The sequence below is a fragment of the Hippoglossus stenolepis genome, chromosome 11 (assembly GCF_022539355.2).
Source record: "Hippoglossus stenolepis isolate QCI-W04-F060 chromosome 11, HSTE1.2, whole genome shotgun sequence".
Classification (NCBI taxonomy): Eukaryota; Metazoa; Chordata; class Actinopteri; order Pleuronectiformes; family Pleuronectidae; genus Hippoglossus; species Hippoglossus stenolepis.
This window is the reverse complement of record NC_061493.1, coordinates 2,847,249-2,973,361: the sequence shown is the minus strand read 5'-3', so window position 1 is coordinate 2,973,361 and position 126,113 is coordinate 2,847,249. Positions and strand designations below refer to the sequence as shown.

General features: G+C 40.1%; 7 protein-coding genes across 9 annotated transcripts; 3 read left to right on the top strand and 4 right to left on the bottom strand.

Annotated features, from left to right (window-relative positions):
* Nucleotides 1-1,395: 1,395 nt before the first annotated feature.
* Nucleotides 1,396-29,739, bottom strand: rab2a (RAB2A, member RAS oncogene family). The gene is made up of 8 exons (XM_035170356.1): nt 29,540-29,739; nt 19,799-19,870; nt 19,205-19,272; nt 15,253-15,335; nt 13,034-13,126; nt 12,590-12,701; nt 7,261-7,329; nt 1,396-3,964 (listed from the first exon to the last, which is right to left on the bottom strand). The coding sequence occupies exons 1-8, from the start codon at nt 29,583-29,585 to the stop codon at nt 3,869-3,871; spliced, it is 639 nt and encodes a 212-aa protein (XP_035026247.1). The 5' UTR covers nt 29,586-29,739; the 3' UTR covers nt 1,396-3,868.
* A 4,266-nt stretch (nt 29,740-34,005) lies between these two features.
* Nucleotides 34,006-56,819, top strand: ca8 (carbonic anhydrase VIII). Of its 3 annotated transcripts, none has more exons than XR_007034685.1 (9): nt 34,006-34,410; nt 40,180-40,365; nt 40,613-40,737; nt 42,919-43,014; nt 44,682-44,744; nt 44,831-44,879; nt 45,251-45,363; nt 53,190-53,382; nt 55,554-56,819. XR_007034685.1 is itself a non-coding variant. In XM_047341847.1 (8 exons), exons 1-8 carry the CDS (start codon nt 34,269-34,271, stop codon nt 53,322-53,324), a joined length of 915 nt encoding a protein of 304 aa, XP_047197803.1. In that variant the 5' UTR covers nt 34,010-34,268; the 3' UTR covers nt 53,325-53,813. The 3 variants fall into 3 exon arrangements, 1 of the variants encoding a protein (XP_047197803.1); XR_007034684.1 differs by having other exon boundaries at nt 34,010-34,410; nt 40,174-40,365; XM_047341847.1 differs by lacking the exon at nt 55,554-56,819 and having other exon boundaries at nt 34,010-34,410; nt 40,174-40,365; nt 53,190-53,813.
* Nucleotides 56,820-71,126: 14,307 nt separating this feature from the next.
* On the top strand, nt 71,127-81,279 carry dars2 (aspartyl-tRNA synthetase 2, mitochondrial). Its single transcript, XM_035171268.2, has 17 exons — nt 71,127-71,610; nt 72,207-72,306; nt 73,093-73,159; nt 73,351-73,452; nt 73,755-73,850; nt 73,970-74,093; nt 74,839-74,885; nt 75,088-75,194; nt 75,337-75,406; nt 76,100-76,279; nt 77,185-77,292; nt 77,439-77,501; nt 78,828-78,980; nt 79,125-79,343; nt 79,469-79,579; nt 80,026-80,101; nt 80,566-81,279. Exons 1-17 carry the CDS (start codon nt 71,442-71,444, stop codon nt 80,769-80,771), a joined length of 1,998 nt encoding a protein of 665 aa, XP_035027159.2. The 5' UTR covers nt 71,127-71,441; the 3' UTR covers nt 80,772-81,279.
* A 2,038-nt stretch (nt 81,280-83,317) lies between these two features.
* On the top strand, nt 83,318-93,751 carry bpnt2 (3'(2'), 5'-bisphosphate nucleotidase 2). Its single transcript, XM_035170562.2, has 8 exons — nt 83,318-83,915; nt 84,785-84,857; nt 85,878-86,024; nt 87,838-87,997; nt 88,963-89,058; nt 89,187-89,348; nt 89,673-89,807; nt 91,359-93,751. The coding sequence occupies exons 1-8, from the start codon at nt 83,797-83,799 to the stop codon at nt 91,499-91,501; spliced, it is 1,035 nt and encodes a 344-aa protein (XP_035026453.1). The 5' UTR covers nt 83,318-83,796; the 3' UTR covers nt 91,502-93,751.
* A 1,596-nt stretch (nt 93,752-95,347) lies between these two features.
* ankrd45 (ankyrin repeat domain 45) lies at nt 95,348-98,983 on the bottom strand. Its single transcript, XM_035170880.2, has 5 exons — nt 98,694-98,983; nt 97,088-97,255; nt 96,905-96,990; nt 95,892-96,024; nt 95,348-95,582 (listed from the first exon to the last, which is right to left on the bottom strand). The coding sequence occupies exons 1-5, from the start codon at nt 98,926-98,928 to the stop codon at nt 95,548-95,550; spliced, it is 657 nt and encodes a 218-aa protein (XP_035026771.1). The 5' UTR covers nt 98,929-98,983; the 3' UTR covers nt 95,348-95,547.
* Nucleotides 98,984-99,978: 995 nt separating this feature from the next.
* On the bottom strand, nt 99,979-101,880 carry tmem70 (transmembrane protein 70). Its single transcript, XM_035171654.2, has 3 exons — nt 101,578-101,880; nt 100,956-101,055; nt 99,979-100,629 (listed from the first exon to the last, which is right to left on the bottom strand). Exons 1-3 carry the CDS (start codon nt 101,752-101,754, stop codon nt 100,184-100,186), a joined length of 723 nt encoding a protein of 240 aa, XP_035027545.1. The 5' UTR covers nt 101,755-101,880; the 3' UTR covers nt 99,979-100,183.
* An 11,886-nt stretch (nt 101,881-113,766) lies between these two features.
* LOC118117218 (cytochrome P450 7A1) lies at nt 113,767-119,479 on the bottom strand. Its single transcript, XM_035169279.2, has 8 exons — nt 119,219-119,479; nt 117,524-117,764; nt 117,222-117,431; nt 116,751-116,945; nt 116,362-116,561; nt 115,180-115,310; nt 114,797-114,975; nt 113,767-114,705 (listed from the first exon to the last, which is right to left on the bottom strand). Exons 1-8 carry the CDS (start codon nt 119,299-119,301, stop codon nt 114,403-114,405), a joined length of 1,542 nt encoding a protein of 513 aa, XP_035025170.1. The 5' UTR covers nt 119,302-119,479; the 3' UTR covers nt 113,767-114,402.
* Between the last annotated feature and the right edge of the window lie 6,634 nt (nt 119,480-126,113).

The window sequence follows — 126,113 nt, the reverse complement described above, 5'->3', positions numbered from 1 at the left end:
TGGTTTCATGAACATGAGTGAGCTCAGTGAACATCAGTGACTCATTGTGATGTGGTAGCATGAATGTGCAGTTGACAAATCTGCAGAGATGATGTGATGCAGTCATGTCAACGAGGAGCAGAATCTCAGAGGAGAGTTTCAAATTCTTTTGGTGACTTGAGAGTGTTGTGTGAGACTCGGGTTGTTGCAGGAGGACGGAGGTAGGAACATGAGTGAGAGAGAGTTACAGAGGGGAGGGTTTGGATTTAAAGATAAACTATTATGGCTGAATCTTTTTCTGATGTGGACAAAGTCCAGGTAGCCTCTGACTTCGATGGTCATCCATACTTGAGCCAAACTATACAGACTAACAGCTCCTACAAATTGAAGAGCTAACGAGGAGAGAGGAAGAGGCAACAAGCAAAGGACGGACAATGAGCTACTGCTTGGTTGAGAGTGAGACTTCTTATCGTGTAATGTTGCCAGGCTGTTAGCAAAGACCCAGATTAACAATTTGAACATTTGCACTTTCTCTTACTCATGTTTCTACCTCATCCTCCTGCAACAATGCAACCCAAGTTACCAAAAGCACTTTTAGTGGACATTTCGTGGACTGTCGCAATTGCCCCATAGGATTACATTGTAGCCACTGGTGCTGTGTCCCGGCTGCTGGCAGAGGTGTTCTACTGGACCAATTCCAATAATTGTTGTTTAAACCACCAATTTTTTACACAATTTACAAATTTTTTTGAGGGCTGAGGTTGAATAATGCCTGAATTCCCCATTAAAGGGTATTCTGAGCTAATTAGAAAGCAGATGTTATGGTGGAGAAGAAAAACACCAGGTTAAGAAAGTTTTCCACGAACCAAGATATCAATTGGTTCATTATTGATCTTACTATAATAAACCTAATTACCTAAGAGATCACACTTTCCAGTGCTCCCGCTAACATGTTATATGGTAGCCTCCATGCAAACTCTTTAACATCCAATGATGTCCCAAAGACATGGCGCATTCCAGCAAATGTAGGAATGTCATGCGGACCAGTGGTAAAAAGGTCATGCACATAAAGTGAACATGCAAACCTTCCCTGACTACATATGAGTCTCATAATGTATAATTCATTAAGCAGCCTCTCAGTCAGGCTGACCTTCATCGGGAGTACTGCTTAAGGTCGAACAGCACAGATCCAAGAGCACACAAGTCCCTCCCCTCTCGTGTAAATGGGTAAATTCGATGTGGAGCCATTCTGATTGGCCGAATCATGGACTGGAAAGTCAGCAGCAGCAGCACAGGGCAGGGCGAGCGGTGAAAAAACAACAAAAGACAGAAAATACCAATGCAGCTTTTGCTTTTTAGTTGTGGTTTTTTAAACACTGTATTTTTCCATTTCCACATAACCATCAGAATGACATGTTTAGAGTTTAGAATGTTTTATTATAGTTTATTGTGATAGCATTTTAATTTTTTAATGTTTTTATGTTTTATTTTTTCCAAAGAACAAACACAGCAAATAATGTTGAGGCGGGGAGGCAGGAAGAGAAGGGACGAGCAAGAGAGGAGGGCCACATAGATAAGATAGATAGATCGATCCATAGATAGAGAGATAGGATTGATAGATGCGTCAGGTTTGGCTTGATCCTCCCCTTGTAATCCCTCTGGTTCCACACACACACGCACACACACACACACTACATGTTGCTTTACAAAGAATAATAATCACAATAAGATTAATAACTGTCTGGATATATCTAGGCATAAAAAAAATAAAACAAAAGAATAAGAGAAGAGCACACGGTTAAGGAAAACCGATTCACTCACACTGCTGTGAAATCCAAAAGCTCCCTACAGTTACACAGTTAGCCTGGAGAGAAAACAGCTAGGATATATACATACATACAGAAATATATCATATGCAGGCTTTGTGTGTGTGTGTGCATGAGGGAAGGGGATGAAAATATCTTTAATACGCGGGTTTGGATTCATCTGAAATGACGCAAGTTAGACAAAAAATTCAAACTAGGCCTGCTTTTATGTCTTTAAGTGTGTATCTACATACGTGTGATGCATCGTCAACTAGCTAGTTAGTGGTAAAATGCCTATCTGCAGATAAAGGGTCAGTTTCATTGATTTTGGCAGCTGTCCAAATCTCTCCGAAGGGTGGAGTTAAGGCAGACAGCTGATCTCAGATCAGATTATAGGGGCTTAGTGGATTCCCCCCCCAGTTTTTATTTCATTCATGGACAAAACTCAGGTAAAGAATAATTTGGCATTAAAAATAGGTACAGAGCTAATGCTACCACACAGTCTGAGACAGAGAGAGAAGAAGGGAGATTAACCATTGATAAACCGAAGCAGGAATATATGATCGCATCAGTAAACTGTTACTTCGTTGATCTCAAAGCAAAACAACATTGCAGCAGCCATCGATCAAGCTCTAAGCAGCACATGTTATGCATCTGCTAATTCAACGTAAAAATATTAGCCTGCTTAAATGGGAGATGCCATGACATTTTCAGTTATGGTCCATCTCCACCACAGCCTTTCAGAGCCTCAGCGTAGTCATGTTAACGGCACGATATCATTCATACTCATCGTCATTTAAAAGAAAGGGCACCTTCAACCCCCACATATGACAGAGCGGCTGGGTACCTTTAAGTTTAAATGAGAAATGTAATAAAATGATAAAGAGCTGCTTGGAGGTCCAATCTGTCTGGCTTCACAATTAACAGCCAAAAAAAGCTACAGAAACCTGAAGAGCCATATATACACAGAAATAAAAAGTGCCTGATAAATACGGTTTACAAACAATGTTTTGATTTCCAATTTATACTCCTTTTATTTGTTAATTTCTTAATGGCAGCCACTGCTGTCAACATCCCTTAATGTGTCTTTAACCGTCCCACTTGTCTTTTTCAATGTCTCTGAAAAGGATCTATTTTCACACTCAATGGTTTGGTCTTTTATTCCCTCCCCAGACAATTTAAAACACTTTTTTAAGCCACAAACAGTTTGTAGTGTTCATTAAATACAAATCATGAGCAAGTCAGCAGAAAGGACACTAAGACAAGAGAGAAACAAAATAACGTGATGAAAAATAGGGAAAGGACGCACCAAAAAAAACAAACATAATTTGCACTTTTTTTTTCCATGGACAAAATATACAGAGTGACTTGAATGCCAACTACATCTTACAGACTGACATACTGGAATAGCCATATCATCCCTGCACACACAGGCACAGCATGAACACTGACTCAACATGCAGAAACATGTCCTGTTGTCAACGTGCTGTGTAATTTTCTTTAAAAACATGTACAAACGTGTACACACACAACACAGCACATGGTTTATTCCATAAAGTCAGTTGTTAAGAGTGAGTTTAATCTCTAACCACGATCCTGTCTCTATCCGGACAAAGTCAACTCACTGTTACTGAAAATATAGTTTATTTTTTTATGATTCTGAGGTACTAAATTATCCCAACAACATCCTCATGAATTAAGATGCATGGATGTTTTTAAATAAAATGATTAAAACCTGTTCATCCAACCAACTGCTAACTGTGAACTGCTAAACTTCAAAATTTGGTCGGTATATCTGCAGGTGAAGCTGACTCGATCCTCATAAGATTGTTGAGAGTCAGGCCGATTTATGAGAATGCAGCCTCTAGACCCGTAGGTCACGAGACTCGGGTAAAGACATGGCTGAACGACAGAGAAATAGTCACAGAGAGGGAGGGGTGGATGGATGGGAAGAATGGATCTATAGAGAGAGGTTAACAAACTGTTAGAGAGCCTGGACAGTTCTGTAGAAATGCGAGGAAGGGTAAGAGAGAGCGAGAAAGAGGAGGAAGGGTTGGGTCGAAGGAGGTGTGTGTTTTGGGGATTCAGCAGCAGCCCCCGCCGGCCTGTTGACCTCCCTGGCTACCAGACAGTGTGGAGTTGGTGGTAGGGTGCTGGGGTCCAATCTTAATACCATTAGCCTGTGTGGAGACAGACACAAAGAAAAAGCAACTGGTTAAAAATCACTGATCAAAAAAAAAACTATCCTTACTATTCAGAATACAGTGTTGTACGGAAAAATACTGCATCACCAAGTAAAATACTCCTCCTCTAAAACATTTTATTAGAGTCACAACCGGTTACATTCTTTCTCAATCAGCCATGACAATGAAAGCAAAAATGTTGTTGTTCAGCAGTGAAAATCCTAGACACATGGGGGCAGAAAGCAATGAAGCTCACCGATGCCCACATTACAGAACTGTATACATCTCACTACATTGTGTCTTTACAAACATTTTGCTTGGGTTCCAGTAGTAGTATTATATTAATATATTTGACTTTTGTTATAGTGCGATAATGATTGATTTTGGTTATTGCTCAGCCCTAATCCCTTGTCTTGACTTCTGTCTCTGTTCGGCTGTGTTCTGATTATTTCACATTTAGATAAACGTAATAAATAACAGCCCTTACAGGCTTTTTTTAAAAGTCCTAATTAATTGACTCAATAACAGTGGAACTCAAAGCGCATTGACTATGACAAGAGAACATGCTATTATAATCACTGACTAAATACACATGAATGAGCGTGTCATTGCTTTCATGTGGAGAAGACCACTGCACAGTGTTCCATTAGATCACATCATAGAGGAAGCAACAGGTGCTGCTTCACTGTACAAAGGCAAAGGAAACAGCAGCGGCACATGAGGGAAAAAAGACAAGCACTTATAAACAGAAGAGAAACAGAGAGAGGGGGCAGGCAAGTGGGTGGTAGACACAGTTCTTTCAACTCTCTCGCCTTTACTCAGCCACTCTCTATTTCTCTGTGTACAGTGGTGGTCACTTACTCTCTCTCTGTGTTTCATCATCTCTCACTCTCTCTCTCTCTGTGCGTGTGTGTGGATGTAGCACAGTCAGCCTTGCCCGCTCTCTCTCCCTCTGTGTGTATTTATCTCTCTACCTCTCAATGTAACTCCCCTTCCAACACTCAGCAGCAGTAGCGCCTCTGGGAAACACTCTATGCCTTTAAATCACATTTATTGAGCTGAGGCCATGTGTGTGTCTGAGTATGTGTGTGAGTGTTTTCTCATAGTGCCTGCCAACATTTCTGGCGGGGCTTCCCTCTCTCTCAGCCAGTCAGCTGATGTGGTTTGGCCGGCCGTCTTGTTTTTACTCTATCGTACTACTTACTAAGAACAAAAACACTCACTGGCCAGCGAACTCCACTGCTGTGTCACTTGCCATTTGTACTTAATGTCTGACTGGATCAAGAGCCAAATATACTCTGGAACAAACGTGACCACAGATAACACACACACATACACGTGGTTCTGTTTATAAACTGCATTGGCTGCCTTTACACTGCCTACATGTCTGGGTTCACATTTGTTGGATTGCATTGTCCAAATGTTTTGGGCAAAATGGGCTACATGCAGACAGTTTGTGTGAACCGTGACACAATTTATGTCACGCATGGACATGGAAAGTATTAAGGGTTGACTGATAATGACTTTGATGATAATAATTATTTGGAACTGATTTGAAATTTAAAATTAAAAAAATCCAACACAAAGCTTTTAAGCACTTATTTATATAATAATGACTTTTCAAACAAAAGGGTAGAGGAAGCTCCCAGAAGCATTTATTTTAAAGTTAACTCAAACAAATTCTACCAAGAACTACGACGGCTTCCGTGTTGACTGAAAATGATGTCTGCGGGACACAAACCACATGCTACTGATTGATTGATGCAAAGCAAAACAAACCACCCCTCCCCTCCTTACAATAAATTTGCCAACATAAATGCAATGTCAGGCTGCATGAAATAATTGAAGCAAAATGGCAACGTGGGCTCAATATCACACAGAGATTGACCTAACAGAGCGAGGACGCTAGCGCATACACAAAAAGGTTATTTTAAAGTTCCCAGATAAGTAAAGATAGTAATATAAGGCAAAAATAAAGAAGCCTACACATCATACGTGTAGCAAAATGCTCTCCACTCTGCGGTTTGTTTGTTGGTAAACCTGCTTAAAACTGCAGCTGCTACGCTGACAATGCTAACAGGCTAAATACAGTTGCTTATATTCTGTATTCTTAATATATAACTGTTACATGTACACTGTTAGTCTCCAACACTGTCATTTAGTTTTCAACTGAACTGAATGGAGATGAGTATATTAAGCACGGAAGTGTCCCGGACAGCAACAGCAGCTAATGGACAAGATTTGTGTGGACAGTACATGTGCACTTAATTCTGTACATAATGAGGACGTGTTGCCGTCCTCATTATGGTCTGTTGTCTGTGCAAACAGCTGTTGAACAGTTAAATTCTGCATTTTACAATCATACAACTGTTAGCATGTTAGATGTAACCATAGGGAAATGACAAAAGATTGTCATGTATACGTTCCCGAAATGTCATAAAATTATCCAAAGTGGATGAATGTGATAAAAATAGTTTCAGTGTGGTGAGAAAAATCAAGCTTTTCAAAACCCCCGAAGTCATCTGGGTACTCAAATAGCCTGAAACACAGTTTGCCTGGTACAGGAAGCATTTGTGATCCGCGGACAAGTGTCTACTACTTTAGCTGGGATGAAAAATGTTGTCTTGTTTTGTTGCTGACCAAAGAAGGACGAGAGAGAATCAATTCAGAAGTTATGATAAAAACCTAAAAATGGAACCGTGGACAGGTTTTCACATGTCAACTGAATTTTGGGATTTAGCAAACCAGGTGTGAAAGTATTCTGACCATGATTAATTCTTGCTGACAGGCTGGATGTCTTGACGTTCCTGTCTGGATAGCTGTTTCACTAAGAAGATAGCCATCTGCCTGACTGCCTATCCAGCAGCTCAGTAAGTTTGCTATGCAGTTTACAGACAGACTAGCTGACTTGTTTGTTTTCTTACCAAATGACTGAGATCTTGAGGGATGTGTGGAATTTATGAGCTGGCAGATGCAGAGCGAGAGCGAGAGCGAGAGCGAGAGAGAGAGAGAGAGAGAGAGAGAGAGAGATATAGCATGGCGTGTGGAAAATAGAGCAGGTGAGAGGAGGGAGTTTTGCTTGGCTGGAGTCAAAAGCAGAAGAGAGGAAGGTTTCCCCCCCCTCTTTTTGAGGAGAGGGGGAGCGTTGCAAACCACACACACTGCTGGAAAAACAACAGTGAGGAGAACAAAGACTGGAAGAGGGGAGAAAATGGCACAAAAAAAAAAAAAAAAAAGAGTGAGAATGGAGAGGTTAAGGGAGGAAGAAAAAAGGGGAGGGAACAGCGTCTCACCTCATTGTTGATATCAAACACCCCTTCCTGGATCTTCTCATAGATCTCCTTGGCTGTGTTGATGAAAGCCTGAGACAGAGACGGGGAGTGGGAAGGACACAGAGAGAAAAGGTTAGATTCATATTTGTAAAAGCACTCTGATATAATAATACATCAAAAGGTTTGGTAGAAACCTATGAGGGACAAAGTGTATATTTTGTAGAAAATGGGCTGAACCATATATACAATGGTCCTAATGTGCAAAGAAGCATGAAACAAAGTCTGTAGCTGTACTCACTGGTTTAATAGTGAGCTGCCTGCTAACAAAGACAACATTTTTGATAGCACCCAAACCAGTTTAAAAATAAACTAACTTTCGAAGGAATATAGCTCAACATTTTGGGGAAATGCTTGAACAGTTTTATTGAAGATAGGGTGTGGTTAGTGTCTTTTAGCATAAAGACTGGAACACTTCCTGACCTCTGCTGTATAATAAACTGCTGAGGGGGGAAGTAAAGTAGATTTTCAGTTATCTGTACATGAGAATACATTTTTCTGATGACTGCTTATTTTTGCTCCCTGCATTTTAAACACAAATATCCCAACTTTCTACTCATTACATTTTCAAAACAGGCTGCTAACTTTCATTTTAATTGAAATTAAGGGGAATTATTACTTTTTAAATTTCGCATCATTGAGCGCTGCCTTCCCAACATCAAGACAGATTTAAAGAGGTTGAATCAGTACTTTTACTTGAGTGGTGTTTAACAGAAGTATCTGCACTTCTACTTGAGTAAAGAGTGTGTACTTTTACTACCTCTGGTAAACTTTACTCAGCACATACAGCCAGACAGATACTTGATTCTTAGGGCAATAGTAACATTGATATTTGGAAATGTTCCATTTAATTGATTTCAATATACTGGTGACTAGTTTAGTCTTGATCAGTCAATGTTCCCAGATGGAGAACCTTTATTATGGAAACAGTCTTCTCATTATTTGTTTGTGTTTCGAGTGGAATGTCTTGTTACTTATTGGCTGATATGTAGGCCGATGTTAATAAATGTGCAATCAGCTAAAATCTGCCAATATATACGTCAAGCACTGTATTCCAATACCTTTTTAACTTTGTGTATCAAAATACACCTTTTAAAATTATATTTTGATAAGTCTAAAACTGAGAAATGTTATTTTACTGTTCAGGAATCGAGCTCTCACTTATTGTGTAGCTGCGGGTGTTGGGCGGTTTGAATTCAGTTAAATAAAGCCATCAAAATGACATTGCTTGACAGCCTTTGATCAAGTAAGAAGGGCCTTAATCTTCCTCAGTGATATCACATTAATGTCTATCGTCCACTCCCATTATTCTGCTTCATTGAAAAAAATAGATCAAGGCAGGAAAATGTGCTCAGAATGCTGTGATGTATGTGTGTCAATATGTAGACAGAGTAGAGAATATGCCCTTTTACCAGATTAGATGATATAATTGAAGACCTTGTTAGATGACGCATCAACAGAGAACAGAGCTTATTCTAGGCACAATAATACATACAATAGGATCTGAATATACACAGAACACACACAATCTGTCACACTCTCTCTCTCACACACACAGGATCAGAGATGTCAGAATAGAGTGGAATTACGCTCCCTGAGCAACTAGCCTGTGGTATTGTTGCATCCGTCTCCAGGGAGACTCTTCTAATGTTTGTGTCTCAAGGGTCTAAAATGGAGAGCAACTGGGATATCACTCACTCACTCACACACTCACACACTCACACTTTTTGACAACAAAAATGCATGTTCCTTAAGTGGAGTCCTTAAGAACTGAAAAATTGACCTGAACTCCAATCTTGCACCCAGTTGGAAATAGACTCTTCCCCTGTTAACTCTGTCCCATATCCTTTCTTCTACACACCCTTGCATCCTTTTTACTTCATAACCTCCTATTCATCCTTTTCTGAGTTGATTGAAATATTGAATTCCCATGTCTGGAGATTGTAAAGACAGGTAGAAATAATAGGAAGGGAGAGAAAACATAAAGATGAGTAAAACATACGTAGAGAAACATATTTAAGGAAATTGTAACAAGTTAAGAGGAGAGGAAGAGCTGAGAAGGGGAAAAAAATAAAAACGATTAAAGGGTTAATCAAAAAATGAGATTAAGAAAAAAATTAAGTGGAAAACAGTTGTGCAAAGGAGGTCAACAGATAAGAGAAATAAAAAACTGAGCAGAAACAAGCAGCGGTTGAGAAAAGACTCAAGGAAAAATAAGGTAAGAAGACAGGATGTGGAGAGGAGACTGTGACAAGCTGCTTACAGGAATCTCCCTCACTCCCTCTCCCTCTCTCTGGACCATCCTCTCAGCCCTTGTGTCCACCCACAGACCCTCATGACAAACCCAGCGCCCTGATTGGCTGCTCGGTGTCGCTGGAGGTAGGGTGGAGGTTATGAATATGTATGAACCTTAACTGGTTGATACACTGCTGGAGAAGGGGGAGATGATGGATAAGAGGGGGCAGGAGGGGGAGGAAGCAAGTGGGGGAGAATGAATGGAAGAGGGCAGGAAGACATGGAGGAGGAAAGAGAGGAAGACACGTTGGTTCAGGGGTGGGAGGAGAAAATGGATGGAGGATGGGAAGGGGGGAGGGGAGCGAGGACGGGTGGGAGGTAAAGAGCAAATGATGGACGTCGAGGGATGGAGTGCAGAGAGATGAGGGGATGGGAGGAGAGGAGCTGTATCGGGAGGATTCAGAGGACACTAATGAGACAAATTAATCATAACACACACACACACACACACACACACACACACACACACACACACACACACACACACACACACACACACACACACACACACACACACACACACACACACACACACACACACACACACACACACACACACACACACACACACACACCTCCCCCCTCATCTTAACCCCAGAGCTCCACTCAACAGCAGTGTATGGGGGTGTGATTTTGCATGATATAGGCCAGGCAAGAGGCTAGAAAAAAGAAGGAAAAAAGCAGTGTAAACACACGCGCGCACACACAGTGGTGCCCTTGGCTAGTATTCTGTGCTGTGTAGAATGGGATTATTTATGTGACTGGATAAGTGAGAAAGGGGTCCCCGAGGACAACACCATGCATTCGTTGCACACAACAACACCAGGGGTGTGTCTCTGCGAGAGGCGGAGCACTGTGCGCCCTGTGCTAACTGCGGGTCATGATGCTAAACGTGGAGCTGGCGAGGTTGGGCTTCAGGTTGGTGAGCTGTGATGCTACAGGTAAACGGCCAAGGCAACAGGAGGATTGGTCTCAGTGTGATGGTTACTACGAACGAGCTGGATTTGACTTCTATCATTGATTACACATCTGTTCACTATTCAAGACAATAATGTCGTTTTTTAAATTTAATTTGCAGTTGTAAATGGGCTAACTCTGCTATTGTGTGTGATGCTGTTTGCACATAATTTAGTTTTTATGATGACAGAGTGCACCTCACTGGTGGTAATAAGGAAGGCAGGTCTGTAGCTACTACTGAGTAAAGGTTTCTGCAGGGAGGTAAAAGCCTTTTTATTACCACAAAGAATGCAACTTAGTACCCGTTTCCTTGTCACCTTGGCCAAAGTATCAAGTTCCAAAGCTTCCCAGCTGTATATCACAATAATAACTCATGACACAATTCATTAAATAACATGGAACCAGATAAGCGGCACAAAATGGCCAGACGAGTGGGCCAATGAAAAATGATTTAGTCATATAAGTTATTATTTTCTTAAACTGATGCTGGCCCTTTGAGAGAGGATAATCTTGACTACAGTAACTATCAGTACTGGCAGTGTTTGCTTGGTGCAGAACATCTGTAAAAGCCAATAAACATTTGATCACTGGTTTCCAAAGTTGTTTTTTAGCAACTTCAGTAGGGGCTTCCCATTAACGATGACACACAAAATCACACACGTTTTTCTTCATCTCCCCCCATGATTAATTAGGCAGTGGACTGTACTGATTATGAATTGTCACAAATGTTGGGTTTGATATGCTAACCATCAGTTTAACGTGTTGGCATGTTAACAATGGGTCATTACTATTGGACAAATTGAACCCGAACTTTGAACTGTCACAACCAATGACTGTAAATAAAGTAGTAAATAACTGCGATTGTTACATTGTTTCATTAACATCCACAAATTATTTTCACAGGAAAAAAGTGAGAATGTCAAAAACTAAACAAAAAGAAAACAAATATCTCCCAGTGAAAAAGTGGTGACACACACGTAGAAGATACAGGGAGATACTAGAGAGTTTGTGGCGATGTGAGCTAATCACGGTGCCTGTGCTTTGCAAAGAAAACTATGTGATCTCTGCAGCGTAGCTAATATGTTACTTCCTGCCTCTGCCTGCTGCACTTGGCTGCTCCACCTCTTGCCTGAATAATGGGGAGGATTTGTTGCTGTTGAGAACACGTCTGTGCAGAGAACCTCTGCACAGATGTATGAAAGGCAGACCCTGGGTAAACTCCGGACTTTACCCGCAGGTCACCTCTGAAAACGGCTTTATATTGCAGCAAGCCACCAGGGCGAGATCACAATGAATTGTCTTTACTTCTGTGAGATGTGATATCGTCCATCTTCATATTATAGCTGTGAGGGTATGGATTTTTCCCCTCACCACGGTGATAAAGCCACAGAGCAGAGCCACCCCCATTCACTACAACTAACACTGCTACTACAGTTGCAAATCAAAGGTGGATGAGAATAATTGGAACAGGTCCCATTCTTAATGCACAGCCAACAGGAGATGATGGACATGGATCGAACTTTGCATCCATCAATGATTTGCTGAAGACAAAACACCATCAAAGCCTCCAGAGGGCCTGATGATTATAAACACTTCCTGACATTAATCATGACATTTATTATAGAGATTAAGATTTATTGCGGTCTTTGGTGAATTAATTCCATGCTTTCATTGTGCTCCAACAAATGGATAGCTCACTCTAGATACAGATGTCAGCAGGCAGCACTGATATCTGTGAAATAGCAGCTAATGTCTGTGAAATTCTGCTCTGGCACTTCTTACAAGAAAAGATTTATATGAGAGTTAGCATTAGTGATGGCCAGCAAGCAGCAGATTACTTTTAAGAAAGATTTTTTAACAACATACATTCAAAATGTAGAATTAATCAAAGCATCCCGGTTAAAATGATGGTGTGTATGGGTAAATCTACTGTGTGTGTGTGTGTGTGTGTGTGTGTGTGTGTGTGTGTGTGTGTGTGTGTGTGTGTGTGTGTGTGTGTGTGTGTGTGTGTGTGTGTGTGTGTGTGTGTGTGTGTGTTTACCTCCTCTACATTAGAGGCAGTCTTGGCTGAGGTCTCCATGAATATGAGGCCGTGTTCTCTGGCAAATGCTTCACCTTCTTCTTTCTTCACCTCTCTCCTCGACTCCAGGTCACTAAAACCACACACTTGTCAGTTGCATAACAAATTCTACCATAACTCATAAAAAGGTTGATGCTAATTACTAATAGATTTATAAGTTAAGTTATGAATAGCTTGAATTTTTCAAGTTTCAAGGTGTTTGTATCAACATTACATATGTGACTATAACTATATATAACTGTTATGTAAACTCTGCTACAGTGTGAGCTGTCATTTACCTGTAAATTTGAATTATCGTGGAACAGTTTTATTTACTTTGAGCATTAGCTGGACCGTTGATCGTCAAATCAAAGGTCGAGCAGGGGGCAGCCATCACTGTGTAATGATCTTACAGAAAAATCTCACCTCTTGTTGCCAATGAGCATGATGACCATATTTGAGTTGGAATGTTGGCGAGCGTCCTCTAACCAGGTCGTCAAGTGGTTGAAGGTGTCCCTTCTGTTGAGACGAGAACAGATTTTTGGTTTCAGTTTGACGGTACTAAAAATAAGACTGAGATATAATCACAGATAAAGCACCTATCTGGTCACAATCTCCAACACGCACATAGATTTGACTTCCTCTTGTAACACAGATGATTAATGCACTTGTTACTTCCTTTTTCAAAATGTACAGCCATTTAGACATGCATTTGTACAAGCAATAACAGTTTTTAGAATTGATTTTTGTACTTTTACTTTTATTCAAAATCTGTGGATGTTTCTGGTTGTGCTTGGAGCCTTATGTCTGAAGGCCACTAGGACGCCCCAACTGCTGATCTTTCCCCTTTTTATTCTAATATACTGTATAGTACAATCAACCCAATGGCAACTAATCTGGAACAATTGTACAGTACCTATACACATATACAAATACACCCAGGGGGTTAAAAACAAGACATCAGTTCCATAAAAATACACTTTAGAGCTGGGCAGCTGGTATGAACACCCTACTGAATACACTACTGATATCATGCATTTATGTCACAGTTGGCATAATGTTATTGCAGCTCACTGAAGTTCAAAGTTGATGACAGTTTGCACTGGCTTCTCCTTGTTCTCATCTTACGTCCCTTAAGCTTGAGGCATTATGTTCACAGTCCCTATGGTGGCCCCAAGAGGTTCTAATTTCCAGTGAGCCCCACAATACGGAGCATGAACTCCATGCTGGCTCTAGTCAACTGACTGTTTACAGATTAGGTCAGAAATAAGAAACGCAGGATTCTTCTTCTGAACATAAATTGGCACAGAAATATATCATCAGGCAAATAGTCTTTTAGCACAGAAGAAGCTGGTTTTTGACCTTATGTTAATGCTGCACAAGAAAGGTCACAGGGTCATTAAAAAAAAATCACTACAAATTAACCTCTGGGGACCAAAGAGATCAATAAGAAATTTTGTGTCAATGCAGGCTGCAGTCATCAATATATTCTGCTTTGGACCACGGTGTCGAATGGCTGGAGTAACTGACCTGCTGTTAGTGTGCTAAAAAAGGGAGAAAGTAAGGTTTCTGAAGCCACAAAGCTTCAACACCTAGTGGAGACTTTCATCCAGGTGGATGTTTATCAGATATCCCAGCAACATGGCTCTAGGGATGTAGGGATGTCAGTTTGTCGGTCGGTTGGACCAACACTTTGCTCCAGATGTTAATGCAATGATGTCAAAGCCTCATAAAACCTCTGCACACCCACACAAGTGTTTTTAAAAACGCTAGCTGGTTGAAAATGGGTGGAACTATAATGGGAATTAATTATGTCATAAATCTGTAAGTACCAATAAGAATGACGACAACATATCCCGTGCAAACGCTATGTGTCCACACCCACGTAGTCCTGGGGAGAGCTCTAATCAGAAACAGCAGGTGTGAAGATGGTTTAATAATCCTTTTCTCCCTCCGGCACCGACATGATTCATTTCTATGCTTTAGAGGGAAATGTCTCAACAATTGTTGGAGGGACGGTAGTAAAGTTTGTATTACATGTTGATGCCCCTCAGGATGAACGGTCATTTTGTTGGTAAACTGACAATCCCATCAACCCCATTTGAACTTCAGTGTAACTTGGTATGTGTGAACATTCTAAGACACAAAACTCAGAAAGCATATATGATGAATACTGTACCTGCTTGACGTCAGATGTTAGCATGCTAGTCCTGATGTTAACATTAGCTCAAAGCACCATTGTGCCCAGGTACATCCTCACTAGCACAGCAGTGAATGATTTTCATACTTATCTTTCTGGAATTGCATTATTATGTCATTCAAAGTATGTTTTTTTAATCAATTATAAATAATATGTCTAAAACACCATGTAATAATATATATATATTAATGTATTCTTTTATAACTGTTATTTTTTCTGTATGTTTTATGTGTTTTTTTTTTATTTGTAAAGCATTTTTGTAACAATGTTTTGGGAGGTGCTCATAAGAATATGCTCAAAACCTATAAGATGAAACTTTCCAAGATACTGGGGGTATATCTTAGTTTTTAGGCTCTGGTCAGGACACAGTCTTATCATTGCATTTTATTTCTCAATGTTCCTCAGCACAACTTGGTTACAGAGTGCCTGTCTGATTGGCCGTTACCTTGTGATGTCATAGACTAGCAGTGCTCCTGCAGCTCCTCTGTAGTAAGACCTGGTGATGGACCGGAACGACTCCTGACCAGCCTGCAGAAACACATACATATATTAATAAACAAAAATTGAAATTTGAATAATTGAAATGACCACGGACGACTGCAGATCCTCTGGTTTTCAGGCTTGATCCTGCTGGAGTGTAACTCCGGCTCAACAGGCCTGATTTGTTAGTCCTGCACTACACTGTCCCACCGGCTCTGCTCATCTATGAGTCCTGGACATGCAGTCTGGTCACATACATGTTCTGTACCAGTCCTGATTATTCAGCAGAGTCCAGCACCATGTTTTCAGTCAGTCAGCTGGGGAGGGGACAGGACAGAGCAGAGCCTGTAACTGGATACAATGGGGTTCTCTCTTTCTTTCTCCATCTCTCTTTCACAAATCCTTTCTTTCTCTCTGCCTGTGTCTACTTTCCCTAGTTACAAACAACATGGCAGATGATGTTAGCTGATGTGTTATTTACCTGTGGCATCAAAAATGACTCGTCAGGTCACCTTGCAAATTGAATCCCTCTTCCTTTATCACTCCTTTATTGCCTTACCTCCACCATCTCTTCTTTGCATTGCCCATCTTTTCATTGTTTTCCTATAAATCCCTAGGTCTCCTCTCTTTGTATCACTCCTTTCACCATCTAGAATTCTTACCACCACCCCCCACCATGTCCATTCATCCGCCGTCTCCGACCGATGTACTGTAACAATGTTGTCTGTGTTTCATCCAAGCCAGAGCAGAAAACAAAACAGCGCTCTATCCTAGCAGCTGCAGCCCTGCACTGCTCTGACCTCAACAAAAAAGCCAGTCAGTCACAAACAGTCTGAATCATTCAGCTAGTCAGTGGAGCAGGCTGCCAGTGCGTCACCAAGGAACTCAGTCTGGTGGTGAGTGAAGCACTCAGTCACTTAGTCAGTTAAAAAGTCAGCCAGGAAGTAAGTCAGCCATTAAAGATCCTCCTCTTGTCTCGGGCAAGTGTATTTTTTTGGGGCAAGTGTAAGAAAAAGATGCTTGTCCCACTGGACAAATTAAAAGTAAACAAACAAATTCAGCACAAAAGGAAAAGGTCAGGGTCATGAACAGGAAAGTAATGGCTCTGATGTAAATAAAAACTATACAATTTGTCACTTCTTAATAATTTAAAAACTAAGTTTATGATTGAAATTTACTGAATGCTTTGTGGACTGTGTAACAACAAGACAATCAGTGAAAATGGAAACCAACCAAAACTAACAATGTCATACTCTAGCCACTTAAATAGGATTGATACATTTAATCATTTACTGTACATGCTGACAGTTTGGATGCCTTTAACTGATTTGTGTATTCTGCATTTGCAAACAAAATAAAAAAGCAAATTGTTAGCCAGATGAGTGATTGTTGTTGCTAGACTAGAGCCATGTAAATGTATTTGTCCAAAGAACAGGTGCCTCTAAAGTGAATGCTGAGCCCTGCTTAGCTAGCAAAAATATTTAAATTAGTCAGCCAGAGGACCAGCCCGTGAAACAAACACCAAGTTAAATGGCTACTGGAACAGTCAGTCTTTCAGGGGGCAGTCAACCAGCCACTAATGCTATTAGTGAATAAATGATAAATAAGGGTGAAAGAGAGGGATCGCTGGGTCTGTCTGCCATCTGGCCTACATGCTTGTGTGTGTCTCTCACACACACACACACACACACACACACACACACACACACACACACACACACACACACACACACACACACACACACACACACACACACACACACACACACACACACACACACACACACACACACACACACACACACACACACTTTGTCAAACTCTTCAGTAGTAGTGGTGTACAATGAGTCCTGTCAGTGAGTGAGTGCTACTGGTTATTATTTTAACAATCTAACATTTAATATCAGCACTGTGAATGTGATTACCCAGCTGCTATGATAGAAACCCTGCAGTAGTCGGAGTTTTGACAAGCACGACCGACATCACTCAGGCCGCCTTGTCTCTCACAGCATTTTTAGTGGAGCGGTGGCTCCACCTGCTGATCATATGGCAAATTGCATGCACACAACACCTTGGAAAGAGAAATTTTCCCTGGGATAAAACTAAAGGCCAAATCATTGCATCTCTATTCACTATATTTGATTGACCTACATGGAAATGTCACAGGGTCAAAGAAAGGCTTTATGAACGTATGGCACGCTGAAGTGCAATATTTATTGTACATGGCAATCTGAACCTTTCTTGATGTGAGAGTAGTTAAAAATTGTCACACTTGCCAAAAACAATATATTGTATTTGCTAATTTGCAACAAATACATAAATAAATAAAAACAAACAAAAAAGTTAGCTGTGTGAGTATTAACTCTTGACCATATTCAATGTGTAGTTTATCCACCACAGTGAAAATGTTATAGGCACTTTAGATGTTTATTTCATATCTATGATTTTGCAGAACTATTATCAGTGACAGGGAAAGCCCAAAAGTCCTGAAATATATTGTATAACCCCCACGAAGCCCTGATTTCAATCATAATCGAGCCGGTCATTAGACAGGAACACAGACTGCTCCAAGGGGCTTGGAACAACTGTGTGTATGTTTACCTGATATTTTTGGGTTGTTTTAAGTGTGGTCACAGAAATTAATCAGTTTGATTGATTGCTAAATGCAATCAATTGATGGTATTATTTGTGACAGCATGCTTACTTAGATTTTTGTGCCTACAACTTTTGCAAAGTAAAGTAAATGGTGATACAGTATCTATGTTGGTATATTATATTGCCTTGCTGCACCAATACAGTGTGTTCTGAAAGGAACAGAAATCAGATTTCAGACATCAGACAGTTTTCGCACTAATAAGACTGTGGCAGCACGCCAATGTTTCATTTGTCCTGCCCAAAATATCACTCATATTGATATTTTGAGTGTGTAAAAACAAATTTGGTACATATTTGGTTCTTATAAAAAAAGGTATCTAACTTTGTTGGAGAGTTTTTATAGTTGAGTTGTTATTGTAGAGCTGTACATAGACTCTTAAACCCTTGCTGTCTTCGTAACTGATCTTTTTATAGTCTTAAATAACTTTTTTCTTGTAATTAACGGTTATTTATTCTACATTTATTCTGATATGTTCTTATCCCTCATTTAGCTTCCTTGTATATTGTACCTGTCTGTGTATGTTTTTGTGTACAAGCTGTAAATAAATAGAGAATAAAGCAAAAAATTATAAACTGACTGAAGGTGAAGTCTAGAAACATGCATGTTTTCATGCAAAGCCTGAATGGCTTACAGAGAGGGCCGGTAAAGACTAAGACAGAAGAACTGGATCTTTCACCATGGTCCACCAGACCGGCAGCCCATAGGGACTTGTCTTGTTACACCTCTTTGTGTACACACCGTCTTGTTTGGTTTTTCCTAAAAAAGGATGAGGCTTTCCTGCCTTTTTTCCACCATGTGGCTGCTTCGGATTTTCATGGAAAAAAGGAGCATTGGCAGCTAAAGATAATAAAAAAAAAACTGACACACTGTTAACCTACATAAACATTTGTATTTGGGCCACTAAATGCCTGTTTACCTATCAAATAGCCTCTAGTTTTTAGACACAGAGACTGACAGAGCAACACCCCCTCCTCTTGTTTGTGTTGAGCTTTTGATTTACATTCATCCCATATGTTACATCTCTGGTCAGACTTTTTAAAGTAGATATGAAAACTATTTGACCTATTTTTATCATTAAGGTCAATTCACTAATAAGAACTGTTCGAACACACTCAATATTTGTGCTGATTGAGTTAAGACCATTGCCCTTTATCAAATTACTTTTAATTTGATGAATTTGAAAAGTACAACAAACCAGAAATTGTGTTACCACCACCTGATTTTCAGTTTTTCAAAATAAAATAATATAAACAATAGTTACCGTATCCCAGATCTGCAGTTTGATCTGTTTGCCATCTATAGTGATCATCCTTGCTCCAAACTCCACACCTAGAAACAAAGACACACAAAAAAGAGTGGCAGTGAGAGTTGTATTCCAACTGCTGGAATAATAAATCTTGTATTTATTAATCTAACAGTTATGTCATGTTGGTCCCCACTGAGATGACATCAATTGTTGTTTGTAGCAGGAAGAAAGTGGAAACTAAATCAGAGGAACTGGTATGTATGTTTAGAGGTATATGAATCATTAGCAATGACCCAAAAATTGTTCACTTGGTCAGCAGCTTGAGGCTAGCTACATATCATTACAGTACAGTACTACTTTATTAACACCAAGACCAGAAAGGAAATAATGTTGTAGCAGCCATTTTGCATATATCACAAAAACAATGAGGTAGAAACAATGCTACATTTTATGAAATTACTAAACAAATACAAAAATATATACATTATATAATATATATAATATAATATATATATACACTGCAAATAGGTTCTGATGTTAACTGCTTTTGAACTAGAAACCTCTGTTTCAATTTATATGAAGATATTTTGTATGGATGTGCGCTCTTACCAATGGTCAGGTCGTGAACTGGCTGAAACCTCTTGTCTGTGAACTGTAGTAATAGACATGACTTCCCCACACCTAAAAAACAAAACAACAACAACATTTAATTAGTGTATAATACAGTGTCTTATAGTACACACAACAGCATGAAAACCACTCCTGATTCATTATCAGAAGGGGCGTCGATAATGCTTCTAACACACGACAGACGCAAAACTGAAAAAACAAACAAAAAGAAAACAAATATCTCACTGTCAAAAGGCTGTGTCACACACGTAGAAGACACCGAAGTAGATGTCAAGAGAGTTTGTGGTGATAACAGCCGACACCAGTGTCTGTGTGTTTTAAAGAAAATCACGTGATCTCCACAGCGGAATAAATATGTCACTTCCTGCCTCTGCAACCGGCTGCTCCACCTCTCGCCTGAATAATGTAGAGGATTTGTTGCTGTTGTGAAAGTCTATGCAGAGAATGTCCCGCTGTGTCTGAAAAGGGCTTTAGTGGGAATTTACAAATACACAATAACAATGATTGCCTTGTCCATATAATTCATTTAAGCTTAATATGGAAATGTTTGAGCCATTATCCAGTTCAAACGAACCTAGCGGGGAGCTTCCACACTACTTTTTGCCAACCTAGTGCGAGTCAGCCAAATTAACTTGAGCTAGCTGTTAGCGAGCAAACTGACCAGCTGGCTTCTTTGTATTTGTGAGGCCACTGTTGGTTTTCCAAAGGGTACTGGTGTATCTGCTCACCATTAACACCACTTTAAAGTATGATTTCATTTGTGAATGCTGCACAGACCCACAGACTCTCAGATGGAATGAGATACAGCCATGTTGTGTCAGGATACATTTCTTTAACTTTCGATGTTTGGCTTATATTGGTTTCACTACTTAAATACAAATGCAGCAGATCATTGGATTACAAATTAGATGATGATTCCTGCAAATTCCACTATGAAGTCAAAACTAATTTCAATCACATTCGGCAATTATGTGGAAATGATGTCTGTAAACAGAATCAACTGATTCTAGCAGCAAACCACTAGATCAAAAACAGTGAGCTGTAATTTCCTTGATAAATGCTAAAACAAACACAGAGGAGTAAGAAACACACTAAACAGGTTTGATGCAGCAGTGGCTGCACTGCAACTGCAATCATTGTCTTTTTCAGCATGTGTAATGCGATTACCAGAAGTGACAAACAATGAGCTATATCTTATCACAGAGGATAAAAAATAAAAATATATAAATGAGACTTATTGGTCAGTGTTCCCCCTTAAAAAGTCCCACACAGGTGATAGAGAAATGCACTTTCCTTGAGAAAAAGTCATTTCCTGGCAACAAAAGAAGTGGGGGATAGAACTAAGACGACAACATGAGTTACACAAAACTTGATTTTACATTTTCTGGCTTCACCTTTTCAAAAGTGAGAATCTGCTTTGTTTCTCTGTTGTGAACTGACAATCCATCCATGTATAAATATATCATTATAGAATTATTATTGAATATTGAGTTTTTGACTGTTTGTCAAACAAACAGTTCTTGGTCTTAGTGGTTGAAAATGACCATTTGATTTGGCAAATTCCACCAGCTGAAGCTGGCTGAACTTAAAGTGCATTGATTTACCAATGATAAAATCAACCTTTGATAAAGTCTGATTTACTTTAATGTACTTTACTGAGATTGAACAAGAAAGACAACTCCAGTGTTTGAGAATATGAAGGACAGGAGAGTAAAGAAGCAAAGAGGATGCTAATGAGACGGCCAGAGATTCAACATGGTGACAGAGAGGGACATGGTCTTCCTCCTCCATAGTTTCCAAGGGTAACCACCGGCAGGCAGTGGCGTTGCTAGGCAGGAATTGCGTGATGATGATCATAAGAGATGGATGGAGGGATGATAAGGAGTGCAGCTAGAAAGAGGTATTTTTCACCTCCATCCAAAATTTTACACTATTAACAGACCATTCCAGCAGAGCGTTACTTCCAATTTCTGAAAATCAGTTATTTTCTTATATACAGCTGCACCTTAACTTACAGGTATCAAAAGATAACTGTAACATGTAGGCTGATTACAGCTCCTATTTACAATAATTTATATTTTTCAGGTAGCCTATTAAGAGATGAACATGCCCACTTCCAGAGCCCAATGTTACATCTTGAAATCAACAATCTAAAACTGAAAATATAGGGTTATTATTAAAGCTTCGAAAAGCTTAAACTATCTTTGTTGATTTTTCTGAAGAAAAATAGTCAAGATGATTAATTGATGATCAAAATGATGTTATTTTGTCCATTCAAGGTCCAATCTTGGGGACCTTGAATGTACCATAGTTTACGGCAATCCATCCAACATTTGTTGAGATACTCTGGACTTGGGCCACTTAAAACACAGTAGTCAGAGGCAAAACATTTGCTTCCAGTGTTTGTTGCCAAAGGAAATGAGGCACAAGAGGAGAACGATTATTTCATGTACTTTTTAGTCAAAGATTTTAAGTTGAAATATCAATGATAACAATTATACAGACATGTACTGGTGCCCAGATACTGAATTGATCTGTATGGGAGAAAGCAATTGTCTGAGTCAATTGATAGAGATTCTCTTGAGTTTTTTCTGCTAGCCCCCAAGTAAAAACTCCTGATAATGTCAGAGTGAGACTATGTGAGAATACAGAACGTATTCAGCATCATGTAAATGGTTGTTTTACCTACTTTTCTTTAATCAGCTACATAGGTTGTGCTGCAGATGTGTCTGAGAGCGGATAAGGCCGATGAGATGATGCACTGCTCACTTACAGCACTAACCTGAAGCTTAGCAAGGTCAGCAAATTGCAATGCAATCCCCAATGAGAAATCTAAAAGGGAGTCTGTCCAGATTAACTGTCCTCCCACAATAACTACTACTGAGGTGTGTTCAAGCAACGCAACTGTGGCTCTGGTACTCCAGCTGCCCAATAACAGTCTGTTAACGGTCCCTGTGGCTAACAGAAGGGAACTCAAAAAATACATCTCTGTGGGACTCCGTGTATCAGAGGTCTAAAACACTGGTGGTGTAATAATCATAGTGTCACCTGCTTGAGTCCTGTTGGGGGAATTTGTAGCATTTCATCTACTCCTCCATCACTCTGACACGGTAACCCTCAAACAGAAATTCATTAAACATGAAGACTAATGACAATATTACCTGGTTTAAAACGCAGTTCGTATAGTTGAGGTCTGTAAGTCTAATGGGCCACACATACCACTCAAGAGGATCAGTTAACATTCCTACAGTGTAGTAAGTTCAACAAACCACACAAAGTACTCACAGAGCAGATTAAGACAGTGGGCAAAACAAACCTACACTTTCCATATGACAAGGAGAAATACTGTGATGAATTAAATCCACTGAAACAATGACTTCAATCTTGCCAAGTTGGCCTTACAAGACACATTTGACAAATGTGTTCAGTTAGAGATCAAACACTTGGCCAGGCTTTAAAGCAAAATGTACATGTAAAAGATCTGAAAATATAACTGATTAGTTGACTGAGAAATAATTTGATAAGTGAAAGGTAAAAAAAAAAAAAAGCATCTGAAATGTGAGAATCTGCAACTACTCATATCATCATAGACTATATATATATATACACACACATACATGACGAAGATATTACATGGGTACTTGGAAATTGTGCTGGGCAGATCTTCAAAGTTATTTTTTAGAAAAAAAGTTTTTGGTGAATTTTTACAGATGTTCAGCACATCCCCACTGGATTATAGGCGAGTGACAGATACCATTGTTAAAAGGTTTCAAATAATTTTAATGTTGATTTGTATTCACCAACATCTTCAGTAAAAAATTGACTTACAAACTTCAGTCCCTTCATAATAACTGCTTCTCCCACTGACCAGTGATCCACCAAAATTGTTAAAAATGGGGTCAAGGCAGAAAGTCTGTGGCCGAACAGGCAGTGTTTCATGGAACAGACTATTTTTGGAGGTTCAGGCATAGAGACTATAATTTCCTCTAGAGTCAGTGAAACTTTCAGCAAATCAGATCTGTGGTGGACAGGCTGGCTTGAGGCCAGTGGCATAAGGGAATATTCAATCCCCACTAATTACCCAGTAGTTTTTTCCTGAATAAATTCAAATGTCTTTTTATTTATTGATGGCATTCAGTAGAGCAGTGATTCCCAACTAGGTGTAGATGTGGGGTATTTTTGCAGTTGCTCAGGAGTACAAGTAGAAAATTGTGAAAAAAACAAACCCACATGTTCAATGTGCATTTAATTAAGGTACAACAAAAAAGTCCTACAGCCAATTATTCAAGTTTATAGCACCCAAACTTGCCAGCCCAAGGCCAAATGACAGCAGGGTACAATCAGCTTCCTATACATTACAGCCCGAGTTCATTGCTCCCAGAGATGCCTGTAGTCTTAAACAATTCAATTAAAAAGATCAACTACATTCAGTCCAGACCACCGACAGGAAGTTCACCAACTGGACTTAATCTGTGAATGTTATATGGGCAGCATATTATACTCCAAGACCACCAAGATGTCCCCATCTGTGCTGCTTTTTAACAAGTGCTTTAGGTTATTGGACTGATAAGTGGTTAAAGGAATTGGACGACCAAAACTTGTTGGATCTGTGATGCTTGATTTCAGTGCAGCGCTCAATGTTGTTGAGAAAAAGCTGCAATTAAGGCGCTGTGGCTTCTTACTGACTGCAGTCTCTTGGATGGAGAGCTGTCCATCTGGGTCAAAGCAAAGCGTTTTCCAGATAGCAAAGTATTCTGTGGAGGCAGCTGCCTTGGCCCACTCCTATATCCACCCACGTTCTGCCCCATGTCGTAGGACCGGCAAAATTAGTAATGTATGCCGTTGACTTAACTGCGCTGCACCTTTATGCAACTAAACAAAGTATTACATAATTAATTAAAATTAATGTTCTGGTTGTGTCGAGGAGAATAAGCTGATTTTGAATGTATCCGAGAAAGAAGTGCATTGTCTTTGTCTCAATAACAATGCTTGGCAGGGACTCTCAATGAACCAACTTACAAAAACTAAAATCGCTCAAATTCAAGTAATAGATAATCGCTTAGCATGGTCAGACCATGGACAGTAAAGATGGCCAATTTGACTGCTCCCCAAATGTGAAGCCAAAGAGGTATAGGTCATAAAACCCACCTCCTCCATGGGATGTGGACCAAACTAAAAAGTCAAAGTATACATTAAATATATTTGTCCCAAAGATAGTTTGTCATTTTGTGTAGTTCCCATCACACTGATGTATGTTCAATTGTCCATCTTTCCAAAAAGATGTTATAAAAATGAGGTGAAACATGATTGACAGCTTAGACTGACTCGTGATTGGTCCGAGTGTGAGTATCGACAGGAATTTGCTACTGAGGCGTCCATCCCTCACATCCAGAATATTTTTGCTTCCTTTTTGGATAGTGGGAGGAAGCGGAGACCTGTTGTCCATTTTTATATTCAGACTTTATCAACATGAAAATTCTCTCTGTTTCACCATTAGACATTAGGGGATAAAGTCCCTAATCTTTCACACCTTGGTTACTCGGTGGTTGTGTGGTCTTGTCCTGAATAGAAAAAAATTATATAAAGTCTGCAGCCACAGAACTCATTACCTACACAATACATCATCATATGGCACCATGACACCAACAGTTATGTTTGTTTTGGTCTTGCAAAAATTAGACTATTTGAAACTCTGCATATGCATTGCTATCTGATATGTTGACTTACTTGACCTAATAACTATGTAATTTTAGTATACCACCAAGGTGTCAGTCAATATCTGTACGTCTATCTGTATGTTTTGTATGCCGTCAGTGCATGTAAGATTTCTATGTGGACCACAGGAAGGTTAGAAACCACTGTAGCTGAGAATAATGGATTTAAAATTATGGATAAAGAATTACGCAGTGTTACCATTGTGAAAACTGTTAGGCTACTTATTTTTGAATGTATATGTTTGTTAAGTTACCAGAAAACAGTGATCATCACAGTGATCATCACAGATGCGAAATTAAGGAATTTTCCACAGCAATTCCAACTAGTACTTTTGGAGCTAGCAAACCAAAACCACAACACGAATCTTTGCACCACATTAACCACATCACTGGTGTGGACACCAGTTGCTATGGTGCAGGTAAGGGTTAGGCTGTGAACTTGAGGGCAACAGAGAGGAGAGCAGGGCCTTTGGAGTGTGTCTGTGAAGCATCTTTTAACAATCAGCATGCACTGGTATGGAGACCAGATGTTGAAACTAGCCTACTGGTCATTTAAAATGAGGATATACCGTTACTTGCTTCAGTAAATCATGACTCAAGATGGGGTACAGAAAGGTACACCCATCTGAAATATGACAAGCCTCCGATAATGAAGCTCAGGTACAAAGTACCAACCATTGAATGCCAACTAGTCTGCAGAATAAGGAGCTGACAGATAAGATTGTAATGTAGATACAAAATAATAAATAATTTTTTGTTATTATTAGAAACATGGACAACAAGTTGTAAAAGGCTGAAACTTTCCACAGCCGCACATCTAAAACAAATGGTGGTAGGACTCCAATGTAACCAAGTCTTCATTTTGCCATTTGCTCTTTTTCTCATTAAAAAGGGAATCCCCATAAATTCACTATAAAAAAAACAATTTACCATGTACAGAAAATCAAAGGTGAAACAACTATTAGTAAACTGCAGATATTAAAAACATCCCAAAACTATTAGTCAAAAATCATCTACTCCGATGTATTATTACATCTAGAGTTTAGCCAATTATAATTCAAATGATTTGTTGGTTACAGCCTCAAAGATTACAAAGGGATTTAGCACCATGTTAGTCAATATTTCATGAACTAAAGTTAAGGAATTAGTTCTGTGTTTAAAAGAACCTGACTGACTGCTTGTGCAGGTTTAAATTACCTTTAGCAAACAATTAGGCTGAAAAGATTATCATCAGAACCAGTTTGCATGATGCAGAGTCACATTTTAACACAGAATAAAAATATAACACAGAATTATGCCCATATGTGCACTCGATAGGCCAGTTTCCTGCCTAATTTGTATGTGTGCTACATGTGTTATTTTCACTGATCTCTTTGTTGAAAGAAATCTTATCATCCAGCAATCATAAGCAAACATCCTCCAACAAAAGTGACTCCCTCAGATATTTGCAGTCCAGCAGCTTTGGCTCTGATCATGTTGGACACAGAAATTACTAAATAGATTTTTCAATCTGTCTGCACACACGCTTTTTGTTGCTCATCTAAAAGAAATGATCTGTAATGTGACTGCAAAGATTCAGTTACAGCTGCAAAAGAAGTGCTTCTTTCCATTTGTGTGGTATATTTTTTAGATTTACTCTTCAATTATATTTCAGTGCATTTCTTGGTCCAATACGATTCAGGTCCAGACAAAACAAAGCACAACATCTGTACATCCTTGCATTTATGATACATACATGTAATATCTGTTTAAGGAGTTATTGTGTTGCTGGTGGAAGTGCTACAGTACAAAATAACAGGGTTTATAATAAGTTTATCCAGCAAAATGTTATGACATTGAGAAGCAGCTGTGACACTTCTGGTCACATACTGACCAGAAGAGTCACAGCGATAAAATGTATCTATGGCTCTGTGTACATGCACACATTCTGTTTATGGTGCTTATCCTCATTTTGATTGGATATTCAGGACTATAATGTTTAGATGATTGAGAAATTTAGTTATTCATATCCCTGTAAAAAATACAAGTAGCGTGGTTACTTAACGGTGTGCTGTTTATGGAGGCACCTGATGTTTAATGTTGCATTGGTTACAACAACTACTGGCAATTTGATGAAAATAAGACTGTCAGAGAACTCTTTGCTCTATTAAAAGTCAACATCACGTTAAGTATTTGGCTTATCCACCTCATTGCCAACAATGGGAGAGTGACAGCAAATATTAAACATGTCCTCCACTTTGGCCGGCATCGTGTTATCACTGCCACCACACAGAACCAGGGCGCAGTGGATTAAGACGCGACTGCTGGGACCGGGTCATCATGATGGGAATTCAGTGACACAGAATAGCGAGAAAATTCCATAAGAGTAGGACATCTGTGTATTGGCGGTGTGTCACAGATTAACCTATTTAATGAAAACGACTGAATCCACACCTGCACAGGTAGTCAGCGATGGTCAGAAACCATGGAGAGATGTATAAATGCCAGTATCCAAGTTACTTACAAATTAATCCAGCTAGTAAAATTGGGTTTCTCAAAACTGGGATAAGGGCTTATCCGGGATGCTGAAATCGACATGACTTTGACATGCTTTAATACAAAAAATGGGAGACTAGTGTGCATGTACACACAGTCATTGGTAGTTAATAACATTGTAAAGCTGAAACTTGATAATACAGTGATCATTTCTACAATATACTAAAGGACCCCTTAAAAACGCTCAGGCCATACTTGGCAAAATACACACAACTTCAATGAACAGCCAACTGCACTGGGTGTTTCTGGTGTGGGCATACATGGACTCAAGTTAGCAACTTGGCTGCAGCTCTCTTCTGTACGCTACTGGAGATAAACAGCAACAGCAGTCAAAACTCTTTCGCAATATCACTGAAGTAAACATGTAACCCACCTGCGATCCCCTAAAAATAAATCCACATACATTCATGTTGTCATCCGTTTCCAAACATGTTCATCAACTTCTGCCACAATATTTGTTCTTGCCCAATTATTCTGTGCTAAAAATGTACGAAAACAAACTGCTTGGAAATGATCACGAGTAGTATTTAAACTAGCATCTCTTCAACTCGAAGCAGCAGTTTGGGTGCTGAGTGCATATTGGAGTTTGTGGTTTGGCTCCATGTGTTGAATCATCCTGACACATTTCTCCCTCCACCTCAAATGACTGCTGTTAATCCTGTCTGTCTGTCTGTCTTCTCTCAAACCAGTGCTACATCACCGTCCACAGCAGCGTTCCAAATGCACCTGCTGCCAGCCTGCACGTTATCGCAGCAGGGCCCTCATCAGGACAGCTAGCTACAAATATACACACATGACAACATGTACTACTGCTCCGCCGGTTTCACACACATTGGCCTAAACCAGGGACACGGGTTTTAAGATAAATACATGATAGAGAAGTCAACGCGGTCCAATTCGTTCACTAGGAATAACTCCCCTACGCCATTACAAGGAATATTGAGAGGCTTTAGCTTGACGTTGTGGCCTTTCCAGGAGGAGCAGCTTAGCTCAAATCAACATTGTTTTTGACGATGCAGCCCCAATAAAAGAAAGGTGGAAGTAATGATTGTCAAAATTGAACGCAGCGCCAATCCGTAGCCGTGACAGCTGTTTCCTACATATTCGGTGAAACAGCAAAATGCTAGCTAGGCAGTTAGCTGGACTTGCTAGCTGTGGCTAACACCCCCACCCCTCGCGCAAACGGACAAAAGGCCCAACATTTATCTGGAAGTGTCAACAACTGCTAACGCCAAAGTGCAATAGGAACTGCGTGTGTCATGGCGCCTGTGTGCAATTTCCCGTCACTGTCACGGCACTTTAGATCCTAAACAAACGGGTTAACGGGGAAGAATTGGGAGCTGTCATCCCTCTCCTCGGCTTTTACCACGTCATTGGACCGACCAACACTGCGGAAATGCTCCGCTGGCTAACTGCTAGCAGCTAGCAGGATGCTGGCCGCCAGGGTGGCGGGCGCTCGCTTCAGCCTTACCCGTGTCTCCGATGATGATGTATTTGAAGAGGTACGCGTACGCCATGGCCCCTGCTTGGTACAGTCAGCTGTCTCGACCGTCACGCTCTCGTTGAACCGACTGTGAACCGTGTGGAGGAGGCAGCTGGATTCTCTCGGTCCGTGTGAGGAAGGAACAATAAACAGCCGAAGCCTCCGCGCTACGTCACAAGGTCCGCCCTCGCCACGCTACAGTATGAGGCCTTCAGGGTACCCTCGGACATTTCAAGTTGTCTTTAAATGCGCCGCTTGTTTTTCTACCCAAAATAAATAAACTGTAGCTAGTTTGTACGACACCTTTTCACACGTAGACTAAAGGCACAATATATCATTTGATAATATAATTATTGTTCGAACTGTTAGCTACATTTGACAAGTATTGTCATAAAATCATTGGGAAACTGTCTGAATTCGTTTTGGCGGCCCCTCGCGGCTGAATTGTTTCCCACACCCCACAACCCATCTGTGAGTGATGTCCGAGCAAAGACTGAGAGCAGAGTGTCAGAGGCTGCTGCTGGGAGGGTCATGTGTTCCTGTAGAGACTCCCTTAATCAACCTCCACCTTTTCCTGCACAGCAAACACATTAAAACACAGAGGGATAAAGTGGCCGGGCTCAGGATAAGATAAGATAATCCTTTATTAGTCCCTCAATGGGGAAATTTGCAATATATCAGCATCAAGAGTCCAAAAAAAGGCATCAGGAAGTAATAAGTAACATGCAATACTTAAGTGTAAGGATAATACTACTTAAGTGTAAGGAATATACAAAAATATAGAAAAATATTAATGGAATAAAGACTAATATATACAGTGTAAAACAAAACAATTATGCACAGTGTGCGAATATGTACAGTGAATAGATTGCTGATGAAGCATTGTATTGCACAGAGAGAATGAATATAGCACAATAAATATTGCACAGTTAAGAGAATAAAATGTTTTCTTTTACCAAATCTGGACTGCTAACTATTTTGGTAAGTAGTAAGCTGTGCTTCTTAAAGGAGAAAACAATAACAACAACAATAACAATAATGATAATAAAAACAATACATTTTATTACATGACGTCGTTCTAGACACCCAAAAACACCTTACAATATATCATAAAAATACACGAATAATTAAAGTAAAACAAGCATTAAAATTGCAAATATCTAACGATTCAACAAATGTAACATAAGAATAGTTAAAAAAATAGAACCAAGGTGAAAACAAGGTAAAGAAGCAAAGACATCTAACAATATATATGTGAACACAAGAGTGTGGCTAAAAGTAAAACCAAAGGTTAAGATCCGATTAGTGAGGGATGGATAAAATGTTGTGTAGATAGGCTCAACTAAACAATGTTTGGAGTTGTGATTTCAACAGTCCAATGTTTGCAGTAGTGCATTACTGTAAGCATGGAACATCTAATCAAATAATTTGAAAAAAAAATAGGGCAACTAGTTAGGCCTAACAATGAGAAAAAAAAACCCAATTGTAATCTATTGTGCTATTTATGTTGCAGTAAATATTGCAGAATCATGAATTCAGTTTAAAGATTGAGGATAAACTTTGTACGTGATTCCCTGTACATAGGAGTTGAGGCTCTCAGGAAATATTCTGACAATGTTGGATTCAGTGTCTCAGAAAACTGCACAGCTGCTCAGCTGAGCTGATTTTTTCTCTCATTTCTCTGCCACATAATGTATTTTTGTCTGACCTGTGTCATATTATTCTATGTAATGTACATCAGCTTTTGAGTCTACTTACAAAACTTCTTTTCTCCATTTCTGTTTTTGTTTTGACGGTATGAAGCTGCCACAACTGTAGCATTTAATTATACCTAACAATTCCCCTGAGGAGACCAACAATGACGTTATCCTGCTGACAGGTTTCGTCTCTGTTCAGTTTGAGGTGAAATGCTTGCTGACAACATGTGATTGAAAGCTTAACAAGGTTCTCTTACTGGTGTTTGCATAGTTGACCTTCATCTTCTCTGCCATGGTTACAGCAGTGTACAAACCCTGCCTTCCATTTCATGTGTCGATCCCTCATCAAAACGGTTTCAGTTATGAAGGCAGTTAGTTTTGTTTTGCAACTTGAGCAAATGTCTCTAAACCAACTGTTACTGTAACTTCCATCTTCTGAGCAAGATGTGACATCAGAAGAGACTTTAACACAATCAGTGTGCAAATAGATGAACATATAGGTTCCCCCAACAAGAACTAATTTCACTCTACTCTATGATTTCTGTGGCATGCATTAGAGATTCTAAACTATGAAAAGTGACCTTGTTAATATATATAAACAAATAATAGAGGTGTAAAACAGCATGCATTTGCTTTGTATATAAAATATTTTCTTCAATGCCACTTGACAGCAGAAAATATAGGTATATATATATATATATAGTGTTAGTGATGGTGACAGAAAGTGTCAGTAGAAACAAATTAAACTTCTCAAGGAGATAAACAGAGGTAATGGTTACAGCACTGAAGGAGCTGTAGTGGCTCATTGTTTCCTAAAGGGGGCGGCAAAGTGCCACATTTTGTTAGATAGGTTATTATGTGATGGCATTGGTCCACTCCCAAGACACCGGCCATTCTAATGCAAAAAGACAATAGATATGCTATATGTCTCATATTCAGAGTAAGTACACGATGAAAACTTGTATCTAATCTGGTTACTAAATCTAATACTTCAAAGACAAGACAAGGGACAATTGCCCTTGTCACAAATTCTACACTCTTTCATTGTGTCAAAGTATAATCAATTTATCTGTAATATCCATTCATCCATTAGACATTGTATATTGTATATTGCTTATTCTTTGAATGATCACTGGGGGCTGGAGACATTTGGGTTACAGTCTCGACAGGTCACCAGTCGGTTGCAGGCTGTTCCAGACACATCATCTGGTGATATTACCTGACCAGCCTTCATTAAACATACCGAAAACAAATGGATGACTCGATGGGTACGTCAGCTGGTTGGTGCAGCTTTTGGTCCAGAGAGAGACAACTCAACTCAACTGTTGCCATGACATTTGTCCTTCATCAGGACGAATTGTAATAACTTTGGTGACACTGAAACTTTTCATCTCGCACCATTATCAGGTCACTGACTACCTGCTGAGGTAGTCAGCTTTGTTTCCGTGCCTGCATTTATCAAACTCCTAAAACTATTACTTCAGACTTTACTCCTCACCAAACACTTCTTTTAACTTAAATAACACCTGGCATTGGTTAAATTTCAATCACTGAGCATCATCATCAGTGACATACTATATTATATATTTTCTCTGACATGCCTAGTCTACCAACAGCAGAATCCCTTGCAGGAGATCATTTCAAATCAAAAAAATTGAATTAAATAAATAAACATGTAAATTAAATTAGTTATTATGATAAATAATAAAGATTATTTAAGAACACACAGTATATGTAGAAAAGCACAGTCTCAGTTTGGCACTACCTATCTGAGCATGCATGTGATCAGTCGTGATCATTTGAGTTAGTCCTAAAACTGTCTTCTGCATTTTGCTGTGTAAGTACGAGGAAGCCATTGCTCACTCAGCCAATAACCCTTTAATACAGTTAAGTTTGTACGTTTGGAGCTCTCTGTCAGAGGGTTGATGAATCTGGGCCCTGTTCTCTGTGTGACTTGCTCAGATGTGGATCACAGACAGAGACTCTGCAGTCCATGTTCTGCTTTTAGATCCACAGTGTGGAAACAGGGGAGCTCACCTGAATTTAGACGGCTCCGAGGACAGTTTCCTGATAAAGAATGTAGGTCAATTAACACAAGCTGCCTGGAGGATAGAAATTGTCAAAGAGAGAAAAAGAGTGAAGGAAGAATAATAGGGACTGTGAACTATTTGTCCCCCTCGATGTTTTCCTGCACATGCTTTTCTACAAAATAGCAAAATACATCTTGTCTTGTTTAATTCAGCCCATGTGGAAGTTGAAGAATGTGAAAGTGTAACAGTGCCTACAGCTTTATAGTCCTCTCAGTGTGTTTTATATACAGTACAGTGTTTGAGAGTTTCGCTGTCCATCTTGAAGTAATCAAGGTTGTAGAACAGTTTGGCCTTTCGCTCTCTCGCCCTGCTGTTTCATGCCTGTTTTCTCAACCACTGCTGTTTCCTACATCCAAGGGTGGATCTGTGGCCTCCAAAAGAAACACTGGCATGATTTTCCTGCCGGCATTCCAGCCAACGGGCTACCAAAAACAATCGAGGGAGAAAATAACACAGCTAAGAAACCATATTAATAATATAGTAGAGAGGAAAAAAAATAATTAAAGCTGATTCACTTGAAAGTTAATTGTCAGTCCTGAGCAGGGGCAGCGTGCAGGTGAAGGCGATGAAAACGAAACACTGATCTGTCATTATTTGGAAGAAAGCCAGGGTGACCAAGCACACCTGCAGTCTGCAGAGAAAAGAGAGAGAGAGAAAAAGAAAGAAAGACAGAGAGGAAGAGAGAGAGAGGAGGAGAGATAACAGTGTGGAGAGAGAGAAAGGAGGAGCAACTGAGAGAAAAGAGCAATACAGAGGCTGAGAGCTGCACACACAGCAGAGAGTAGTTTCAGGAGAGGACACAGGCAGAGGACAAGAAACAAGAAGAAAAGTAAGAGAGAGGGAAAAAAGAAGTCAAGAAGACAAAAACATTATTGGCTGGGAATCCATCCATCCCATCCAGCCGACTGCAAAAGCTCCAGTCTGCAGTGAATGGTCAAAACCAGTGTGACTGGGCGTCTACTGGGAGGAAAGACCACAGTGAGCAGACTGCAGAACAGCATGGCTGACGGTGTGAGCGAGGAGTCAGAGTATAACCCGGGGAAAGATGAGCTGAGCTGGGGCTACGAGGAAGGTAGGCTGCTCTTCATCAACATGGAGGGATGCTGGGAAAAAATGTCAAAAGCTACTTTAGGCAGCATGAGTGGTCATTACTTACTGTGTCAGCATGTTTATTATTTAAATGGAGTTTTGCACTGACATATGCTACACAACCTGGTTTTCTGTTTGGTGAAGTGTAAGACATGTTGGCTAAAACAAGAACTAATCAGAAATAACTGTCTTCTGCTCCCCTAGATTGCTGTATAACATTAAAGGTTTTAAATGTCCTGTTAGAACAAATGTAGGTTTATAAACATTTTTTAAATCATGTGGAGAGCACCAAGTGCAAAGCATCAAGAGAATGATAAAGGTCACATCAGGTCATCTCAGCAGTTGCCAAGGATTGGTTGGGTTGGGTTTAGTTGGAGCATTTGCTGCAAACTGATGCTGTTTCCTCTTAAAATGTCTTTAATTGGGTGTTTCTTGCTGTGATGCACGCTGTATTTGAAACCTGACATGTATGTATACTGTCTTTTATCCTCAATTATTTTTAATCTCGGAGTCATTCTCTAACACATTGTTTTGAAGTGATAAATCAGCCCACAACAAAGTCATGTAAGATTATATATAAAAAAACCCACTAGGCTTTTCTGTCTGGAACCAGGGGCCACTTCCACCTTGTTACTTCTACTATTAGACTCTCAGTTTCTCATGCTTGATGTACATTTTAAACAGCTGAAGCCTAAGGTAAGATGACACTAATATAATGCAAATTATACAAATAACTAATAATAATACAATAATAACATCATGAGTGTTGTTTTTATGATTTAGACATGATAAAATCTCCACAGATGACACAGACTGTGTAATCCTCTATATGACAGGTATAGGCTTAGCTCAGGTCAGTCAGCACATGTCAGGCTAAACTACATCATATAGGGAAAAGTGTCCAGCAGTGGTGGGAGCTGATTGGTTGTTCAATCCAAACCTTTTAAAGAAAAAAGTTCTCATTTTCTTCACTCTATGTCAGTTTACTGATACTTTTCCAAGACATTTACAGACATATGGAAATAGTATAATAATATTAAATAACTGTCACTCGTGTCATATATGTATATAAGTTTTCTCACTGTGTTTTCCTTTTATTGCTGCCTTTACTGAGCACTGAGGGATGTGCTGTGTTACTGAACTGTAAAATCCTTACTGTGAGTATACTGAATGATGTGCAGCTGTGTGTAAGCATCGATTAGATGCTAATCAATATTAAATACCTGAACAGTAAGTTGTTGAGAGGCTAAGCAGAGGAAACTGTGTTTGTTGTTACAAATGTACGAAGAGTAGATTTAATCTTTATAAATGTTTTTTTTTTTAATGGTTGCTTTTGTACAGCTGCAGGAAAGATGTTGAATGTGAGAGATTCGACTATTCTCTAATGAAATACATCAGTGCTGGTTTTTATATCACATTTATTATAAAAAATCAACACTTATGGGTTGAACATGGCTAAAAACGGCACCTAATGTTTCCAAAAAGTTAATACCCTCAAATCAAAGGTGGGCGGTCTTGTGAGTGAGAATCTGGAAAGCTGTGCTCATTTTCAAATCTATGCTGAAACTAAACCCCTAAACCACAACACCGTCCACCACAACACCGTCCACCACTCAGAGACATCCCCAATCCTTTCATGCCCCTCGGCTTTCACACACACACACACACTCACACACACACACACACACACACACACACACACACACACACACACACACACACACACACACAGACACACACACACACACACACACACACACACACACACACACACACACACACACACACACTCACACATTTGGAAGATGTTGCTGTAATCTTCACCTGGTTGTGAGTCTGTGTTAAAGTTGTGACAGTGATAGACCTGCTAATTATTGGAGAATGCCTAAATGATACAAGCATTAAAGATTTGTCATGTAATTTTTAATGGGATCAGACACATGACCCCTGACTGACCCACTGTATATGAACAGACATGTGCTTTTACCTGTTTGTGTTACAGTAATATGGTCTCTTGGCAAGTTGTTATATATAACCAAATATTTCTGAGAGAAACTGGTGACCATCAGACAAACAGGCTGCACCATGGTAACAATCTGTCGGCCAGCTGCTTGTGACCATGGGCAGGGCACCGCAAAAGTTGTGATTTTGTGAAGTTATCGTAAGAATAATTTCTGCTACTTCACTGACTGCAGAATCCATTGCAATATATCACTTTACGCAAGGATCGCATCGCTACCTAATGGATTACTTATTGTAACATATTATTCAGAAAATGAACACCAACACACAGTCAACAGACAGCATGACTAAGACATATGGATAGAGAGATACAAATAACTGTGTATTGGAAAATGCATGCTGACCTGGATGTGGGCAACATTTCCAGCAATTGTACAAAAATGAAGCCAAAATATCCCAAATATAGATGCTACCATGTTGTGATGGTGATGGAGTAGAGTGGTCCCACTAATACAATTGCACAACCAATCCTGAGTCAGTCTCAGCTGTCAATCATGGAATCTCACTCCATTTTTAAGCATCAAATAATGAATTAGAATACGAAAACATGAAATCTGAACTACCTAAGATCAGTGGTGTAGTGGTGCCTAGAGAAGTGGGTATACTCTTACTTTCTTTTTTTAAAGTAGTACGTTCAGCCAAGGATAAACGTTGTGTGTTATAAACAGTGACATGTCAAACTAAATTAACATAATTTAACTTAATTTTGAGTTCACCCAATACTGGCCCACAGGTGATTCAACTACATGATGATACCTTTTGAGTCAACTATATATGGGCCAGTTGTGTCTTTTCTAAACTGTTGATTTTGCAACAGACAGAGTGTGCCACCATTATAAATTAACATTATTTGTCATGGTGCAGGGAAATATTAAAATATTACAGTGTGCAAATAGGCCTATCACTAGATAAATAACTTCACTTCATGTTATTATCATAATTAACAAGGTTCTGCCTTTAAAAAGGTACTCACCGTGGTTGACGTCTTCACTTTAAATTGTTGTACAAGAGGTAGAATCTCTGTCGCCATCAGCATCCTCTCTGACGGGGCTGGGGGATGGAGCACATACCAGTGTGGGGGCTGAATTATGCCACGTTCCATGATTGGAATTTCGACCCCGAGTCAGAAGTTGCAACTGAAATGCAGCATAATGCGTTATTATGAACTGGTTTTGTTAACAATGGCTAGCTGGCTAACCCTGTTCCGTACACCTCTTCAAGCAAACATTTTACGTTAAATACATGCTTACGACTTACGACTAAATTTGCAACTGGAATGTCATCAACTTAGATTATTAGGTTGTGACATCATTCCGAGGGGCGAGGCATAATGGAACGGGTCATACCATCATTACCTGAGCTGCTGGCGAGCAGCACAGAGATAGCAGAGCAGGGTCATTTTGTTTGGGTAGCTCGCTTCATGTTTGAATTTCCTTCGAGGTTTGGTTAATCAGGAGGTCAGGTTAAGGGAAGGTGATATTTTGTACTAGGAAGACAAATACAGACATGACCCGCCCTTCTCTGCCTCTGATTGCCTTACTCGACTTACATGAAAATTCATATACTAACTAACCAATCAGAGGCAGAGTAAGGCGGGCAATGCTTTAGATGTCTGCTGGAAAAACTTGGCTTGCAGGACATGAATGAATAATGTGCAACACAGGCGATTTAGAAGTGGGTCTAAGCTATGTTGATTGAAAAATAAATGAGTATACACCGTATACCTGCCTATACACTGCACTATGCCACTGCCAAAGATGAGAGAAGACATCTTTGAGAAAAAAAAGTGTATTTGGACTTTTTAGTTTGACTCATATCCCATTGGCTCACATGGCTTTGAGATTGTTTTTCTAAATGCAGAATAAGATTATGGCTTACTGTGACACAGTCAGTCACCAGAGAGCTATGAAACACAGACACAGTTTGCCTTTATGTTGTTGTATAACTGCAGTCAAACACTCACTGCCTTCAGTAAATCGTTGTCAAGGTTATAGTTGCTGAGGAAAAAGGGAATGCGATCAGGCCCCTCACTTCTCTTTGCCATGGAGTGAACAGTCAGCCAGTGTGGTGTGTGTGTGTGTGTGTGTGATGTGGCTGCAGTATAAGGACAGACTGTGAGCACTGGAGTTGGTTTTCTACGAGGGATTTATGGGTGTACTCGACTTTCCAGAACATGATACTCAACAAATGTGTTGGTTTCCTCCTTTAAAATACACATTGGGTTCCACACATCTTACAATGCTTTCATTGTACCATTGGAGGGATTGTGGTCAGCAAAAAGCTGAAATCAATCCAGATAAGTGTGTTGCTTCTATCTCACTAAGTATCACTTAGACACTTAAACTGAACTTTCAAGATGAGACAGTTCTCAGCTCCTGTCGTTCAACCAAAAATCTAAATTATAATCTCTTACAAATACACACGCTGCTTATATTCTGATTCTGTATCCCACTGATGTCTTATGCGTATCAGAGATCGTAATGGTGGGTCCTGTATGGTGGATTCTGTATCGTGCTGGCTGACCGTGATAATAATGGCGGATCCTTTATCGTGTTGGCATCTGATAATGGTGGTGGACCACGACCGAGGTGGCAGCTGATGGTGGATCCTGATGGCGGCAGTGGACAATGACTGTGGACTATAGTGGCATCCAATCTTGATGGTGGATCATGATCGTGGTGGCAGCTGACCATAGACTATGATTACAACAAGACTGCTTGATATATAGTATTTCTCCTCAGATACTCGACCATTACTGACAATAATCCATCAATTCATTGACCTTCAGTTATGCTTCAAAATGTTTACCCTTATCAATGCTGCTAAAACCTTTATCTTGGTGATGTTCTCCTTTACACTTGACATCTATTGCACTTCTGTCCGTCCTGGGAGAGGGATCCTCACATGTGGCTCTCTCTGAGGTTTCTACCTTCTTTTTACCCTGTTAAAAGGTTTTTTTAGTAGTTTTTCCTTACTCTTGTTGAGGGTTAAGGGCAGAGGATGTCACACCTTGTTAAAGCCCTATGAGACAAACTGTGATTTGTGATTGATTATGTTATGCTGATCCTCTCTCTACAACATCAACCTGCTTAAAAATGGCTATATAAATAAAAGTGATTATTATTATTGATAATAATAATAATAATAATAAGAAACATGTCTTCTTCCCTTCTCTTCTCCCCTCGTTGTTACAGTCACATTCAAGAAACTCTGAACAATGACTAGATTTATACGAATACCAATAATCTGAATGTTGATTTTATTCTGACTACAATGTTATTCCGATTATGATGTTTAACTGACCTGCTAATAGAATATTCCATTCATATTCCCATTGACATATTACAGAGCATATTCTGGGTGTGACTCTTAACTCATGGGACTAATTGTGATTAGTGAATATGGACTATACAAATAAAATTAGATTGATTGATTGATTGATGTTTGAACAGTATGTCCACGTCATATGTCCGACGTTGTTGCCAGAACCCCAACCTGAAATAGTTTAATGTTACTGTAAAATGTTTGGAAATGGAAACATATATAATGTGATTCGGCTATACCTCACATCATGTTTTAACTTGGACTTATATCTATATATGTTTGTGTGTGTGTATTAATATTGTTAAATCATCACATTGCACATGCACAGATCAATAACAGTACAGACATGTACAGTGTACGTAATGTGTATTTTTGTGTCCCTTTCCCTATTTTCACTCAGGTGTAGAGTGGGGACTCCATTTCCCAGCAGCCAATGGCGAGTATCAGTCTCCAATTAACTTAAACTCCAGGGAGGCCCAGTATGACCCGTCCCTCCTAGACGTCGGCTTATCACCAAACTATGTTGTGTGTCGAGACTGTGAGGTCGTCAACGAGGGACACACTGTCCGCATCCTTCTCAAGTCCAAGTCAGGTGACTCCCAGCAGACATGACATCATGTCAACACACACACTACTCGCTGATTTGGGAAGTGCTAAAAAAGCAGGATGTGAGTCACTGAGGTTTATAGTAGTTAGTGACATATTCATTCTTGATAAAACATGTAAAATCTAAAATAAATCTAACTCACTCACTTTTGCTCTTGACATCTTTGATTTGTCCTCTGTTTCCTGTGCTGAGCTTGCTAACAATGCCCCGGGGTTTCCCGCTCTGTTGCCAGTGGTTACCGGGGGTCCGCTGCCCAGTGATCACGAGTACGAGCTTCATGAGGTCCGATTTCACTGGGGCAAAGAGAACCAGAGAGGATCAGAGCACACTGTCAACTTCAAGGCTTTCCCCATGGAGGTACACAGGCAGGCACGCACACACACACACACACACACACACACACACACACACACACAAACTAACACCATTAAGGCCATGACCATGGAGTGTGGGGGGGTGGGGGGGTGGGTGTTACCAGACCAACAGTGTTGATATTTAGACTTCTGGCACTGGTCTGTTGTCCTTCAGCAAGAGAAACAACATAGCTTTTTGAGTTCTTGAAAACAACACCAGTTTTATCTTCTCTGAAAAGTAACACTTCTATACAAATGTGTATTAGGATCAGGCATAATGGGAAACAAATGGAAGACAAAGAGTTCTTGAGGCATTTAAGTGTTAGAGTTAAGGTTAGGGTTGGATAATAAACTTAAGAATAATGCCAAACTCTTTAAATCCCCCCAATTAGATCCAGTTATAAGAGGGAATGACAGCTATGTGAGTTGCCATATTTTGGCTATTTCGAGCTATTTCAGTTTGCATGAATGTGGCCACATGTTGCAAGCTTGTGTGGTGGCTCATCTGGATGGAGAAATTTTGTATAGTAATTATAATAATAATAATAATATCAATTGAATTGAAACTAGTGATTGAGACCATAAAATGTTGATAATGATGTTATAATTAAAGTGAGAAGTACAATCATTTTCTCATAGACTTCTATAGAAACTGACTTCTTCAGTGGACTCAGCCTCTGCCGGTCATTCAAGAGAACACATGCTTCGTTGACTAAGACCATTTACAGTCTATGAGAATGAGTCGGATACAGATACTTGTCAGATTGATCTCAGACATGCAGGTAGATCTATCTTCTCATCTGTCTCTCTCTCTCTCTCTCTCTCTCTCTCTCTCTCTCTCTCTCTCTCTCTCTCTCTCTCTCAAAGGGGACCTGAATGAGTGTGTTTCCTGTTGTTGAACTATTTCTTGTCGGTCTTCTGAACTCTGTCAGATTGCATCGTCTGGCCCTAACATCTGACATTTAGTTGATATTAAATGCTAAAAGTGAAACCTTGGAAATGCCAAAACTGCCTCAGCAGCACACTGACTTTGATGATAATCAGTGCTTCACTCTTCATTGGTTCATTCGTGGGTCATAGCTTTGAACTCTTAATTGTATTTTGACATAATTTCAGCTTAGATACATTATTTTTTAAGGTAGGCTATTACTTAGCTTAACTTATCATCTTCCTAGTTCTTAATACTGAATCAAGACTATAAATTACCCAATAGTTTTTATAATCCTAGACAGAAGTTTGAATACTAAACTTTCGTTAGCCCTCACTCAATACTCTTGAGTGAGGGTGTGGCTACCGTCTCCTTTTTGTGTACTATTTGAAGGTGGCTTATATTAGCGTGTTCAAATTTCCAACACTATTCTTTTAAGTTACCAGTTGTGGGCATCGACTGAGGAACCAGCACCTCCTGATAGAGGTACTGTGCTATTTAAAACAGCAAGGTGGACAGTAACGGAGCAATCATGGGCTTCCCCATGGAGGTACACACGCATCAATCACTTTGCTCATTCACTTTGCTCATTCACTTTGAATGTGGTGAGGTCATGTGCTGCTTAACTGCATGTTGGTTGTCTTGTTTCACTGCCAGCGGTAGAAAAGAGAAAAGCTCAGTAAAGTCGAGGTCAGGGTGGTTGACCAAAAGCGTTTAGAAGAATTGTTCTTGCAACAAGGTTAGGTTATGACAAGTTTCTCTCTCAACAATCAGCGTTGGAGTTCTTTTGAGCACAACTACGATCTTCATCTAAACTCAAACAAATACTTTTACATTTCTTAATGTAACCACACCTTGAGGTGGCAGATCATAATTATTTTTATATCAGAGTATTTAGTTTTTTAGTTAGGAGAACATATTAGGCACATATAGGTTAAAGTATAAGCCTGTTGATTCTTATTGTTAACTATTAAAACTAACTATTGTTACTATTGTTAACAGATGCCAAATAAAAAAAATGAAATATGAACCTTTAAATAGTACAAATAAACTCTGGATCTGTTTGGAGTTGAGTTCCACAGCAAATTGCTCTCTTCTCCCTCTGTTCACATTAACTTGACATAAGAGCCCATAGAGAAAACCTTCAGTCACCACCAGCTGCTGGTTTCTTAATCTCTCACTTACTACTGCTCCCTACACCTGTTTACAACAATGACCTTTCAAATACAAGTTGTGTTCTGTTGTGTTTTCATGTAGCTCCATCTCATTCACTGGAACAGCACTCTGTTTAACACTGTGGAGGACGCTCTGGGGAAGAAGAATGGAGTCCTCATCATAGCTTTGTTTGTGCAGGTAAACTTTAACTAAGTCAAGACAGAATAGCAGCAAAGGCTTCGTGGAGGCTTCATGGTTCGTAGGCTGGCATCATACAAGGTTATATATTCATGTCCTCAAAAACAAAATCAAACATGACAGGACACAAATAGTCCCTTACCACCAAGATAATAGCCCTTAAAGGTTCTTGTTGAGCTTTAGACCTCTAGTTGTGCTATGGAGCTATTTTTAGAGGGTCCTTGATACGTTTGTCTTGTGGACACACATTAGGAAAAAGACTACCAGCTGGTAAACAAGAATGTAACCAATGCTTGATTCAAAATCTGGTTTGAAATGAGGATGGACTACAGACTGTTCATTAAGATGGATGACATGCCTCCACTTATTCTCCCACCATCCAGAAATGAAGCCAAAATATCCTGGCCACAAACGCTGCCATTTTGCTTGACCAATTGTGGGTCAGCCTTAGCTTTCAATCATGACATTTCACCTCATTTTTATAGCATCAAATAACTAATGAAAACCAAACTTACAGGAAAAAAAGAACTACCTCAAATGATAGAAACCATCAAGACACTTTGGCTTCAGTTTTGTGAGCTGTCGTGTTGTCCATCATCACATATCTAAAGGACAGACACTCTACACAATGTTAAACTTTAAGGTTACGCAGAGCGCTTTGATAACACTGACAGTAAAAATAACCTGTTTAGAAGAGAAATCAAAGGGACAGTTTGAATATTTCTGCTGGAACTTCACATAGTAAAATATATCCGTAACACACAGTTGGGGCCTGAGCACCCACTGTTAAGCAAAGAATTTTAATTTCCCTTCTTTTTCTCCAAAATGAATCATATTTTTGAGGGACTGAACATGCTTGAGAAGCCAAAGAACTCATCAGTTGTGGTAAAAAGGAATATCTAAAATGTAAAAACACCTATATGCACAAGTATTGGGAATCATAATGCATCTCAATAGTGACTTAAAAATTATCATTAAGTTGAATTAACTCCTCAAAATAACCTTGATGAAGAATTAATTGCAGGTTTTTTCTAGGTGGTCTGAATAAACCGTTAACTGAGTAGGCTAAGCAGTGTGTGCTTCTCCCTTCACGGCCCACATTATTAACATTGACTTTCTCAGCACATCAGTGGCCTTTAAGTGCTTTTCCTTCCTGGGATTGTAAGAAGTGTTATTCTAAATGAGTAAACAGCTTCATTACAGATTAGCTTGAAAATAGCTGTAAAACTCCCTGATACCTCTCCTTCCTTGACCTCCCCAGAGAATTGATCCTCACTTTCTCCATGCTGAGAAAACGCTTCAGAATTGTGGGAATCTTTTTACTTATGCCAGTTGAATGAAAACAGTCAAATGAAAAAAGAGAATAATCTTGCTGTGAGAGAGATCCCAGTCATGTCAGTTAAGGAAAACACACCCAACTGAAAAAGTCTCATTTTAGTTTTACCCCACAGGCCGCTGACCTCCTGATAATCTCAGTCTTAACCTGTCAAGCTCAAGCATCCTGTTCGTGACAGCCTCTTTAGTTTTGACCTCCTGTTAACTTCCTGTGAAGATACAGCAGATATAAAGTAAGATCTGCTGACTTCCTTCAGACAGTCACTGATGACATTGTTTGTATCAGACTCATGGATCAGTCCTCGACTGACTGCTGACACTCTTTTTGTCAGATTGGTAAAGAGCACCTGGGTCTGAAGGCCATCACTGAAGTCCTGCAGGACCTACAGTACAAGGTGAGACTGAAAAGCCTAGATGGATTTGATGATGTCAAACTGGAAACAAGATGACAATAATTAGTGTTGTGTTGTGTTTCCATCAGGGGAAGAGCAAAATAATCCCATGCTTTAACCCCAATACTCTGTTACCTGGTGAGTAGGAAACAACTTGATTTCAAATACATGATAAATACGAGCAGCTCCTGAAACTTTCCACTTCATTTCCTACAGGATAGAACAAAGTAATGATAATGAAATGATCTACTTGTGTAATAGTGTTCTGTTTGGATTTCTTACTGTCATATGATCGCTGACTGCAGCACCTAGTTTACTCAAAATAAAATTTCCTGCAATATCAGTAATGAACACATGACAGTATTCTCACTGTATTCTGTGAATATCTTCACCCAGCTGTTTGCAATTGTAAATTGTTCTGCAATTACAGCACAGTCAGAAATAAAAGCTGCCTTCACTGACACAAACATTTTTATACTTTTTAAATATAATGTTTAATCATCCCACAGACCCATTGTTGCGGGACTACTGGGTGTATGAAGGATCTCTGACCACCCCACCCTGTAGTGAAAGTGTGACCTGGATCCTCTACCGCTACCCTCTCACCATCTCACAGCTGCAGGTAAAACATGCACATAAAAAAACATCAAAAGCATTTTAATTGCTTTCTTCCAAAGGAATTGAAATGGTTATTACTATTCTGTTTCTACCTTATCAATATATTACATTAATCAACCTACTTATTCCACAAACATCTGTCTGTCTGTATGTGGAACTCATATCTCGCAAACCATTCATCATATCAACTTCACTCTCGGCATGTTTATTTTTAGTGGTCAGTGGAAGCTCAGTGCAAGGTACTGTGTGATTTGGCCACACTATACGTTCAATATGAATTGAATAAAATTTATGAAAAAGCTCTGCACGCAACGTCCAGCACACAAACAATAAAAAAGTGATCATCATAGCTGTATAATAGTAATATACTAGTATATATAATAGTGACAGTATATTGTTGGCCTGTTTGTAGAGGACTCACAAATAAAAAGGAATAATTCTGAAGTTGCTTCGGAGCATTACCACAGGCCAAGAGAACAGGCAGGTATAGAATGGGATGGGAACAACAAAGGGAGCGATGGATGGTGATATGTAATGGTTGTATTTAAAGTGACAGGGGTCGCTCATAGTGACAGACAAACAGAATTATCCCAGAACTCCTCACTTCACCTCAGCCTGCGTGTTTTAGCATCTTTCAACTCACTGTTTTGCCTGTCAAGCCTACAAACACTGCAGGCAACAGTTTACAGTGAAAATGATAAACTGACACAACCGGTCCAGCAACAACTGTGTCACAGTGTTGGTGACATAGTGGAGCAGTCAGCTGCTGAAGAGCTGGGTTCTTCTCTTTGATAATTGTGGAGGGCAAAACAAGGATCAAAGGAGAGTGGTGTTGGACTTCATCTGTATAGTTAACTCGTTCACTCTATCTGCTTTGTGCAGCTTGTTCAGCTGTTCCTAAGTCGCCACAAACAAAACAAGAATGCTTCTAACATGCGTCAGAAGGAAAAAACATAATGAAAGGGAAGACACCGAACAATGATGTCAAGAGAGTTTGTTGTGATAACAGGTGTTGATGTGCTGTAAACAAAAACATGTGATCTCCGCAGCAAAATTAATACGTTACCTCCTTCCTCTGTCTGCTGCTCCACCCCTTACCCAAATTCTACAGATTGTTGCTGTTGTGAACGCGTCTGAGCAGAGAACCCCCCCCCCAATGCTTTGTGCTTTTGTTAAACATGATCTTAGGAGAAAGTCTGGACCCAATTCTGCGGATATCCTCTGCAGGACATGTCTGATAACGGCCTTTAAATGACAGTGAGGGCTCATTAGCTTGTGCCAATATATATACACACATTTATGGTCCTCATGATGTTTGGTGCCTCTGGCCCTATCATCTGTGCTGGTACTGGTGATAGGGTCCTCATGATATGCTGGGCCCCTGTCTCACTCCCTGGATCTGACCACTAATCTCCGAGAACAGAAATAAGTTTTTTTCCATACTCATAACAATCACTAATGTCTTTACTTTTTACAAGTCTAAATACAAGAGAGCGTTTACATCATAATTGTAAATTATATTTTAAATGTTAAATTCTATTGAATGGTAAAATCAAAGCAACGTGTCTGACTCATCATTTGTTTTTACTATTGCAACTAACTATCGCAGAGCTGTGACTTACAGGAAGTCAGTAAAAACTGAGATCTTATCGCCCTGAGAGAGAGATAGAAAGAGGAAAGTGGTGAACAGTGGACCAAACCACTGTGAGGCAAGGAGAGGGGGTGCAATCTGTCGAAGAATGTTTTATTTTGCTTCTATAATTACATGCATTCAGTGCATATTGTATTTCTATTTAAATGTAGGTCGGCAATATCATAGCTTATATTTGCAATGATGTTGAGTGGGACGGCTCTCTCGACGGGGGGTCCGGACCACCCTGTCCCCAGCGGGGAATCCGCCTCTGGCTGGATCCACTTGAAGGCTTCCTACGACTCAATTCTATGAGGAGGAAGAAAAACCTCCTCCGAGGAAGGAACTCTGGATTTAAAAGAGGGGGTTAATTATTGTTTCAGGCATAAACACAGGATTTGGCCTCAGACTGGCAGAACTGTGTGGAGGCTTGCCCGCCATGCTCATGGAGAACCATGCACTGTGCGTTTACATGGGAAACAAACAGATCCACCTCTGCTCTCCCGAACCTGTCCCACACAAAGTGATTGAGGGCAGCTCCGATGCCTCGGCCCAGCAGTTTTCTCACTCTGTGATGACGTTACTGTCTCCAGCACCCCGCGGATTGGAGTATATAACTTTATAATGGGTTCATGAAAAGCTGCCACTCCCTCTTACACTACCAGATAAGCTGGGCCGAGCATCAGACAATGGGGGCAATGAGTTGGGGACCACTAACCTGTGGCTCTGTGGTTAGTGGTACTGCAGTACAGGAAGTGTTTACACCCACTGCCAGTCAACGAGCGTGCCACATCTGCCATTGACAGATTTAAACTACAACTCAGCCTTTTGCTGACTCATTTCTCTCTCTTCGAGCAGGCTGCTGTGGAGGATGGCAACGGTAATCCTCTGACATTTATGTCAGTCTTTCATCCGTGCCATCATGCAACCTGCTGGCCCTTCTAAATGCTAACAAAAACAAAGACCTCTGACTGTCCTCCTGCCTCAGGCCATGTCCATACACTGTTAACCTAGACAAGTTGACTTTAGTTTAAAAAACAGACGAAACTGATTGCCACTATCCCCCACTAGCTTCCCCAAACGGCCGCACCATCCACCAAATAATCAATATAAACAGCCAATTCTGCCCCTCTCCTACACACCGGGCACTTATTATGTCCATGTTGTTACTAACTTTAGGCCAAACAAAAAAACTATAAATACAGCTCGCAGGTCTAAACACCTAATCTCTGTCCCCATATCCCCCTCTACTGGCCAGAGCATACCCGTGCGACTGGCCCTCCTCAATGTGAGGTTCCTTTCTAATAAGTCATTTAAACTAAATGAACTAATTTCTTCATCCAATTTAGACTTTTATTCCAAACTGAGACCTGTTTGTCTTCTGGCAATCACACCCAGCTGCTAGAGCCCTGCCCACCAAACTTTGAATGTTTAAGCACTCCCAGGGATAATGGCCGGGGAGGTGGCCAAAATTAAACCAAATGTAAATTTTGCCTCCGAATTCTCTGAACTTTTATCTTTAATTTTTTAAAACTATGATAGAACTATCATTGTTGGTGATTTTAATATCCACATTGATGACCCAACCAAAGGTTTTGCAATGGAAGTTTTAAATATTACGGAATCTTTTAATCTAGTTAAACATGTGACTGGTCCAACTCATAACCGCGGCCACACATTGGATCTAGTCTTCACCCTCATGCTTAGCATCAATTCCTTGACCTTAGAGGACGTATTTGTCTCTGACCATCTCTGCGTTAAGTTTGACTCCCTGTTCCACGTTGCCCCGAAAAACATCAAAAGCACAAAAAGCTCACGCATTTTAAATGAACATAGTGCCTCAAAATTCTCATCTAACTTTTCTTGACCATAACCCTTACGAGTCATCCGATCCGAATACTTTACTCAATGGCTTCAATAATACCTGTCAAACCACATATCAGATATACCAGACATACCAGATATCATAGCCCCTATTAAAACGAGAATGAAATCACCTGTTAACACCTCTCCATGGGTTGATGACAGGCCTCAAAAGGCTGTGCAGAAAGACCGAACGGAACTGGAAAAGACTTAACTGCATGTCCACTATTTGTATATGAAGGACCTCCTGAATTCCTATAATAACAAAATTAAACATGCCATGCAAAATATTTCTCTAAACTAATCACCAGTAATCACCATAATCCCAGATTCCTTTTTAAAACCATCAATACACTTATAAACCACGCTTCTTCTGCCCTTCTAGCCACTTCACATACTGACTGTGAAAAGTTGTTATCCTTTTTTAGGCAAAAAATCCATGACATTAGAATTAACATTGCACCAGTATCCTGCCCGTCCCATTCTACTTAGCAACTTTCATGGAGTGAAATTTCATCGACCACGTGTTGCACATGCGCTCGTCCTCAAGCCCTCTGGACATCCTACCCACATCACTCCTAAAAGAAGTAATCACTACTATTGGCCCCAGCCTACTTAGAATTATTAATTGCTCCCTTTCTTCTGGCCAAGTCCCCGATTATTTTAAGAAAGCTACCATTCAGCCTTTATTGAAAAAGACAAATCTTGACGAATCACTCCCTCAAAATTATAGGCCCATTTCGAAACCCCCATTCATATCCAAAATTCTTGAAAAGGTGGTTCTGACCCAACTGCTAGATGTGTGTGAGAATAATAACACTTTCGACAAATTCCAGTCCGGATTCCGTAAACGACACAGTACGGAGACCGCTCTCCTTAAAATTACTAATGGTTTACTAATGTCTGCCGATGCTGATGATTGCACGGTATTATGCGTCGGCATATCTGGCACTGCCCTTAGTTGGTGTATCTCTCAGATAGACAAACATCTGTTTCCATCGGAAATAACACCTCATACTTGGCTCCACTGATGTGTGGAGTGCCACAAGGTTCCATTCTTTGTCCCATCCTATTTTCACTCTCATGCTCCCATTAGGAAATGTCATCAGCCATTTTAATGGGATATCATACCATTCCTATGCTGATGACACCCAAATATGCTTGCCCTTCAAGCCAGACAACCTCAGGCGCATGAGTGTCCTAACAGAGTGCCTATCCGCCATTAAGGAATGTATGTCACTTAACTTCCTTCAGTTAAATTCCAATACAACTGAAATAATAATCTTTGGCCCCGACCAGCTAGCAGACAGACCCCTACCATTTCTCTGTCCCCTGGAAGCCAATATTAAAACTACAGCTAAAAATCTAGGTGTCACATTCGATTCTCATCCGAACTTCAAAACATGTTAACCAAATAATTAAATCCTGTTACTTCCATTTACGAAACATTTCTGAATATCAAATCGGTTCTATCTCTCCCTGACCTAGAAAAGTTAATAGATGCTTTTGTTTTCTCCTGTCTGGATTATTGCAACGCCCTGTATACATGCCATCATATTAACTTGTTTGCATCTTTTTCATGCAAATTCTTGCTTCCCTTCACTGGTTACCAGTTAAACTCAGGATTGATTTGAATATTCTTTTTATAACTTTTAAAGCTCAACATGGGCTGGCCCCCACATACATTTCGCAGCTCTTGACTCCCTATATTCCTGATTGTTAGCTGTCCCTAGATCAAGGCTGGCTACTCAAGGTGACTGGGATTTCTCTATCAGGGCCATGAGGCTCTGGAACTCCCTGCCTGATGAGATTAGGCTGGGAGTTCCACCTCATTACAGATCTTTAAATCACTGCTCAAAACATATTTTTACGGAAAAGCATTTCTAACATGCGACTTGTAATTATTTTCATGCAACATGCAGTCTTACAGTCACTCAAGTGTGATGTTCCTGATCTCTCTCTCCCTCTCTCCCACCCCCCACCCCCATCTCTCTCTCTTTTCTACTCCCTCTTTGCCTCCCACCTCCCATTTTTCTTTGCTCACCCCAACCGGTCAAGGCAGATGGCCGCCCACAGTGAGTTTGGTTGTGCCAGAGGTTTCTCCCAGTTAATTGGGGAGTTTTTTCTCTCCACAGATGCCAAAGTGCTGCTCATTGTGGGAACTGTTGGGTTTCTCTATAAACTTAAGGTCTCGACCTTATGTTATGATTTGGCTCTTAAATTGGACTGAACAGAATATATTGTATTAGAATCGATTCTTCATTAGGACTTTAATGTGAAGCACTTTGTAACCTCGTTTAGATAAGTGCTATACAAATAAAGTTATTATTATTATTATTATTATTATTAAAAATGAAAGTAACTGATATTAATTTCTTTTACATTTTAAGTTCAATGCTGCAGTCCCATGTTTGACGTGTTGATTAGAATAGAACTACAACACAATAACTACAACACATTGACAATATTATGTACTGTATGGATGACATAATGCTTTGAGTGTTGTAGGAGCCTGTTTTCAGCCACGGTGTGACTGCTGAATAGACACAGGAGAAGTGCTATAAAACAGCAGGCACTGCTTACATAGAGTACATATCTCAAACATCCGCCTATTATTTAAAGCTGAATGACCTAGAGTGTGTGTGCACACTGAAAGTGTCTGCATGCAAATATTCAAGTGTGTGCTTTATTCAACAGCTGCTATGGCCTACAAGGTTGGACAGTGGGCTTTAAATCCTCCATCGCTAAGCTAATAGCACAAGAACTCTTATTGTGTTTGCTTTGGCAGATGTAGAGTACTCTACATCTGCCAAAGCAAACATGTGTTTAAATGGGGTAATATCTGCAGTGGCCAAATGTAAAGAAATTACCAGATCTGTCAAAACCCCATTTATACACCCATTTGCTTACTGTTGGAATATACTGAAATACCAACTCAAATAACCACTAAATCTAAGCTAAGAATGCTTTTAAAATCCTCATAGTCATTGAGTTTACACATCTATTAGGATTATATTTGTTTCCCTCACTCTATCAATAAATGTTTTCAGACGACCTGCTGGTAAAATGCAGAGAATTGGTAATGGAGGTGACCCGCAGCCTGCCTTTCACACATGCACAACACAGTGGGAGGTTTTCACAACAAACGCGTTCGCTTCAGCAGCAAATCCTCTGCATTATTCAGGCGAGAGGTGGACACCGCTGTCGGCTCTTATGACCACAAACCCTCTAGACATCTGTGTCACTGTCTTTTTTTTTCACCGGGAGATATTTGTTTCCTTTTTTTTCCTTTTCACGGCCGTTGCGTGTTAGCTGTTTCTTTGGTCTGTGGTACTACTCCTTTAGAATTTATATATAAAACAAACTGTCACTTTTTATTGTTTGCATGCTGGATGTTGTGTGCAGAACTTTTAACAAACAGTCTAGGTTGCAGAGTGAAGTTATTAAACTTTGTGACCTGGTTTATCTGCGATTAAGATTTTACAGTCAATGCTTTTCCATGAAATTAAACTGAATCTACATGTTTATATATAAATATAGTTCACAGAACGGAGAGCAGGAGGACCTCAATGCAGGGGTCACAGGTTCAGGTGAAAAAACAAAGAGTGGCCTTTAATGCAGGCTGATTTCAATACAGAGGAAAATCAGTGCAGAAGAAAAGCAGGGTCCATAAATCAAAATCGAAATAATCTAAACATGGAGAAACACTAGGAAAACCAAAAGAGCTGGAACACACAACCGATAAAGAACAAAACGAACTGACAAAGAACAAGCGTAGCACAGAGACTTATAAACACAAGGGAGGCAGGGAAACAGTTGAAAAACATGAGGAGCCGGTGCAGACGATCACAAGGGCGGGAAACGGGACAAAGGCAGGAAATAAAGCTGGAGACACAGGAACAAAATTTCAAAATATAACAGAAAACAGAAACTCAGAATATACAACCAAACACAAATCTAAACACAAGGAAAACCAGAATCATGACACTCAGTCCGATATGGTGAACTAAACATAATTAAATCAAAATGATCCCCCACGGACTGCTACAGAGCGCTTGTCGTCTGTTTATTGAATTTTTATTAATATTGAATGTATCCCGTGTCCAACTCGCACCACGCTTGGCACCGCACTTCCCCGGGCCACTGACAATACACACGCCAAGGGTGAAGCCGATTGGATGAACGAGATATGGGTTCCACATACAGACAGATGTTTGTGGAGCTAGCAGGTAGACGTGACCATTTCAGACAAACTTGTGATGTGTGGAGCCTTTAGATATGAAGCCGTAACCCAGTTCAGCTCATGAAATCACATCTTTCCTCTTCGGTCTCTGCAGATTGAGGAGTTTCGGAGGCTGCGCTCTCATGTCAAAGGGGCTGAGCTGCTAGAAGGGAATGACGGGATGTTGGGGGACAACTTCCGTCCCACCCAGCCGCTCAGTGACCGGATGGTTCGGGCTGCTTTCCAGTGACTCTCACGTATCACTTCAGCTCAGAAAACAATGGGTCCTTACCTTACGAGTATAGAAGGTAACAACAGTTTTACAATGAGTTCAGCTGTCTCCTGTTTTAGCATACAAGACATTAGCTGGGATAGCTGCTTATGAAGAAGTGTACATTCAAACCTATGACTGGTCCAGTGTTCTGCATCAATAAACATCAAATTGCAATTTACAGTAAAAATCATTGTGTGAACCAAATATGTGTGTATATGTATAATGGAGGAGCTCTGTATACAGAAACAGAGTATAATGTATGTATGAATGGGTCATTGAATCATATTGTAAAGCTCTATATAAATGCAGTCCATTTACCTTTCACCATATGATTGTGGATGTTTTAAGCAGAAGTTTTGAATTTTTTGTGAGCAAACAGTTGAAGAAAGGGAGACAGGTTAAGTTAGCATTCACTCTCAGCCATTTTGTCTCCACGTGATGAATAAAGGTCCAATATTCACTCTCTTTTTAGCACTACTTTGGTCTTCACTAACTCCTGTGGTAAATATTTAGCTGCTAAATACAGCAAACTTTGACGTTGAGTGCCAAGCAGGTTGATATGTTTTTGTGGGTTTGTTAATAGTGCAGCAAAAAACTCTTGAATGAATGTGTGTTAAGGTAAAAAATAATTTAAAAAAAATAGCCAGAATTTTCTCTACACATTCCAAAAACAGTGTTCTCTGTATTTTGAGTTAGTTCAGTGCATTTCATCACAAGGGACATTTTGGAAGCAGGCTTTCCCTGAGGTATTTGTGTTCTCTGAAGCCTTAGTATAATGGATCAAGCCCTGGAAGAACTAACCCAGTTCAGTTATCCATCTGGGACCAGCCTATATATGTATGAAGGGATACCAGATTTAGCTCAACAGCACTGCAGTAAGAAGACAGGAGGGAACTTTTGGAGCTCAGAGGGGACAATGAGGTTGAAGAGAAGACAAATGAGACAATCAAAGTCCTAACTTTAAACTAATAAGGGCAAACGACCCAGAAGACATTAGAAGTTTGGGGGAAATTAAATGTTACAAAACCAGAGGACCAAAGAACTGCAGAGGAATTTTGGTGTAAGTGTGTTTCCATGCAGTCATTGGCTGCGCCCCAGTAAAGATTTTTCTTTTTTGACTAGTAGCCTAGCTGTTAGGTCAGTTAGTTGCACCTATACACTATGTCACCCAGAAGGACCTATAGCATGAAAGCAGTGGACAAAGAATTGCAGCTTGGGGCACACCTCTCAAGGACAACTCTAATCCAGAACAAATACAGCTGTTTACTTTGCTGTTTATTATTTGAAATGAGTGCAGCAGTTAGTTTATCGTACACGTCTGCAGGCTGATACAGTTTTTATAATGCTTTGATTGTCAAAGACAATGTGAGAGGGCCTGAAAGGAGAGAGTAAAAGAAGTTGAGACTGAATGAATTAACAGAGGAAGAAGTGTATTGAGAGGAGGGAGGTAGAGGGTCAGATAGGGGATTGCTGTGGTGGAGGGAGGTGATGGTGCCAATGGAATGAAAAAGGAGGACACAGGGGAAGGGCAGGGACCAGAGGGCAGGAGAACAGAGGACCATTGTTTAAAGTGTAAACGGATACTGGTCTGGTCCCACCAGCAGAAACCCACCTGAGACGGGACCTGCGAGCGGTAGAGAGGTGAGAGCAGCAGGGGAAAAAAGCATGAAAGAATAAGGGTGACATAAGGTAAAAGTCTACAGGTGCTATAGGACACTGTCACTTTTTCACAGTGCTGGTGTCTTTCTAGAAATGCTGGAGAGTTGATAGACAGATGACATGAAATACAAAAAATAAGTAATTACATGAAAGAAGAGGTGTGGCTTTCAGACCAAACCAGGTGGTACCTGCCACCTGCATGGATCTGTTGTGACCCGTATATATATGCGAATAGCAAAAATAAAACATATAAAGATAATGTCTTCCAACCTTTTTTGTCCATCTTATGAAAAATGAGTGTTTATCTCCTTGCACCATGTGATTTTATGTGGCACTGCAGATGGACAGGTCATCAGAGGTCTTGAACACCTAGACTAGCTCTGTCGCGTTTGAACTTTTTACCTGATGATATGAGCCAAGATGAAAGAAAAGTTGTAAAACTACAAGTACAACACAGGACATACAAGTTTCTCTTTCTCTTTCTCTCTCACTCATCTGCACTCTCTTTTGCTTTCCTTTTATTCTGATGCATGTTTTTCTTTCCAGGAGAGAAGAAAGACGAGGGCTGAGGAGCGGAAACAGGAGGAGAGAGGGGAAGTTTATATGCTTGTAGATCAGCTGCAGACTGGGGGTTGAGAAACTATTGATAACAATGTGTGTGTGTGTGTTTTCTGAACAACCTCTCACTCTCTCCCCCCGATTATTACTCTATAAAGTACGTGTATTAACGTGTGTGTGTGTTTCCTGATTAGATGTTAGGAAGCTTTATAACCAGACCGTCTCGACTGTTAAAACAAGGAAACATAAACAACAGATGTACACACACACACACACACACACACACACACACACACACACACACACACACACACACACACACACACACACACACACACACACACACACACACAAACACAGAACACAGAACACACATTTGGTGGATACACATTACGTGCATACACCTGCAGCTATGTTACAGACCATTACTGCCGTGGATCTACTGCACAAGTTTAACACACAGTTTACAGACTATACTGACCAAATATTTCATTTTGAATCAGACAAATCTAAAAAGGATTTAACAATTATGAGCTTTATATTGGCCTATAAGAGAATATAAATATGAGCATATTCACATTATTTGAATTCTAGGTAATGACACTTAAGTGGAAATCTTACTGATCACTGCTGTTAAAATCTTCCTTGTTGAGCAATGCAGACATTAAAAATGTTTATTTCATATCATGCAGACCATAATTACTATAGAAAAACCATTCATATTGTGTTTTTGTTTTGGAGTCAGAGGTTGGAAAGAGTGTGAATTGCTGTCACCTCTCTTTTTTCTTATATGAGTCAAAGTGTTGCTTTAGATTTTCATCCTTCCCATTGTTGACACTCAAATACAGCCTTGTCTTGGAAACTTGTGACATTTCATTTCTTGTTTATCCAGCAAACGTTGTCCTGATATTGAGCCATTTAAAACCTATTTAAAGATACACACTCAAAGGTTAGTTTACACCACATTGAACATTAATATCTATATTTATACTGGATCCATCCTATTGGAGCCCCCCAATACATGCTAAAGGGTTGATTAACATCATGTTGGTTCACTAACACAGTATATATACTGTATAGGCTAAAAGCATTCGTATCATCCTGTCTTTGTTCTTTGATACATTTAATGTCCTTTCTTTGTTTAATGAATACTATAAAGAAATTGATTTTTATTTAAAAATTGCCATATCTAAATGACAGTGAATGTTGACTATTAACAGCTTTAATACAGAATAAAAGTCTTTGCTGTTTGTATTCAGAGCCTCCGATAAGATCAGGTGGAACACTTTACTCTCATTACTCGCTTCAATGTTTTTTTAGGAGGTGGGGCGGATTACGAGCGCTGCTGTGGTGTGTGTGTGTTTGTGTGTGTGTGTGTGTGTTTGTGTGTGTGTGTGTGCGTGTGTCTTAAAGGTACTGTGTCTGATACAATGAGACGAAGTTAACAGTGAGAACTGATTGTAAAGCTCAATAAACTACAACACTGACTCACTAAAACACTGAAGTTTGTGTTTCTACGATTCTGTCAGAACCCGTCAAAGGACCAATCCCACCTACAGACTCAAACTAGGAATTAATGCTAACAAGTTTGTCAGTGTATCCAGAGCCTATTTATTCCATAACTGCAGATCACCATTATCACTCAAAATGTGACAAAAATGTGAAACCAGGGTACAAAATGTGGATTAAATTAAGTATTCCCTTACAAATGCTCCCTTTCCTTCTGCTTGACTAACAAACGCATTACAAAGTTGTTATCTATCACGTCTTTTCTTGTGGTCAAGAAGTCAAAAACATTGTTGGTTTGGTCTTTTCATGGAATGACTTTCATGGTCCTACAGAATAACCTTAGCCCAATCCTGAGAGTAAACATGTAGGATCAGCTTAGTTCTGTTGGCCTTTGTCTTGCTTATTAAGCTAAGGCTTGTTCAAATATTTGAAGATGAACTGGAAGGTTTATCAAGGTGTGGCTGTTTGGTGTCAGGTCGACGCCGGCCGATGCTCACTGTTTAACCTACTTTGACAAATTTACAGTAACCTGTCCGATTTGCTCTGCTCGGCTGCTGTCCATAGACTTCTTGTTAGTGCACATTCTCCTGTATGTTAATATGTATGAGGCAGTGCCGTACCAGGATAAAGGACGAAGGTGTTGCAAACTGCAGTACACCTGTGTCAGTTTACATTCATTTCCAATAAGCCTTGTTGTTTGTTTGGGCCTTTCTCCTTGATCTCATCTAACGCTCATCGACAGCTTTTTCTTTTTTGTACTGAAAAAAATGGAATATTCTCCATCCTCAACCCTCCAAGATGCACAATCCTCGAAGTTTTGTATTGGTTGAAGTGGTTTATTGAAACATCTAAATGACATCTAAACTGACCCAATTGGTTTGAAGAAATGAAAATTCTGGTAGTTATTCTTTAAAATATTTGACAGGGTCAATCTGAACTCTTTTACTATTTTGCTAATACGTGCAAAGCTCCAGTGATGGACAAAATAATGAATATGTAACTATGCTGCCCTCAGCTGTTAGAAGTAAGGCATTACAGCGTTTGAATGGGTATGCTCTCCTGTCATTTATAACCACAGCAACATCCAGTTTTATTAATAAAAAATAATATTCAGTCTTAAACTCAATACATTTTTCTCCTCATACATATATATATATATTTTTTATTTGACCTGTGCTACTGAAAACATAAACAAATAAAACGTGTATCTATCCTGTAAATATGAAGCTGGTTAAAGAAAGTAGTTCAACATTCTATTATCATGTTGTTATAAGCCAATTCACACACAGATACAAATGTTTTAATTAATTCAATTTTTTTTTTTTTTATTTAAAGTAGAGGAAGCTTTGCAACTACTTAATACAATCTCATTTTTGTATTTAAAGATACAGGGAAAGATAATGGACATGATATTTAGTGTGAACAGTGTGAACACTGTTGGAACTAGGAGCTCTGGCATTTCAAGTACATTCTGGACACACAGTTCATATGATGCCATATGAGATGTACATTTCTATCATTACCTTATCCTTTTTCCTTACCCTTAATATCTCCATATATTGCTGTACTTGGCGATTCTTCTGATTTTACATATTTCATGAGTCCGGGATGGATGTTAACACATTTTAATATCTTGGTCTTTTAGAAACTGAAGATATTTCATAATCCTACTTATTTTTGCTGGTTTGTTGTTGTGGCTCCATGAATTGAAACGTGTGCTATTCCTCTCAACGTTTTCCGATACATAAAATCACTGATTGTTGTTTTTTGGTTTTGGAGGCAGAAGTCATAAATAACAAAAAGCATTAGTGGTGAATGTTGGTGACTCCAGTACCATAAACACAACTATGTAGTCGACATTGCTACTGAACCAACCTCAATGGGTTATATATAATACATATAACAACCAACTGAATACCCCTTGTCTCACATGATGAGAACCTACAATGGCCATATTGCTCCTGACGTAAAAACAATGGGCTCATTCTAAGGTAATGAAAGGTTTCAGGTGATTATAAACTAATTATGAATATCATACTCCATTTCTGCCAAAAGATTCCCATAAATCCTACACACTGGACCTTAAACACAGAATACACCCTGGACCTGATGTAAACATACAATTCAATACCATAACAAATTATAATGATGACTAAATGACCCCAGAACTGTTAGGGGGCATGAGAGCTTAGTTCAATTCAAATCAATTTTATTTGTATAGCACCGAATTACAACATACATTATCTCAAGGCACTGTGCATAGTAAGAATACATTGTTTCCCTTGATCATTACTGGTCAACGGTGATTCTTCTTTGTCATTATGAACTCAATTGGGGTGATATTGTGGGGATGTTACCAGGGATGAAGCTGGAAACAATTTGATGAGCCTGTTTCTGTTTGAGGAGGTCAGAGGTCAGAGGTGAGCAGCTCTTGAACTCTGCCTCTTCAGTTTCTTGCTCAGGGACATGTCAGCAGTATCTCTGGTCCTCCACCCTGTCAGAGTTTGGATTCAACAACACCGTGACACAGATGAGGGCCTTCAAGATTTCCAAATGGCAAATTAATAACACAAGTAGCCTAAAGTCTAAAGCATAAAATCTTTGTATTTGAGACTGTATTTTACTTTACATCAGCAGGAGTCATTTCCAGTGGCACATCAAGATGTTTTCATACACATCACATCAATTCATTTTTGTCTGATTTATTTACACTTTTACCTTCGTAAAATGTTTGATTCCTCCACCATTGCTCACACTGTTAGTGAGTAAATTTCCATTCAATGTTATTTGTATAGCAGCAACTCATGATATACAGTATCTTAAGACACTTCTCTAAGACTCTAAGCTCACCTCTGTTGCTATCACTTGTGCGGTGTGTGCGTGTGAAAGTGAACGCAGCTCCGGGCTGGGAGGAGAAAAGCTGATATTTAGGCTAAAAACATGGTGTTAATGACTCTGTTTAGAGTCGAATATGAATGTTGGGGCTTATGGACACTTGGATGACACCACAGGAGTAGTATGGAGGCATTTTATTTATATAGTTTTTTTCTTTTCTTTTTTTACGTTTGAAGAACCCGTCACCATTTACTTCAACTGTATTGGATTTGGCTGCAACACTGTTTACCCCTAAAACTCTAAAAGTGTTTTGTGGACTCAAACACTCAGGGCACCCACCCCTCCATCGGCATAGTGGTGAGTGGATAATGAGTGCATTTTCCTTTCCCCTGAACTATCCCTATAAGCAAGTATGGAGTTTGATCCACAGAATGGCTGGGATTAATAGTCTATTGGTGTTTTGATGGAAGGTAATAGGGAGAGAGCCGAACCATTGGTCAGGACTTTAAAGAAAGTACACAGCGCCAGTATTGTCACTCACCAATACACACTCACACACTCATTTTGTTAATCAAACGATAACTGATTACACAAGTATCCAAGAGTGACCATAAGTTAAACTGTATCCAAACATAATACTAAATGGTTCATATACCTCATATCTTATTATTAGGTTTATTCTTGACCTGAGCTAACATAAAAAAATAACAGCAGGGATTTATACTCAGTTTATTATAGAAAATATAAAAGTCGAACCACATCAAACACCTGGAAATTACAAATGACATTATCTTGCAGTAAACAACATCACTTTAAGGGCGTCAGTCCACAACAGTATACAATATGACTTTATGATATTTCCCTTAATGAAGAAGTGCTTTTTCTGACCTTTTGTTGAAACATTTGATAAAATACAAAAAATAAAACTCAGACCCCCTCACTTTCTGTACACTATACTGAGTTTTAGTTTTAACTTTAAATGGCTAAAATTGGTGATTTTGACAAATTTTACATACAAAATCTAAAAGCTGTTTCTTTCCTGAACAGTTCAGACATCCTGTCTGAATCAGAACTCAGCCCCGATCCTGAACCTACATCTGAGCCTGAGCCCAGAGACTGTACCCAGAACTCACCAGTGACTTTATGAAACCCTTCTTCTTCTTCCTCATGTATCCAAACTTAACCCGGGACCTTAGCACTCATTTAGCACTCAGATACTGTGGCTTCTAGAGCAGCAGATTAAACCAATAGCTATGATGATAATATGTCCACAGACTTTCACGCACCAAGTTGGTTCTTGTTTACACAGCAGCAGCATGTGACATCATCCAACTGGTTACTGTGTGATCCCAGACTCTGCTCTGCATATTTTTATTTGTACTTATTATATAGGCTATTTATTCCTATTACTATTGTATAGCGGTTTTTACTTTTTTACTTATTAATGTCTATTACCTGGCTTTGTGTTGTGCAAAGCAATTGTCCTGCAGGGATCTTTAAAGTTGTTTTTAATTCTGATTCTGAATAAAGTGTACCAAAGAGTGAACTGCTGTACAATATTTTCTGAATTGAATATATCTACCCAACTCATTTGTAACATGGTGTGAGATGTTAGCGTATTTTCCTCTCCAGTGCAGTGGGGGGTCGGCTGGATGTCTTCTCAGGAAGCACCAGCCTCAGCTTCCTCCTCGGGGAGGAGCCTCCCTCCTCTGACACATACTCCTGCTGCAGCAGTGCAGCAGCTCCATCAGCGCCTGTAGAGGATCCACTCTGTGTAGATAAACCAGGCACACAGACACCTGATACAGACACATTAGCTGCCTCCATGCTGTCTCCAGACACCCCCACTGCTGCTCCTCCAGGTAGAACCACACCCCCAGCTAACATTTTGTCTGTTGACCCACCAGGTACATGCTCAGTCCCTGTCTGACCAATATTGTCTGACAAACGCTCCACAGGGGTCACTGATCCCAGTGCCTGAGGGGTTACCCCAGTCAAACCATCTGTACCTGGAGCTGCCTGAGCCTGGACAGGGAGCCTCTCCTTGGTCTGGGCTGCTTGAGTTTCCAGGGACAGTTGATGTTGTCCTTCCACAGTCTGAGGGCCTGGTCCCTGGGCTGGATCGTTCTGTAGTCCGGCTACAAGAGGAGAACTGTCTGGAGGCAGCTGGCTCGGAGACGGAGCCTGTTTGGGCACAGGATGTATAACTGGATTTGTTATTATGTTTGTGGAAAGTCCTCCAGCTTGGGAGTTATGAAGAGGAATGGATTGTAAGACACTTGCTTGCAAAGTGTTAGCATGAACAGAGTTAGCCAGAAGAGCAGTAGCTGGAGACATGAGGCCGACCCCAGTTTGCCTGTTAAAGCTGTTTACGCCACTGGAAGCTGAGCTTGGCCCAAGGATTGGAGCAGCAGAATTAGCTTGTCCATTGGGGAACGGGGCATTAGATCCTGGGGCCATGGTGTTCAGTAGAATATTCCCTCCTTGAACAGAGAGGCTGCTGCCAGTCAGGTGTGAGTCAGCTGAGCCCAGCAGTGAAAGGTTGGCAGTACGATTCCTGTCAGCAGCAGAGAGGGAAAAGGGGTGCTGCGAGGAAAGCTGAGCATTTCTCAGTAGCAATCCAGCTTCTTGATACTGAATATTCCCACCCTGCAAGTTTTGACCCTGTCCAATGGTACCAGCAGAGGCTGACTGGTCAGCAGTACTGGTGCTATCAGCAGGTTGGGGGTGGACAGGGTTTGTATTCTCCTCCTTGTCAGCTGCCGTATCTTCTGTTTTTTTCTGTTTAGAAGTAGTTTTGCTCTGTCCTTCTCCGTCCTCTTTGATTTCCTTCTCTTCCTCAGACAAGCCTGTACTCTTGGTGGATTTCTTCACTTTCTCGCTGCTCCCTTTTGTTTTCCTGCCCGACTTTGATTTCCCTTCCTCTCCTTCCTTTTCTTTTCTATCCTGTCTTTTCTCGTTACTTTTCTTGGAGCTGCTCTTGTCCAAGTGGCCTTGCTCATTTTTCCTCTTTGGATGGACTTTGCTTTTTCGTAGAGGGCTCAAGTTTAGTTTCACCTTCAGTTTTCCAGGGGATTGGTTTTTAACTTTCTGTTTCCTTTTTCTTCCTTTCTCTTTGTCTCTGGAGGTCCTCCCCCTCTTCTCCCTCCTGTCTTCACCTTGCTCCAGATCAAACGTTACGTGTCTTGATTCTCTTCTGAAATCTGTATTGTTCATCATGTCAAACTGGTTGTAGTTAACATGCCTTCCCATGTCCATCAGTCTGTGTTGTGGAGGGAGGCCATCAAATAGAGCAGAGTCTCTCATGTTGCTGTGAATCCTACCCGGTCTCATCGTGTGCTCTGGTGGTCTGTAGGTCCTGTGACAGCTCTCGCAGTGTAAAGCCTCATTTCCATTACTCCTACTTTCCACCCCAGTCCTGTGGATGTCCATGTTTCTGTCTGTTTTATAAGCTGTCAGGGTCTCAGGCCTCTCGTGGAACGTTTCTCTCCATGGATGAGAGAGAGAGTTGGAGTTGCCAAGAGAAAGAGGCTTGTTAGGAACGTCCCTGCCCAGGATTCCCTGCTGAGTCCCAAGCTTTCTCCTCTCCTCCTCTGTCATCATCGCCCTCATTCTCCTCTTCTCTCTTTCCTCCTCTGCCTCCACCTCTCTGTTTATCCCGTTGTTCCATCTCATCTGATTTGGCCACACACCCCTCTGTCCTTTGGTGCAGTCCAGGCACCTAACATGGCTTCCATCTTCGTCCCCTTCGGACCGAAATTGGCCACCATGGTTTTCTAACATCATGGCGTTCCTGTCCAATGTTTGACCGCTACTGTTTTGCATGAACACATCCCTCCTCTTCTCACTAACATCCATGTGGTTGACATGGTTGCTGATCACTGAGGTGCTTCCCTCCTCTTCCTCCTCCTGTCTTTTACTTTCTTTCAGTTTCTTCTTGCGAGACACTTGATAGTAAATCAGGACTACCAGCAGAGTCAAGCCAACTCCACCTGAAGCACAGAAGGAGAGGAGGGGGTTTAATTAGTGGTCTCTCTAATGGGTATTTACATTCATTTTCACAATTTTAGTATTTGTCACATAGAAATGGATTCGATTGAGGTAGATGGCTGCCCACAAAACAACACATGGACACAAACAATCCCAAATTTGAATCTTAGTGTAATGTGACATAATGGTGGCATAACTAATGCTAATGCCAATAGTAAGACGGATGCACAACAAAATATGGACAACAAGACAGATTCTGTGATAAAATATGTCTGATTGAACAAACAGAGGGTTTGGTGTAGATGCATAGTTCTGTATATGGATGAAATATACTATACAATGTATAATTACGGGCATTTTTTTACATAATTAAAGTAGCTTTGTAAACTAATAAGGATCATTTTAACCATTGGCATAGTGGCTCAGCATCTGATGCTTATTGTAACCTATAAAACTGAATAACTGATGTTATTCAGGGAAGAGACTATATGACCGTGTCCCCTGCAATTTATTATAAGAGGTTTGTGCGGGCCGGGTATTCAAGCAGATTCTCATGTTACCTGACAACATGACACAACCAAACCTTGAAGTGAAACCAGTTTTCTTAAATTGTGTTCTGTATCATTCTCACCAAAAAAGCAGATGACTGCAGTGATGGCCAGATCTCGAGCGTATGGTTGTGACATCACACTGCGATGTCCTGATTGGAGGGGAAGCAGTCGGCCTCAATCAGCTCCAGCATTGTGGATACAGCTGGGTCAGCAGCGCTCACACACACCATCATACGATTGTTACAGAGGGTCTAAGAGGCAACAAGGATTAGATCTATAGTTTAATCATCATCAATTCAATTATGAAGCAAATGACCGCATGTTGAAATAAACTGGTGCAGTAAGCATATATGAGGAAATTACTTCTTCCCAATTTTTCATTGGCATGTTTTCTTCCACCCGAGTACACGTGTGTTAATTTGACTATATAAATACAAATGCACATGCATTCACAGACACACACCCAGCATCTTTTAGTTATGGAGTGTGCACAAACAGTATACGTGTTACATATAATATGACCCAGTCTGTGGCAGATGCAGCTCATGATGGGACGGGGGACACACGCTGGGCTCTGATGGCTGACAGCAGCAACACCAGCTGACAAATTCCAAATTTCATTGAAATAAAACTACATGATAGTGAGATATTGAAAAAAAGTAACATTCTAATGCTGGTGTGTGAAATAAATAAAAATAACAAATAATCTACAGCGTGACAGTCCACTTGGAATAACTTTAGATGTCAGCGTATTTTACTTACAGGTCATATTGTGTGACAGCAGAGGAAACATGGTGATGAGGTAGCATCTCTTCCTTAGGCCTGTGACCCAGTAGAGCTTCATCCTCCTCTACCTGGCCTATTAAAACAATTCAAATGTTAAGTAAATACTGTAAGTGTGTGTGTATATGGGTGTGTGGTATCATGGGAGGAGATTCAGGTTGTCCAGAGGACACTGAGGGATGACAGCCACACACTGTGGTTGAATGAGGCCTATCATGTTTCTGCTAAAGCTCTTCATCTAAACAACTTCTCTGTAGTGCACCATCCTCTCTGATGAAGAAATACTGTATTTTTTTCACAACAGTAATGTTTTCATATTGTTTACAGAATAAAGTGTCTGAATAGACAGTGAACATGACCAACAGAAGAAGTTATACCCTGACACTTGCAGTTTCACCTCAGAGGGAAGTATTTTGTGTGAACCTAGCACGGATAGCTCCAGTAACCGAAACCACACTGAACCGTCAATTAAACCTGTGTTATTACATTGTATTTAATCTTCATATTAAGTAATAATAATTATATATATTTATCACATTTTTAAATACCACTGAATCAAAGCTCATTGCTTTGGTTAGGCACATATTCAGCCCACACATGGACTGCATGCATGGACAGCCTATGAGGTGGTTGCTGGGTACTGAAATATAGAAGACCCCCCCCCACCCCTGCTATATAGAAGCAACAAGACTGGCTGCGTCACTTGTACTCATTTTGTCTCTTTGTAGTCATTTTGGGTTTCTTTGTGGTCATTATGTCTTTATGTAGTCAATTTGCTTTACAGTTGTTCTGCATCTCTTTTTATAGCTGATTTGAGTCTGACAATGGTCGACGTGCATCTTTTTGTTATACTGTGTGTTTGTGTTTCTTTCAGGGACATTTTACAAGTGAAAACCAAGTGCCTCGTCTGGCATTGCCCAGTTGGCTTGTTCAATAATCAACCTAGGAGTATATGGTTGAATCGCTATGTTCTCATCAATAAAAAAATCATAATCAGCTCTTTCCGATGAAAAGCTCTGATAAACACACTGTTCACGATACCTGCCTTTAAATGACAGAAACTTAGCAACTAGTTTTTTTAATCTTTGGTCTATATTTTACATCATCCTGTTATTCAGATTCGCTGATGACTGGATCACCTCCAAATTTGTGATGATACAATTAGATTCAAATTTAAAAACATTCAGCAGTTTAACAATAACTCTCAAAATCAAGTTTAGGTATATTGTCATATGCATCAGGAGCAGTGCATTCAATTGCAAAAGAAAACGTTGCTCGGCCTCCATGGAGAACTTTTCTAAACAACCATACACTTCCTCCTGATATAAGCAAATAATGGCTGAGTCCAATACCATTTAAAAACCGTTATAAACTGCTTACCTGTTCTTCAGAAGACAAAGGTCCACCCCTGCTGAGGACATGGTACACTCCACTCCCATATGAATGAACTGTAGCTCTGTTGGATGTCTGTTGTCAGGGGATTTAAACTCACTGCTTCATCACTGACTGGTTACTACCGTGGTGTAGCAGCTCCTGTGTATGTGAGTGTGTGTAGCTAAGGTTACCTGGCTGTGTATGGAGCATGCTCAGTACAGCCGACTGTCACCTGAGAGGAACAGATGTCAGGTTCACAAATGAGGCTTGAATTTTGCTCCTTTATCCTAATTAGCCCCCCTTAACATCAATACTGTTTCATAGAACTCTCACAAAAATAAAGGTATTTTGGTAGGTATTTAAAAGGTATGTTTTGCAAGTGCAATGTGAGGGCTTTGTACATGTACACTTCTCAAGTATCTTTGGGATTTTGGTCTCTAAATGATTGAGTGAGCAACTGAGGGAAATATTAGATTTACAGTGGATTTCTACACAACCCTTAAAATGCCAGATAGTTGTGGTATAAAAAATCTAAATCTAAACCTAAAGCATGTCAGATTTTTTTGCACTTAAATGTGGGGGATACAAACTATAATAATGTGGTTGCTTAAACTAATACTTTGTTAAAGCACCTTTAGAGTTTATGACAGCATTCAGTCTTTTTGGGTTGGAGTCTATCAGCATGGCACATCTGGACTTGGCCATCTTTGCCCACTCTTCCTTGCAAAAACGCCCTCTTTAGGTCAGCCCACGGATTTTCAATTGGATTCAGGTCTGGCCTCTGACTGGGCCATTCCGAAACTTTAATCTCCTTTTGGTGAAACCATTCTCTTAGTGATTTGGAGCTAGGCTTTGGGTTGTTGTCGTGCTGAAAGGTGAAATTCCTTTTCTCTTCAGCAGAGGCCTGAAGGTTTTTTGCCAAAACTGACTGGTATTTGGAACTGTTCATAATTCCCTCCACCTTGAATAAAGCCCACATTTCTAGCTGAAGAAAAACACCATCATGTTTCACCATGGCTTTTGTGTTCTTTTAGAGATGTACCAAACAAAGCTTTTGGAATTATGGCCAAAAAGTTAAACCTTGGTCTAATCAGACCACAACACATTTTCCGACATTTTTGTGGGACGTCCAGTTCTTGGTAATGTCACTGTTGTGCCATATATTTCTCCACTTCTTAATGACTGTCTTCGCTGTGTTCCATGGGATATAATTTTTTGGAAACTATTTTGTACCCTTCTCCTGACTGATACCTGTAAACAATGAGGTTACTCAGAGTCACTTTAATTTATGGCGGGTCAGTACCTAGTGCTATGCAGCATGAGTGTGACGAAATGTTTCATTAAATTAGTCCACACTGATAAGGAGTGTGGAAAGGGGAGGCCAACTGGAATAACAAGTTGACCTTGATGGACATAAAACAAACCCCTTGGCTCAGGACAGACTGCATTTCATAAATATTAATTTAAAGTCTAGTTTCTGTCGGCCTTAGGGTACAGGGGCAAACAACAGAGAGACACCCTGTTTGTTCCAATGGGAGGACAGTGTCTGTAAATACAAGGCCGCAGTGCAGCACTGAGCTCTGACTAAAACAAATGAGCACAAGTGGAGGTCAATAAGCAAAGAATGACATGGAACAGAAACCTACCAATACATGTTATACTTCATGTTTTTAAAGCATTCACACTGGTTGATCAAACTGTTTTGACAAATCAGTTGGAATCATTGAAAAGATGCCGCATCTGCATCTGATCAATAATAATCAATACAAGTTAAATCTTAAGGCTTCATTGTAAAACTGTAACGTGGCCTGAAATACATTCAATACATACTTTTTTGGAAAAGTCTTTATGGAGAGTTTAGCCCTTCTCTCTGAAGGTATAACATTCTGCCTCCAGAGGTCGCGCGACACTTCCACACAGTGTTATGTATGTTCGTCTCTGGCAGTGGACGATCCAGTCGCTGTCTCCTAATAACTTTATATTTCTACATGTGTTGTGTTACAGTCTCAACTATCATCTTTAATATGTAAAATATATATATATATTTTTCACCTCCCTCTGATCCCAGGCCTTCCTCCCTCTGCTAAAAGCAGCTACGTCTCTGCTGGGCTCTGTGGAGCTCAACTGGGGGAGAGTGTAAATATCAAATTGTTCCCCTGCCGGACGTCCAAGGTGTTGTGTCAACATTTTTAAAATACCTGTTTGATGGGTTAAGTTAGGTAAATACAGGGTTTTGCATGTAGGTTAACTCTGATTTGATGTGGCTAGAGAAGGGCATCTCGGGGGTCTCAGGTAAGAGCCAGTCAGCCAATCACAGTCCTTCTGAACACAAACTTTGTTTAAATCATATCATCCTCTGTGATAGAAATAGTGTCTCACTGCCTGAATTGGTGTCATACAAAGAGTTAAAGATATTATTACAAACATACGACGTGATAAAGCCTCGGCTTTCTGCTAGAAAAAGAGTGAAAGATTGATTTAAACAAGATCCTGCAAACAACAATCTCCTATGGCGCGTCAGGGGCTGCCTGTGGGAGGTCTGTTTACAGAAAGCTAAAAACCAGCTCTGTGTGAATACTTTTTCTTATTCTTAATTCTTATTTAGATTAGTGAGAATTAAAATCACCAACATATTCAAGCTGTTACAACATAATTCGATGTGAGAATTGTCTTTAACATTCCAAATATTCAAGAGCTTTTCTACAATAAGTGTCCTGGGTGATGTATGTGTATATACACATCATTGTTTGTGTATTTGTGTCTTTCCAGGCTCCATTGAGTCCAGAGGAGAGCGCTTCCTCCATGTTGTCTGTGGTTGGTGGCCTGAGTGAAAAGGATCACGGGTCGTTTCGGAAATTTACTGGAGAGGTGCTGCCCTGTTGATCCCCAACATCACCAGTAATGCATGTGATGATTATGAGTGCTATTAACTTTTGGCTGTTAAGTCAGTTAAGATCATCTTCAACTATGCAAAGATAAATCTGTTACCGGCTCAGAGTTTTTCTTTAATCCAGCTCCATCTGCTGGAAGATATCTTTTATGGTTCATTATATGAGTGGGTTAGTGTTTGTTAGCGCTGTAATGATTCTAGAAATCAATTTAGATCACACAGTGTCCAGTAAATACAATGTTATGTCTCATTGATGTGAAAACTGCCACAAAATTAACATGTTTAATAAAGGTTTGGAGCTCTAAATAAACTCCTGTTGTCATGTGCTCTTATTTTATTGTAAGTACTTCTATTAACTTGATTGTCACTCAGTAGAGAGCATACCTGCACCAAGGCCCAACAGCCCCCACTCTGGATCGTGCCTCTTTTTTTTTTGTCAAGTCTCGTAATAAAGGGGAAAAAAATAACTTTATCCAAACCAGGAGCAAATATTAGCTTCTGATTTTACTTTTATAAGAAGCACTGTCTCGTGTTAAAGCAAACATTCAAGATTCAAAAGTATTGGTTGTATATCTGAAATATATACAGCTGTATTTATCTAGTATTATCAACAACTCAAAGTACTTTACAATACTGTGATAAAGTTTCTAAACTGAAGGTGATAAAAAACATTTAAAAATATTAAATGATTTATGCTGTAATTTACCATCTTGCTTATTTTGTGTAGTGGATTAATAATTTATATAATGTCATTTTGTATTGTAAGATTATTTTCATAAAGTTGCTTCGTTCTTATTACATTATATAGTCTGAGATCAGTTTAAAATCATGAAATGGTCTGTATGACCTAAAAAAATAACAAAGCAAAATTATGGAAATAATCAAAAAATAAAAATTACAATTGCTAAATCAAGTTACGGTAGCGGTTTAATTTTGAACTGGGCTTTACACAATGTTCATATTTCTGCTCTGGAAATTCCATGCTATTTAAAAATAGTAGGTATTCCAGCTTCTATTACCTTCATAAATATGATCAGTAACACATTTGTTTACTGTAGTTTTTATACATGGTCTTTTGTAGTTAACCTATTTAATTTCAAAATGAAACCGATGGATTAAACTTTCAGAAACACAGATGAACATGCTAGTGAACTATGACATTTAGCTTAAATGTAAATGTATGGTAAATAAAAATATATGCTATAAATATAATATAAATAGCCTAATACTACTACTACTACAGATAATAATAATAATAATAATAATAATAATAATAATAATAATAATAATAATAATAACAATAATATATGCAATACAAATTGTTTTGATAAATCTTAATATAAGTCCACCGGAATAAAACAGCATCCATTACCTGCTATTTCTATTGCCTCACTTGCTTATTTAAACTTACTATTTCTGAAAGCTTGTCAAAGAAACAATAAACATCTTAACAGCATGTTATTAACTTGATACATTTCCTGATGATATAGTTAATTTAGTTTATTTTTAGCTATTTGTTTAATTTATAATTTTTTCAATATTCAACTCTAGTGCCTGAATCGATTGTGTTGCAAATCGATTACTTTGGTCTTGACCGCGTGACGGCCCATTCGATGACGTATTTCACAGACTCCCACGTGAATGGATGAGCATTGTGCCGATGTTTGATGATGCAGGAGAGTTTATCCACATGAGTTACGGATCGTGGGAGATGGCGAGGACAAACTAAACTGCGGAAACAGCATCAGATAACGTGCAGGCGGAGGTTTTCATTCACAGATCGAGGTTTATCATCCAGCCCACCCGGCGTGTAGGGGGGGAGCTGCGTGTTCGTGTATGAGTGTGAGATCACTCGTGTAGAATAATGTCCTCACCACAGTGAGCTCTTCCCTGAGTGTGAGGGAACTCTCCCAGTGGAACAGCAGCGGACAGCTGGTCTTCACAATGACAACAAGAAGCATGTCCGCAGTGCGGAGGTTGTTGAGCGGACTCACTCCCAGAGCTCACGGTGTTCGGTGTGTCAGCTCCGCTTCGACCTCCAGTCAAGGACGAGCTCCTGTCAGACAGCTGAGCTGCTCACACACTCTCCGCAGGGCCGAGCCCCCCCCCACAGGTACTCACCACGTGAAGCACGTTCTGTCTTTACCACTGCTCTCACGTCAGGTTGGACCGTGTGCACGTCAGTGGTTCATTCACTTCTGTTCCACAAAAGGCGTCATCGGATGTGAAAACTGCTCCTGAATATTCATGAACATATAATTACTGTATTGATATGATGGGACAGCCGTTGTTATGGTTACAAGATGTAGGTCAGTTGAAATAGATGTGTCTAATCAGGAGGAGTTTGCCACCACTCATGACAGGATCTTTGAAAAAGCTGATCACCTGCAGTAGATGGAACATATTCTGTTTGGTTTTACTGACAACAGCAGGAATTACAAGGACAAATTTGACTTGATGAGATTAACTATAACTTTGTGTAAATGTTTAATTTATAGATGTTTATTCTAAAGTAGTGTACCTTTTTTCTTGCCCTGGCTAGTGATAAAACATTTAGCTTACAATACAAACAGAAAAGCTGTCTTTGTGGCCTAACCCCTGGTTTTACCTGGGTTTACTTGTATAACTCTATAATATGTTACAGTGCACCAACATGTACATCTTGTGTGCTTCTGGACGTTGAATCGGTCTGATCTGTTGTGTTGTCAGGTCCCAGCAGTTGGTCGTTCAGGAGTCACAGCTGTGGAGAACTAAGATCCCATCATGTGGGAGACACAGTCACTCTGTGTGGTTGGGTCCAGTACCTCAGGTATCACTGATACTGATCTTAACACAATTACAAAGTGTGTAATGAGTTCTATGGTAGACATTTTGAAGTGTGAGTGTGTACATTACAAATTCAGTGATGATGCGAACACGCTGATATTGAACAAGTATAATGTTAGCCTAGTACAGCTAGCAGCAATTGTAATATATCCAGCAGTTGTAAAAAACAACTATTCAAAAATCAGAGGATGATCAGAATGATTAGGATCCATCCTCTGGGAACCACGAATGACTGTAGAAACCTCATGGCAATCCACCCAGTAGCTGTTGAGATATTTCAGTTAGGACCTGTATTGCTATCCCTACAAAAATACTCTTAATTTCCCTTGAACAATCTGCTCAGCATGTGCATACTTATCATCTGGTCAGTGAACTCTCTCAGTACCACCACCAAGGCTAATGTCCTATCTGGCCATGAGAAGAAATTGAAAAAGAATTCCTGAATCCAATTTTTCCAGATCCTTTCCAAAAGGTATTGGGTTCATCTTGGGTCACGTCCCATTCCTTTTTAAAAGTTCAGATGACAGAAAGACAAGAAAAGCAACAAACAACAATGAAAATATGACCCCCTAGGTGGAGGTAATGATTAGACCTCAGTGGTTGGTCAGCCTATGTTTTCTCAGACAATCACTCACTGCTGTTTAAGATGTTTAGTTACAGTTATATACAACTTTGGTGCTGGGGATTGGAAAAGGCTTTCAGACTGAGGTGACTCCCATGAGGTCTCGTGCTCAGTTGTGTTGACACAATTTGTTTCTGCCTCCAACAGACAAAACCTGTTTGTCATCTTGAGAGATTTCAGTGGATTAACGCAAATTTTAATTCCTCAAGAAGAGGTAAGAATGAACACAACTCAATACCACAAATACAGTGTCTGTTATGGCTTAGTCATATAACAAAGATAATGATCATTATAAACTATTTCCAACAAAGATATAAAAGAAAATAGGAAAATATGTGTAATAATAGAAACATTTATGTTATATATATATATAACCAAAATGTAACCAGTTTTTCTCTGTTAAAGTCTGCAGGACATCTGAAATCAGTGCTGTACGATCTCAGAACTGAGTCTGTCATCAAGGTAACAGGAACCGTCAGACGACGACCAGCAGGACAGGAGAACAAGGTGTGTGTGTGTGTGTCTGTATAATATTAGACAATTAGACTGCAGGTCAAAAGCAGATCCTCTTATTCGTATGATGTCATTCAGCACTAGACTATAAAAAACCAAGGGATTAAGGGGGAGTGTGTTGAATATTTGATTATTGCTTGCAGGGCCAGAGGTTTTCAAAGTCTCACATTATCCACTCCATGTGGATATAAGTAATTTTATCTTTGTTAACATTTTGTTAGCAGAGCGTTTATTTTAAACAAGTCATGAATCATTTAGATCTCAGTCTCCTCATGCTGCTGTGTTCATACCAACAGGCGATGCCAACAGGAGAAATAGAAGTCCTTGCTGAGAACGTGGAGGTTTTTAATGTGTGCCGCCAGCTGCCTTTTGAGATTAAAGACTTTGTTAAAGTAAGTGGCTAACTGTACTTGCATGTACAACATTTTACAAATACTCAGAGAGCAAGTAATGAAATTGATTATTGTTGATAATCATGATGGATTGTCTTTTTGTGTTTTTGATTGTACAGAAATCCGAGTCTCTGCGGATGCAGTATCGCTACCTGGACCTGAGGTCCTCTCAGATGCAGAGGAACCTCAGACTGAGATCTCAGCTGGTGATGAAGATGAGAGAATACCTCTGTAACGTGCACGGTATGGAGACTTAAGATTTATTCGCTCTGCTCGCTTAGTCTTTTTAACAGTGTCGCTGACTGGAGCTTGTCCTAGTTGATCTGATCACACATCAGAAGCTCGTGTGATATACCTAGAATGTATTGAGATCTGATCAAGCAAGTGGGCCACATTGAAGGACTGTCTACTCAACTGACGTCCTCTGCTTAAGATTAAGAAGTATATACTCAATTATATTCAGTCACCTGTTAAACTAAAGTGTTAAATAGGGTATGCTGGCTTTGTCCATGATGTCTGCAAAGTGTGTGTCAAATATCTTGGCGGATGTTTGCCTGCAAAAGGAATTTCTTCTTTTCATTTCCACTAGACTAAGTATGTGAAGTGCACCGCTGCTTCCTGCCAGCAAAAAACAGCATCATGTGGATTTTGTGAACCGAAATGGCGAATGTGTGTCTAATCACAAGTGGTCACTGGAGACACATGTGGACACATATTCTAATGTCAGGTGTGAACCGATGTTCTTACTGTCCAATGGTGTCAGATCACCTGGAACGCATGTTAATACCAGACGTGAGCAGCAACACTGACATCAATACACACCACCACTGTTTACTCACCACCTACCATAACCTGTCTGTCACTGGGGTTTGTGGGAACGGAAGAAAATCCCGATATGAAACACCGTAGAAACCAGGAGTAGAATGCAGTCCCTTCTAACTATCAGACCTGGTTTTAACAACGTATGTTTGTTTTTTTCTATTTGTAGGTTTTGTCGATGTGGAAACTCCCACCTTGTTCAAAAGAACACCAGGGGTAAGAAGGTCCATTCATCTGGTAATGATTTCAAAAACAAGGAATCTAATTTACTACAATTTGCAGTAGAAACCTACAAAAACGATGAAGGCGATGACTTGAGATTCCTACATCAAAACTAGTTTTAATAATATTTTATGTGCCACCTTTCTCTAAAGTGTTTTGCTGAGGTCCAGATGTTGCATGTTCCTTTGTGTTCCAGGGAGCCAAAGAGTTTGTGGTTCCTTCCAGAGAACCAGGACGGTTCTTCTCCCTCCCCCAGAGTCCACAGCAGTTTAAACAGCTTCTGATGGTGGCTGGTATCGACAGGTGGGTACAGGCTGGAGGTTGTTACATATTTGTATGAAGGTTTCCTCATTCTGGCTGTTTCTATCTTCGCCTGGGACAGAGTCAGTGTTTTGATGCTTTGATGCAACATGCAGACCTTTCTCCCCTGATGTCACTGTGGCAGGTACTTCCAAATGGCAAGGTGCTACAGAGATGAGGGCTCCAAACCGGACCGGCAGCCCGAGTTCACCCAGGTAAGACACAGGCAGGGACAAAATGCACTCACACGCTGTCGGTACGATCAGTCCTGGTGCTGAAATATTCAGATCTGGTCTAAGAATTCAGCATTTTCTTATCAGAGAGGTTAGTTAAAGAGTTTTTCCTGTAAGTGGAGTTGAACCCGGCCACCTGGGTAAATAATCCTTACAGCTAGACCACAGGAAAAGACACAGTCTGGTTCCTGAAAGGAGGTTAGTTAGCAGGATTAGGAGGAATAAGAAAAAGGTTGAAAAACGCCCTATCTCTTGGAAAATAATTCCAGATACTTGATGAAAAAAAATCAGGTGTGTTTTGGGGACTGATATTTATGAGTGAGTGCAAATAACAGACCAGATCTAGTGAACTTATATGTGGTTTCATAAGGGAACTGTCTTGGCCGAGCTATGCACTCCACTGACTGCCATTTCTAATGTTCTTCACTCACTTGTGTAATCGTATTTCCTGTTTATTTTCTCTTCAGTGTCACTCTTCTTCTTCTTCTCATTCATTGCACTCATTAGCTGCATGTTGGGGTGAATGGTGTGTGAATGTGGGAAACACAGTTATTTTTCCTTTGGTCCAGCTGCTGATAAGATCTGGTTTGTTGTGTTTGTCACAGGCATTGCTTTCTGTTTTACAGTCCTCGTAGTTGTGATGGGATTGGTTCATCTTCTAATCTCGTCCCCCAGGTGGACATAGAGATGTCTTTCGTGGACCAGGCAGGTATCATGTCCCTGGTGGAGGGCTTATTACAGTACTCCTGGCCCGCAGAGAATGGTCCGATTAAGATTCCTTTCCAAACCATGATGTATGAGGAGGCCATGAGGGACTATGGTGTGGACAAACCGGATACTAGATTCAGTATGAAGGTGGGTTCTATTGTGTATTGTGTGTGTCAGTTCATGTCTTTTGCTCTCATGAGGCCTACAAAAGACTGAGCCTTTGGCAGGAGAAGAGAATGAAGGAAAATTGTATCTCGAATGTCGTGTTGCTGCCACTCATGAAACACCTTGTTCTGCCTTTCTGAAATATAAATTTCCTTATTTTAATTCCTTTTAATGCTCAGATTTGCTGTTTAATTCAAACTAACTTCACAGATGCACTCCCTGCAGCTTAATAACATTTACAAATACAAACACAAAAGAATCCTTGTTTGGTTGAGGTGGAATGTTTTCAAAAGCCCTCAGATGATAATCCTGTCAGAATGCAAGAGATTTATTGCAAATTCAGCTAAAGCAGTGATTGGCTTTATTCCCTTCATTCATTATGTATTTAGTGTGATATGGTCTTTCATTGGTAAAGACTCTGTTGGAAAACCAGATTGGATTTTAAGTCTGAAACAGCAAAGTTTCTACAGCTCCTTTGACTCCTTAGATTTATTTGCATGCTGATTTAGTTGGATAATCATAATTTGACATTGTTTCTAAAAGCCAACAGAGACAATGAGAGCTCAGTGAGCGCTGTGTTATTCTCTGTATGGCTCAACAAAAGGAGAGAACTTGCCAGTCATCCATTATTGACATTATTACTGACATTACACCTCTCCTGAATCCTGATCATGTCTGTTAGGTCCTGCCAGACCACAATAAATGTTGGATATGTTAATTCAAATAAATTGACTTCAAACTAGAAAGGCAGAAAATGTTCTTCTGGTTGTCATCATCTCTATGCTCAAGAGGGAGTGAGTAATGTGTGTTGTACCAGCAGTTTGTTTGGTGGTCCAACACATTTTTCCTACATACTACCCTAACCCTCTTCTTGTCTTTGTGTCCAGCTGATCGACCTCAGTGAGGTTTTCTTATCCACGGAAATTGAATTCCTCAGATCAGCTCTGAGTCATCCAGGAGGCTCCGTTCAGGCCATCTGTGTCCCCAGTGGAGCGGTAAGAAGAGAAATGTTGTCTCCTATGGCAGCAGATTCTTTGGGTATAATAGAGAGACATGACTACTGAGAGAGCGAACATAATAACAACATAACATAGTAAACAAACATAATAAACCTGATGCTTTTCTTTGTGTTTTCCGACAGAAACTTTTCACTGTGAAAGAGTTGGAGGAACTGAAACAAACAGCTAAGACTCAATTTGGACAGGTAGACTTATCTTTCCTCTTTTTCTCTTCCATCACTTTTACATATGATATCGTCTTGTAAGTTCACTTGTGTGTCAGTTTTTATGCCCTCACACAAGTGACAGCCGAGGCAGGAGGCTTTATTTTTTGGGGTTGTCAGTCCATCCGTCAGTCATGGTAAATCAGGAACAACTTATGAAAATGTCTTCAAATTTTGCACAAACATTTCCTTTGACTCGAGGATGAGGTGATTCGAAGTTGGAGAACAAAGGTCGAGGTCCCTGTGGACTCACAACTTATATGTTTTTGTTTTTGCCAATAACTCAATATCAGAATATAATTTTAAAAAATACACTTGGAAGCCATTATTACATTCTTTCTGTCATCTACAAATAATAAAAAAATTCTAAGTCTAGTTTTCTGTTTGTCTTTTTGTTGTTTTGGACTAATGCTGTACTTTAAGGAAGAATGTAGAGTGGATACAGGAAATAAAATCATGAATTAGAACAATTATGGATACAAATTAATTCGAATTGAACATTTAATAAAATGTTTCCTTTCTCTATACTTTTTATTTTGTTTCCCTCATCATTTAACCTTCCTTTTTAATTATTAACAAATTTTGGTTTCCAAAAACCATTATATCCCTCCCCATGCTCTTGCACAATAGACTGCCCCTCACCTTTTCTAATACAAATATTATATACAAGTATTTGTAACGTTTGTTATTAAGCCAATGTATGGAATGCATAAAATCACTTAAATGCACATGCATATAGGGTCTGTCTTGTCTCCTGATATGTCTGGGGAAAAAGAAATTAAAAAGTTTATAATTGAATGGAAACAACAGTAATGTAGTCCAGTGTTCTGCAGTTAAACAAGACCAAGGAGTTAATTTTCGCTGAATGCTAATGTTGGCATATACATGGACAATGTTAACATGCTGATTTGTAGCAGGTGTAATGTTAATCATGATCCCCAAGCATGGGAGCATGCGAACATTTGCTCATTAGCGTTAAAGACAAAGTACATCTGAGATGATGGGGATGTGATGAGATTCACAGGTATCTGTTCATAAACCAAAGCACTGGATAAATTCAAACATTGATGTGAGAAATGGCATCTCTTAAGTAGATGTTGAGGTATTTCAGTCTGATCCTGTGTGTTGGACCAATCTGCTAACATGTAAGTAAAACTACCATCCTTATGTTGATGCAGAGTTCAGTCCTGTGAAACATGCAGTCGAGAAGCTCTCTGACACAGTACTTTAGAAGCATCACAGGAATGTATTTTACAGGTGACAATAAGACAATTAAAATGTTTGTGTTCACGTGTGTTCTGTCTCAAGGAGCTGAGCGTGGTGCGGGTCAGGGCAGATGGGACACTAAAGTCTCCTCTGAAGAAGCTGCTGTCTGTCTCCTCCACAGAGGAGCTGCTGAGCAGGACTGGAGCCAAACCTGGAGACTTGCTGCTGATGGCAGCCGGCTCCCTGCACACTGTGGTAAGAGAAACACTGACATCAAACGAAGGCTATGTTAGACTGATGAGGGGAAAGATAAGCAAAGACAGATACACCTGAATGTAAGATGATTTAATGTCCCTGCCTCTCTCCTGTTACCCTCCTACACCTGTGCTCTGCTCTCAGCGCATGTTGCTTGGCAGTCTTCGTCTGCAGTCTGCAGAGCTCCTGGAGTCTCACGGTGTTTCACTACGAGATCTCTCAGCCTTCCACTTCCTGTGGGTTGTGGACTTCCCTCTCTTCCTGCCCAAAGAGGATGAGCCAGAGCAACTGGAGTCAGCCCATCATCCATTTACTGCTCCACTGCCCGAGCATGTAGAGCTCCTCTACACTGAACCTCACAAGGTAGCCATGGAGGTCCTATCAAAATCTCTTTAATTTCCTTTTTTAATTTAAGTTTATTTGAGGATAAATAGAAATAATGATCCTTCTTGTGATGTGAAAGTCTCATGTGTGTAACTTCACTTTAGGTTCGTGGTCAGCACTATGACCTGGTGCTGAACGGCTGTGAGGTCGGAGGAGGATCCATCCGTATCCACAAAGCCTCAGAGCAGCTGCATGTGCTGAAGAACATCCTCAAGGTACGTCACTGTATGTGGTCATTGGTCAGTCTACCTCAGGGACCGGGCTGATCATAGACTGTATTTAAAGATGGACGACATGACGGCTCCCGAAAGTGAGGCCAAAGTATCTCTGTTTCCTGTTGGAGGCTAGCTGCAATATCGGTCATAAACTCTGCCTCCTCCGTGTTAGCAGATGGGACATGAACCAATCTAAAAAGACTTCCGGTAAGTGTGGTCAAGCACATCTATAGGTGCGGCCTTGTTACTGTGGCTACATCCCCCGATCCCTACTGCCTAAACAATTTCTCTATGTCATAAATTGGGGCAAGATGGCAACATTCGCATGCAGGAAATTTTGGCTTAATTTCTAAATAGGAAGTGGAGACGAATCGTCCATCTTTATATACAGTCTAAGGGTTTATTAATTGGCGCTCATAATTACTTCTGTCATATGTCTGCTCTAGGAGGATTCCAGTCTCCTCTCTCACCTGCTGGAGGCTCTGGACTCGGGAGCGCCACCACATGGAGGCATTGCTTTGGGTAAGGCTAACTCAATTAAAAAAAAAGGAACGGATGTTAATGTTGGAATTCAATTCAATTTATATAGTAAGGTCGAGTGGGGACCTGTTGTCACTATCACCACAGGGGCGGGAGACCAAGGAACAGCCCAAGGTTATTTAACACAGTGACACAATGACCCAGTAAAACATTTCCTTATTACAGTTTAGTTTGGCTATATCTGCATACATATTGATATGATATAGCTTTGACAAGGCAACATCAGTCGATATCATGTGTGATAAATCAAAGCCTGTGAGAAAAACATCAGTAAATCAAGGGAATATAATTTAAAGAGGCAGGAGTGAATTGAGCAGAGAAAACTGAATATCCTGTAAATTAAATGTAAAACGTAACCCTGTGACTAAAACTTAATTATTAATGTGTTGAAGAGGTAAAAACGGTTATATATTTTTTCAGTTTTCTGATAACTGATGCTTTCCTAGGTTTGGACCGGCTGGTCTCCATCATGGTCAGAGCTCCCAGCATCCGAGATGTCATTGCTTTCCCCAAGTCCTTCCGGGGTCATGACATCATGAGCCGCGCCCCTGACTTTGTATCTGAGGAGGAGCTGAAGTCTTACCACATCTCCATCAGATGGCCGACAGAGCGAGGAGGAGGAGGAGGAGGAGGAGGAGAAGAGGGGAAGTGAGGATATTAAGAGATGAAGAGACATCAGAGGAAGGGGCGATCTCTATGACAACAGAGGATAGCAGATGATGACAATGAGTCAATGACAAAATCGGCCATCCAGAAGAAGACGAAGAGGAGGAGAGAAGATGCGGAGGAGGTGATGTTGTGGCTGAATCTCAGTGTTTGAAGTGGAAGAGAACATGGAAACAGTCACAGCATTCAGTCTGGAAATCTAACAATGAAGAGTTCAGCAGATTAAATTAACTCTCACTGATAATGGAAAACACTGTGATGGTGTTTCCTCCCAAAACAACACCTCGTATTATCAATAATCTTTAAGAGGAGAGAGTTTTCCTTAAAGGACAGTTGTGTCAATTAAAAATGATCAATGTTATAGCTCCCTCTTGAATTGGCAGAGCTGTAACTCTAATGAATCCACAGACCTGTTTACTTTGTATTACTTTAATGTCATGTGTTCAAATGTTTCAGAGCTTGTTGGAAGAATAAAGCTCTGGAAAAACTCTTCAGACCTGTAGTTTTTTTTTAATTGAGTTTCAGACTAGAGGGTATTGTCACTGACAGTGTTATTTTTCCCATTTGGCTCTTGTGGTCCAGTCACTGAGTCAGATGTTGATTCACCACATGATACAAAAAACACTTCATTCCTCCTCAGCCAATATTCAGTGAATAGAAGCATCAGCTTTTCTGATTATTTTTAAACTTAATATGCGACTTATAGTGAAAGACATCAACTTGTGATGCACCTGGACACATGATGTTGTGATGTTCCCTGGGGTCAATGGGTGTTTAGGTTCTTTCAACAATCAGACACCCTCACTCAAAGCTCTCCTCTCCTGATCCACAGCCACCACGTGCTCACAAAATACTGATGAAAGTCTTTTAAAACCATATCTGACCACATGGTGTAATTATATAAACATGCAGATAGTTAGTTTAAGGATTCAGTCATCCTGTTTGCTGTGTCACTGACTTCTTCCTCCACACATGAACACTAACCAAGCAAAGTGTTTATACCACACTGCTGATTGGTTTTGGTATTTCATGAAGCTAAGCAGCCTGGCTTTAACGACAATGAGTAAAATCATCAAATGATTTACAGACTTCACCTATTAAATACATTTTGGGCAGATGAAATTGTACAGAATGATGATCTAATGAACATGTTCACCCTGAGCAATGTCTTTTGCGTTTTTCGACCCCTCAATTTTTCCAACCGTCCAGCTATCTCAGGTTTCAACTCATCCAGCAGCTGAACACACTTGTGATGTTCTGTCTCCAATGGAAATCCAACTGTTAGTTAGACACTGCTGCAGAAGTTTCCCTAGTACTTTACTTTTGTTTAATCTTGTGTTCAGTTCAACCGAAGCAGCTCCATAATATTTAATTCTAGAGACTGTGCTACTCTTCTTCATGTGAAGGCTCCGTCTGATTCATTATCAAACAGCTTTGAAAATGGGGGTGTCCTCAAACTTTTGACCAATCGTAACCCCTGTGTCCTGTATTTTTGAGATACACAAATATAATGTTAAGAATTTTTTTTAACACTGACATTTTATCACTTCTTACTCTGTTTTATTTTGGTGTAGACAGTTTACAAAGAGCACCTTGCATCTTTTCAGTGTAATAATGTATACATAATAATGTACATGGCATAAATAACCAATTTTTCTATTGTTAGCTGTGTTTTCAATTTTTTCTAGAAAAAATAAACTAAACTACACCAAAACCATGTATGTATTATCAGACCACTAAGACACAAACCCTCATGCCAAGTTTGTCTGGATGTAAAGTGGAAGTAAGTTTGGAATTCTTTTAAGAAGTAATATGTTATCATCAATTTTCAAAGTTTCTTTCAAAATTATACAATTGATATATCCTGTAAACCAGGTGCTTTTTAGATTCAGAGATGATTTTTATGTAAATTGTGTGTTTTGCAACAACAAAACTAAGACAAAGTGTCCTTTTTGAAGCCACATTTATTTTGGTTAGATTTAGAATATAATTGTAAGAAATGTATTGGTCCAATCATTGTTTTAGTGCAATGATTCATTATATTCTTTTCTGATAGGAATGACATTGATTGTAAAATACAGTTTATTTGGAACCCTTTCATTCTGTATGGGAAATACCACATTCACAAATGCAACTGGACTAAAAAGAAAGCCTGAAATTCAAAATAGAAATCAGTCATTATATTGAAACATCACAAGAATGGTTTACTTCTTGTTCCATGGTTTCCTAATGTATAGGCTATACTTAGTTGTTTTGGTTGAATTGAATAATATATTTTTTTATTTGAATTGACTTTCATATAATTCAATAATTTTGATTTTTTAAACAACTTTATTAACAAATTCTGCAAACATTGCGGATATGTGCTCAACACAGAAACTGACAGTGCAATTCAATAAAAAGTCATGTAGATAAATAAATATGACTCAGAATAATTCAAAAATGAAACAATACATACACACATTAAGTCAATAAAGTATATTTTCAATAAATGGGAGGAACGCAAAGTCAAACCTGTGACGTCAGCACTGACGTACGGACGTTGACCCGGAAGTGAAGTGGTGCAGCTGTGACCTCCGCTGTGTGCATAAGGAGGAGGAAAGATGAGGGAACAGAGGAGTGGTTGTTCTTCCTCTCTACCTGGGAACACTCGGCTGGGACAGTGAACAGTGAGCAGTGACTAGAAGGAGCCGACACATTCACAGGAGCGGAATGTTACTGCAGACATGACACCACTGACACCGGAGGAGGACGACGGACGAAGCTAAGCGGCTCGAATACTTATTATCCCGTGTGTGTGTGTGCGTGCGGGCTCTGTGACAGCTCCTGTGTCTCCTCCTCATGACAGTCTCCACATTTATCTGAAACCCAGCTGCCGGTGTGAAGCAGCTGTTAGCTCCGTTAGCTCCGTTAGCCTGTGACACGTCAACCTAGCCCTCATCTTCCTCCAGCCGCGCTGCACGCTCAGCTCCTGTTTCAGTGTTTCAACTTCGGAGGGTCTCTCTCGATCCATGGCTCCGATGGGTATCCGGCTGTCACCGCTGGGTGTCGGGGTGTTTCTCCTTCTAGGAATCGGTGTCATCTACCACCTGTACGCCGGGGTCATCTCCAGCCGCCTGGCTGCTTTCAGGTCAGACTCTTCTCCGGTTTCTTTACGAGTTCAGTCACCCGAGTGAGGACACAACAACTGTAATGTACACGACCAGGACACGTCACCGTCCTGCCGATCGCCTCTTCTATAAAGTTAGGCTAACATTACTACGTTTTATGTCCTGACTACAGTATCTCTATGGTGTTTCAGATAGTGTTCAGTCTCTTGTGTGTGTTGTAACTCCATATCAGCTGCAAAGCATGTGGTGATGTGTTAAGCTTGTACATGTCCAGGTATGAGTGGTGGCTCATATCATATAGGGTCATATATCATATCAGTTTGCATGGCTGGTGTTGTAAGCTGTCATTATATCTGATGTTCCTGTCAAACTGCAGCCTGGGGTCTTGAACCTTATACCATCACCTTCAAGTCCCAAATGCTTGTACTTCTGTCTAAAATGTAATATCTGAATTAGTGAACTACTGTCACAAACTGAGAAACAGAGTTAAAAATATTTGTTTAAATTGTTTTTGATACTTCTGCATTCTGGAAATGCCTTTTTAGAACAACCTCGAGTGTTTTTTCTTTGCTCTAGAATCTCAAACATTTCACCAGCATCTTGTTACTTATTTCAATTTTTCTAAGATTTGTTCTGAGTTTAATGAAAATTCTATTTCTAATTCTTCTTTCATATGATCACGTTTTGTCCATTTGGCAATTGTCTGACACGTCACCAGTATGATTGTAAGATGCTGCATATCGGCACACACGTATGAGCTCCTTCTTAAAACTACTGGGGCAGTGTCCTACAGTTTCCTTCTTACTGGTGTCAGTGTCATCACGCTCAGTGAGAGTGAAAGCTGCTTTGTAGCCTCACACATTCTTGTTCTGTCCCTCCATCTCTGCAGACAGAGGAGAAACGTAGATCTGAGGGACCTGCTGGCAATCTCAGTGGAGGCGGCTGTGCTTGGTGGCAGAGAGGTAAAACCATGTTTCTTTGGCAGATCAATGCTCACATATTAGTTATCATCACAACTGCATTTGAAATCCTTCTGAGTAGAAGCATATAATCATTGTTTAGCCAGTGTCATGAGAACACACAGGATGTGAGACTGCAGACTATTTTTTTGTCTTATTGCCTATAGAACAACTGTATCATACTAAAAAACAAATGATGAATATTTTCCACTCTAGGATTAGAATTAGTTTGCTGTGTAAACTTATCAGTTCATTATTGGTTGATTATAGGTAATGCAATTAATTTAGGGTCAATTCCAATGTATCACAAATATTGCATTGTCTCATTTTCCTTTTATCAGTAGTCACAACAATGTTTTTGTAATCTACTGGTTTCATTGTGACAACTTTTCTAGTTACTTAACTTACTTTGACTAAACTATCTTCTTACATAACTTGCATAACTTTTATTTAAACTATAGTTAGCAGATCATTTGTGGCAAGACAGTTAAGTGAAAGGAGAACTTGAGTCACTGTTGCTAAGCACAGATGTGTTGTGTAGCTCACTAAAAGTGATGTCTCCCTGTGCTAATGTTAAACCTTCTACCCAACTCTCTGAACCAATATTCTACACTGTAGTGGAATCATTAAATATTACTTTAGCTGTGGCTAAATTCAGGGGCTGCCTCCTTTGGCGGATCCGGTCTCTGTGGGCCGCATAGACCAGGAAGGCCAAACTGAAATGAGACGGTCTGGTCTACAGAGGCTTTCCATGATCAGCGTCAACAGCTTGTCCCGCCCTTCTGGCTGTTGTCTAGCAACAGAGCTAAAGTTGGACACGATGAGAAAGTTTTAATGGCCGTTGTTTTGTTTTTTTAAACATGTGTACCATCAACTGTTAAGCATTGGAGTCATCGATTTCAGCCCCCTGAATTGGGTCACAGCTTTTGACTACAGCCTCTTAAAAAAAACACAGCTGTACATCTGGGCTCCTTGAGCTGTATCCGATTTAGCAGCATTTAAGTTACATTTCTCCTTCTCCAGGTGAAGAAGGTTCATGAGGAAAATGGCCTGAAGGAGAGGTCAAAGGGTAAGACGAGGGAGGGAGCCAGTGAGCTGCTGACCAACGGTGACCTGCAGTCCCACAGAAAGATGTATAACCTCATAAAGAACACCTTCCCTGAAGTCACGGTGAGTACGAGCACTGGAGCTGTTGTAAAAGTTTCTTTTCTTCTTTGTGTTACATAGCTGCTGCTGTGTTGTCGTTAATTGTAGAATGTGGAAACTCCAGAAATACTTGTTTTTAAAAGATGAATGTCAACTGTCAATTTTACCAATTAATCACAGAAGCAGAAGGGGACGAGAATGTGTCCTGAAATAGAACACCCTGCATGTGCAGGACCCTGCTAGAGACTGGTATCGACCACAAAGCTGCCAAAGGCAAGAGGGAAAGAACAATTTTTTGCAGTGTCCCTCAGTATTTTTTTTTTTGTATCTTGCACCATATCTGTAAATCCGTGATGGTTACTCACGACAAACTGATACTTTTGGAATAATTTAGTTTTTTTACTGGTCCCAGCTGCTCTAGCAACTTTCAGAAGCTCCTTCACCAATTCTCCTTCTGAGTGAGGTTTCAGCATTCAGAAGGAGAATTTGTGTCATATCAGCTCACTCACCACTAAAACTTGCCCGACTAACATTGGGCCTCATTCACTAACATGTGCGCAGAAATGTTCTTACAGTCCCAAGAAAATAAGTGCGTTCGCAAAATCGCCGCCGGCTTCATGACGTGTGCGCAACCGCCGATTTTGTTCTCACCACCTTGCGTATGTTTGTGAATCAGAAGCATTCTAAATCGACAGGCGCGTGTCCGCTCTCTGTAATTAGCATACTGCCAAGCCTCTATTTCTCCATAAAAGGACATACGTTTGTCATGAAGTTGAAGTTATAAGAGAGAAAAAGAATTTCAGCACAGAAATTGAAACTATTGTGTAGGAGGTGGAAGCCACAAAAGGAACACTTCTCTATAGTGTGGCCTCCAGAGTGACGAGGTTTAAAAAGAATTGCTACATTTCAATATCTCAACTGGTATAGTTAAAGACAATAAATGATGAGGATGGAAGGGTGTCCATTATATGGTAATTTAATACATTTGGTCAATGCATTAGTAAATTAAATTATTTTTGTCTATTAAAGACTTTTTTAGAGTTTGAACATATTATGCATTTAGTTAAAAGGGTGTGTGTTTACATATTCTAGGACAGCCGGGCCTTCATTTGTGTGTACGCATAGTCTGAGGAGGTTCTAAATATCTTTGTACTCTCGAAATCGAACTTTTGTCCTAGTTTCACTCTTTCTGGATCAAAAATCTTCCCAATCTCCCTGTTTATTGGGAAACAATGAAATAACTTAGAATATCACACAAATAGAACCACAACCAAACATTTCCTCCACAAAAGAATACATTTTCTCCAAGTCTGTGTGGTTCTTTCTTTGAAATCAACATTTTCTGGCAGTCTTTTCAAAGTTCTGATAATGTGGTGCTGATGTGCCAAAATATTACGTATTTATTTTCACTCCAGTAAATTATAACTTAACAAGATGCTCTACATTCATCCTCTTAACCATCCTAACATCTTAGGGTCACAATTGTTTCTCCTTTCAATTGGCCCTAATACTTCTTCATACTCTTTAACTAGAAATGCTGACGGTCTTTGACTTCAACAAAAAAAATGTCCTTCTATATTTTTATATATTTATTAATTTGATCTATTTTCCAAAAAAATTTTGTAATTTTTTTTGTATTTCTGAGTAGTTTTGCAGGGTGGATCAAACTGCCTTTGTGGGGCCTTTTATATGGCCTGGAGGGCAGAAGGACCCCACCCCTGATTAAGTTTAAATTCAGCTGGAAAAGCCTAGAACATAATGCCTTCCCACTGTCTAAAGTTTAAAATAAGCCTGAGGCATAGGACTCATAATTCTGTCTGCATGTGTTTGCTTTCAGGTGAACAGTGAGGAACATGACAGCATGGTGGATAACGAAGCAACCTGGAGCCGGGACATTCCAGCTGACATACTAGACAAGATAGAAGGAGGCAAGGAGGCTTCTTCTGAGAGCGTCACAGTGTGGATCGATCCTTTAGACGCCACACAGGAATATACAGGTGAATATGTCACTGGAGTCTCACATCCTCATTTTAAGGATCTTTTTAGAGGTCATATTAGACCATAATGTTCCACCTGTTTGTGTGGTACAAACTGAGAGGTGGTATTTCTCTTTAATAACTATAATAAGAATGAGAGCTGAGCACAAGTTGAAGTAAAACATTGGGTTTAGATCTGGGTTCACAGTTAAAGCTCATGGGAGTCATAGGTACATGTGAAAAATGGATTTGGGTGCACTGGTGGTGTAGGGTCAGGGCTGGGCCATAAAATGATAGCGATAATTATCGTGATAACTTTTCCTCAATAGATTAATTCAAAGGTGACATTGAGTTATATTGTGAATTTGCTTTTCCCATTCTAGAAATAATATTTTTGTAAGAAAAAAATAAAGACTTGACTACACCATCCATAGTTCTGAATCTTCTCAGCAAAGCTCAGTGAGCACAACCTTCAGGAGGCAGCTTCTCATTTTTAGCTGCTGATGTTCTATAGTTTAAAATGGATAGAGCAGCTCATGTCACTTGTTGCTCATTCTACTTCTGATATGATACTGGATAATTCCACCACCAATGTAAGCTTGCGTGTATCTTTCTGTTTGGCGAGCTGGATGCATAACCAGATGACATGGTGCAAATCTTCTTGAACACAGCCTCCATCGTTTTAACCGATGAGGTGTTGCCAGACTGGCAGTGCCAAAGTCAGTCTGAACACATAACTGGTTACAACAATACCAAGAACCCAGTGCCCTCGTATTGAGTTTGGCTGTGGAGGACGACGGACTGATCACCTGCCATTTTAGTTCAATGTCACTATCACTATCCTGATTGTTGTGGATATTGACAGGATCTGATGAAACTAGAGTTAACAAGTAGATCACTGACATCAGATGGTTTTTTTTTTTAAATTATGTTTTATGATTTTTCTATTCTTTACGATCCTGACTTCGACTCATCTCTCTCCACAGAGAACTTGGTTCAGTATGTGACCACAATGGTGTGTGTGGCAGTAGATGGTAAACCAGTCATTGGGGTCATACACCAGCCATTCACTGGGTTCACTGGTAAGCATGTGTTCTTCCACACCTTTTACTTCTGCATGTTAAACATCCACCTTCTGAACTTTACATGGTTGGTTTCTGGTTGTGGCTAAACCATACGGTCTAAGATTTCTGTCATCTCTCTCCCTCAGCCTGGGCGTTTGTGGGTCAGGGATCGAATATGCATCCCCGCTCGTCCTATAGCATCAGCCCTCCAAGTGTGATTGTGTCACGTTCCCACTCTGGAAAAGTTAAGAGTTATATTCATGATGCTTTTGGAAACAGCACAACAATCACAGAAGCTGGTGGAGCAGGTTAGTAGAACATTCTTTCATATTTTCCAGTGTGTGACATTTAAAAGTATTGCATGTACAGTTGAAGCTTAAATGCTGTTAAATACTGTATATTTTTTTCCTTCCCAGTAAACATACACATAGTCTTTACTGTGGACCACAGAAGTCCATTCATTACGACACACACTTCTTAATGTTTCTGTCTCAAAGGACAGAGGCTAAATCTGTATTTTTATGGTATGATTTTGAAATGGGACATCTGTTACACTCTTATTTTGACTACGTCTCTGGTTTATTTGCCATTTTTATCAATTCATGATCTGATATTTGTCATCTTTCTCTCAGGATATAAGGTTCTGGCACTCCTGGAGATGCCAGCAGATGAAAAGTCCTCTATAGACCAGGCAGATATTTATGTCCACATCACCTTCATTAAGAAATGGGACATCTGTGCTGGTGCAGCTCTACTGACGGCACTGGGTACTGTAACAGTTCTTATATCCCATTGTGTGCTGTCCTTTTCAGTTTCAAATTCTGGTTTTCTTCATTTAGATTACAAACAAAACTCCTTTTTGGTATGGACACACTTTGTTTACTGGCCTTCATTCCAGAATTTTAAGTTTCAAATTCTCATTGTTCTTCTATAACATTAAATGCTCCTAACTAAATGAGCAACAATTAAGTTTGAGATCATATTTAGAAATTGTTAATTGAGAGTTTAATGCTCAGAAGTTGCTTCTTCAAGACTGTGTTGGTGTGATGTGATCACATTTGATTGACAGGGCTGGCAAACTAAGCAAATGGTCCCCACAACTGTCATCTGACTTAAATGTTGGTACATCCTGATTGGTACCTGAACGTCTGATATTGTTGTATGTGACATCACATTTTTCCAACTAAGCCCTGCTCATTTTAAACCAGTGAGAAGAGATCTCTAATGTCAGGCTCTGTTCAAACTTTGGCAAATATTGGTGTCTGTGTCTGACCTCATCACTCTTTCCCATTAGCTGATGAAGGAAATCTTTTTTTTTTTTTTTTTCTTTCTGCCAAACACTTGTAGGCCCTTGATATTTTTTAGAAACTTAGGTGTGAGATATCATACATCACATGTCATGCACACACAAACAAACATGCTCAATGTGTGTCAGTGATACGTCAAAAGTACAAATGGTCTAAAACATGTCACTCTGCTGCTCGTTGACCTGCTCTGGCTAACCATAGACCATATTCACACAGTGGACATGTTTCTCTTACGTCGCACTTATGACCAGAATGTCATGTCATGCTAACATGACCTGTTGTCTAATGGCAGCTAATGAACTATGAAATATAATTTATTAAACCCTGAAGCACAGTCCCATGCCACTCCAGTTGGTTAGTTAGTTTGTCAGGTTATGTGTTTATGACTTATAAATCACAGAAGGGCAACATTACGCTGTTCTTATTAGCATTTGAGCTACCCAGCCTGAGCATGTTGTCAGAGGAAAATGGCTGCCATGTGGAAATCATCTATGGCCAGCAGAATCCCACTGAAGTCACTGATTACAGAGCTCAATCATACAGGCTTATGCTCCTTCTGGTCCAACAGTGACATCCCTGCACACAAGTCAATCACTATCCAGAGTGTTCAGGGTTTTGGTTCCTTGATGATGGAGTAACCTGCCAAATGCACGAGCGTCCCCTCTCTATCTTCAAGAGCCTCTGGAAGACTCCTCTCGTCTGAGAGCAGCTTCTCTCCTAACACGTCTAACCCCCTAATATGTCAACCTACTGTGACACTTTTTAACCTGATCTCCTGAACTTTGTCTTATTGAACCGATTTTAGCATTTAGTCATTACTGAAACTCTCCGACTGTACTAATGCTTTTGTGTCTTTCAGTTGTAAGTTGCTTTGGATAAAAACATCTGCCAAATGAGTGTTTAGTAATAAGGGCTGTTTACATTTTTATTGAATGTGTCTCTATCATCTCTGTGTTGACTTAAATGTTTGTAGTGCACCGTACTAAGGACAGATTATTACTATGATTGTAGGAGGCCACATGACGACCCTGACGGGAGAGGACATTGACTACAGTGGTGCAGCACTCAACAAAGGAGGACTGGTGGCCAGTGTGGGTGTGGACCATAAGGCTGTTCTGGAGAGACTACCCAGCTGGGACCCTGACATGCACTGAAACACACAAACCAAGAGCCAGTGGTTGTGATACGTGGCGGCCCTTTTTCTTTCAACTAGGATTGGTCTGGAAACGTTAAACAATTCTGCACGATTTCATCATCGTGGGTCACCAAACATCTACTTGTCAGGTGATTGGAGTCACTGTCACTCAGCAGGACTGTGGAACTGAAAACTGGACTGGCTCTCACTCCACACTTCTCCACACATATATACGTGCAGCTAAGAGACATGGTGCATCTTCCTCTTCACATACATACACAGTGAACACTGGACAACAGTTGCCATCCCAGAATCCCTTTCCTTCATCTTCAGAGGACAACAGGATGACTAATGTGAAGAGTTAAACCGAGGAGCACAATATTGAATACAAAAAACCCTTTGGATTTACAGATATGGGTTTCTATTATCATTTGATCAAGTCCCATCTTCATCACAAAACAATCACAACATCACCACTTCATGAATGTGAGTCTGGGAAAATGTTTGCAAAAAGTGTAGTAAAGTTTTCTGTAGATTATATTATTTCACGAGTCATAGCAAAGCCCAGCTTCATCAAGTTAACAATTTTGCTAAAATACAACCAAACAGTTTAATCCCAAGTTATTAGGATCGAGATGTGTTTTTTTTTCTTGGAATCATGAAACAGTCTTTAAAGCTTTATTCTACAATTAAAGGTTTGATGACAACAATGTGCTTTATTACTCTTTCTCCCCTTTTCTGCTGCAGTTTTGATCTGATGGGTAAAAGAAAAGAAAGATGCAGCAAAGTCTCATCCAGGGTCAACAAATGCAGTCACTCAAGCCTCCTATAAACGTCTTGTTTTTCTGTAGATCAGTAGATGCTAACTCTGGAAATGCACTTCTTGATGTTTCAGTCATTTTGGTTTGTGTGTTGAAAATGATATCAGTGTGTGCCATTTATTGTGACCCCTTCATGTCTATCATAGCAGAGGCGATGGATCCTTGTGTTGGTTTTTGTTCTTTTGTGTGTCACATTATCGTCTGCTCTTTCCTTCCACTGCTGCCTTGCTTAAGCGATGTAGGGAGCTGATAGGCAAGAAAGACCACACTATACATATTGTGACGCCATTGTGTCACAATACTTTCAATTAAGTCAAATTTAGTTTTCCCATTACCGGTTATTGCCTTTTCAACTGAGGATGATTAAATCTATTCTCAGGTATCCCATGATGTTTCCCTAACTCTCCCTGGCTGGTAGTGTGTGCAAGAAAGAAGATGATGATGGCAAAGTGTTTATTGAAGCCTTCTAGGGGTCTAATCAGTCAGAATAACTTAAAAACATCCAAGTTTTTCTTTGTTGTATTTTATCAAACCACCACCATAACATATCCTTTACAAACTGTTTGGTTTGGATGGACTCGTACATGTCTTACCTGTCCAGAGACTGGTCCTGTTCACTATGTACAATCTCAGTCAAGAAGAGACTTGTGAAATGTTCTGTTCATCATATTGCGTTGGAGTCTGGACTCTGCCCTGTGTTACAGTACATTGTGTACTTGCATGGTTGTGTTCACTTTACACAGCAGAAAAAAAGAAGTCACTGGCTTGATCAGTACTGTCTGCCCTGAGTGTGTCTGTGTTTAAACTGGCACTTGTACAGCAAATATTTCCATTGTGTTCCAAAACAAACTCGGACATAAAGTTGGTTGTGTTACTTTTGCCGTGAACCCATGTGAAATTTAAACTCGCCTCAATTTCTTGAAGATAGAAGTGACTTGTTTCATGTTCTGTTCTGTCGCAGCACTCTGTGTGTTGTTAAAAACCTTGTATAGATTCAAAACAAATGTTTCGAGGGTTAAGAGTTAAATACTCAGAACATGTTCTGCCTGAAGATTATAATAGATGAGGAGTAGAAGCTGTCAGAAAGATAAATACCTGTCTGGATGATGTGGCTCAATTCAAAGAAGCAAGCAGCTTCAGGGTCCCAGGTGGAGCTGTCGGAGTTTGTGTGCTGAGTTTCAGTTTGAAGATTTGAGTGCCTTTAATCTGCACAACACAACATTGTCGATGGAGGACGACGTTGGCCACGGCACTCAGCATGTGCTCTTTTAGATGTTGCTTTGATAACAATGAATGATAAACAATTAAACTGTTGTTACAGTGACATTTAAATAGCACGGTTATTGTTTGAATGGACATGTGAATACTTGGATTCTGCTACACATGTACTGCATGAAAGACATTTTGAAATATAAAAAGATTAAAGGGAACTTTCTGCTTATTTTAGACTTTGATGTCTGTCCACGGGTTTTTGGGGAAGGACTAAAAAAAAAAGTTGGACAAAAGCTTTCGTGGCTCCAGAGGGTAACGGCAAAGGCAAATATCTTCAAGTGATGTCATGTGACTAACAATATCATAGAAGTGCATCACAAAAGCTCACCCAGGGTTAAGGTGGGAGGCATAACTGCAGATTTTAAAAGAGAGCATGATGTGCTGTCCTCATTAAGGACATTAGGGACAATTGGGCAGATTTTTCAGTTCAGCTCAGGGATTTGAATCAGCTGAAATGGAAACAAGTGGCCTCTTGGGTATGTATACATGTATACATTTATACATGTTTACACAGCTGTGTGGTTAAACTGACCCCTGTATCTGAATATACCACAGCATCATAATACTTCAAGGAGGATTTTTTCCCAGAAAACCTAAACCCAAACATTTCCATTTGTCAAAACAGCCACATTATTTAAGTACAAAAATACGGTGAGAACTAACTCTTTTAATTTGCTATTGAAAATTGAGGCACTACGGCAATGGAAAAAAACAAAAGCGAATGAATCAGCCTCATAATCAGGAGTGGTAAGATCTCAATTAAGAGATCTCCGTCTCCAATTTGAAAGAATGTATCAAACTATATAAAACTACGACTAAAATAAATGTCCTCGTTTATTTGAGCTGATTGTTTTTAAGAACATTAAGAATGTATTGAGCACATTAAGTTGATATTTAAGTACAAAAATATAAGCTATACCTATATATATATATATATAAAAAATCTTGATTCAGTTTGGTATTGAGTTATAAACTGAGGCTGGTTTTACAATACTGATCCAAATGTGTGCAGAATATAAATAAAACAAAAACACATTAACTTAAAGGTGTGTGTAGAATCTAGTGGTGAAGTTGCATGTTGCAGATGAATACTCCTCACCTCACCGTCCCCTTCCAAACATGAAGGAGAACCTGTGGTAACCTTCAGTTGTATAAAAACTCAAAAGGTGTTTAGTTTGTCCAGTCTGGGCTACTGTAAAAAACATGGCGGACTCTGTAGAGAGGACAATAGATCCCTTTCACCTAAATCCTACACACTGAACCTTTAACAAACAGTTGAGTTAACGTAACAAAGGCCTGACCTTTCACACCCACACTATAACTTTCCCCCAATGAGCACTCATGTCTTCGTTTCAAGAGATGTGATAAGAAAGCGCAGATTGTTTTTCTTATCATAGATTTATTAATATTTTTATGTTAAGTTTAAATTTTATGCACAAAACTTACACATTTTCGTTTCTCAACATGGTCCATCAACATTGATTCTAAACATGATGTCGATAAGTTTCAGGACTAGTTAACTATGAAGATAATGTCTAATAATGTTAATAGAGTTTAACAAATAAATTGATAGACAATATAATGACACTACACATCCCAAGGGACCATAATTTAACAATTAGTACTCAGAGAAGAGCTGTGTTAAAGTACTGATGGTGTTCTTTTGTTGAATATATACAGTTTGTGGAGTAAAACATTAGTCTCTGTTCCCTGAGTACTTCAACTGGTCTCATCCCTCTTCTTGAGAATAACAGCCACGGAAAAGTCAGGAGGAGAGTTCACGTCCTTTATTCATTCTATTATCATGACAAAACATGGGCCTCTTTTGGGTTGGGGACAGGTGGTTCCACATGGGGAACATGAGACAGCCATTAGGCGGATACAGGAAGTCCAAAAAAACGTTATTCAAAACACAGCGTTTATCTCCAGGTGAGATTCGGAGAAGAGGTGATGTCCTCACAACATCGCTGTTTTAAACCTTTAAAGATGGTTTATTAGGCATTTGTGCTGCGAAAAGAAATCACATGATTCTTAAGTATAATGAAATTACACACTTTAATCACACTGAGATGTAAAAAGAAAGTTAGCACAGAATTATAGTATATAGAATATAATTTTGTGTACATATTGCAGTGGTACACATTTACAGTTATCATCATCCACCAGATAAGACAGCTGAATAAATTAACACATTCTGGTTGAGAACTTGCACAAATTCAGTCCAATCAGTTTAATAGGTGCTGCATTAGGAGAGGAAATGTGTTTGTGTGTTCAGAAACTGATTCTGTACATTACTGTACTAATACTTAAACTGACCGGACAACTTGCTGAGAACAGGTTGCAGAGTGTCCTCTATGTCTGTCCTCTGGGCGATGAAGTCTGACGCGGCTGGGTGTTGGACACTCTGAATCCAGTCGGACTTGGCAGAACATGCACGCGTACAGATGTTCTGTGCAGGAATTTAAAGAAGAGACACAATAAACTTAGAGGGAAGAAAAACAGACAATGAAACACTGACATTTCTGTTAATGTGTAAAAGTAAATAGTCGGAATAGGGCTTGGCTTGAATTGATGGCCACTAATGGAACTTTAGAGTACAGTTTTATCATTCACACATTCACCCAGTGCATCTACTTGCAGTAGTGTAGTGTAGTCTACACTGGGATCGAACTACTGACCCAGTTTAGTAGACAACCCGCTCTACCTCCCTACCCACTCACTAATACTGTACGTTTGCAGTGACACGACTACAGTATTTGTAATAACTGACCTCATGAATAAACAGACAGACAGACAGACAGGTTTTCTATTCAATTGTGGTTTCCCACACGATGGCAGTAATGCCACAAATATTATTGTGTTCAACACCAAAACAGAAAATTACTAGAACTAAGACATTAGTTAATACAAAATTAAATGACACTTCTCTCTCACCACTGACTACTTGCATGGTGTAATGTGGAAGGACATTTAGTTTCCCTGTGTGTAGCTTTGTCAAGTGTATGATGACGATGAACCTGAGATATTTAATGAAGTCAGAAAAGAAAAGGAGCTACATTCTTCATTTATTTGGTCAGTGTGAGAAAGAGTGTTAGAGCCGACGGTTCAAGTTGAACTTGTGAGGTAGCATCACAGTGATCCTGCAGCGAGGCAGAGCTGAGCTTAGGCAGGGAGCCATTTGGATGTCAACAGGTACAAACTCAGAACTATGTCTTCGGGGGTAAACTCTAAAATGTGGATCCCATTTACAACTTATGAAATGTTAAAATGGCTAAACCAATAAATAATCTTTCATTTCAGTGTTGATCCCAATTAAAGAAATGTGTTACCTTCTCTTCCTTTGTGAGGCTCCTCTCTGAGTCTGAAATAATGTTCTTAACAAAGGCTAGATATGACATCAGGTCCTGTTTAGCTTCTGTGTGAAGATAAACATACATAGAAATGAACAGTTACATACATCTTTACAAATCAAAGGTGGCTGAAGATAACAGCAGAATGTCACCGGCCCATACCTGCCAGGGTGAGACAGTCTACACAGTCCGTCTTGGAGTATCTCCGAGCCAGGTCTACAGGCCTCTCCCCCCTGAAGGTTGTGGCCTGCATGTCAGCTTCCTGTTCAAGCAGAGTCCTCACTGTCTCCACGTGACCCCAACAAGCCGCGAGGTGCAGGGATGAATAACCTGAGACACAAAGGCGATCGAACTAAGGCCAGTGCAGGTGGCTAAGGTAAATGGTATATATACTATATTTATATCACAGTTTTCCAGTCTTATCGACCCTCAAGGTGTTTTATACATTCACACACTCATACTTTACATTCATAAATCTTCTTTTACACACACTGCTGGCACAGTCGCCAAGTGTTCAGTCTCTTCTATCAAGGACAGTTTGGGAAGTGGACTGGAGGAGCCTGGGATTGAACCCCCAACCTTTATGCTTTTAAATAGAAAAAAAGATTTCTATCACAAAAATGTATCAAGTGCATGTAGCTGACAGGGTCACTGTCAGATCCTGTGGAGATAATGACTCTGGTTTTCCAGTGATCTGATTGGGCAGACTTCCAGGTCAGAGCAGTAACCATGATGATTAAGCCTGGTAGGAAGTGAACAAGCTTTGTAGGACTAAAAAAAACAAACAGAGTTAAACGGGAAGTTTTGTTGATAACCACAAATCCTGCTCCATAGTACAGCCCCAGAATGTGGGACCATTGTTAACTGTGACATAAACTAAGTAACTGTTTGAATTGTAAAGTGAATGCATTGTAACCTGATTTACAGTCACATTTAACTCTACAGTGAGTGACATCCACCTGGTGCTGATGGATAAAATGGAAGCATGGCTGATACAGTGTGTGGAGAAGTGTATCACATCTGATCATAGCAGCTATGAGTATCCTGTACATCCTACTGAGAGAATGTTAGCGCAGAAATTAAATTGAACAGCCACTGTGACATGGGCATTGATTCTGTGTATTAATTTGTCCAGTATACACACAAATAGAGACGTATATATGAAACAGACATACAAATATATTGTGTGTTCATACATACATGTGTGTTTGGATTCATTTCGAATGATCACATTAGCCAGAGCTAGCTGGTGAACTTGAACTGCTATATTTAATCTCCAGTTAGCATTGCAGTTATAGTCTCACTTCCTCATTGGGGAACAAACTTTTGTCTCTTTATGTTAACAGACAGTCAACCTGATTAAGCCTGAGCAGTTATGAAGGACAAAGGAATGACACAAATCAATGTAGAAATACTTAAATGAATACATGTAGAAAACGTAAAATGAATATAGGTAGAAATATATGAACAAATGAATCGATGCATGTAAAAATTCATAAATAAATAAATAGAGGTAGAAATATATTTTTAAAATGTAATAATATACTGTATGTAGAACTGCTGAGTAAATTAATGTAGAGATACAGAAATAGATACATAGATGTAGAAATATATAAATAAATGAATGTATACATGTAGAAGAATACTGTAATAGTATTTGTCATTGTACATTTCAGATTTTATTTATAAATAAACTTTGTCCTTGATAAGCAGAAGCCTATTTCATATAATATATAATCTGATCTAAATAACTGTGCCCAGGTCTCACCTCTCTCAGTCTGCTCGTTGACCTGAGCTCCTCCTCTCACCAGCTCCCGGACGATGGCGCTCTTTCCCAACATGGCGGCGGTTAACAGAGCACTTCTCCCAAACTCGTCCTTCTTACTGAAATAATCTTTTACCTGCGACTCGTCCGCGACACGCTCAGCTTGTAAATACTGCTTGATAGTATCCAGGTCTCCGGACAGCACACATTTAAAGATTTCTTCCTGAACAGACGCCATGTTGTCACTCACTTATTTTAGCTGGGAGGCAGACAGGAAGCGGCTGTTGTCATGGTGACAGCGTCATCCACGCTCTAACCTGAGGTTTCTTTAGCTGTTTTACTTTAACATGATCCACTGGGACGGTTATTAGAGAACAAATGTCACAGCTTGGTTTTCCACAGTTTAATTGAGTTCTATAAATAAAATCTTTTACTGTAATAATCTTTCTCAGCAGTTGGAGCGTTGCATCCTCTCTGTCCCTCCTCAGTGAAACCATCAGATATGAACTTACTTCATTTATGACGGTGGTGTCTCCTCATGAACCTCTTCCCTGCAGCTTTACTGTAAAATTAGCTTTTTATTTTATAACGCTGCTGGGGCTCGTTTGTATCAGGATCTCTGCTTTGTCTCACCTGTCACAGCTGTAGTTTCTCTGTTTTTGTGCTCGACTCAGCCTCCGTATGAAATCATTGGGCTTAGTAGTAACAGGCATAAGTTATGTTATCAGAAAAAAAACGTTTTTTAAACTCAAAATGAACATGTGCTGTTTTGACAAAGTATTTACAGTAACTCAAATGACACAGTTTTCCATTATATTCATCCAGCTATCCATGATTCTAATGTAGGAACATTTCTGGATCAGATTAATTTAACGTTGATTAAAAATGTATCTCAGAAAAAAGTTTGAAATGATGATGTGCAGTTTGTAGAGAAAATTTAAAAAATAGCCATATGCTTCATATTCATCCTGTTTTTAATGCTAATGAAGAAAGTGAAAACTTGAGCCTGTAGAAAATAATGTTGAGATAAAATTGAATTATTGTTTGTATTATATTTATCCAGTTTAATGTTCCTTAAATGTTTCTGAGTAGGCTTTGTCAACTCAAACACTTCACCCACCCCTCCATCGGCATAGTGGTGAGGAGATAATGAGTGAACTTTCATTTTTGGGTGAACTATCCCTTTAACATATGTACAAATCCAAATAAATTAGTAATAATGTTGAAAAATGTTATATTTTGGGTCGATAAAAGAAAACTGTGTTATCCCAAATAACAGGTCATGATAATCAAGTTATAATTTATTTTCATGAAACATCCATCAATATATTGACAAAAAATGAAACGAAATCAAGTTGAGAGATTACTTCAATTGTCAAGTCTTCAGTAGATGTTCCACCCTGGTAGAAACTGAGTGCGTGTATTGTGCAGTTCAGAGTTGGGGATGTAATTCATACGCTAACACCTCAGTCAACCTGTTTGCCTTCAGTCTCTCAGCTCTTATCGGGTCTGTCCATGTCATCTGTGTCGAAGCTGAAGGGTTTATCGTAGCCCATCAGGTGATTGTAGTTGTGTGGGATGGGGAACAGGTCTGGGTTTACCAGCATCCCCGTGTTGTTGACGTAGAAGGTGGTGAACATCTTGCTGACGTCCGGGATCTTGACCTGGCTCTGGTGAAACGTGTACTTTTTTTCTGTGAGGAAGACACTGTAGGTGATGGCAGTGTAGGTGTCTTTGTCTGGGTTGTGATAGAGACGGACCACGTAGCCCTTGGTGATGAAGTGGAGGAAGACGGGGGTGAGGAAGGTGAAGAAGCCGATCATGCCACAGAAAGCGGCCTGCAGGGCGAAGCTCTTTACGCCGAGTCCGGTCTTCAGGAGGATTTGGGGCATGAGGAAGAGGCTGGCCCCGCTGGTGCTGTAGGAGAACATCTTCACCCCTGACAGAGAGAGAAGATTCAGAGAGTTGCTATAGATACACTTTATCCATCAGCACCAGGTGGATGTCACTCACTGTAGAGTTAAGTGTGACTGTAAATTAGGTTATAATGCATTAACTTTACATTTAAAACAGTCACTTAATTTATGTCCACTCTGTCTATTAAAAAACATGTACAAGTTTGTCAGGTTGTTGAGGAAACTTCTAAAACTTTAAGAAACGCAAAAAGTTACTTTAAGACAGAGTTAAGACCTAATTACAACAATAAGCAGATAAAGGAAAAGAGAGACGACAAAGTGTTTTCTTTTTCTTTCAAATGTAACTTACCTCTCACAGCGGTGCCCAGGGTGCCAGTGTAAATGAGGTTCCCATCCCCGGAGTGTGTCTGCACAGAGAGAGAGCGGCTGGATGGACACAGAGACCGCACCTGCCACAAAGAAACAGAGGACACACATGAAAAAAAGCCGTCTTTGGCACCGACTGGCGTGTGACGTGCTGTGATGAGCAACCGCAACCGCGCCATCAATTACTGGCACTGATGAACAACTCCAAATAAATGCAGAAATATTCTTGCATGTTTACACGAGTAAATAACAGTTTCCTCAGTAAGTAACTCCTGCAGGTCATTCTATTGTCCCACTATAACCTGCATAATGGTTAACTACAGGACGTGTATTCTTTGTGCAGAATGTCTGGTTATTTCACTGTCACATATCTGTAACGTGCACAGTCTGCAGTCACTGTTGAGGTGAGATAATCGAGCAGACATCCCGTCAGGCATGAGCAGTCGATTCCAGTCAGACTGATCTGATCGGCTAGTGCTAACTAAGCTAATCTAAGCAAGCGCTGTTTGCATTAGCCGTGTAAAGATGTCCGGTGATGCATTAGTTCAATGGGTGCACTGTGTGTCTGTGGAGAACCCCCCCCGTGTCCGTCCACAGTTAAATACCTGGTTGTTAAGGCTGAGGAACGACCTTCTGACAACATGTAGCTGTTTCCGGCTAACTCCTCCGATTAAAGAGCCGGGACACAGCGGCCCGTGCTGTCCGGCCGAGACCACAGTGTAACGGAGCGAGGCAGAGACGAGACCGGGTCGTAGCCTCCGCAGGACACTCACAGAAAACATTATTCTTCAGTTCACGACCCAAACTGATCCATTGACTTTCTAAATCCACACACGCCGGAAAACACTTCTTTGTCGATATTACACACCAGCAAGAGAGGTGTGTGTCGCCACCTGCTGGACAGGAGGATCACGAAAAGGACAGAAGTGCAGGGGACGCTGCCCGTGTCAAGTTTCACGTTTTATTCGTCATGTGCAGTGAACACAGGGTCAACAGGACAATGGACGGTGTTGGACAAGCAGAAACCACTCAGCCCAGCAGTGCAGAAAACAGACGTGCAGAGGGTTGTTAGTCATGAGTTGACTGTTTAGGAAGGTTAGGAACCTGATGGTGTGATGAGAGAGTAGCAGAGCGCATCAACAAAATAACAATATTTACAACATTGATGAGAAAAGACAGATAGTACAAATAATGTATCAATGTTTAAAGTCAGTCATGTCAGCATCCATCCATTATTCACTTAGTGCAGAGAGGGCCTGTCAGGATGGTCTTGCTGTGTTAGATGGGAGCAAAAAAGAAGTTAAAGTTGCATCCAATTACTGTAAATCAGGAAACATGGAGACAGTGAGTGTGATGTCAAATGTCAGATGCTGGTGTTTTTTTTACAGAAACCTTATTTTCCTGAGCCCTAAGTCTTCAGACTCGCTGTTCTTATACAGTTTCTCCTCTTATACACTGAGTCACATCTACACCGTCAGGCAGGTTTATGATGGAGATCTAGAGCCTATTACTCCTCCAACAAAGAACAGGAGTGTGTGTCTTGGCTCGGTGACAAAGTGTACAACTTCATTTGCAGCTGATTGGATGTTTATTGTCTTAGTTTGATCCACAGCTCTGGGATCAGACTGACAGCTGCTTGAGTAAACTTTCAGTGTAATATAATAACATGTAAAAGGCCTCCTCAAGTGAGGGTGTTTAGTGGTAATAGCAGAAACATCCTATGATCCTGGGGTCCACTACAGCGACAACAGGGTCCTAAAATTTAGAGAAAGATAAGCCTAAATCCAGAAAACTCTTTATCAAGAAAATGTACAGTGCAAAAAAAAAAAAGTAAATACACACAAAGGCAGATTCAAAATCAAATGAGATCAAAAAGCTCCATAGCTAACTCTGACAGATAAACAACTGACACCTCAACATCTGCTGCTGGTCGGCCATTTATCATCAATACAGTGGAGGACCTTCCAACTTATGGGATATTCAACATCTTGTCCTAATTGCTTAAAGAAATAATACTCAAATAAAGTGATTCAATGTTAATTGATCATAAGATGACATGACAAGAATGAATGAATTATGAATATCTAAAGCTGCTGGTTGGGACCACAGCACAAGTGGGGATACAATTTATACTATGTCTGTATCATTGCAGCTGACTTTAAACGTTATCACGTCAGTTATGGCAGTGGCTGTGACAGGTCCTTCTGTTAAATAAAAAGATCTTGGTTTTGGCTACATCAGTGCTGGAGCTGGGAGATAATGGGGCTGCAAAACCAAGTATTGACGACATACTGTGCTGCCACTTCAAGTTGTTCCATATCCACACAAGTGCAGCATCTCCACTCATCCAGCAGATGACAGCATGTTACTAAGATTTCTCTCAGAGTGGGTACTGACTCCGAAGTCTCATCAGGCTGCAAACCTTCAGAGGCATAACAATCTATAGAAGTAGTCACTGCACTGTATATACTGTATGCTGCACGAGTGTGGTCTGCTGTTATGCCACAAACAACATGTAGTCATTTCAACCACCACTTTTCTTTGACATTTCAAACAGTCCATTTATCACCAGAGCTATACACAGTAACAGTCACTTTAACTGGTGAAGGACATTGAGAACCAAGATCTATGTCGCCTCTGTGCTGAGACTATATGATAAATGATAAGATATAATTGTGTGTTTTATGGGTGGCATTTGTCTGTTCGTTTTTTTTTTATTGTCATCGGGTCTCTCAATCTCCTTTTACAGTGGCTTTATCAATGTATTATTCATTTGTGTGTCTCATATTAAAGACGTTGGGATAACTTCATAATTTTGTCAATCAATAAAATTCATCTGTGCTTAGCCATCAAAACGTAAACATTTGACTGTTCTAGTGCATATTGAATATGTAAGACTGCCTGCATCTGCCTGAGTGCATTTCTAGTTGATTGATTAAACAGTCTAATAAAAGTTTAATGGGTTGTAGCTCAACTTCAGATATATATAAAGTGAACAACAAATTTATATATTTATGTCTGATCATTTAACAGCAATGATCTGTATTGTCATTACTGTTAAATGATCATGGGGGGGCGGAATTAATTTTTCTCCAATAAAAGAAAATACCATAAAATAATAGAGTAACATCTCCTTCAGGGTGGTCCCTCCTCACTGCACCCCTATTAGTTCACAATATGAACAATGAACAATGAACAATGAAATTTCCATTCAGCTAGAGTACCGGGAGAAAACCCACACAGACATGCAAACTTCACACAGAAAGACCACAGCCAAATTGGGATTCAAACCAGGAACCTTCTTGCAAACTTAGATAGTCTAATTAAATTGATCAGAGTCATATAAGATTATGTGTCTTTATAGTCAATGGATCTCTGTTATCAACTTCAGAAGAACACACACACACGTTTCCATTGGAACTTTGGTGAGACCTTGAGAACCAGAAAATAAGCCACAATTCCTGAACCTGGTTCAACTGGTAAAACTGCAAACACTTGTCTGGTTGGTCTGCGTAACACCAATGACTCAAACGTTCTGTACTCAAACCCCAGCTTGTTTACAGTGCTCAGAGCATTGAAAGAGTCATTTGAACACTAGTAATGCAACGCTTCTGTGTCCGGTTTTGTATTCAGTTTTGATAAATGCTGCACGTGCTGTCAAACTGACGAAGCCTCTCTCTCACTATACACACCAATCATTCTTTTAGAGTGTGTACACTGCCTTACAGATATTTATAATCCTGTGTTTACATTTTGTTTAGGTCTAGACTTTTAAGACTCCCATAGCTCCAGGAGGCAGCTAAATGTTTGCTACACCTAAGTAGAGTTGGACCGGACGGCAACTGCAAAACCAACCAGTTAGTCCTCGGCCCTAGTTATTTACCCTGTAAAACAAAAATTTTTTTGCCTGTGTAATGTTGCTGCTCCATCTGTTTGTTGCAAAAAAACTAAAGAAACTGTGATGTACCTGTGGACCTATGGCCTTAGGAGGCAGTAATGAGCTAATTCAATTCAATTCAGCTCAATTGTATTTGTATAGTGGCAAATCAGCATCAGGAGGTAGAGAGGGTCGTCCACGAGAAGGTACTTAGTTCAATCGCCGGCTCCTCCATTCTGCATTCCTTGGTCAAGATACTGAACCCAGAGTTTCTGTGCCAGCAGTGTATGAATGGTGTGAGATAGAAAAGAAAGATATAAACTATAGAAGCTCTGTATGAATGCGAGTGAGAATATGCGAATTTGACTTGTACTGTAAAATGCTTTTAGTGGTTGATAAGACTGGAAAAACTATATAAATACAGACATTTAACATATAAATCATGTTTTCAAAAATATTTTATCGTTAAAATTTTAAGTTTATAATATAAAAGAAAATGTTTTAGGAATGAGGAGTAACAGGTTCATTATGCAACAGAAGGTTTCGATTTCTGTTGCCGGTAGACGTAGTGGGTTCTCTGGTGCAGTGGTATGCCCGTTTGGAAGAAGGTTCCCAGTTCAATGTCACTTATATTATATCATAAAAATGGGGAATAACTTTCTGATAAACATAAGCTTTAGATTGTCTCTCTATAATCAATGGTTGCATCTTGGAGAATGTGATTTTGGACCTTATTGTGTTGACCTCGACCTCTGATTAGCTCCTTAAGCTATTCACGTGTAGGTACAAGTAATACAAGTGTGCAATTCATTCACTGTACATATTCTCACACTGCACACATTTTCCTGTTTTTACACTGTATATATGAGTTTAATTCAAATCATATTTTCTAAATTTTCATATTCCTTACACTTAAGTATTGCATGGTACATATGACTTACTGATGCCTATTTTGACTTGCTGCTGTAATACTGCAAATTTCTCCATTGTGGAACTCATTAAGGATTATCTTATTTTATGCGATATTCCCACCAGGTTTGATGAAAGTACACACACACCCACACATCAGGCTGATGCTTATCTACACTTCACATCGTTTTTGGAGATATTGTGTGAACACCCACAATGCAGTTTAATATCAAGGGTAGCGTGGAAGTGGTCCAGAGTGTATTTGACCAGTAGGAACCTCTCAGCCAATGAAGCTGCAGAGGCTTTTCCAGTTCAGACAGATATTTCCCAATAACATGTTTGCTCCCACAATGTTTATACAGAGGTGATGTCAAAGGCATTTACATCAGCATGTCCAGCTGTCTGTCTTGCATGCTCACACACACACACACACACACACACACACACACACACACACACACACACACACACACACACACACACACACACACACACACACACACAGTGGCATGAGTCAAAGGTTATACTTCATGTGTACACCTGTTGATATGGGAAAGTGCATTATTAACCACTCCCATTCCACTGACACGTGACCTTGATGACGCAATAACATGTTTTGAATACACCGTTTATCAAGGTAACGCTCTTCCACGTGCACTACACGCCTGCTAGAATGACGCCTTTCCTTACCATTGTAGGACTCAACACACAGGCCACTGTGAGATAGTTGTGGAGCGCATCAAAGCCTCACCATGTATGTGCTTTAAGAAAAGTAAGTGAGCAAAGAAGCCACGTTCTGTGTCTCACAATACAAATAGACAGCAGGTGTCATGACAGTAGCTTAATATTATCAAACAGATACGATTAAAGAATTGTAATGGTTAATTCCACTGATCAATGTCTTACTGCTGTTTTGACTGTTTTCTGTGCACTTAGCAGATGCAACCTCAAAGTTCAGGCCCTTACTTGGTAATTTCACCTCCTGTTGACCTTTATCTGTGCAACTGGGTGCTAGGGTTGATTCCTCTTTCTGTAGAAGTGTTTATATGCTTGCGCAATTACAGGAAAATACTTTTTTCTTTAAAGACTATGACCATCTGTAACAGTTAGGGTTAATTCATGGGAAATTCATTTGGCTTCTTCGGTTTCAATGTCCTGGTGTTGTAGACTCACACTGTTATGTCATGGCGACACACTTGAACTGAATAGACCATTGTTACTGTTATCAGTCAAATGTCTGCTGTAGAAATTGAAACCATCATTTTTGCATTAAACAAAAAATGAGGAACAACATTAGTGTCTCCGCAGTGGAATGAATGCAGTACATAGACATGTCTGTGCAGCTGGCCTTGGCTTGAAAACTGAGTTTGTTAGAACAGATAGCACCTTTGTTGCTTTCATAATTCAGTTTTGTGCCTTACTCTGCATGGTTCCTATTACTGTGGACTCAGCTGCACTGCAGAGGTTACTGCAGGGTAATGGGGTTATTTAGGGGTAAAGAGGCTGAACTGAGTTCACCTCTAATGGCCTAATACTTAATATTAATTTATGAATTCATTAATATTCTTATATTATATTTCATATCAATTATAAAAACAATCATAAGTTGGTAAATACTTAAAAACAACGAATGCTGAGAAGACACATTTAATCCTCTATGCTGAGGCACAATTACCTCTTTAGTAGACACATGACGTTTTAGGGATCATTTATCATTTAACCTCAAACAAAGGACTTTTGGAGGCAGCATTAAACAAACTGTGAATACGCACTAATTGACATTGATCAGCTACTACAAAAAAAATGTGTATATCCATGGCCTGATTTGAGAGAGTCCATTCTGAACCATCAGTTATGTGACTTCAAACTTATTTTCTAGATTTGAATCAAACTTGCCACAACACTAAAACCACCTATCTATTAATAATGTTATGGCTGGTATTTGTGTGGTATCCCCTCGACAGCTGTATGCTTATCAGCAAATATATGTGCATATAGCTATTTTTTTTACACATACAGAAGTTCAGTCAGACAACTTATTGCAGCAGTAGAACAGGTTTAGTGTTTGGCGTCTGGGTTCCAACTTCTATCGTCTATCACATGTGTCCACTACACTGGCATAGTTTGTAACACACCCACTCACCTGCACACATACACACACATGCATGTGCACAACTGGTCTCCTGATCAGAAAGGACAAATAAATTTGTCAAATAAAAAAAAAGTCCCTGTCCCAATTCACCCCTTAGCCCTACCACCTTGCCCTACCCCTTTGTTTTGCCCGCGGCCAGGGTTAGTGTTGTCCAATCTATTCGATCTAGGGGTAGTGGCCATCTAGTCTTTCAAACACCCCTTCAACCGTTGTGTATTCAGGACCACACTAAAAACCAAGGGTTAGACGAAAATTCCTGAATGCTTCACTAACAGAGGAAGCACATCATCATGGCGACCGCTGCAGGTAAAATGCTCATAAATGTTAGTATGAAAACTTGCAAAACAACTGTGAAAATGTTTTAATCCAGCAGAATATTTTATTCTAATCGAAGCAAATTAGTGAGGGTAATGAGTAAATCTTACTTTCCTATATATAAAGTTTGAAAAATTGTCAAGCCGCAGGTTTTGCAAAATGTCCTTGCTCGTGTTATAACGTTTTCAGTGCGTGGCAGAAGTTTCTAGGGACAGGACTGAACACGTTCACTGTGTATTGATCCATAGATCAATCTGTCCCGTCTGTCCTGCAGTTGTCAGTTGTGTCAATATTATAACGTTGGTTGATAACGGTTGTTAGTTGATATTGTTTGACACTGCAATAGAGTTGGTTGGCTGCTGCTGACGTAGTGAGTGGTGTACCAACTCCTAGAGGAAGATTTTCAAGCCCTCACCCTTGTGGCTTTTGGAGGGGGACACTCTGAGCGAAGGGCACTTCATATCTAGGGGTAGGGCTAAGTGAGAGGAATTGGGACAGGGCAAAAGGCTAGTTGCACCTCTACAGCAAGCCCAATGGCTCTGTGAGTCTTGCTTTTGGCCTTCACCAGATGTGTTTTTATTAATAACCTGTGTGTGGGACGTTGTAAATTGTTGCACCATTTTATAAGCAGCACTCACAAGGTGGCATTCTCAACATCTGCTGCCTTCAGGAACTAATTAAATGCCACTTTCTTGCAGAAAGGAAAGTTTTCTTACAGTAGACTAGGGTACAATCTCTGTGTGAAAGCAAAAGTTGGTCCTGGCTTATGTTTAGACCAACACCTGGGCTACACTTGGTGTGTGAGTGAGAGTGGCGGAGCGTCTTGCCTTTCATTTAGGCGCCCATGTGGTCAGGTTTAGAGCAGCCACATGGGCACGTCTCCTGCGTGTTCAGGAAAAGTTGATAGAATAGATCCCTTTACAACATGACACGTGTTTGAAAGCCTTTCTACAAGAACTTCTCCCATGTGACGTATTGAAGTGCTCCAGGCTAAAACCCAGGTGTAAATATTGACATATGGCTATCTATCCTGTGTGCAACATTGTGTGTCTGTAGCATTGTTTAAACAACCTGTGTTTATATTACACCTTAAAATATCTTTAATGTGTCCCATCACATTACTGATTCTGAAATTAGTCTCTTTCCATACTTTCGTTTAATCAACTGCACTTTCTCTATTTGCTCATATATGTCTCCTTTCTTTTCATCCCTTTTGCCACTCTCTAGAATTTATAAAGAGCATCTGATTCAAAACATGGCAACTCATCAATCCATATTCGAATTTTCACAGTGTTAATTGCAGCAATTGTGGATCAACCTAATGCTGGGAGTGCAGGATATGAGTGATGGAGTTGCATCCAAGCTAACTTAAACTATAAACAGGCAAATAAAGTTAAAGGGGACATAGCATGCAAATTCCACTTTGTTAGTGCTTCTACAGGTTAATGTGGGTATCTGGCATGTCTACCAACCCAAAAACTCTGGGGAAAAAACACTCGCGCGTTTTGTTATAGTTCCTCTAAGTCAGAAACGTCATGCTTGAGCGACTCGATTGCGCTTCCTGGGTTTTGTGTCGTAACAAGGAACTGGAAGTCTCCTACATGGTCTTGGCCCACCCCCGTCCCCCACACTCGCTACGCCGGGTTTACACCGGAGGCAGCGAGGCTGCAGGGGCAGCGCAGCCCGCAAGCACGCAGCAGCCGGGCTGTTCACACGGGACGAGCATTTCTCCGCTGGTCAGCCCGCGATTCACTCACATGTGGCATTTGTCTGGATCGTTGGGACTGGGAGGCTGCAGCAGCTGCTCGGGAGCGACCGCCGCTCTCCCGGCGTGAGCTGGAATTTGTGTCAGCGCCACACAGCCAGCAGTGTGGAAGACTTCCGCAGTGTTCAGCGCACTGTAACTTCGAACCCCGACATTCAACGGGTACAACAACAAGCGGAGAAAGCAGAATCGCGGGCTGACCTTATATATACAGTCTATGGGGCTGACCAGCGGAGAAATGCTCGTCCCGTGTGAACAGCCAGGCGGCTGCGCGCTTGAGAACGGCGCTGCGCTGCTCGCAGGCGTCTTCCACACTGCCAGCTGTGTGGAAGACTTCCGCAGTGTTCAGCTCTACTGTATGCTGGGTTACAGTAGTTACGCCGGGTTACAGTAGTTACGCCGGTACACTGGAGCGCGCCGCGAGGCAGCGCAGCGCCGTTCTCCACCACGCAGCCGCCTGGCTGTTCACACGGGACGAGCATTTCTCCGCTGGTCAGCCCCATAGACTGTATATATAAGGTCAGCCCGCGATTCTGCTTTCTCCGCTTGTTGTTGTACCCGTTGAATGTCGGGGTTCGGGGTAAATGATAGTCTTCATAGCCCCCCCCTCTCTTTCTCTCTCTGTCTGTCTGCTTGTGTGCTTGTAGTGGATGGGCAGAGGGGGACATTTAATTATGTGATTGGGAAAATTAACTCCAGGACAACAGAAGGGAATACAAAGTATGGGATGCATATTTGATAATTTATATCATATAAAATATGTAATTTATATCGTTTAAAATCATGGGGGAGAGGGGGGGGGGAGCTGGCTCATTAGCATTTAAAGGAACAGGCACTCAAAACAGGTCACTCGGTGGAGGGCTGTTTTATACAGGGTAAAAAGGGTGCTGTTTTATATGATCCTTGTGGTATTTTGACCAAAGTATGTTACAGACATTTCATTAAGACCCCAAGGAACCATATCAACTTGTGGTAAAATGGGCATGCTATGTCCCCTTTAAAGTAAACACATGAGCGTAACTTCAGAATTGTAGGAATGGGGAAATGGTGTTTAATATGGCTTAAAACTGCACTACAGTCCCTGAATATGACCCCTGGGGGAGCTTCTAATGACAGAATCCTTATGCAGTTAATGGACTGGAGGTAATGTAGAGTTTCCATTTTTAGAAATGCAAGGGGGTTTTCTTTAAAGAACTTCCATAAAACACAACCTGAAAATAATCAATAACCACAGTTAGTTGTTGTCTTTGAACAAACTTCTAGAGAATACAGGTCTCGCCTATTTACTCAACAGTTCACACCACATTACACAGTGAAAATGATCTTTCACCACAGTGTTTGTTTGTTGAATATGTCAGAAACATAAATGTTTGCAACAGTTCCTGTACACATTTCAAAGTAAAGCACACCAGTGTTCCTGTTGACTGAATCCATTCTTTTTTTTTAAACAAGGTTTTTATTGTTATCTGAAAACTGCAACATGCACGGCTTCATACCATAAGCTAGTGTCCTGGCATCAGTTGAGTACATAAGCCAACTTGTACAAATACAGTTGTCATACCAGATACCTCACGAAGCAGCCCATCAGACATGCTGCCAATGTGAACACAGACACACACAACTGTGACACAGAGCAGAACGGCAGTGCAGCCGTTCCGCATTGAGGCCGCAGCCAGTGTGGTTTGGGCACATCACCACAAATCCTTGTCGGTGTCTTCTACGGGTATGGCTCCCTTTTTTCACCGGAGACGCATTCTCTCTTTTAAAAATAACTTTTGCATCTATCGAGTGTTAGAAGCGTCATCAAACCCCCCCCCACTTGTTTGCGGTGAATCCAGCGAACAGCGAGCCCCTATACCCTCAACTGTCTAACACGGACATTTGCATTCACACAAACTGCATGTCTGAGAGCAGCTTAATGTTTTTTGAGTTTTTGCTTGCTGTTGAAAATCAAGGCTGCAGTGAGAGTGCAGGGACATCTGTGGATCAGGAGCGTTCTGTTTCACCTGTAAGCACACAATCAGCTCAGTGAACTGCAGCATTGCAAAATCCATTGAAGGGTGAACATTGCACTGAACAGTGTGTGACAAGAGCATGCAACACGGGTTTCTCTCTATGTTATTATTGGTGTGTAAGCAGTGGCTTCCAGAGTGCAGACTGTGCTTGACTGTGCATATGTGGACTTGTAACCCATTTGCCCCAACAGACTTTTTCAGGTCCCCAGGTGTTTGATACAGATTCTTGTGTAGCTGTAGAGTGGTTTACGATTTTTCCACTCCTTCCACTCCTTGGTTGAGTCCTTTCTACCCTTTCTGGGTTGTAGTCTTCCCAAGTGGCACTAGTATCTCAGAACATAAAATATTTGTTATCCCTCTTTAGCTTTGTAAAAGTTTGCCAGTTTTATTTTGAGGTCTACTAATTGCCTTTTCCCCATTGTGTTAGTTCCTCTCAGCAAACTGGTGTAGACTGCTTCTGGAGAACCACTCTCAAACATAAACTTAAAGTGTAATTTAACATATATGGTGTCACTCATGAATTAAGAATAGATTTTACGTAAGCCCCCCCCATCACTCACTCGCTCACTTTGGGAACTGTTGGGTTTCTCTATGATATTGTAAGGTGACCTTACTATGTGCCTTGAGGTAATTTATGTTGTGATTTGGTGCAACATACGTGAAACTGAATTGAATCGAATTGACTTTAATTGAATTTAACTCAATATGCGAATACATTCTCTGTAAATAGAAGTCCTTGTCCTAATAGTCAGTTCCTGGAAGTCCTTGAAAGAGAAAACGTTTCTGTTTTACTTGCACTGGGTTGAATGGGTTGAAACATTGTCACATGGCAGCCGTGCAAATGTATTGATCTATCATCTATTTGTTCAACATAAACATGTCAAAACACACACACATGCACCAGCACATGTCGGTTAAACATGATCTCAGTAAAACACCTTCAGATTGTTATTGTCGTAGAACAGCTGACCATGGTTATAGTGGGGATCGGATCTCGCTTCCAGGTCCATCACAGCTACTCGATGGTAAACTGAATCAGTAGTTTTCATTTGAAAAACAGTAGTATTAATAAGCAAATAACCGTCTATGTCATTGAAGTTACATTATACCTTGTTTTAGCTGTTTGACTGGAAATTTGATGTTTTTCAAAGTGTGAAAGCTAAAGGCTTGGGTGACCACTCACAAATAGCTTGGTCAGAGTCAGCTGTGCATCATAAATGTCACACGGACGTGTTTTTCTGATGCACATGAATTAACTGTATCTAAATTCACAGTTTTGTGCTCCATGTCCTGGTACAGTGAACCAACAGAAATACACTATGCAAACGTATTTTGCACTTTTGAACAAACTAACATTATTTAGCTGCCATAGTGATAGTGAGAGAGTGGAGAAGATAAAACACTGGCAAACAATCAGACATGTTTTCAGTGTCTGTGAGTGTTACAGCAAGAGAGAGCAAAGTTCAAGGCTGATGGAAGCTCTTATCATCAACTTAAAGGTGAAGGTCAAGTATGATGACAGTCATGAACTCATAGAATAAAAAAGAACCAAACAATTGGTGATAGAACAGCATGGATGTATCATAGTGATTTGTATGTATTAAATACATTTTGACTGGGATGGTCAATGCTAGAATTGACACACTTTTATATGGAAGGGAGATTACATTCATTAGTAAAAAGGTACCCATGGCAATATGGAGAGGACATTTAGATTTTCCTCTTATTGTAAAACAGGTAAATGAATACATCATAACACCATTTTCCTTCAGTGTTTTATTTTTATACTTTCAAGCATTCTGTGGCTCTCTTTGTGAAGTTCTCATGATTGTGGATTGATTTACAGTCTTTACTATATTACCATTAAAACAGTAATGTGGCTTGGTGATATCTGTTGAATCAAACGGCTGCCTGCCAGGTAGAAAAGCTACCTGTTGGCAGTAATGTAACAAAAGCAGATCTCCCTTTTATCAAACCACCACTGAAGTATGCACAACTCAACATGCCAGTAGCACATTCTACTACCTCAATACATCTGTACAGAAAGACAAAACATAAAAAAAAAAAAACACAATCAAATGATTCATATCACAGATACTGGGCCCCATTTACAAGCCCGTCTACCCATGTAACACAAACTATTACACATACAGGGCCACTTGCATATGTACAGGGACACATCCTTACCTAGATGATGCATTTCAGTCATTGGTGTGCAAGAGAGAAACAAAGCTCAATTGAAAGATAAAAAATGAATTCATGTTCTTCAGCAGCAAATTAAAACAACAGAAATGTATAATTCAATCTATTTACATATGCAGCAAAGCATCTTCATTAACACTGATAAATATATACTATGTACAATATGCACTTCAGCACTCTGACAAAAGACAGAGCCTAGTGTTTCGATTTCAGCTTGTACCTGAAGTCCACATCATAGGTAGGCTGAAGGATTCCCAGTCCAGCACGGGACTGGTCCAGAAGTGGGACTTTGACAGCGGGGTCCAACAGTTCCACATCAAAGTAGGCCAGCACGAGACTGAGGAACTGCTTGATCTCATACACAGCAAAAAACCTGCCTGGGCATTTGGTGACCCCGGAGCCGAAGGGCATGCAGTAGTAACGCAGCCGCCGTCCGTTGCGGAAAAATGAGGTTTTCTCCTGACCATTCCCATCCAGGAAACGATCAAACTTGTATTCCTGTAGTGTGAAGAGGAGAGAGTGAGATGAGTTTTCAGTGGGGCATAACAAATTATAGTGAGTTCTTGAAAAAGGCAGTTTTCAGTCTTACATAGGGATCCTCGTAGATTTCTGGATCGTAGTGCAGCATGGGCGGATATAAAGCAAGGACATCATCCTTCCTTATACGGTAAGCTTCTTGGTTGTCAAGGTGAAGCAGAAAGTCTTCCTTGGCCATACGCACATTCATAGAAGCACTAGAAAGACGCATGGCTTCATTGATAATGCTGTCTATAGACAGAAGGGAATACAAATAATTTAGGTTAATAACCTTACTTAACTGCCTTTAAAAGTACAAAACATGCCCATCTATTCTGTATGAAGACCCCCGCAGTGTGTCACGTATGCCATGTTAACAACACGAGATTTCAATTTAGCAATGGTGGTCGTGATACAAGTTACTTCTATATTCTAGTGATCCATTGGAAATCTTACCCAGAACAGGCATGTTGTCCAGCTGCTCCCTGGTAAGGCTCAGAGAGGGGTTACTTGGGTCAACTGTGAGACTGTAATCGTCCACAATTTTCTGCACCTCCTCACGAGCTGCTCTCAGAGCATCAGGGCTCCTGGACACAGGTACAGAAGCCTGTTAGGCACATCCACTGTCACTGTTGTTAGGGATGCACTATTGTAATACATACACACCCCATAGCTTATTAGAGAGTTTATTTTTTATTTTTGTATATACAACTCATCAAAAGACAACAGTTACTGTAGGTAAACTGTTGGGCAAAAGGGCAATTTCAACTATTTAAATCAAATCTACAAAAGATTAAGGTGTGCCTTTAAAGTAAAGGGGTCCGAATACTTTCTGAGACTGCTGTTCATCAGATCAACGGTGCAGGAACTGTTGCCTTTATCATACAGACGATAGCCCCACAGTTTTATGGGAGAGAAAGTATTTGTTGCATAATGTTTTGCAGTTAATCACCGTCTTAACATACAGATATCCTCATGGTTCTATTTCCAATCCAATGTGCTGGACTACACAGAGAGTACCATGAAAAGCACATCAGTGACCTCAATGTTAATTGGCTATATAAATCATGCATTTTAGCCTGGCGATGCTGATAGGTCTGGTGCCCTACACACTTAGATTCTGACACTATTCTAACACTAATTATCTCTAGAGAGGAGATTGCCTCACACTCACAATGACAAATATATATCTATGAAAAAGACAAATGAGGTTTATCACGTATACTCCTTTCCTCAGCTCTTGGTCCAAGTGACAGTGAGGGCGGTGAGTCATTCTGTGTGGCGTGGCAGCACTGTTAGCTCGGTATCAAATTGAACATCTAAATTAGGCAATCAGCTCCTTACACGTAGCTACGTGTCAAAGCAAGCTGCTTTATCTTCTGTTAGATACCTGGTATCGAAATAATTTGGTTGGGTAGCCACTGCATCCACAGGCTGTAACAGCACAGTGTTTTCATAGTAACAGTTAATAACACCTGAACTGACAACTGACTTAACTGACAGGATTAATTCTAACGTAGAAATTATTTTTATTTTTATAGACAGAGCAGAATACCCCCACATTGATGAGTTGAGTCATTCGTTCTGGCTGCCGTCTGTTTTATTAACGATATGAAAAAGAAAATTTGTTCAGCATACCTGATCATATAAAAGAGACACCAGAAGGTAGCAGGCAGGGTGTTAGCCTGTGAGGCCCAGAGCAGAGCGACGTGAGTCCGTGCCTTGCTCAAGTCATTAAAGGTCGATAAGGCATCATTTAGGATTATCCTCATGGAGATCAGATCAGACACGTTCTCCCTCTTGGAAAGGTTTTCAGGATTCATGGTCTTTGCCAGGTTCTACAAATTTGAAAGGATGTGTACAAAAATAAATGTAAATATATGGGTTTCTTTTATGCAAGGTTTATACTGCTAAAATAATTAGAATAGTTAGAAATGGCAGCAAAGAAACATGAGATGTGATTTTAGAGCAAAATGGTTTATGTTTTCATTTTCTCCTTTGATAGTCTTAGGGGAAAGCCCACTCACCTCTCTGGCACTGTAGGCACTCTTGAAGACATGGATGGGCAGACCAGCCACCAAGGCAGGAAAGATCTTGTCAAATTCTTTGAAATTCTCCAGAGCGTTGAGCACCAAGGCTTTCTGGGCTGCCTGCCTAGCTTGACACTTATCTTCACCAAGCTCTTTACCAAACAGTGTCAAATAGCCAGCCTCAAACATCACCTGGGGATCAGCAGGCCAAAAAGGAAATGTGTTAGGATTGTTGGAACATGATACAGGCCATGGCTAATATGGAAATGTAAACTGAATATACAGGGGGTATTGTTAAAGAACTTTACATGACGCTTTGGAAGATAAAATTATAAAATGAATGTTGTCATCAATCTTATTCAGACTGTCCACTATGAATCGCAGACTCGCGGACCTGAGGCAAACAACCTATTCCAGTATCTTTAATTTTCTAATTTTCTACAATTTTTCTATAGCCCAGTTACTGACCTTGTAACAGAAAGCAAAGATGCCGTCCACCTCCCAGTCCTCCTTCCTGGGACTCAGTGTGTCTGACTTCAGCATGACATCCTGCAGGTGACCCATCATAGTCTGTATCAGGGAGGGTAGAGCCTCACCCTGTAGGGTCTTCAGAAAGGTTTGGTGGAGGTTCTCTGTGGTGTGGCCATGGCGAGGGTCGAAGCTGTCATGGCCAAAGGCCTGGTGAGGGAAGGAAGAAGAGGTATAGGATGAATAAATAATATTCTGACATAAGTAGAATAATGATAAAAGGAGACATCAAATAAATTTACCTTGACAGATGTATCAAAGTGGAACTTCCTCCAATCCAAGTGCCTCCCCTGTCTGATGACTGAGTGGTACGAGAAGGGGTCACACAGAAAATGGATGTACTGGCCTGCAATCTTGCAGGTGAAAATGTGGCCGTACTTCTTCTGGCGGCTGCGGAGGAATTGGAGAGGGTTGGCCCCGAACTGCAAAGCACAGCCCAGGTAAGGGATGAAGCCATTTTCAACTATAGGCTCCCCAGGTTGCCTATTTTGAGAAAGAGATTTCAGAGAATATTCAGTACACAACCAACACTAACCACCACTGATAAAACGTAAAATCCTTGTCTGTATTGTGGCTCAGTAGTTTATGGGGGATACAGAGGATTGTATTCATTGAAACTAATAATCACTGAGAGGAGTAAACGCTCATTTTGCTTCTCATTATGGCTGATAATAGGATTCAACTGTGTGAAAACCATGTACCCTCGAAATGTCATTTCTTTAAATGAAATCAGAAACAAAGTCTTGTTTTATGCTTTGTGAGTGCAAAACGAACAATAACATTTTGGATCATTCTAAGACAAAAGACAAAGGCATAACATCAATCATCAAATATAGCTATACATGGTTTGAACTGAACTACAGCCCCACAGACCAAATTATTTACAATGACTAAATTGTATTAATTAGGATTGGGTAAACCTGGTGGGATTCTATTTGTAATCTAAGGTAGTGACAATAGAGAGAGAGAGAGAGAGAGAGAGAGAGAGAGAGAGAGAGAGAGAGAGATATTGAAAGTAAATTAGAGAAAAATGGGTGATGCAATCCAACAAAGGTCTCCACCAGATGCAAACACCACCAGGGCACCCTGTGACCTAGAGTTTTAGGGTGCTGCCTATGCAATTGCAACATCACTGGTCAATTCCAGACAATACCTTCTTGCCTTAACTTGCCCCCCCCCCCTCCTTGTCTCTTCTCTTTTGTGTTACCACTCTACCTTTGATTCAAAAGGATAAAATACCTCCCAAAACAGTTAAAAAATGAATACTGCTACCACTTCATGCTGCTAGATACACCTTTTTTCCACTGACGATAGCTGATTATGCTTGTATTTGTTCAAATTAACATCATGGTCCTCCCAACGACTACACTTCAACAAAAACATTTCCAAAACATAACAAAGCAGTGTTGTTGTAGGTTCATACCAGCCTTCATGGCATTATGACACTCCTGCAAATAAGCTAAACATTTATATCATAAACTTAATTTGAAACCTTTCTCTGTTCAGTCTAACCACAAAGTCTTATAATTACTACAGGGAAAAACACTAGATCTGCGTCCTCTTCAATGTGAATACACATGACCAGTCATTACACAACCCTGACAACAGCAGCCAAACACTGACAGCACACTGGTGACAATGTGAAGCCTGCCAAACAAATTCCATCATCCCTACAAAAGCCTTTGTGTTAGTCCTGCTCATTTCATGCATACCCACAGTTTGTCACTCACACGATGGATAGCCAACATGAATCATGCACATGTGTTGTTGTTTGGCAGGACCTGTCACTTTTGATATGGGTGCAGTCCACTCAAAGTTAGTCTAGTTCAACAGAGTTCTACAATGTAGCATTGCAATTCTAGATGCATTGGCTGAATAAATACAGTACAGAATAACCAACAGGAATGCCTAATACATTGCACTATGTCCAGTCTTACCTGTGTCGTATCCCCACAGCGAGCCATAACAGGCAGCACAATGCCACAACTATTGCCCAGATCAGAGCAATGCTTAATATCATGATGATGATGATAACGATGATGATGAAGTTAGGAAGATCCAATACAGCAGGAGGCTCAGTAACAGCGACTAATGCTCACACAGATGGCAATGAGAGGAACGGTGCAATTCTAATTATGGAAGCAACCTGTGTGCATGTCTCAGTGAGCAGTGTCAGCTCAACTAAGTGTGATGACAGGCAGCATGTGGGAGGTTTTTATACCTGCTCTGTCTCAGGGTGGGACCTTGTTTTTTGTCTTCATCTTGTTGTGCAACAGAATGAGCACTAATACCCTATCTGCAGTGATGTTCTTACAGATAACCCTGTGTGTATTTCTGGATTGGGAAGGGTTTATAATTCTTTTCGGAATTTGTTGGTTTAAAAGAATCTTTGCATGTTCTGGCAGTGATTATTGTTCAAAACCTGAAGATTTGATGACTTTTTTAAAACAATCCTCAATATAAAAAATCTGATAATTTCACATCAGAAATCAGTTTGAAGTAGCCTGAGCTACATAGTTATCTGTAAATGCAACCGAAAGATTTATCTTGATTTCAGATTTTAAGATACGGCGAGTGTAGCATATACTCCCTTTATCATCTAGTCTGTTATGTCACAGGGATTTCTCTAGGAAATTGGGTTCCATGTTGTTCTCTCTCTCTCTCTTTGTGTGTGTGTGTGTGTGTGTGTGTGTGTGTGTGTGTGTGTGTGTGTGTGTGTGTGTGTGTGTGTGTGTGTGAAAGAGAGAGATGGCCTTGACTGGAGTCCATGGACAGTGTTACCTGAGGGGGGAATTCAGGTTGGTAAACCGATTCAAGGTCTCTGCTGTACTCCCGTTGTGTGGTGGTAGCTGAACTAAATATTACCTTCGTGCCATATGTGACGTAAGTATGACCTGTTGAGACTTGCCATAACCAACAAGTGTGCAGACGAGGTAAAAATCTAGTTCACCAAGAAAGATACAATTGAAAGGATTAATTAATAAGGAAACAGCCAAACAGATTTTAGCGCATATAACCCATTTTCTCAACTTGCTATAATAATGGTAGATTGGCCAAGATAACTGATTTGTGTTCAAAGCCATTTTCTCTGCAGGTGTTTGATCTGACTGCAGTGCCAGATTAAAAGTTTGGGGAAATCAGAGGCAGTGTGTTCAAATGCAATGCAACCAATATGTAAGAGAAATATTTTGATAAAGCAAATTGGTAGCCTGATGACATATCAAGACCCAGGCTGCATGGGAAAATGGCAAAAAGCTGAAATGCTGGCAAAGCACCAACCAATCACATTAACTTCATCTGGCTGTTTCTCTTGATTGACAGATAAAGACATCAAGTCTACATTAAACTCTTCTGCATAAGACATCAGCTGCTGCCTGAGTTCTCCTTTCACCAGCTTCCAGGAAACTTCCATAACAGCACCATACCTCTGTGATGAAAGAAGCTGCACTACATTACTACCAATGTTTTTGCATTAGACATAAAAAAGCTGTTCTCATGGTCTGTCTTTTTGTGTATAAACTATTGGCTCGGGCAGAGTTTAAGCACCTGAACGTTTTGAAAGGGTTAGGGTTGGTATCGCTTTAACACCGGTATTGGAAAACCCCCAAACAATACCCATCCCTACTCCTGTCATGCTTTGCGTCTTCTGTCCAGATGATGGGGAAAAGCGAATTTTGTGTGTGTTGATGCAGCATTTTCAAGATTTGTGCTGTGGAACCTGAGGTGCTGGGAGTTTTGCCCACACTAAGACATGACTTGTGTCTAATGCCACTTTAGTAGCCCCAGTCACAGTCTGCTCTGGCAAACAGACATTATTTAGATAGCTGGCTGGAACTCTAACATGGTGGCCAGGTAAGACAAGTTACATCATTTAAAGTATGTTCAAACAAAAACCGTTGCAAACATTTGTCTTTTCCAAAACTCAATAGCCAGTGGTATTAATGAGGTGCTGTCATGGTATTCAGAGCTTGTGTATCAACCTATAACAGACCTCTCCTTTGTTGTGCTTTAAATGTCTCTCCATCTATTACACTGTTCATGACACATTGATCAAGTCGGATGTTATACTACAAGCATGATGCTTCAGTTGCCAGAGATTCTGCATCCAGCTCAGAAACATATATCTTGATTGCACTTTCTCTTGATTGGCTTACTGGTTTACAGCTGCTCTGAATGCACAGGGTGGCCATAAATGTGTAGACCTCCCATCCCATATGCCTCCCTACTCGCCAAATATGTCAGCCTATGAAAGTATTCTTATTTTCTACTCTTCCTTCTATTCTTTGTTTATATATCTTTGGATGCATTTGCGGAATGATCATCAGCCGAGGGCCTCAACCTTCATGTGGTCCACCAGTGTGCTTCATGGGTAAAAAAAAAAGGCAGATGTTGGAGGGTTATGTACTGTAAATTTGACACTAATAAGAATAAATATAAAAATAAGTTGGTTCTATCATACAATATGCAGTTTAATCAAGGTCACTCCCTCAACGTTGTATTCAAATAGTCACCATGGATGTGTGAATTTGATGTAATACTTGCAGAGTCCTCCCATCAATTGCTGATAAAGATTGATATTTATTAACCTGTACAAATGCACAAAAAGCAAGGTCAAGGTTGAGCCGTGGTATTAGTTAGTATTCAGTTTCTTATCGGTTAATCATAGAGTGATCTTACCTTTGCACTCTGAGAGAACAGCTGCGTGTCAACCTTGAAGAAAGGCTTTGCATGCATAATTAGGGTTGAAAGGACAAGTGGTTATACCGAGAAAATAAAATCACAAAACCAAACTCTTTTGGGTATGTTAGAGCAGACAGACTAATGAATTGACAACTTTGATTTATATTTTGTCTCATGTTAGTCTGTTTAGTGACAGTGAGTGCAGGTTTCAGTCCTTGGCTTTGGTCATAGGCAGCTATGTTTTGCTACCCAGGTGTGGAAGATATCTTCACTTCCTTAATGTCAAGTAACAATAGTAATACTATGATGTAAAAGTTCTTCATATCCTTTTACAGAAAAATGTAAGTATTAGCAGCACAATATACTTTAACTATTGAAAATATAAGGACTTATGAATGCGCTAATTTTACTACTTTATTACCTGTTGGGTATTTACTGTATAAAAATGTAATATGTTATTTTTGACTTTTTGTTATGACAACTCAGTGTTCATAATGTAGATGTTTCCTAATGCAAAAACTGGAGTTCCAATAAAATGAATGAACTGGATATTTTGCCCTGCACCACTCAGTTCATATTAGTTCATACTACAGTAACCTGCAGCTTCCCCGCCCCTTTCAGGTCACTACTGGCTAAATAACATCGGATATCTCTCTCAGACACACACACACACACACACACACACACACACACACACACACACACACACACCCCTTGTATGTAAGTGGGATTTCATGCATATTGATTTCTGCATACCCCAATATGTTTGCATAACTGTGCATCATGTGGCACACAAGCACATTTAGAAAACATGGTGGTGATTTCATTATGGGAACTATTGGGTCTTCATGAGATGAGACAATGTCTGTGGTTGTGACATGTCACACAATCTACTCATCCACACTGATGCTCTCAACCCCCACACATTATTGTGTTGTAACAAGCTGGAAATAAACTGGTGGTGACATTTCATCATCAGAAATTAGCCAGTATTAACTGCACCACTCAGTTCATATTAGTTCATGCTACAGTAACCTGCAGCTCGCATCCCCCCCTTCAGGTCACTACTGGGCAAATAACATCTCATCACACACACACACACACACACACACACACACACACACACACACACACACACACAGGCTGTGACTTGAGCAGATCAATCCCGGACGCATGCCAAAGTGTCCATGGGTAGGATTCCTGATGACTGTGTGACAGAGAAAAGTACTGCACATAGATGCACTATATAAATGTGGGTGTTGTCGTGGCAATTTCTGCAATCCCACTTTGACAACGAGGAACGAGACACAATTCTCTTACAGTATTGTCACACTTTAATGCTCAGAGCATGGTGCATAAGAGAAAGGTTAGTTTGTAATATGCATCCCGATGGGAAGCAGTTCTTTGTCTTTATACATTTGGTTCATCCCTCCCACTGATGACATCAAGGCAACAATGCCTTAGTTAAAGCTTCATTCAGTTGTACAGGATACAGCATGATCAAGGTTACATTGTATGAGATTCAACCATGATCAATCAAAGGGGAAATGAACATGAACATATTGTGGTCAAAATGTTACATTTCCCTTACAGTGTGAAAGGATGTTCTCTCTGGAGAGCTCATTCTTTTCCTCTCTCTGCTTCCTGGCCTTCTCTTAAGTAGAGACAACAAGACATCGGCTTCCTCGTCTCTCAAGGTTTTGTGCGATCCTTTGTCGATCTGTCTTCCTCAGGCAACATTGGTGGGTTTTGTTGACTCCTTCCTGCCCCACAGGAAGAGTAGGTTGGATGCCTGGGTGTCTGAAAGTGGCGTCTGGGTGGACTCACTCTTATCGCAGACTCAGATCGATGGAAAGCTGCATGTTTCTGCAAGATATTTCCAGAAATCACTGAAGCACGTCTCACTCTCTCATGAGACAGAAGTGAATTAATACTTTTAACAGACACTGTCATTAAGTATGTTCAGTCCCTTTGAAGTCAATTGTTCAAAGAGGTTGTCATGGTGATGAAGCCAGCAGGTTACAATGCATGTAGCTTTATATTGATCCTAAGATAAATAAAGATACATTACATTTAATAGGACAATTTTTTTCTGTTATTAATCAATTCATTTTTCTTTTTCCTTTTTTTATTAGTTTTATCTATTTAATCTTTTATGAACAATTTGACACCAATCAACTTGTGGTACAAATTCAATTTAACAGTACATCAAACAGAACAAGCATTTTCTCTTTAGTTAACAAACAAATTGTTTATAATGAACTCAGCTATTTTAAGAAATGTTTGACAAATGATTAGTTACATGCTATAACATAGCTGTCACCATATTAAGTGATATACGATTACACATGAACAAATCCATTAAGTGGGATACAATTATTACCTGCTGATTCACATTGGCACATCATTTTCAGAGAGGTGAAAGATAATTTAAAACTTAAGAATGTCTGAGTTAAAGTTAACTTTTTACCTTCAAAGATTGTAAAGATTCTCCAAAACTCTCAGCCAAAGCTTATGGACTTAAAAAACAAACCAATCTGCTCTGTTGTTATTGCAGTGTTCATAAATAAATTCGACACAATAAAATGTAATATTTAACATTCATACGATACATACAAATCTATCTTATATGATTAGAACTGCGTAAACTTATATTGTCAGTTATTTACTTTGACTGGGAAGATGGGACACGGGTGAAGAATAACCCCTTTAAATTTTGATGCAGAATCAGACAAAGGGCGGATGCAGGACACAGAGTTTTCTTTGTTGTTGACATTTTTACCAATTTTCGAGGTAATGATTCATGGATCTTAATGAAAAAAATCTGGCATTTTTAGGGGACTGCTATCTATGAGTGTGTGGAATTTGGTGTGGCCTGACTGGATTTAGGGAGAATGTTGGGCCTGGGAGGAGGTAAGCACTTTATTGAGTGCAAAATGACATTTCAATCAGAGAACTCGGTGTTGTGTTATGCACATGGTTCGTGTGAACACACAAAGACTATGTAGCTGCGGCTACTAGCGTCGAACAGATGCAGGTGGTTTGGTTGCATTTCTATTCATCAGTAGAATCACTCTCTGATAGAGATGTGATCACAGAGTTTACAGTTTCAGAGACTTTCACATAGTCTTCTGACCCATTGTCAATTAGAGAAGAGTCTACTGCCATGCTTGTGAGGCTCTAAGCTGCAGTAGTGTCAGTGATAACATCCCAATGCTAGACAAGTTCAATGTTTACCATCAAATGTTAGCAAGCTAACTTACCATTGCTGCCATCCCCACAGCCATGTCATAAATAAATGTAAATAATGTCTACAGTAGGTTTTAGGTTTTTAGGGAAATTAAATGGTTGTGGTTGAAACCAAACTTTTGGAGATACACACCAAAGAGCCTCATCTGTGTCTAATGTCGCTCGCTGCTGTACAGTTAAAAGCAATTTGTGCCACATCATGTTAAGTGACCTACACTTATTATTCAGCAGTTACACGTCCTGAGATACTGATATCAAATACAGGCTGTATGCCATGTGGGGATTGCTGATCCCAGTTCGATCCACTCCTGCGTTGGCATGGAACACTGGGCTGATATGGCTTTAACCTTTAGTTAACTTTAAGAGGTTGTAGATGAAGGCCAGCTGAACAGAAAGACAGCGAGACAGACAGAGGAAGAGAGATAAAAAGTTCAAGAGAGCAAAGAAACCGAATGATAATCACTAAGCTACACTAAACAAACACTTCCCAATAATTGATTGTTCAGCTTGCAGGACCTTGGAACTCCTGATAAACTGTAGCAACTCTAGGAATACAGTTACCACTGCAGTCACATGGAGTTCTGCTTGAAATTCTGAGAAAAGGTAAACACTAAGTGTCCATTTGGAAAAGGATTTATGCTCTTTCTGATACTTTTTGGTTGCTGCTGCACCTCCCGAAGAAGACAGAACTTGCCGAACGTTAATCTATAGAAATCAATATGTGGAGACTACGAGTTAGAAGTGTGCAGTGCACAATCTTCAACTTTAAACATTTGATTCTTACGTCAAATATACACTTTGAGGATTTTAAAGTACTACACAAGCCTTTTGTGTTACAACTGTAAAAGTCAACCAAAAATGGGCTCAGACATAAGCATTGAATGGTGCATTATCCTCATCGAC

What these genes read in the sequence shown, in the direction of transcription:
- ankrd45 (XM_035170880.2), bottom strand. Translation starts at nt 98,928, where the DNA reads ATGGCGTCTGTTCAGGAAGAAATCTTTAAATGTGTGCTGTCCGGAGAC. An exon ending in CAACGAGCAGACTGAGAGAG is followed by an intron (nt 97,256 to 98,693) that starts GTGAGACCTGGG and finishes TTTGTGTCTCAG; the next exon opens with GTTATTCATCCCTGCACCTC. An exon ending in GCCTCACAAAGGAAGAGAAG is followed by an intron (nt 96,025 to 96,904) that starts GTAACACATTTC and finishes ATTCCTGCACAG; the next exon opens with AACATCTGTACGCGTGCATG.
- rab2a (XM_035170356.1), bottom strand. Translation starts at nt 29,585, where the DNA reads ATGGCGTACGCGTACCTCTTCAAATACATCATCATCGGAGACACGG. An exon ending in CATCATCATCGGAGACACGG is followed by an intron (nt 19,871 to 29,539) that starts GTAAGGCTGAAG and finishes TTTGTTTTTTAG; the next exon opens with GTGTGGGGAAGTCATGTCTA. An exon ending in AGTTCACGACCTGACCATTG is followed by an intron (nt 19,273 to 19,798) that starts GTAAGAGCGCAC and finishes CTTTGTTTCTAG; the next exon opens with GTGTGGAGTTTGGAGCAAGG.
- dars2 (XM_035171268.2), top strand. Translation starts at nt 71,442, where the DNA reads ATGACAACAAGAAGCATGTCCGCAGTGCGGAGGTTGTTGAGCGGACTC. An exon ending in CAGCAGGACAGGAGAACAAG is followed by an intron (nt 73,453 to 73,754) that starts GTGTGTGTGTGT and finishes TCATACCAACAG; the next exon opens with GCGATGCCAACAGGAGAAAT. An exon ending in CCGGCTCCCTGCACACTGTG is followed by an intron (nt 78,981 to 79,124) that starts GTAAGAGAAACA and finishes CTCTGCTCTCAG; the next exon opens with CGCATGTTGCTTGGCAGTCT.
- bpnt2 (XM_035170562.2), top strand. Translation starts at nt 83,797, where the DNA reads ATGGCTCCGATGGGTATCCGGCTGTCACCGCTGGGTGTCGGGGTGTTT. An exon ending in CTGTGCTTGGTGGCAGAGAG is followed by an intron (nt 84,858 to 85,877) that starts GTAAAACCATGT and finishes CTCCTTCTCCAG; the next exon opens with GTGAAGAAGGTTCATGAGGA. An exon ending in AGCTCTACTGACGGCACTGG is followed by an intron (nt 89,808 to 91,358) that starts GTACTGTAACAG and finishes CTATGATTGTAG; the next exon opens with GAGGCCACATGACGACCCTG.
- tmem70 (XM_035171654.2), bottom strand. Translation starts at nt 101,754, where the DNA reads ATGTTTTCTGTGAGTGTCCTGCGGAGGCTACGACCCGGTCTCGTCTCT. An exon ending in TCCTCAGCCTTAACAACCAG is followed by an intron (nt 101,056 to 101,577) that starts GTATTTAACTGT and finishes TCTTTGTGGCAG; the next exon opens with GTGCGGTCTCTGTGTCCATC. An exon ending in CCTGGGCACCGCTGTGAGAG is followed by an intron (nt 100,630 to 100,955) that starts GTAAGTTACATT and finishes TCTCTCTGTCAG; the next exon opens with GGGTGAAGATGTTCTCCTAC.
- LOC118117218 (XM_035169279.2), bottom strand. Translation starts at nt 119,301, where the DNA reads ATGATATTAAGCATTGCTCTGATCTGGGCAATAGTTGTGGCATTGTGC. An exon ending in ACTTTGATACATCTGTCAAG is followed by an intron (nt 117,432 to 117,523) that starts GTAAATTTATTT and finishes TTCCCTCACCAG; the next exon opens with GCCTTTGGCCATGACAGCTT. An exon ending in TGTCTCTTTTATATGATCAG is followed by an intron (nt 115,311 to 116,361) that starts GTATGCTGAACA and finishes ACCTGTGTCCAG; the next exon opens with GAGCCCTGATGCTCTGAGAG.
- ca8 (XM_047341847.1), top strand. Translation starts at nt 34,269, where the DNA reads ATGGTCAAAACCAGTGTGACTGGGCGTCTACTGGGAGGAAAGACCACA. An exon ending in CCTTCTCAAGTCCAAGTCAG is followed by an intron (nt 40,366 to 40,612) that starts GTGACTCCCAGC and finishes CTCTGTTGCCAG; the next exon opens with TGGTTACCGGGGGTCCGCTG. An exon ending in TCAAGGCTTTCCCCATGGAG is followed by an intron (nt 40,738 to 42,918) that starts GTACACAGGCAG and finishes GTTTTCATGTAG; the next exon opens with CTCCATCTCATTCACTGGAA.